Source organism: Carassius gibelio, chromosome A2, assembly GCF_023724105.1.
Source record: "Carassius gibelio isolate Cgi1373 ecotype wild population from Czech Republic chromosome A2, carGib1.2-hapl.c, whole genome shotgun sequence".
In the NCBI taxonomy this organism is placed as follows: Eukaryota; Metazoa; Chordata; class Actinopteri; order Cypriniformes; family Cyprinidae; genus Carassius; species Carassius gibelio.
In genome coordinates, this window is record NC_068372.1 from 18,603,337 (window position 1) to 18,747,515 (window position 144,179).

A 144,179-nucleotide genomic window follows, 5' to 3' on the forward strand; every position below is an offset into this window, starting at 1 on the left:
AGTTTTCTATCAATTTGATGCAGTACAACAATTCATGTGTTTTAAAGAAAGGGTTATACTATATAGATTTATGTAAATTATAAAATGATTAAAATTAAGTTAAATATTTTTTAACAGACAAGAATAACTGATTAAAAAAAGATGAATAATAATAATAAGATTATGATTATTATAATAAGATATGTGATGCATTAATAAATATTCTGATTTCAAAAGATCACATGATTAAATAAAAGATATGTGATGCATTAATAAATATTCTCAGTTTAAAAGATCAAATGATTAAATAATATCATGGTTAATTCTTATACAGATGGATGATGGACTTGTCATTTGTGACATATTATAATATTACGTCAGTAGAAATTATATATTAATTTTTTTAAAGCATTTTAAAGAGTGCTTTTGTGGCATGGGGCAGGGTTTTACCTTCAATGCGAGAAAGGAGAATGCTCATCAAGCTGCTATGTGAATGCTATGAATCAGCAATGAAAAGAAGGAAAATGAGCTCCTTTCATGCCAAGGATGTAAATTTGCATCCGCAGGATCAAATGCATGCTGAGTCTAACTACGAACAAGAATGGAAGCAGCAAAAAGAGTTTATGAAACCTATTATTTGGTGCTGGTAACTTCTATGGTTGGATGCAAGTGACTCTGTGAAAAGGCCAGATCATTTTCACCTTCTACAGACAAACTGTGCAGGATTCCCCCCTTTCACAAGCAGCATCATGACCCCTGATATACGCTCCGTTCAGCCATTACTCTTTAAGAGGGAACATGTGACCTAATTGGATGGCTCCTTATAATTAATGTTATTTTGATGCCAAGTCTTGCATGTTTTACAGAGATTTTCTTTAGCAAAATATGTTGGTGTATTTTTCTTTATTTACTATTATTGTTGTTATTGTTTCAATTTCAAAGGGCAAGTTTAATGCATTTTTATTTTCATTTACAATGTTTTTGAATTTTTTGTATCTTAAAGGTTATTAACTATCTGCACTGTAAACTAAATATTACAGGCACAAAATCTGAAAACGGGCAAAACTCTACTATAATGTTATGGTAATCACCATTATTTAATTTATTAATATATTTAATTTATATCTCTATTAAATCAAAGAGTATAATAATCCATATTATAGAATAGTAGTAGTAGTATTAGTAGTGCTAGTATTTTGCCTTGACTTTAATATATGCTAGGCTAACTGAATTATGGTGGTGATCAACCTCATGTCATCCTTTAGTTATATATGATTTCACATTTTGCCAAATAAAATGCTAAATCAGGATTTAAAACATCTGGTCTGCATGTAACGTAATTGATGACAATAACTCTATTCTGAAACACAAAAAAAAAGAAAGAAAAAAAGATGAATGCTAAAATTATCAACTTGATTCTTGTAATTAAAGTTGGGCGCTGTGACTACGTAATACAACCATGGTTTGTGAAGGAGCGTATCCGGTTGGCAAAATCTAAAGCCTGGCTTGGATTACCAATTGACTAGAGTACCAGAACAACGCCAGAGTATTATGATAATGGGTTTATGAACCAATATGTCAGGGGTTTAACAGCACTGTGCTCAGATTATAATCCAAATGTCATTGCCAGGCAAGTGTATTTAGAATTTAATTAGCACTCTACCTATAAGTAATGCAGACACTGATCAGAACGGGTATAATGAGGATATTGTCTCTTTTCAATCGAATGAGAAATGTACATATACTTGCTAAAATTATTAGGCATTAGCGTATGCAATAATAATTGTGCATACACTGATGGCAGGTTTTTAGAACTGATCAGTCTTTCAAATGTTACTTCAAACCTTACATTAAATTTCAAATCTTGAGAAAAAATGACACTATTCTTTTATGATTTAACTGATGGGCTTCAGAGGTATGTGATTTTTTATTATTATTATATTTTCCCCAGGCAGCCCAGAATCAGCCCACTGAAGTCCACTGGCCATACTCCAGGACGCGTTTTGCCGGTGCTCCGGTATCATCGACCAGCACACGTCCCTCCGCTGCAGAGGCTCCACGGCTCGCTGTCAGGTGCGGGTCAGACAGACTCCACTATCATATTCGGCGACCACCCGTCCATACACTGACTGTATTTCAGTGTATGCCAAAGGATTTTTACCACTCTGTCTTTATGAATTGCGACTGATAAATCCTCTAAGGTAAGGTTTTGTTATTCTGATATGCTGTTTGTGGTTTGTTCATAATAATAATCATAATATTAATAATAGTGTGTTTGCAAATTGCACTGACTGAAACACATCGCGTGTTTTCAGCTGGTATCCGTTTATTCACCACGCCACTGTGGTGCCGCTTCACAGACGCCGAAAATTCTGTCTCGTTTGTCGTAACGTTGGCGTTTCAAATAGCTGTGCACTTCATTTCTGCCGCCTCTGATGCTCTACACACTGTATCTATGAATGTACTGTGAACAAAGACCGGGGACACGTGTATCAAGAAGAATCAAATTCGACTACATTAGATGTTTTAGATGAATTGTCTGTTTCGAATAAGCTAATTTATTGGCAATCACCTGCATCTAACATCTGTTGCAGGAGGGAGTGTTGCTGCTGTGAGATCATGCACAGCTGCTGAAATGACAGCTGATATGAGTCTTACTGGTTTCTCTCCTTAACTCGCCAAGTTATTGACCTGGTTATTGAGTAAGAAATTGCACCAGTTCCTAATTTTGTCATTTTATTATATACATACATACATACATATTTACTTTACTGTTTTGAATTAATTAGCCCACATATTTGCCTGAATTTGGTACAGTTTTTATTATAACCATGATTTGAATGCACTTAATTCTGTTCGAAGATTATAAGTAAATAATATTACACATAACAAATAAATAACATTGATAACTGAAAGATCATCTAAAAATTCAAATTCAAATTTTGTTCCAAACCTATGACTCACTTGCTTCTGTGGAATGCAAAAAATATAGTATATTTAGAAAAATGTCTCAACGTGTTTGATTACCAACATTCTAATGCTTTTTTTGCAGAAGAAAGAGTCATACAGGATTGGAATCACATGCAGGGGATTAAACGCTGACAGAATTCCATTTTTGATTGTATTATCTATCTTCCTAATCTTGGTTTGGCTGTCTCATAATATATTTGAACCATCATGGAATTTTGCTATTGATCATGAGTTTTTATTGTTAAACTGAAGATCATGCAAAGAAGTTGGGTGTTCTAAATGAAAAGATAAAAATAACAACCAGTCCTTTAACCATAAAAATTTACTTTTAAATATACTTAAATGCACTCCCAAATCTGGCTGCATTAAAACTTCTTCAACTTGTAAACTTTGATCAATTGGTTGTTTATTGAACTACAAAGAAGTCTATGCCTGTTTCCGTCTTACTGTCTGACATAAATGTAATTTAGTTTTGATGCCATGCTTAGGGGAGGACAGAAAGCTATATCCTGAAAGACAGTGAGGGAGGGAGAGAGAGACAAACTGCGGAGGTGGGTGCATATGAGATTTATTAGATCTGAGTCAGTCCACTGTGTCAAGTGCCCTAGCTGGAACAGTGTGATTTTATTTTTCAACAGCTTTTCTGGAAAGCTTGAAGTAGAGTCTGCTTCACTTTCGTTTAAAATATACCTGGATATATACAGACCTATGTAAAGTAATACATTCAAAAAGCAATGAAACCATGAAGTTTGCAGTACTGTACATGGTTATCCATATTAGATTCCCATTTGGCTGTCTCTTCTCAGTTCTCCATCCCAGCAGGAAGAGTTGCAGTTGCTGAGCTGTATCACTGTCCAGACTAGCATCAGTGGTCATGCTTTAATGATGGCTTAGTTTGGTAATAGGAATTAAATAATCTAATTAGGAAGTGTTCCGCAAAGCTCAATTAAAGGCAGTGATCAGTGTAAAATAATACGCTCAAAGGTCACCTTGAATTTCAGACCACGATTTGCCTCATCGCTAAGGCCATGTTCATTTTATTAGCCATTAAACGGTTCCACCAAAATCCGTTCTGTGAAGTTTAGTCAGACACAACGGCACAGAATGATGTGCAAGTAGGCCAGTGTGTGAGAGGTGATCATTGTGACAGAATTTGTCTCTTGATTTGATCGTCTCATTTTACACAACCCAACTGAGCGGACACACTTTTGTGCAGTTATTTCACATGGTTTAGAAACCCCACTCGCAGAACTCGATATGCACTGCTGTTCTAAATGCCCTGTGGTCTCTGATTGTTATAAATTGTTAATGTTTTAATCTTGTAATGCAGTTCACTTAGACATGAAACATTGATTTTTTTATTTTTATTTGAGTGGCTCTCTAATATGCACATTTAAAAGAAACAATATTTTAAATTACCCCCTGCTAATACACTTTAATCAAGAGCTACTGTTTTTTTTTTTTTTTTGGATGGGGATAAAACTTATATCCTTCCAGCCGGAGGAGAGTTATGATCGGATTAATGTCAAATCATTGGAAACTATAAGCTTGTATTTCTTCAAAGAACTGTCCCTCATGATTTAGCAGAGGACAGTCTGAGTTCTCTTCTCTTGCATTTAGCAGTGCCTTAAATAATGCTAATAACACTGGACGTTGTGGAGGAAGGGTGTAAGTATATAGTGCAGAATTAGCTGCAAGACTGTGGGAGTTTGCATCTTAATGAGGATCGCTGTGTGATTTTCAGAGGTTTGCGGCCCTCTGCACTCTGAAACAGGTGGTATTTATGCTGTGGAGGTGGAAGGATGATTCACTGAAAAATGTTGTGCCTTGTATAGCACAGCTGTTACGTCACTCAAAGAAAGGATGTGAATCATTAAAACTCAATGATCCACGTGATTAGCATGCATGGATATTCTTATATATGTATGTCACATTCTATAATATGTGAATATGTAGAATAGGCATGCACTGTTATAAAAATGTTCTTTTTGATTAAAATAATACAAATCATGTTAAATGCACATTGAGATTTGCTTTTAACAGTATAAATAAATACAAATATATATATATATATATATATATATATATATATATATATATATATATATATATATATATACAAAAAACAAATATATATATATATATATATATATATATATATATATATATATATATATATATATATATACAAATACAAATACAATACAAATACTATAACTACAGTAAAAACAGAAAGATTGTGAAATTATATAACAATTTTAAATACAACTGTTTTCATTTTCAGTATATTTTAAGATGTCATTTATTCCTGTGATGAAATAGCTGAATCTTCAACAGCCATTTCTCCTGTTTCCAGGTTTTTTTTTTTTTTTTTGGGGGGGGGGGGGGGGGTGTGTAACAACTTTAGATTAATTTAATGCATCGTTGCTGAATAAAAGTATTAATTTATTAAAACAAAATTACTCAGCTGACCCAAATTTTGAACTTTTGTGTACGTATATTCAATATTGATAACGATAAAAGAAAAAAGAAAAGAAACCTGTAATATTAGCCAGTAATTGATATGGCACAGATATATTATGCACTTGTTACCTAACCACTAATTATTTACTTGTCAGACTGATAAATTTATATATATATATACACTTCATTTGCACATTAGCTCAAAACCAGTTCTTAAAAGCTGAAAGAAATCATGTGAAATCCGTTATTTTGACAGGAAAATACAACAGAGTATATAGTTTACATGTAACGCGTCAATTCTACATGTATGTGAGACTCTCTCACTTTCTGTGCTCTCAACAAAGTGACGGCGAGTGGTGTGCCTTTACAGTAGAGTTTATGGTACGTCAAACACAGGTATGCTGTGCATCCATTGAGATGAACTGAAAAATATCAGAGGTCGCTTGAAGTAGAGAGAAACTCTGAAGTGTTCAGTCACAGAGTGTTCGGCGAGTGAACACATCTGATATATATGTATTTATTAGCCATTGGCTAATATTAGACATCATTTAGTCGCCCAGAGTGAAGATTCAGTCGCATATGCGAGTGATTTACTCGCAGTGTAGAGGGTTGCTTTGCTGAAATTGATGCTGCTGATGAAATAAAGCACTTGGCTCAAATCCCCAACAGCGAGTTTCCCTATTCGAGTTTTACCAACACCTCTGCACGTTCTCACAGTCTAGCACATCAACCCTCTCTCCTTCTCTCATTGCTGTATTGTTGAAACACACACATATAGACATGCCACAGTCCTGCCCTACTGTGTACTCTTCTTGCAGGCCTCACAAGTCACTAATAGGTCACATGTTGGGCACTAGTCCCATTGCAGAAGAAGAAACAATATGCTGGTAACACTCAGTGTCCAGGACTATGTTTAAGTCTTTTGAAGCAGTAGGATGGGAAATGGATGGAGAGGTGCTAGCTTGTTTTACTTTGATAGCTTAGCAGTTGTCTTTCACACTCCCTCAGGCTGAATTGACTTGCCCAGAGAGATGCCTTTAAAGGGTCGATTAAAGAAGGCTATGTTCATAGAACACCGGTCTCTATAATTTACATCTCATTTTGAGATTTGCTATACATTTAACAATGTTATATTCAATTATTAGTATGTATATATATATATATATATATATATATATATATATATATATATATATATATATATATATATATATATATATATATATATATAGAAGAATAAGAAAGAAAAGAAGTCTGCGTTTGGATTTAAATAAGAAAATACTTAAGAGTTTAGGGTTAGATCATTATTGCAATTTATGAAATAGTGGTTCAGTGAGCATGAGGCATGAATGCCAATAATTAAATGTAAAAAATTTAAATTATGGTGATAACTGATGTGGTACTAATAATATGTAATCAAATAAGGATATATATCATGGTGAAGCACTAGTCATTTTGTTAAAACTTGTGTATTATTTGAGCTGTTTAACTTTGAGATGTTTTACAGTAGATTTATAATGTTGCGTTGCCATGCCATTGAAGCATTGTCCGCCCCCATTCTTTCTTCACAATATAATCATGTTGACACACATATTGTCACTAGTATTTTTGCTATAGCATTTAACGTTCCTTAACCGTTTTTTTGTTTTGTTTTGGGGGGGTGGGGGGGGGGATAAATGGAAATGTGTTGTTGATTGAACTTACTGTAATTAATATTAAAGTGGTCATATGATGCGATTTTTAAATTTTTCCTTTCTCTTCAGAGTGTTACAAGCTCTTGGTGCATAAAGAAGATCTGTAAAGTTGCAAAGACTAAAGTCTCAACTCCAAAGAGATATTCTTTATAAAAGTTAAGACTTGTCCTAACCTCCCTAAAACGGGCTTGTTCTTACATGCCCCATATCTCTACATCACTATGTGGGAAGATTTGCATAACGCTGCACAGATGTTCACGCAAAGAAAGAAGATGTACCTTTTATTCTCTCTTTTGCTGCCATGTCGTGGAGATGCTGTGTGTTTCGTTGTGAAAGCGAAATTACTTGTTTGGTCTTCCAAAAGAGGACATGACTAGAAATCAGTGGTTCAGTTGTATTTCAACACTGTTCCAGAACAGTCCAACCCAAATATTCATATGTGTGCTGCGCATTTTATGGAGGATGAGGATGGTTTCCTGAACCAGTAGCCTGCTATGCGTCTGTGGCACAATGGCTGTTTCTATAAAGTGGGGAACTTCAAACATTGCAAGGACAGTTTGGCGCTTCTGACTCACAGCCTGTAAGTACACTATGCAGACATGGTTTCTTGTTTACGCAGTGCGATACACAACGCAATGCATAAAAAGACAGTATGACTTTACAATTACAATCAGTGATTATGTCCCAAATGTATGCAACAAATGCCTACTTTGTAATGGGTTTTATTGGTTTTGTCTCGTCAAGTGATGTCCAAATAGCGAACAAATCTTTCTACTGGCCTTACACTCCCTCTGACGTGAAATAAACCAATATCCCGAGTTATTCTGTTACTCCTAACAGTACATTGACTGAACTGCTAAAAGAGAACCAATGATGGAATGTGCACAAGCAGAGCACCTGGCCTGGGAGACAGTATATGTTAAGGGGCGTAACATTTCCGTCACACGCTTGAGTCTTTCGACCAATCACAAATCACTGGATAGCTGGCCAGTCAGAGCACACCTCACTTTCAGACCGATGAGCCTTGTAAAAATTGACAGGTCAGCCACAATTGAGCAGTGTTTTCTGCAGCTGGTACCCTGTCTGTTCCAGGTAACTGTTGCTGCATACTAGACTGACATTTGGCCTGTAAGCATCGTGACAAGTAAAGACACAACCGCAAGGACAGATTGGCATCGAGCATATAGTCTAAGCCCTTTACTGTGGTGTTTTGGTAGACATTCCAGAGAATTGTCTACTCTGAGGACTGGAGTGAACTCCTCCTGTTTAATGGATTTGTTACTTTGCAGATCAAGCTGCACTGCTAGAAATTAGCATCACCCCCTGTGGAGATATTCCTGTCAGCGGTGCACATCAAATGACATGGTTCATGTGGAAACATTGTGTTTTACTTTTAATGTAGGAGAGAATAATTCTCTCAAACACCCTTGTTGTTTGCAAAATGGTGGTTCATATAAGACGCTAGGTATATATTATAGACCTCTATGGGCTTTGAATGAGACCATATGTAAATGTATTCAGATGAAACAGCCATATCCTTTTCTTAGTTTTATCCCATCTGTTCACAGCAATATAAACATACACACCTGCCAGCCTGTAAGAATGTAGTGTTATGCCCAATTTATACTTCTGCTTCGAAAAAAAAGTAGCTACGCCGTAGACTATGTGTAGTACGGCATAGTCTGATGTGAACCTCTCCTAAAATGTAACCACACATTAATTCAATGTGGACTGCAAGCGCTGTGATTGGTCTGCTAAAACCCCTTAGTTTTGTGTGCGTTTATGTGCACTTTAATATATTTTAATGTTACATCTTCTTATATAAAATAAAAAAAGCAAAGGACAAGTGTCTTATAATTTATTATACTACACAGCATTAAATATCACTAGTTGTCCGCGACCAAAAATGTTGATCTGCCTTGGTACAAGTCCTTGTGGAGATTGAAAGAATGCCATCTTCTCTTGTTCCATTGTTGTCTCCTTTTTGTAGTTTTAAATAATGATTTAATGAGTTGATATTTATTTGCCGCCGTCAATGCTATAATGCTTCTCCGACGAGCTGCTTCTTCTTCGGCTTTTGTCGTGGTACTGCGGGTTACACCAACAACATGCCCATGGGCACTGCAGACTAGCGGTCTGCATGTGTGCTGCACATTGACTTGGACAATGACGCAAAAGTATAAATCAAAACTGACGCATAGCCTACAGCGTCAAGGCTATGGCATAGGTCCGATGCAGAAGTATAAATCAACTTTTATTGTTTCCAATGTTCATAGCTCTTTGAAGCACATAGTAAGTGATATCCTGCAGGTTTGCCTCAGAGAAAGATTATGCAAAAGATGCATGCTTTTTGTACCCAACATGCAGTTGCTACATTGCTAATGGTAGCATGTAGCAATAGAGCAATCGTATAGCTATGGGACATTCGAACCTTTATTGCCTTTGAAATATGGTCAAATCATTAGATGTTGGCTTGCCTGGTTTCAGTGGAGACCTAGAGGTTGAATGAAACGATCAAAGATAAATGTGTTACAACCACAGAACTTACTGTTGAGCGGCACAGCAGTGTGTTGCCTGGAAACAGCCTATTATACAATGTTTCACTGACACGTTTCCTGAATAGGCTATATGTATTCATTGCTAATCAGTTCTTTGGCTTTTTAATTATTTCTTTATAGACACAGACTCATTATTTTGTTCTTAATTGCTAATGAAGGTGCTAGCATAGAACTAGACTAGCTGCTTTAATGAGCTCTCCCAAGGAGTACTGTGACACAAGATGGAAATACTCTGTGGTCTTAAAATCAATGAGCTATTTTAGGATAACATGGAAAGCCATGAATAATGTATGTAAGAAGTCATGAAGAAAGGTATGAAGTGCAGAATTGGGCCAAATGTCGTCAATTTTCGTGTTACCAAATGAATGGAATTGCTTGAGTAATGACTGTTTCAAACAGGTTTCCTTTTCCTCGGTTGGACAACAAAGAGTCCTGCCCTATTGTCACACTATTGGTTGACCCGATCATTTTTGTTATTTCTGGTAACCCATAAATTAAGTATTCAAATCAAAGGGGTCCTATTTTGTTTTAGAATTTTTAAAATTTTAGTAAATGTGTAGTGTGTATGTTTGGGCATAAAAACATCGGCTTAACATCATGATGTCTTTCAGCCATCGGCGATGGACTATGTCATCTTCTATCGGCCCAACTCTAGTTACCACTCTAATGACGGTTGTCTGAAGTTTAAAATCATTGGTTACCCGTAAGCCAATCACATAACGTTCGGTTAAGACTTGTGTTATTTGCCGGGTCAGCCGCCTCAAACTTCCACTGTAAACACAGGTATGCTGCGAGAAAAAAAACCATCAAGCGAGTTTCGCTGCCTTCTTAACCTGATCCTGCATGAGAGCAACCAAGGAGGATACAATCACAATTATCGCCCTGCCGGACTTTGGCCTCCCCAGTTTCTTGCTGACAATCGGTAACAGTTGATAAATTTTCCCAAAACCTGTCGCGATTAGGGCCACAACATCACCTCCAATCAAAATGTAAAAGAAAATCTGCGAATAGCATCAAGTTTCTCCAGACCCCTTTCAGTAAAATAAAACAGAAATTGCAGAAAAAAATAAATACAATTATAAATATTTCAACATTATTAGTTTGATTTTCTTTTTGAGATTTTCTTAAGATTATATTTAACTTTTTTTTTTTTTTGCAATGAACTGTTTTTTAAGTAAGTGAGTGTTCGATGACAACAAAGGTAATTTCTGTAAAATAAGGAAAGTGAGCATGTACAATTAAAAATCCAATATTGATTGACTGATATAATTATTGTCTTTTCAGATTAAAGTCGCAATGAATTGGAAGTCACAACAGATCTTTTCTTCCATGTTTTCATGTACATTCAAGTGTAAAGGATTATCAAAAAAGATTTTTTAAAAATGTAGGTGTAGGGGTGGGTTCTGTCCATCAACTGGTTGGATTTTGAGATCTAAGTATTGCACTATACATTGAATATAAGCTTGCAGTCGATTTTAAGTGTAGCAACTCAGCTCAAAGGGGAAATATGAATAATTAATTATAACTAGTTAATTATACATATTTAGATCTGCTGTAAGTATTCATTTGACATCTCAGTGTCAATTGTCTGTAAATTCTAAGAACATTAATTTCTTAATTCTTCCTGTACAATACATCTCCGAGCATGTAGCAAAAATCTGCATGATAAGGGACTCCAGTTATAAGCAAACAATGAACAACCTTAAGTGTGATACAAGACTTTATTAACTACATAAACACTTGAAATAGTCGAACATACATGCACACATACATACAGTTGGCATAGGAATAGGGGTTAAAGGGGTTAGCAAAATTTTATGTAAATTAACAAGTAGGAAATGGAAATTGGAGCTTATTGATGCCAAACACAGCATGTGTGTGATCTTGGTTAAATAAGTAATATTTAGAACATTCATTCAAGGTTTAATATACTGTATAGGCAAAACACTGTGAAAGAGAAACATTAAGTTCCTTTAAATTAAATCCTTTGATTTCTGCAGGATTGTATATTCGATGTAAGAAATTGTCTGAATTTTGGAACCTGGGAGTAATTTGAAAATCTATGTAACTCCCAACATAGTTTTAAAAGCTCTTTTATTTAACTTCCCAATTCCTGCTCTGTTCCTGTCCCTGTCATTGCTCAGCACAGTTTAGGGTAATGGTTGCTCAAGTTATTTTATTAAAGCCAATCATTCTTTTATGTGTTGATGATTAATCTAATTCGGATGCCTCATGCAGCCATTGCTTTTGGTCATACATTTCTCCTGTTGAAGCAATTTTTTTTTAGCATTCCATTGTCCTGGAATGAGAAGCTAAAAACAGAGTTTTAAAAAGTAGGCACTGAATGCAATAATGTTAACAAGTCATTCCTATTTTGCTTTAGCGGTGAGCTGTATAAATAAGAACTGTAGAAAATTCAGTAGGACACTGTTCTTCACTGTTCCAAGCTCTAAGAAAATCTATCTCTCATTTGTTCCTCAGTGATAACCTCTAAAGTCTTTTCAATTCCTTTCTTTATTTTTATTTTTCATTGGCTGTTTAATGAATATATGTTTTAAAAGAAGTGCTTTGGGCATATACTAAATATACCACAGGATGACCACATATAGTTTGTGTTTGTTTTCTTTTTCTTTTAGTCGTTACGATTGAGAGTCAAGATTAAATAGCAGGTCAGTACAGTTTAGAACAGAATTTGTGGATTGGTCGGATCCAAGGATTGCGAGTGGGATGCCACTGAGGATGTGATGAGGCCATGTATGCACAATGGCAGTGGAAGTCATGCCATTCACTATCAGATTTGAAACATCTGAAGCTGTGTGTAAATGTGTAGGATTACTATCAGCCTCAGTGGAACTGAAGGAATCCGTTATTTGCAACGCTAGTCTGCTGAGAGATGGAGCAGTCCGGTAGCCTGAGGGAAGGGAAAACCAGGGACTGGAGAAAATAAATTATAGAGCATAACAAAATATCCTGCTGAGTTTATTTCATTTTTCTTCCTCGCATCTTCCTTCCACTGTATCTGTTTTTGCTTTGCTTTACACCAACATGAAGAACTGTGGGAATTTCATTGGCTTATTCATTTCTAGGTATACGACAGCTGATTTGGCTCTCTTTCGGAAGTCATAACTGAGATGGTAGACTATTTCAGGTGTGTACTAAGGTTGAATTAACATTTTCTAGCACATCTACTGCCTCGTTTACGAGTGTTTTAAAAGGCAGCGGGGGAAAAAGTTGAGAGCACCACAGCGCTTTCTTCCATAATCACTGCAGAAAGGTTGACTGCTTTAATGAGTCACAAGTCCCCTTTACACTCAGCACATACACATGCTTGCTTTAATTAGCCATAGACGGGTCAATTGAGCTGTTATTTTCTCTAGAGCTCTGAAACTGTTTATCACCATCACACTTCTCAACTGCTAAAGCATAAGAGTATTTGATTAATCTTTTTTTTCTGACTCAGTTTTGTCAGATTATATCTAGCAGAGTCAGGATGATTGGATATCTGGTAGGTTCAATTTTATTTTGTATTCTATTAGATTTAGAGGATCTAAGGACTGTATTGGGAGGATGTAACATCAATTTACATTTTTACATTTAAAATGTGATTTTTGACACAAATTAATGACAGAAAACTCCTGTACACTTCTGTACACTGGAGAAATACATGGATTATTATATGAAAAATGTATTTTGAGAGAAGTATTACTTTTTTCTAGTTTTACCCAAAATAGGATGGATTGGCGATTGTTGAGTGCTATAAAAACATGTAATGTATGTTTCATTTATACTAGTGTTGTCAAAAGTACTGATTACAGTACCACTCGGTACTGAAAAAAAAAGAAGCAATTCACAACTGCGTATTGAACCATGAATGTCGTACCGAACAATTCAATATTATATTGAGAGTATATGTGGGGGGTGGAGGTTATTGCTATTGTGCTGTTGTTTCCTGCAGGTTTTGGAATAGCATTTGTAACATTTGTAAAATCTTATATGTCAGCGAAAGTGATAATGTAGTGGTTGCTGGAAAGGTTTCTGAACTAATATACCTGAGTGCAGTTAGCTATCAACTGTTGTGTATAGACGAGTAGTGAATTTTGACAGCTAAACCTGTTTCTTGAAGTGACATTTCCAGCAGAGGGGAGGTGGAGAGATGGGTCATCTCACCAGATGGCCACAGCAGGAAAATGGGCTCAATGGGGGGCTCTTACTTTGACAAGACAATTAGAGCGGCAGTGAGTCTGAATTGAGTCACCTTTTTGCCTTTGATGCTGTTTCTCAAGACCCTCAGAAGTGATACTTTATTGGTTATTGATTTTCAAAAGAACAAATTCAGTAATAATAATCAAATAAATGAAAAACTAAATTTGGCTATAAAGAAAACACTTTCAGCAGTTAAGTTTCACTCTTAAAGGGATAGTTCACCCAAAAAATGTAATTACTGACCTTCATGTTGTTCCAAACCCGTAAGACATCTGTTCATCTTCAGAACACAAATTAAGATATTTTTCATGGAATCTGAGAGTTCTCTGACCCTCCATAGACCATAGACAGCACGGGTCCTACAAGATCAACGTCCAGAAACATAGCGAGGAGATCAGTAAAATAACCCACGTGACACCAGGGGTTCAACCGTAATTTTACGACTCTAAGAGAATACTTTTTGTTGGCAAAAAAAAAAAGGAGGAGACACATTTTGAATAAAGTTGTTGTTGTTTTTTACTTTTGCACACAAAAAGTTTTCTCGTAGCATCGTAAAATGACGGTTTACCCTTGCTGTCCACTGGAGGGTCAGAGAACTCTTAGATTCCATGAAAAAATATCTTAATTTGTGTTTCAAAGGTGCATGGAGGTTTTACAGGTTTGGAATGACATGAAGATGAGTAATTAATGACATAATGTTCATTTTTGGGTGAACTATCCCTTTAAATTGTGGAATTATGACCAGATACCACCAGATGTGATGTTTATTATAAAATACTACGCACAGAAATACAGATTTCTTTGACAACTCCAAAATTAGTGTTGCTTGTCTTAACATTTAAATACAGAAATGTCTAACCAACATGTGTGATCCAGTCGGTTTTAATTTAAAATCTATTGTTTAGAGAGAAAGACCTAAGGTCTTGCTATGAGCCAAGGCTTTACTAGTTTATTTAAATTGTTAAACCTGACAGCCTTAAGAATGCATTAAAGATACATTTCCTTGAAATATTTAGTCTTGATTGTATATGTTGGGTGACTTAACAGATGTAATGGTGCAAGTTCTTTAATTTGAAAAAAATCTCTATATATATTTTTTTTATTTTAAAGTGCTGTATGCCTTTCCAAATTTTTGTTATATACATTCAAATTATATGGATTTCTGCTTCAGAGTTCTGGTTCAACTCTACATGTATATGGATTTCTGCTATAGAGTTAATGAGACTTGTGTGATAATGAATGGCTGCTGCTTTAATCTTTGCTACATTGCCCCCTTTGTGAGACCTCTTCATGCAATTTCTAAAGACAGCGCATCATTATGAATATGTATTTCTACATAAAAGAAAACTGGTCCTTGCCTTTATTCATTATCATCAAGCTTAATGGTTAATATCAGTGTTAAAGACCCTATAAAATGAGTTGTGTAAAGATGTCGTCTTATTATTTGAATTTACAAGTGTCTCTACACCGGAATAAACATGTCAGCTGATCTGTTTTCCCCATTATTTGAAATGAATTATTGCTTCTATCTGCATTATTTACATTGACAATTTAAATTTTTTGTGATTTTGAGTTTGGAAGACGTGCATTTATTTCACTGTAGTAGATAATTCATCCAAAAATGGAAATGTTCTGATTTATTCACCCTCAGGTGATCCAAGATGTACAGTAGATTCGTTTTTTTCTACGTCAGAACAGATTTGGATAAAAGTAAAAAAAAAAAAAAAAGCTCGTCTTCACCTTGAAAGGCCTGTGTTGGCCACATGGTGAAAATTTAGCCGTGAAACAGGTTTAACTGGTTTTCATTGTTAAATGGATCAATTCAGACACTAGAAGAGGATATTTAGAGCAGGGGTCCTCAACTCGGGCCCTCGAGGTCCTGCAGAGTTTAGCTCCAACCCTAATCAAGCACACATAAGCAAGAAAGTTACAAGAAGATGAGTTTGTTCAAGTTTGGATCTTGGAAAGTGGATCTCGAGGGCCAGAACTTCTGATTTAGAGGAAAGTGCAGCTCTGTCTCTACAGCACTCATACGATCATTCATTAAAAAAAAAAAAATGCAGATGTTGCCATGGTGGCTCTTACTATTGGCTTAATCTTGGGATGCCAGCGGTGCCTCCCTATCATTATAGATCTCATTCTAGCATTTGAGTTATTAGGGAGATGCAGGCTCTCTTATGAACCACAGCAAATTTCTCATGGAATTATTACACGGATTCTGTGTGTTCTGAGGAGTGCAGGAAAAGCCAGCTTTTGTTTTGCAAGGGCATCCAGAGGGCTGCACGCCCCTCAGCAGAGGTTTTCTGGCATCATGAAGGTGAAGAATAATGACAATGATAAAGACCCCTATCTTCATTTGAAATGTCAACAGAGTAATTGACTACACATTCTGACTGCCCAGTTCTCCTAGTCCTTGACTCACACCGTAAATGCTCGAGTGCTATTCTTGAAATTCAAGATATCCTTTATAAGTAATCAGTTGGGTTGCTCTTTCAGTAGACAGTAGACTTCAGAAAGCCCAAAAGCAGTACTATCATGTGAGACGCATTATTTTAAAATGCTTTTGCATTTTTCCCCTAATAGCAAACAAGAATCTGATCAAATATATGATGTGAGTCTTTTGAAATGGTCATATGGTTCCAAGACATTTTGTGAAACTTGGTTCTGTGAGTTAGTGACAGTGTTAATCGTGACCAGAATGACACTGCCTGTACCCTTACCTCTTTCTAGTGGGTAAAAATATGATTGGTTGAAGAAGGCAGCGGTGCAGTGGGTCGTGGCAGGCCACTTGGGCAGATCCAGGAGGCTTAAATGTGCAGACGCAGATCAAGAGTGGCTGGGGTGGCACAAAAGACAGTGGGAGATGCAGAGAAATGTGATGATGTAAGCGGAATAATCTAGCACTAACTGGGCCACTGCAGATAGAAGCATGGTGGGGTGGGGGAGTCCGCACATTGGGAAAGACAAGATGCTGTCACAGTATCTGAGAGGAAAAGAGTAGGGAAAAAGAAGGTAAAAGGAGAAAGGGATGAGAAGAAGTAGAGGATGCTCTGCTCCACATGTGTTAAAAAGCTACAAACATGCAGTTCTTTATTGCATTCAAGCAAGATGGACCCTGACTGGTCTGTTTTATTTCTTAAATTTTGTTTCCTCTGCAGGGTGAGATGTGAAAATGCTAAAATGCCATCAGACAGTTCTGTGGATTTAGGAGGCTGTAAAGCCCAGACATTGTGAGCTGGCTGATCTCTCTCTGGAAGATCGGTTCAGGTCGTCACATACCTAGAAACCTTGGTTTGATTGGGTTTCCACTTAAGGTATATACTGTAAAACGGTGTCCCCATTTTTAAATATAATGTAAAGTGGAGTTAAGACGTCTGTAACTTGTCTGTAACATTATTCAAAATGTTGGGGTCAGCTTTCTTTCTTTCTTTTATTTTTATTTTTTTTTTTTTGAAAGAAATTAATATAATAGTTCACCTAACAATTAAAGAAGCCATTTTGAAGAATGTTGGTAACCAAACAGTTGCTGGTACCATTTACTTCCATAGTATGGAAAAAATATGTATACTATTGAGTCAAAGGCTACCTGTTTTGTTCCCAACATTCTTTAAAATATCATCTTTTGTTTTCTGCAGAAGAAATCAACGTATAAAGGTTTGAAAGAACATAAGGGTTTGTAAATGATGACACAATTGTCATTTTTGGGTGATCTATTCCTTTAAAACTTTTATTTATCTAGGACACATTAGTGTGACAAAGACCTTTATAATGTTACAAAAGATTTCTGTTTCAAATAAATGCAAACAAATTATTTTATACTTTCAATTCATTAAAGAATCCTGAAAAACAAAAATCACATACTTTTTCACAAAATATGAAGCAAGACAACTGTTTTCAACATTGATAATAAGAAGAAATGTTTCTTGAGACAAAAAATAAATAAAAATTCTATACTATTTTGTATAAATAAATGGAGAAACAAAACAAAAAAAATGTCATTTAAAATTGGCTAATTGTTATTGCCCTGGTTTTTCATTGTTGCCAAAATTGTCCGATTGGCATAATTATACTGTACCAATATGATATGTACCCCCATTAAATTTTAGGTAGCACTTTATTTTACAGTCCTGTTCCTCATGTACATACTATGTACTTATTAAAGTAATTACAATAACTATGTAATAACTAGGTACTAACCCTGAACCTACCCCTAAACCTAACCCTACCCCATGTAGTTACCTTGTACTACCAGAACTTTCTTAGATAAATACACTGTAAGTACACTATAAGTAGATGTTAGTACACGTACTGTAAAATAAAGTGCAACCAAATTTTATTTTAAATACTACATATTCAGTTTCCAATGTACTTCTCTGCTGTATAGGATGAAAGAGTGTGTGTTTTTCTTGAAACATCTGCCAGCTTGATCAGCGTTAGTCCCAAACATAATTTATTCACAGCCAGAAGTGTTCCCATGAACCCTTCAGGGTTTTCCCGTACTAATCAGCGTCATCCCTGGTTCCCACTGTTATTGTGCAGCTCATGACGGCAGGAATCAAACTAGGAGACTACAGGAATGAGAGACATATCAAGCAGGAGATCCCTCAAGCCTCAAATCACAGTACACCCAGGCCTACTCAGGGACGCTGGGTAATTGTATTGCCAGTAAAGCCAGCCATTGTGCAATGTGTTACGTAAACTTTGATGTTTTTACATTACCTAGACTGTGGATGGAACAGTCATGCTGTTACTGTAAATGTTGAGTAAGGGACTGTTTAATGTTGTGGCTGGTTTAGACAAAGATTCGACAGACTTAATCCCTGTTAAAACACTAAAAGGTTAAAAAGCACAGCCATTGTTAGATTAATATCTGCTCTGCATTGCTGTTGTTGGAAGAGTCTTTTATTGGACAAAGATTTAGATGTATTAGATTGATCCAAGCACGCATGTCATATTCCCGCACTTATTATTTATAATCTGGGTCACATTGGGATTAAATACAGTCTATTCTGGGGTCATGTCTCCCAAGGAGCTTGAAGCAATCATTTTCAATCAATCACTGGAGATTTTTTTTTTTACTTATCTCTCTCTCAGAATCGCATGAGGCAGAACGCATCGCATTTTAATAATGATCAACTTTAAATCTCAAAGTATAATTCTAGCTTTTTATTGAACAAGTATACATATTAATTGTCCTTGTAATGCTGATAGACACATTTTGACTGACTTTTTTCTGTGAGGCGTATGCTAGCATTTAGATGTGGACCCCATGCAAGCATGTAAGGGTTTCAGCAGAAGTCACATGACTGTGCAGTGGAATATCAAAGGCTGGATGACATTTGTGGGCTGTGAGCTGAAAGGTCAGACTGAATGCAACTCTTTTCCCCAGTGCTGTGATTTAGTGTGCTTGGAGAGCAACTGAGTGGATTGGGCCCTGGTTAGTGATGTGTCATTCTTGAACGATTTGTTCATTTTGAACGAGTCTTTAAAGTGACTCGGGAAGAACGAGTCGTCTCAGGGGATGATTCGTTCAGTCGCGCATGCACAATATTCTATAGGTTCTGTACTGCTAGTATTAGTTCACCTGTGTCAGTAAATGCACTCTTGAGCCGGAAAGAGAATTGATTAGTTCATCTTTGAGTCATTCCTTAATCACGTGACAGCCCCATACGCTAAACCAATGGAGTCTGAGCCGGAAAGAGAATTGATTAATTCATCTTTCGGGTCTTCAGGTTGTTCGTTCTTTTGTCCCGTGACGTGACAACATTGGCTAGAGTAATTAGTTAATGTACAACCTTCCTTACAAATGGGTGCATAGTACTTATTATAAATTTTTATTATAATTATTATTTACTCTTACAGTTACGTGATGCATTTCTGGTTTCAAATTGTTGCATTTAATTTCTGTCATGATGGTACTTTTCCATAACACTGAATGTGGTAATAAAGAGTTGGTTGTGCTTTAAATTTTGTCCATATGATGGCGAAATCACTTTGATAAAGAAGAGATTTTCTTTCTGTTTGCTTGTTTGTTTGTTTTTTACAGTGGATTCTAATCTTCAAAAACTTTTTTTGTATGAACTTGTTGTATGATTTATGTGTTTTACGTTCACCCTTCAGATTAGACTGTAGATCTGTAGTGTTACTTGTTTAGGGTTCAAAATGTTATTTGCTTTTAATTTATGTCATTATGTCCTTTTTGAGCAATCTTCATATACATATATTAGACCAATATGTCAAGTCTGCCTAGGAAAAGCAATTATTATAGCAGCAACTCTGTATTGTAGGCTTGGATTATTATATTATTATATAGCCTAGTGTTTATTTACTGACAGTCAAAAAGACAAATTAATCAATATTTTATTTATAACAGGGTTTTGTTTATTTATAAAATAATAACACACCACAGATCCTCAAGAAACGGTAACAAAAACACAGTGACAGAAATAGTGTATGGGTCTGTCACGTGATTAAGGAACGACTCAAACTTGACCCGAAAGATGAACTAATAAATTTTTTAAATAACGGTGATATGATTATTAAACACATTTTCGATATTTCGATATAATAATATATATTATAATAATAATAAGCAGCCGTCAGAAGAGCAGAACACCATTGGCTACTTTCGTGATGAAGAGTCACGCACAGCAGTAGTAGGCTGATCTCCAACGCGGCAAATTTTAGCTACAAAATGAGCGCCTCTGACCGCAATACAAATGTGACTGAACAAGCTTCCACAAGTGAGGAGAAATCAGATGAAATGGTTGATAAGAGAGGAAAGACTAATTCAGTGGTAGGGATGGGTACCGAAACCAGGTATTAAACTGACCCCGGGGCTAAATTATGAAAGACCGTAGTATCAGTAAGATCTGATAATGTTGTAGTGCACATTTACTCTCGCCAAACATTTCTAATGTGCGTTCATATTAAGACGTTTGTCCGTGAGATCTGCGTGAACTCACATGCACGCCGCGGAAGCTGTCTGTCAGTCACACACACACACACACCACAACGAGCGCATGCACTTGCATTAACTGTACGTAAACTCCTGCTTAATAATAAAGAGTGACGATGGCGAAGAGATTTGCTTAATGTTATCGTGCACATTTTATCCCACCAAACATTTTTAATTTGCGATATTATTAAGACGTTTGTCTTTGAGATCTGCAAGAACTCGCATGCGTGCCGCCGAGGCTGTCTGTCAGTCACACACACACACTCACACAACAAGAACGAGCGCGGTACACGCATAACAGTACGAAAACTCCCCCTATTATTCCAAATAAGGAAAAATCAGTATGTAAATGTAAACATTTATTTGGCTAACTTAAATGCACAGCACCTCAAGTTAGTTTACAAAATAGCCAATTGCCACATTTTGCAACCTTTTTATTATTTATATATATATATATATATATATATATATTATTATTATTATTATTATTATTATTATTTTTTTTTTTTTTTTAAAGCTGCAGCTACTATGAACCAACCAACTCCTCCTAACACCTCTGGTCCAAGACAAGACCATTATTAATTTTACAAAAAAATAAATAAAGAAATGTTAATTCTTGTTCTTAAAAAAAAACACTGTTTTTATTTCTAAAATATGTAGTTTTATAGGAGGAGGTTTCATAGACTTGGCAAATTAATTTTGATTTATTATAAAATCAATTAACCTCAGAAGATTGTCGGTACAGACATCCGTTGTGGGCGTTATTGGCAGTTTTTCTGAGGCTTTTATATTGTTGATATCGAAATTATATCGTATCGACCGAAATTAAAAAATATATCGTGATATAAAATTTGGCCATATCGTCCAGCCCTACTGTCACATGATTAAGGAATGACTTAAACCCAAAGACTTGTCAGACAAGAGGTGAGGTGAGCTAATCACAGACTGAAGACCCAGGTAAATAATCAATTAATCTTTTCTGTTTATTATAGCATTTTAGTTTTGTATTGTTTGTAGTGTGATCAACGTTTGCGTAAGTACTAGATGTGTTGGGGAAGTAACACATAACATTTTAATTACATTTTGCTTAAATGAACGAAATGACTCGAAAAAAGACTCATTCATTTTTTGAACGAGACTCAAAAGTCTGAGTCGGTAAAATGATCCGAACTTCCCAGTGGCCAAAGATGGTATTACTTTTTTATGTTTTTTTTTTTTTTTTGGCCATTAGGCAAAAATTTTCTCCACTCTAATTGAATCCAATTTGTACGAAAATGTAAGATCTTGAGAAAAAAGTTAGCATGAAGGCCCATCCTTAACCCTGAATGAGATTGTACAAATGAATACAAATTAGCCACCAATTTGCCAAACTGTAGTTAAGAATGGGCATGAGACTGTGTTGGTAATGGTATCATTGTGGTTTTTGCTTAAAGAGATTAAATAGTAATCATGACATATATAAAAAAAAACTGCGTTCTTAACCCCTTTGCGTGCAAACATCGCTGACGGCCCCAGTTTATTATTGTTTCACTTTCACAGCACATTAAACATCACGGTCTTACTTCATCTGGACAAACTGTGCATCAATGGAAAGTTTAAAGACTCAAGCTTCGATATTTGACCAATATTTTGATAAAACATTGTTGCAGTGACAGATATTTAGTGATTTATGTCAGGAGTGCAAAATAATAAATCCGTATTATGCCACATTTTGAATAGAAATTCACAACTCACTCATATTCAGTCACGTCAAGAGCGGTTTATTTGTGTTCACATAGACTCACTGAACAGCGTCAATAAGGATTTACAGACCAAAGATGCATATCTGCGGAGATATATGGATATATTTACTGATGTTTACTTCATATTTCTTCAGACAGAATCGTCATTTCTATTCATTTTCCACGGATTTACGCGATCAGATGATAAACAGCCTCTCCCAGCGATCTGTGTGTGCGTGCAGTAGTCACAACTCGTGCGGTGTGTGACTCAGACTCTGATTGGGTCTTTCAAACGTCAATCTTAGAGTTTCATATCTGGACACCGCCCCATCGTGTCACATGCTTCCTGCACACTTCCTGGTAGTTATCTGGCCAAAACAACACTGAAACACCTCTGTACACACAAAATATCCGAATAATAAACCCGCGATTACGATAGTAAAGCTTGGTATGAGAATTTCTTGAGATCTGGGGCGTTTTTATAAAAAAAATCGAAAATGTACATCGGAAATGCTAACTTGTGCAGCGATGAAAAAGGCTACAAATAACATATTTTTACAACAGTAAACGACCAAATTACACCCCTGATCGCTAAAGGAAGTTATTATAAACACTCGATCGGGGTTTAAAGTGAGTTTTGAGTAAAAGTGTACTAATAATTTCATAAATTGTCAGATGTAGCTTGATGCTAACGTTAGCACCAATGCTACTAATAGCAGGTGCTTTTCTTCTTCATAATGCATTTTTGTCTCAATAATTCACGTAAGGTCGTAAGAAAATGTTTTGTTGTATTTTTATAGTAAGACTTTTGATAAATAAGGGCTAAATGCAAAGAGAGACTGAAGTGAGATCGCTGCTTTGTTGCTTTGTAAAGCCTGAAAAACCACAATCAAGGCTAATAAAGGTGGAATAAAAACAAAAGAATAATGATAAAAGAATAATGCGGATAATGTGTCATACCTGGCGGAGGTGTGAAAGACTCGTTTGGTGAGAACAATACAATCATGAAACGGGCAGTTTTCACAGCCAAACACACATATAAAACACACATCAGTGCCCTGCTGAAAAAAACAATAGAAACCATTACAGAAATTCTAATGGTTTCCATTACAAAACCATTACAAACCATCAGCAATTAACCATTAAAACCATTACCAAATGGTTTCCATTACGTAGTGTGTTTTGGGCATATTCCATTAGGATTTATTGGTTTGTATTGGTTTCCATTACAAGTTTGTATTGGTCACGATTTGCACATAATGGTTTCCATCACAGTTTTGTATTGGTTCTGATGGTTCCATTACAAGTTTGTATTGGTCTTTATTAAAACAAATGTAATGGTTTCTGTTGGTTTTGTAATGGTTCTGATGGTTCCATTAAAAGTTTGTATTGGTCTTTATTAAAACAAATTTAATGGTTTCTGTTGGTTTTGTAATGGTTCTGATGGTTCCATTACAAGTCTGTATTGGTCTTTATTAAAACAAATTTAATGGTTTCTGTTGGTTTTGTAATGGTTCTGATGGTTCCATTACAAGTTTGTATTGGTCTTTATTAAAACAAATTTAATGGTTTCTGTTGGTTTTGTAATGGTTTTGATGGTTCCATTACAAGTTTGTATTGGTCTTTATTAAAACAAATTTAATGGTTTCTGTTGGTTTTGTAATGGTTCTGATGGTTCCATTACAAGTTTGTATTGGTCTTTATTAAAACAAATTTAATGGTTTCTGTTGGTTTTGTAATGGTTCCATTACAAGTTTGTATTGGTCTTTATTAAAACAAATTTAATGGTTTCCGTTGGTTTTGTAATGGTTCTGATGGTTCCATTGCAATTTGTACTGGTCTTTATTTGCATATATTTAATAGTTTTCGTTGCAGTTTTATATTGGTTCTGATTTGAATGTTTAACTGATAGCTGGTAATTAGGCCATTAATTAATATAAGTAAATAATTTAAATTATTAATACAAACTGTACACAGGTTTTGTCAAGAATATAATGGTTTTATTTATTTAAACTTCATACCAACCTTTCAATAGCAAACAGTTCAGGTTGTTTTGCAAAGAATTAAGAATATGCACCTAAAATCAAAATTATTCACAGAATACTCAACATAGCTGGAATTAACACAAAACCTTGACATTACATTTTATTTTAATTATTGTTATTCATTAATGCATTATAGAAATGCAGGAACTATGAACTATTTTTGTGGCTTGTAGCTGTCTCAGACCTGCAAAAAAAAAAAAGAAAGAAAAAAGGGCAATTCATTAGGACAATGTACCACATTACCAGTATGTGAGATTATCCATACATATATTTATATGGCAGTCTCAAAAAAGTTATTGATTTTTCTTTCATGCCTAAAATCATTAGGATTTAAAAAAAAGAAAATGTTCCATGAATATATTTTGTAAATTCCCTACCATAAATGTATCAACTTAATTTTTTATTAATAAAATGCTTTGCTCTGGATTTGAAATATTTTTCACAATATTTAGATTTTTTAGCACCATCAGATTCCAGATTTTCAAATATTTGTATCTCAGACAAATATTGTCCTCCTAACAAACCATACATCAATGGAAAACTTATTTAGTATTATTATTGAAATAAAAATCTAAAAAATTAAATAAAAACAATTACCCTTGTAACTGGTTTTGTGGTCCAGTTTCACAAATAGGCTTGAATAATTACATTATCTACTTTTTATGGTACATAGTCTCTATTCACTTCGAGTCGTATTAGATAAGAGGTTGTAGCACACTTACCACTGACAGTTTTATCTGGTTTATGTCACTGATCTCCTCAGCCAGGTATTTCCATACACTTAGGAGGCGTTTATTTCCTATAAGGTGTGGCCTTTTTTCTTCAGCTTCTGAGACAGACACTCTTGTTTTGAACACACACACACATACACACACACACACACACACACACACACACACACACACACACACACACACACACACACACACACACACATATACACACATAAACAAAAATTGAAATTCAAGAACTGATGGACTAATCTCAGACTTTAAATCTGACCAATCTCAAGTGGAAATTAAGTAGCATATGTGACCTGTGCTGGCAAAGTTAGTCACAATGAGCAAAAATCAGTTGAGGTTTTTTTTCCTCATTAAAAAGTCCTTCAAAATGATGTATAACTGTATATATATATATAAAAAAAATGACTGAGCTACACCCGTTTGAAGTTGAAAGAGTTGGCAAAGTCAACTCTTTTCTATTTTCTAAAGGTTCCAAACCAAAATCACTGAGCAACATTGCATCTTTTCCTGCAGTTCTTTTCTTAATAATAATTCACTTTTTTATTTTACATCCGAACAAAAGCATTCAAGTAAGAAAAACTAATAATCAAATGTAAAATCCCTTTATTCATTACAAATAAATTTATTATTAAAACTATAAAAGCAGTTCAATTAGTCATTCTGTGTATACAGGTGCTTGTCATATAATTAGAATATCATAATTTCAATTCAAAAAGTGAAACTTGTATATTATATTCATTCATTACACACAGACTGATATATTTATTTATATCTGACAACTAAGTCCCAAAATCATTATCTTAGAAAATTAGAGTATAACTTAAGACCAATACAAAGAAAGGATTTTTAGAAATCTTGGCCTGCTGAAAAGTATGAACATGAAAAGTATGAGTATGTACAGCACTCAATACTTAGTTAAGGCTCCTTTCCCCTGAATGACTGCAGCAATGCAGCGTGGCATGGAGTCGATCAGTCTGTGGCACTGCTCAGGTGTTATGAGAGCCCAGGTGTCTCTGATAGTGGCCTTCAGCTCTTCTGCATTCTTGGGTCTGATTTATCACTACTCAGCAGGAGTCCAGTCCTTTTTGAAGCGAGACACTTCTGGTTCTGTCTGTTGTTCAAGAGTGGCTTGACACAAGGAAAGCGAAGCTGAAACCCATGTCTTGCATACGTCTGTGTGTAGTGGTTCTTGAAGCACTGACTCCAGCTGCAGTCCACTCTTTGTGAATCTCCCCCACATTTTTGAATGGGTTTTGTTTCACAATCCTCTCCAGGGTGCAGTTATCCCTATTGCTTCTACACTTATTTTCTACCACATCTTTTCCTTCCCTTCACCTCTCTATTAATGTGCTTGGACACAGAGCTCTGTGAACAGCCAGCCTCTTTTGCAATGACCTTTTGTGTCTTGCCCTCCTTGTGCAAAGTGTCAATGGTCGTCTTTTGGACAACGGTCAAGTCAGCAGTCTTCCCCATGATTGTGTAGCCTACAGAACGAGACTGAGAGACCATTTAAAGGCTTTGCAGATGTTTTGAGTTAATTAGCTGATTAGAGTGTGGCAACAGGTCTTCAATATTGAACCTTTTCACAATATTCAAATTTTCTGGGATACTGAATTTGGGATTTTCCTTAGTTGTCAGTTATAAACATCAAAATTAAAAGAAATAAAGATTTGGAATATATCAGTCTGTGTGTAATGAATGAATATAATATACAAGTTTCACTTTTTGAATGGAATTAGTGAAATCAACTTTTTGATGATATTTTAATTATATGACCAGCACCTGTATTTATCAGGATATATATATATATATATATATATATATATATATATATATATATATATATAACTGTAATTTGAATGTCGGATTGAAATGAACACTGCTATTAGAGTAGTTAATTGTTAGCATAAGTGCGGCTAATAATAATAATTTAAAAAAAATAATAATTAGCATGTTTTTGTGTTTTGCTTTGGTACTGAAATTGGTACTGTGACAACACTAATAGTTAGACCTCGATTAATGTGTTCAGGTGCACTGCAGGTTGGAGCAAAACTCTGCATGTAAGTGGACCTTGAGAGACAATGTTGAGATCTCCTGCAATATGTTCTGAGCATGCACTATAAAGAGACAGAATGACTTACAACACTGGTGTCCAGTCCTAGGCTGGAGGACCACCGTTCTGCAGAGTTTCTGCTGATCCTTGATCAGCTGCTCAGGTCTGCTTAACTGGGGTTGGAGCTAAACTCTGAAACAAGAGAAGACAACCAATATTATGAAGTAAAAAAAAAAAATGATTCAGAAATATGCACAACGTTTGAAAATGCACAAAGATGAGAAGAAAGCTATGTGTTTAATGAGAACTTTCCACTGAAAAATAAGAAGCAATATTAAGTCACAGATGCATTTTTATTAATTCTTATTAATATTGTTTAAATATGTTACAGTAACCTTGTGCTTTATCAATGATTTTCAGTCTCTGAAATAGAAAAGATCTATCAGTGCTGAATGGCATCATACATACATCATATGTAATGATATTTAACAAGAGTTCTAACACTGTGTCGTCACTGGACAGCACAACAAAATACAACAGAACCTTTTATAATCAGTGATGCTCTCTACACTGGATGCGGCACGAAACAACAAATCACAGACGGTGATCTGATGCCTTTTCCTATTTATGATGTACTGACACAAAGTTTAAATGATTTTTAACAGTCACTTTGGTGTGAGAGTGTGTAGCTTGGAGATAGAGATCTTTTTATGTTTCTGAAATAAGTCTCATGTACACTAAGAAAACTGCATTTATTTGATCATAAATAAAAATGGTAATGTTGTGAAATATTAGTACAATTTCAAATAACTGCTTTATATGTAAATATTTTGTACAATTTTATTCTTGTTTTCACAAAGCATGATTTCTGAAGGATTGTGTGACACTGGAGACTGATGCTGAAAATTCAGCTTTGATCACTTATTAAAACAAACTTAAATAGAAAATAGTTATTAAAAAAATGTTAATTTCACAATTTAACTGTATTTTAATCAAATAAATGCAGCAGTGGTGAGCATAAAATATGTCTTTGAAATACATGACAAATCTGACCCTTACATTTTTGAATGGTGTATGTTTGACGAATTGCTTACTATTCATGGTTCATAATGTCTAAAAATGTTCTTCGACAGGAGATATGACTCTAGAGCACAGCCATCAGCATGGAAGAACCTAGGAACATAAGCACTGTCACAGAGAAAACAATATTTATTATACAATGCCAGGTATAAGGCATATACTATAGCATAGGTGAAATGCAGAAAAGAAAAATAATAATTCACAGAATATATAATTTATATAATCATTTACAATAAATATATATATATTTTAGTTTTACTTATTTAGTAATGCTCCTACAGCGTGGACATCAAAATGTGTATGTTTTCATCCTCTCTGTCAGCAGCCCCCTTCAGAAATGTTAAAATCAGGAACTTCTCCTGCGTCATAGAGGTTTTTTTCTGGCACTTCTGAAATCACAGAACAAGTTTGTATTCATGTGTTTACCATGAAAGATCAAAACCTGAAGGTTTCAGTCCATTTTCACGCTCTATGTAAGTGATGTAACGTTATCCGGTTACGTTAGTGCACATTTTAGGATTAAACAGTGGATACTTTTAAGGTTAAATTAATTCGGTTAAGTTACTTCCATTCATCCATTGATATATATGGAGAGAGAGAGAGAGAGAGACAGAGAGAGAGAGAGAGAGAGAGAGAGAGAGAGCATCTACACACAAGATGACATTAAAAGCCCAAACTTAATAAATAAGAGCTCATGTCTATCGTTACCTCTTGTATGTAACTTAGCCTTACCTTTGAGATGCTAACGGACTTTTTCTGACGACGCTAAACCATTTATATAAAGTAAGTATTAAACGAAAGCGTATAATTTACATGAAATAAAGTGTCAGGAACACTTTAATGTACTATTTGTGTAATTTAATAGACTAAACTTACCTAAAAAAAAGTGAAACCACATTGAGTGTCAGCGATCAGCTGCTTGACGGTTGGGCTGCCGCCTCGTTTCCATGGTGACGTCCTCCGCTCCAGTTCTGCGCGCGCGCACATTACAGCACGTGGAAGTCACGCAGAATTTCACTGTTATTTCACATCTATTTTTGGGCTAAATTTGGACCAAATCCGACAGACAAAACAAAGTCCAACTTTTCAAGTCAATTTTGAAGGCCATGACGAGTCGAGGTGATTTAAAAAAAAAAAAAAAAAAACATTAAATGAATTAAAAATAACCTTTCCAAATGACGTATGGTGGCAATCCAAGACACTACATACCACCAATAGAAGAAAGCAATTTACCAATAGAGACCCACAGGGACCATTACTGTGACCATTACAACCAACATAATTCCCATTATAACCATTAAAACCATTACAAATTTTGTAATAGTTTCTATTGTTTGTGTGTTCATTTTTTTTCAGCAGTAGCCTACCCACTAAGACCATTACAGTTTTCCAAAGAAACCACTAAATTTATTGGAGTCATAATGGTTTCTACTGGTGTCCAGTAGATACCACTAGAAGTTTCTAAAGGTGTTCTATTGGTCCTTAATGGTATCCAATAGACAATACACGCCACCAATAGAAGAAAGCAAATTACCAATAGAGACCCACAGAGACCATTACAGTGTCCATTAAAACCATTAGAATTCCAATAAGAACCATTAAAACCATTACAAATTCTGTAATGGTTTCTATTGTTTTTTTCAGCAGGGTGTTTACATGTGAGATCTTACAGAGATGACAAGGGCCATAAATCAATCTGATTAGCCTTCTCTAAAAACACACATGACATGGCCTTAGAAAATATTTCATAAAATTCACAGTTTTACAGATTCGATTATGAAATTTTTTATGAAGTCTTGGAAGACTTGTGGCCTTAGCTACACTGTGTTTTCAAACTCATTTCCTACATCAACATTTTTTTAAATACATTTAAAACATATGTTTTTAATATTTTTATTTTTGTTTTTATGTTTGAGCTTATATATCTCTATTATCATAACAGTCCTGAGTGATTCTGATTCCTGAACAGTAAACTTTAAAGTGTCAGCTTTGTGAACAAAGGTTGATTATGTATCTAGTCAGAAAGAATCATGAGCAGAAACCTTTTTATTTTGGGTATGTAATTTCGGTCTCCATGCCAAAAAAGGGGGGTTACTAGTAAGGGGTTAACAAATATTTGGTAAATTTTCTCCTCCACCAAACATTTCATTAGAAGTAAAACGCATGTAAACAAAGATCTTAGGATAAAAGGGCTCTGGTAAACATTTTTTATATTTTTTAAAATGATAAATAGTTAGGATTTAAAATTGAAGTGTATTGTTATAATGTTGAGCACATCTCATTGAAGCTTTGACCATGTGATCAGGCTGCAGTAATAGATGTTGCTTTTTCAAACTGTAGCTCAAAGGACTTTCTCTCCGATGTTTCTAGCTGATAGTTTAAGATATTAGTTAAAGTGAAAGTGAAAGTTGTAATATTTGCCAAGTGTGATAGGCCATACTCGGAATTGGTGCTCTGCATTTAACCCATCCAAGAGCACACACACTTTCCTGTATGGCAACACATAGAAGAATGGCAAATTGAAGGTGTCCTCCTTGCTGCTGCATCATTTATTCCCCTGAGTTACTGAGTAGAAAACAACTGCCAATTCATTATTATTACTTGTTAGGTTTGGACCGATATCAAGAAAAATTTCAATTGTAAGCAAATTCTGTTTACACTAGATCTATCCCATTTGATTCTCACCGTACTCTGCACCTGCTCGTACAGATGGAATAGAACAAGTGCTTTGATCTCTTACCTACATGGAAAAAATGAACACTTTTATTATTTAGTTTTAGTTATTTAAAGGGATACTCCATCCCAAAATGAAAATTTTGTCATTAATCAATTAATCATTAATCATTTGTGAATTAATTAATCACTTACCCCCATGTCATTCCAAACCGGGAGGCTTGGGACTTTCCCATAGACTGCCAAGTTAGTTACACTGTCAAGGTCCAGAAAAGTATGAAAAGCATCATCAGAATAGTCCATCTGCCATCTGTAGTTCAACTGTAACGTTATGAAGCCACAAGAATACTGTTTGTAAGCGAAGAAAACAAAAATAACAACTTTGTCAGCAGTCTCCTCTGTGTCTCTCCACATCACTCAAACTGCCTACGCTCTTCTGTGTAAGCTGCACCACAAGGATGCGCTGTTTTCTTTCAAATCAAGGCATAAATACACATAGAAACAGCCCATCTTTGTTGCGTGGTTGACCTTTTTTCTTTAGTTTTTAATTGTCCTTCATTTTAATTATTCAGTTATTTATTTAAATTTAGTAAAAGTTTTTATTCTTTTACATTTTATGTTGCCAGTCAGTCAGTAATTTATTTTTATTATTTACTTGTAATCTTTTGGTTCAAATGTTTTTTTAGTTGGGGGGGCCTTGTTCCTGTATGTACTGTATGGGTGAGATGGCTCTTTTATGCCTCTATGTTTTGTAGATATGTTTTTCCATATTTGTGAAATATTAATATTTATAATGCTCCAAAAATAACAAGAGTAACATCTGAATGTGGATTTGCTGCCTTTTGTTGCGACCACAGAGATTACAACTCTGAAAGTGGCATCAAATTGCTTTGCAAAAACAGGAATCCATCAACAGGGCAACAAAACAACCCTGACAGCCCAGCTCAAACTGAAAACCTCTGTAGCATTTTCAATTAAAATCTTGAAGAGCAGCCAGCTTGCAATGATTCCATTAGCATCGGCTCTGGCGTGGAAGTGCAGTGAATGTGGTCTGGCACGGTTGCATCGGTGGTGTTGTCTTAAGAATAGTTACATCACAGCGAGGCTACGGGGTACGTGAATCATTAAACGAAAGTTAGCATGTCTAGCGTGTTTCTAAAGAAAACTCTACAGCTTCCTGCTGTTTTCGTATTCGTCGTTGTCATTATGATGGAGTGTAATTGCTTGAGATAGAACAGGAGATTTGCTTGCTCCGGGCCCACACTTGCACACTGACTTTATGTGACTCACTCATGCGTCCTGAGGTGTGGAGAAGGTCTTGTGGGGTCAGAGGAAAAGCTCAGCGGGCATGCCACTGAGGGATTTAAGCATGACCCTGGGTTTGGGTCATTGCTGCTCTAAATGAAAGTCTTCTTATGTGTGTGCTTGGAGGGAGTGTCTTTTTACTTAATTAAAAACAATGTTTATGTGTTTGTCTTTATGGTTTGGGATACTTATTTGAGCTGTCGATTTGGGCTTTTGAGATGAGACTAGAGGGTTGAACTAGGGTCACAGGGCTTGTATGGTCACATGCTTCCTAATTAGAAAGAATAAAAGCCAAGCTGTGACTGGTGAGAGACTCATACTGAAGACAAAGTGTCTGTCTGACTTGTGGATAAGGTGAGGGGACATCTCAAAATCGTGGGACAAAACTGTGAGAGTGTGTCCAGTATTTCAATAGCTGTTTAGCAGTTTAACTATTTCTGATGTCTTCAACAAAACAACAGGTGATTCAAGCGTCTTTTATATGTGTCTTTGATATATTTTTATATCTTTATTTTTGTCACACTTGGGGCTGCTCAGTTTAGCCAACAATTCATATGCGATTATTCTTTCAATTCCAATTGTGATTTGCATTGTGTAAGTCTTTCAAATCTCATATTGCTGCTGCGTTGATTGATTTATATCAAAATAACAAAATGAGCTGTAATCACCCTGAAATGTGATGTGCAAATTTTTTATTAATTAAATGACAATTTTATAATTAATTAATACATTTTTTGTTTGTTTGTTTTGTTTGTTTTTCTTGCCAGTGCCAGTATCTTAGTGAGCAGGGTTGCTAATATGAAGCCAATATATAAAATATTGCACTATTTAATTTAAAGATAGTAAAAACTCATGCATAACAATTGCTGAAATTAAAATAATATTCATTTTAAATATTATTTACTATTAAAAATTATTTGTAAATGTTTAAATAATGAATATATATATATATATATATATATATATATATATATATATATATATATATATATATATATATATATATATATATATATATATATATATATATATATTAAACATGACAAAAATGTGTAAAATAAAAAGATTTATTTAGTTAGCAACTGCTTCTGTCTGTAATTTAATATTACGTTTTTCACAAACATATTTTTTTTAAATATTAATAAAAAGGAAGTAAACACTCTAACCAAAGTGCATGAAGTAATCTAAGTCTGTCTTTGTCATGATAATGGACTTTCTGTTCCTTTTGTGTTTCCCTATTTTGGTCATGTTCCATTCTTTATTTTGTTAATTGATTAATCCTCACCTGTTTCCATTCCCCTGATTACTTTCCTTGTGTTTAAAAACCCTGTCTGTTTACTGTCTGTTAAGTGGATTTTGCCGCTTTTGTGGAGTGGGTGCTGGTGAATAATCGATCCCCGTTCACCGTTGGTTCCACTGAAGCGGATATCCCCAGCCCCACTCCCGAACCAGAGACAAGCCAGCCAACAACAGGCTGCACGGAGCACCTGCCTGAGCCCACCGCAGACGGAGAGCCTGAGCCCACCACGACGGAGCCGATCGTCATCATGGAGCCTGACCCTCTAGCAGTGTCTGTCCAGCCCTGAATCTCCTGTGTCTCCACTGGTTCCGTCCAGCCCTGAATCTCCTGTGTCTCTGCTGGTTCTGTCTAGCCCTGATCCTCCTGTGTCTCCGCTGGTTCCATCCAGCCCTAGATCTACTGTGTCTCCGCTGGTTCCGTCCAGCCCTGATCCTCCGGTGTTCCCTCCCAGCCTCCCTTTCCTGCCTCCTCTCAAACCAGCCAGTTCCTCAACCCCATCTCTGCTGGTGCCAGTCAGTCCCGCAGCTCACCCTCAGTCAGCGCCATCTGGACGTGATGTTTCGCCATGGGACTTCCAGTCTCCAGCTTCGCTTTGGCGTGAGGATTCCCTGTCTCCACCTCCAGCCTCCGAGCCATGAACTCCACCTCAGTCCTTCGACTCATCGGCTCCGCCTTGGCACCTAGCTCCCTCGTCTCCACCGTGGCCTGTCATCCCACCAGCTCCACTGGGCTCCTTCGTCCCTCCGGCTCCGCCTTGGTCAGTCGTCGACCATCCGCCACCTTTGAACTCCACTCCTATGGCTTTGCCTAGTCACTCCATCCCTCCGGCTCTTTCAGGTTCCTCACCTCCGTCCTCAGTCACTCCTATTTCGCAGCGGGCTTCCGGAGCATCGCCTCCACCTCAGTCGCCTGTGCCTTCAGTGCTGCCTTGGACCTCAGGACCCTCAGTGTCACCCTGGCTCTCTCTCTGCTCTGCTCCAAACTGGGCTCCTCATCCACAGGCACAGTCTCTGTCAGTCGGCCCCCTGGTGTTGTCGGCTCCTCCTCCTCCATGGCTCCTCCCTGGCTCCTCCCTCCATCCTCTCCACCCTGGTTCCATGCTCCCTCTCCATTGCCTTCCCCTTGCCTGCCCCACGCCCGCCTCCAGAACCCCCACCCTTCCTCCGCTGGAATATCTATTTCGGTGCGAGCACGCAGCATTCTGGGAGGGGGCAAACTGTCACGATCATGGACTTTCTTTTCCTTTTGTGTTTCCCTATTTTGGTCATGTTATGTTCCTCGTTTTGTTAATTGATTATTCTCCACCTGTTTCCATTCCCCTTATTACTTTCCTTGTGTTTAAAAACACTGTCTATTTAGTTCCTCCTTGTCCGCTATTAATGTGATAACCTATGTTTGCTGATCTGTGTTGGATTTGTCTTAATCTCTCGTAAGCATTAAAATAACTCTTTTGATATATCTTCATCGTGCGCGTTACTTTACACAACAAAACACGTCTGACAGTCTACTGGGAATATTTTTATTTTATTTGTATTTATTTTAATAAAAATATTCAGTACACAGTGAATATGGCGTGAGGTCTAATTGCAGCATAATTTGAAATCAAAGATTTAAAGTTTGAAGGACTTTTTAACATTGTGCATGTCCAGTAACAGAGCCTTGCCCATTGTGAGATCTCATTTGTCCAAAATCTAGCTTCACATAACTGTGTAATAAAATTATAATATGTTCTGATTGGCTGTTGTTGTGCCCAGTTATGCCATGTTTTAACTTACAATGTGAACAAATCACATGTCACTACAATCTTGCTACATTAAATTATTTGGACACAGAGTATTTGTTCGATTTTAGTGAACATCCCACAGGCTTGACCTCCTCCTAAAGTAATAAAAGTAGTAATTCTTATGCAGAGGCTGTACACGAAGGTGTGTGCATCCCTTTGTCTGTGTGCACCAGCAGTGATGATGTCAGTGAGGTGCCAGTCTGCACGCCCACTCGGTGGCCAGGCAGAGCACAGTGTCGTGGGTGGTGCGCTCTCTTACTCATCTCTAACTGCTGCAAAACCAATCTCATTCAGCCTCTACAGTTATTTATGTGGCCACAGTCTTACTTACCCAAGCATAGCATCCTGTAATGGAATTATCTGTGTATTAATGTGATAATACCATGGTAAAGTATAAGTACCATATTTATATATCATAATAATTAATGTCCTTCAAGGAGTCGAGTTTTTGCTGGTTGTCACGGTCTAATTCACCCCTAAATATCAAAATGAATGTATAATGACAATTTAACTTTTCAAAAAATACATGTATACTATCATTACTTCTATTCTTTTTTTTGTGCCTTTATTCAGCAAGAATGCAAACAATCAAAAATGACAGTAAAGACATTTGTAATGTTACAAAAGATTTCTTTCTCAAATAAATACATTTCTTTTTAACCTCTTTTCATCAAAGAATTATGAAAAAAATACAGGCTTGATGAGCATAAGAAACTTTCAAAAGCATCTTACAACACGTTTAGTAACACGTTTACAAAGAAATTTTGGAGCACTCCATGCTTCCTTCGGCTGTCCAGCTTTTTGAAGATGTTGATTGTTGATTTCATTTTCAAGCTGGATTTGGCACCTGACACACTGCTAAAAGCACCAAAAGTTGGTTAAATGACCATGGTGTTGGTTTGCTTGACTGGCCAGCAAACTCACCAGACATGAACCCCATAAAGAATCTATGGGGTATTGCCAACAGGAAAATGAGAAACAAGAGACCAAAAAATGCAGATGAGCTGAAAGCCACTGTCAAAGAAACCTGGGCTTCCATACCACCTCAGCAGTGGCACAAACTGATCACCTCCATGCCACGTTGAGCTGAGGCAATAATTAAAGCAAAAGGAGCCCCTACCTTACAGTAAATTTATATACTTTCTAGAAGGCCAGCGATTCACAAAAAAATAAAATGTTTTATTGGTCTTATGAAGTATTCTAATTTGTTGAGATAGAGGATTGGTTGGTTTTTGTTAAATGTGAGCCAAAATCATCACAATTAAAACAACCAAAGTCTCACCATAGAGACTGGGTGTCGAATTGTTTTGAAGTCTTGACACATTTGCTTCAGCTGTTTCAATGTTTCATGAAGCCTCACTCTGCCAAGCACTAATAATATGGGCTACATTTGGTCCAAAAAATAACAGGGCCAAAACACAGGCAAAGGGTAATCCAAATATAGGCGGGGAAACCAAACCAGGAATTACAGTACAGACACATTCAGGACTTAGCAATGAATGACAGAGTGAACCTTATTTAGGGTGAGCTAACAAGGCTAATGAGACACAGGTGAAAACAACGAGTGCTGATGAGACTGTTCTTGACCAGGGGTAGGCAAGTTAGGTCCTGGAGAGCCGCAATCCTGAAGAGTTCAGCTCCAACCCTGAAAAAAACCCTCACCTTCCTATAGCCTTGGTAATCCTGAAGACATCGATAAGCTTGCTCAGGTGTGTTTGATTAGTGTTGAAGCTGAACTCTGCACGACTGCAGGTCTCTGTGGACAAAACTTGCCTACCCCATTCTTGACAGAGTGGCAGGCTTGGGTGGAGTGCTCTCTGGTGACCATCAATGGCACTCCATTTGGTGATCGTGACAAAAACTCAACTGAGGAATTTACTTAAATATGAAGTCAGTGGCATTGTTTTTGAGCTTGAGACTAAAGGCTGTAAGTCCTTGTGTAAAGATGATTGTGAGTTTTGTCTGACGGCTGTTGCAGCCAGCGCAGTGCTCTCTTGAGCAGCTCCTGTGACTGCTCTTCATGAGAGGCCTCATGCAGTTTTAGCTGAGAGGCCCATTGATCCTGAAATCACAGAGCACTTCACTCTGGAGAGGTCGTGGGCTGTGTCTCTTTACACCTGTCATTGGCGCGTTCAGACCATTTCACCATTAAAGTGATTTAACTTTTAATATTTAAATAAGCAGTTTTTATTACCTATTATGCATAGAGCAAGCACTACTGGTGGATTTATTTTATCCTGTAAATAAGAGTATTTTTCTGTTTTCTATGTGTCTTCTCTGATGTCCTTTTCCTTTCTGCTCTCCTCTTCTAACACCATCTCCTCTTGCTCTTTATTCAGCTCCTCCAATGCCCAGCCTTGCTTCTTTACCCCTTCTTCCTATTTCCACTTTTCTTCTTCACCCTTGATAAACCCCACCTTTTCTCAGGCCTTGATGAATTTTTTTTATCTTTTTTTTTTTATCTTATCTTTTTCCAGGGTCTCTAGGTTTTTACCCATGGCCCAGTTAATGCACAGAATGTCGTTATGGTATTTGGTAAATTGCATTTCCTGACCTTACCTACATAGCTTTATCAATATTTGACAGCATTTCATGTGCTTTTGAGAATATAGTGTACCTCTTGTTTTATTTTAAGTTAGCCAGAACCTTGGATAAAAGACATAAGACATGAGTCACATGGTCCTTCAGAAATCATATAATATACAGTGTACTGTATGTGTGTGTGTCCAAATCCAGAATTGCAGCATTGCATTTAATGAAATAGCATTGAATATGTAATGAAATAGTGCTAATGAGCAACAAGAAGGCATAGGGATCATTTAAACCACCAAAGATCCAGCCATCTGACTCTCTGACCGACTGAACCAGCTCCTTTGCAAAGTATTCATTTAAAATGATTCTCTCTCCCACTCACACACACACACAGACATACTGTAGTTAGCTACAGCCTGCTGAAAGGTGAAGAACAAAGCACATGCAACACTATCAGCAGTCCTCGGTGATATGCTGATTGTGTTGTGGTTTCAAATTTGGGTTCACACCAGTGTCACTGTGTCATTTAAAGCATGCACCAGTGTCACTGTGTCATTTAAAGCATGCTGTCTGTGCTGTTTGTTTCAAATCCCATTGTCCTAGCTCATTGTACATTATGCATTAAATATGAAAATCCAGATTCAGTACTATGCAAGTATCAGCACGAATATACAAGCATCAATACTGCATTTAGTAAATACAGTATATGAGCAAGTAGAGGTATTGCTGCTTTTCGTCTGTCATTCATCTGTGTCACATGATCAGGCTGGGTGTCAGATGAACAGTGCAGTGCTGTGGGATCTGAGCAGCTTTACTGCAGATGCCTGGAATGAGGTTCAGAAAACATGGGTGAGGCCTTACTCAAATTTCTCAAGAAGCCCAAGATTATATCTGGTACCATTAACATTTGTAAGGACATGAGGTTCACTGTGGTGTGGAACTGCTTTGACTTACTATCAGTCTTGTTTTTCAGTAGCACTAGAATTAATTGGTTACCGGCATGACATAGCAACATTGGCTAAACCAGTGTAAGATTGTGAGTGGGTTTGTGTTTTCTTGACCAATGGTTGACGGGGAGTATTCAGGGAAGCCTGGTTAAATTTGTAATATATTTTAATATTCAGAGAAGCCTGTTTGAATATTTCATATTTTATTATTTAGAGGAAATTCACAACTTGTAGGAGTTGGGGATTCCTAATAAATAGGTGTTAGGGGCGTCAATAGCGCTCTCTCTCTCATTCAAATTGTTCCTCTTGGTTGTCTCTCTCTTTGCTTCCCTGGAGTGATTCAGTCTCTTTTTCTATAGTTTAATTTGTGTTTGTGTGCATTTGTTGATTCTGAGTAATATGGCATTTAGTGTACTTTGTTGTTGTTTTTTTCCTTTCTTTTTTTTCAAATAAGTAATGGGTAGTATACTTATTTACAGTATTTGCTCACGCTTTAGTTAATTAGTAAGCATTGTGAGGGAAGCAGAAAACCAGAAAACGTACCTGTTTCATTTTATTGGGAGTCAGGTAAGATCTGCTGGTGAGAACAGACTTAGGCAGGTGTTTTCTGTTTTTATAGCTGCCATACCTGTTAACTGTTATTGTAGATATTATATAGATATTTTGTTATTGCCTGTAAATATATATGTGTGTGTGTGTGTGTGTGTGTGTGTGTGTGTGTGTGTGTGTGTGTGTGTGTGTGTGTGTGTGTGTGTGTGTATTTATGTGTGTGTATTTATGTATGTATGTATATGGGAGGAAGGCACGTAAAAATAATTGAATGAATAAATCCTTGGTTTAGCAGTAATAGATTTTTATGGTTTTAATTTTAATTATAATGACCCGATACATAAATGTATGATTGATTGAATGAATGAATGAATGAATGAATGAATGACTACATAAACAAACAACAAGGTAATCTTATTAATTAATTTATTTATTTAATTTTAAATTTTTGCAGTGGTGTATTAGGAGACATTTCTATCGAGCTTTTTTTATATGTCTAATGTGTTTAATTCTCTGATTCCTAATTTCAACGTCAAACCCTCTTACTAGATACTGATAGCAGCTGTTTTTAGCAGTAAAATTTCAAACTAATTAGCCTGTGAGGGGAAAAAGACCTACTGATCTGTACAGATGATGCATGTTGCCAGAGTTCTGCTGCCTGTAAAGTGAGGCATGTTATAACTCCAATGAGCCCTGGCAGCTGTTTCTAATGCCGTTTCTCAGTTTCTCTTTCACTCTGCCTCTCTCTCTCTCTGACCTACTGTACAATCCTCTCCTTCCACTCAAGACAAATACAATTAAATGACAAACTGGGGCCATGTTCACACAGCAACAGAATACAACAGAGTCCTTAATATTGTTAAATTCACACAGTACTGTTATTTTCAGGCGTGACAGCTGCATTCTTTAATCAAACTCAAACCTGTAAATTTTCAGGACTCACTAGTGCATTCAAAATTGTCCTCATTTACTCACCCTTGTGTCTATCCAGAACTCAGTGACTTTATTCTGCAGAACACAAAAGACACAATGGAAGTCAATTGAAACCAGGGCAGTTTAGTCACCAACATTCCTCTTCTCTCGTGTTCCACTGGAGAAAGAAAGTAATTCAGGTTTCGAATTACATGATTGTGTGTAAATGATGACAGAATTTCATTTTTGGGTAAACTATCCCTTTAACGCTTCCAGTTTCGATCAGTGCAGGTTTTAAAACAACAGTAGATATCTTCACAATTCCCCCTCTGAATTTCTTAATTAGTTTGACTGCTGTGTGAAGAACAGCAATCTGAGCTGCTTTAAAAGTGAACATATTGCATTAGCATGGGTTAGTCAGTTGCCAGGTAGCCTGAGGCAGTGCCATATATCAGTGAGACTGGCTGCTCGGGCTCCTGGCCTCTCCAGCGCTCAGCGTTCCCACCACATCCCTGCTTTGATATTACTTCACACAGCAGCCCGCATCACGGTAATGGATGTAGACTCATTCATTATCTCCATCAATCACAGGCGCTTACACACAGGAGCTGGGTGTAAGAAGAGCTTCTAGTATGAGGACTGAGAATAGCAGACAATTGAATTCGGCTAAGCTCTATATGCGGCCTGTCAAGATAGTAATACTCCTGTATTAGTGAAGCAGGAGGTTGAAAGGTCAACTCTAGAAGATCTACTGCTAGTGAAGGTGTATTTTTTGGTGGTTTAGCATTAAAGTAATGAGATACTGGAAGAAGTTTAATGTGCTTTTCGGTCAAGGACATTATAAGAGCTTGTTTATGCATGATGTGAGTGCATTTCACTGTATACTGTACTGTATGCTAATAGATTCCTCCATAGTAAATTGTTTGTTTGTGCCTGAGGCGCTGGACTGCATAACTGTGATCTGTATGCAAAGTTACATCAGCACTTTATTATTATGTACGAAAAGACTATAATCTCCTGTAAAGTTCAAACACATTTTTTCACACCAGTTCAAACTATATTCAATTACTAAAACAAAGTTAATAAGATTTCTTTATACTGCAAACACTTCCTTGAAGGGCTGTAATGTAATGTAATATATTGTAATGTAATGTATTTTATTTAAAGTGTAATGTTGTTTATAAGTAAGTTTATAGTAAGTTTATAATTATTATAAAATAAAACAATTTAATTTTTTTAATTGTATTATTATTATTTATTTCATTTCATTTTACTATTTTAGTGATGTCCAAATTGAAATGATCTTGAAATATCTTGACACATGGAATTATTTGTGATTGAGACTTTTCTCAGTGGATAAATTATGTGAAGTACACATCCGCACCTGCCACCATTAATATTTGTAACTCTTTATTATATTATTGTAACTGTAATTGTATACTGTAAAAATAAATTTCAAAGTTGTAAATAAAACAAGATTTTTGGAGTACGTTTTACAAGAAAATACTATTTCATTCTGTAGTTCCTCTTTAAAAGAAATCTCATTTTATTGTGTGTTGCTTGCTGTTTCTATGTAAAATAAATGTGTGTGTTAATAAAAAGTCTTTTTTTAGTATCAACATGGAATATATTATAGTTTTGTTGGTCATTCACACCAGTGTTTTTATTTAGTTTTTCCAGTCTGCGGAAGTCAGTAGTATTGTAGTCTTGCATAGCCAGACCTTCAGACTTACGGCTGAAGGTCTGGAATCTATGGCTGCTTTCATTGGCCAAGGCCCGCCCATTAGACTGTTTGACCGACATGTCGGACAACCAATCACAGTTCGTTTAGTTCAGCGTCACATTTCGAGATGGGGAAATGTCACCACTATAACAGACCAGCGTTTTAAACTCTCTAACGAATTTTAAAGATTCTTTGCCGTGAACTTTATTACAAAATTATTTCACATACTTTTGAATATCCAGCGTTAAGATGATCCTGATAAGCGCTCATCTTCACAGTTGTAAACTCGATGGCTTTCTTCTTTCATGAGGGGGTTTGGCGCCACAGCATTGTTGTTTCCAGGCGGATTGTTAAAGAATGCAACACACACGTTTCCCAGAAATCCTGTATAATTCAACCAATCCAGTGACAACTTCGACACTACTGAAGTGTTTCCACTTTAATGTCCCATATGCATCAGGCGTTTAGTCAACAGTCTGTGGGCATGACGTCTGAAACTAGTAGTTTGTTTACCATCATTTTTCAAAATATCTTCTTTTATATTTAGCTGCTGAAAGAAATTAGTTGCTTGAGGTTCAGCCCTGAAATTATCCAGTACACAGTGATAGTCGTTCATCGGAGAGGTTAATTTAAGGACTTAATGCATGGATGTATCACTTTAAAAAGAAATGTTCTCTGTGTAATAACTTCATAGACTCTATGGGATCTAAAGAGAGGCTACTGAACAGAAAACCTCCATAAATTCAGTTCAGCTGGGAAATCAACACAGTGCTTCCCACTCATTACGTTTCACACTCGGCCGACAGTTTACCCGTTTGTGTTACGGAGTTTCATCAAAGATAACATCTAATGATCAAAGCCAATGATGCTCGTCTGTGTGAATAATGATGCAGTGGAAACAGCTTGTCCTGAGCTGCATCCGGAGGCTCAGGAAGAGCCCGCTTAATCATACAAATGCTCATTTGATGGTGTGTGTGTGTGTGTTATCTCATGATACAACCATGGCTCTCTCTAATGCTTTGACGTCTACAAGTGTGGAAGATCTCATAAAGATCATTCAATATGCACGTTGGAATGAAATCATAATATTGATCTGATATCTCCCAATGGAGCTTATAAAGGAGTCTTAGGAGTCTGTTAAATGACATGACATAGTTCTGTCCTTGAAGTGCCGTGAAGAATTTTATTTTGTAGGCTGGTTTGATATAAATCATGCCAGAGATGAGAAGCGAAAGCCTTTGGCTTCTCCACGACAACCAAAATCTGTGGTTTAATTGTTTAGAATTTAGTGAAAAAAACATCACGTTCCATTACAGCTTTCAAAGCAGAATTGTATTGATATTCCTTTTTGAACATTTGGGTTAGATGCATTACCTCAACCCCAAAGTGTTTATTTTCCAAATTAATAATTCAGATCTTGTTTTGTAGATAGATTAAGCTTTTGTGCAGATTTTGTTAGCTGAAAATGTTTTAAAAACCCAATTGTTGCTTGATGGACCGTAGTTCACTGGAACTTCACTGCTCTTAAAAAAATTCTGGGGTCTGAAACATGATTAATCAATAGTTCACGTGCGTATTTCCAAGGTCAGCATCTACCGTTCTGTAAATCCACTTCATATTTGTTTAGTCATGTGTGTTTACAATCTTTTGTCTGAACACCTTTAAAGAGTGTGTCAGGAAGAATGCTCATGTGTTTGCCTTCATTCCTCTCCTTTTGTCTTCATCTCAGATAATAAACACACATCTACTTCTAATAAGAACCATAAAGCCTCTCCCATGTTATTTTTTGCTTGCTCAAATTAGGTAGCAGTGCATTTTCTGGCTTTGTGAACGTCCCTGTTGGTGCTCTTGCTAAATTAAATAACCTCAGTTCTGTTTCTCTTTATCCCTGTCAGGTTGGTGTGGAGTTTTGTAACAAAAGAATTCCTGTGTGCACTGGAATATATCAGCCGAAAATGAGGATCTGTTGAGCGTGAGTATGATTTCATGTGTTCCCCAAATATTGTGTCATATTAGAGCTTTGTGGAAATCTGGCTGGTTTGCTAAGGCTGTTTGTTCGCTATCATTCAGATTAACCTCATTTTTGACCTGACTGTAATTTAGATGGGACATTGTTTAATATGCGACTCTCTGTTGGTTGGTGTGGTTTTGTGGACAACTTGAAAGGACTCAGAGTTGTCCGTAAGAAGCCACAGGCAGACGGGTTAGTACACACACCTACAGTACACTCACACACACTCTTCTCTTTTCAAGGAAACTACAGTCTGTTTAATAGATTAGGCTTTCACCTAGTTTTTGTTTGATGTTCTGCTGCCCTTAAACGTGTTAATTATTTTTTTAAATCAGTCATTTTATTTTGGTTTTCAGAAAATATTTCCAAACATCCTGAAAATTTACTTATGAAAAATTGCATGAAATTGAGAATAGATCTTAAGTGAGTATCCAAAGTCTTTTAGAAATCTTTCCAGTTGGTTTCATACGGTCTTGAAAATATGTAGACCATTTTCAAGAACAGTTATTGACTTTCAGGAGTTCCAGTTTAAATCATCAAATAAAAAAATAAAAAACATAAGAACATATTTTTCTTAGGGTGCTTTCACACTTGTTTCACTTGCCTGGTCCGAACCCGAGTTCGGTATTCCCGAATATAATTTGTCATTAAAAGCGGTTCACTTCTGCGATTTGGTACGATTGTGTTCACATAAGCAGCGTACAAGAGTTCACATGAACCGTACCCCAGACCACTGTTTTTAAGCAGGCTCGGGTACGGTTCGCGGGTGCGCATCCAAGTACGGAAGACAGCGTACACATCATCCAAACGAACCGAACTCTGACATCAATCGTACCCGGGTGCGCACCAAAAGTGCTAGTGTGAAAGCACCCTTAGAATGTTAGTTGCCCCATTTCAATCAGTATGTAGGAAAAAAAAAGTATAATTTTCAAGTTTTTACAAAAGAAAAAAAAATAAATAAACATTTTTAATATTACATTTAAAAGAAAATTTAATAAGCAGTGAAGCAGTTTTAAAATATTTTTATTTGAAAAATAAAAAAAAGATAATTTCGAGAATTTCATTATTTTATGAGCCTCCCAACCCATTCTCATATCAGGATTGTTTTAACTCCCTGACATTTTTACTTGATGCCTGACAAAAATATGAAAATAAATTTTAATGCAGAAATAAAAATCAAAAAACATGCACATCATCCAAGTCATTGTATTTACTATTTAATTAGTAGAAAAGGTGAGCCTTATGTCCTTGACACTTTACAGTTTTGCTACTCAAGTTAAAATTGCATTTAAGGATGTTTAGATATTTTTTTAGATATTTTCTATCATCTGATACTGTGGCTCCAGCACTCCACACACAGTCTGCAGGTTCACTGGATGAGAGTCATGGCTGTTAAGTTATCTAGGGGTGCTCTGTAGTGGACTAATCTGACACACACTGATAAGGGCTTTTGGAGTGCTGCAGCCTGGCTGCTTCCATTAGGACAGAATTGTTTGCTACACAGGAACACCAGTTAAATAGAGGCAGTGACAAGGCCTACGCAATTTAATCACACTCATGTGCTGCATGAATGTTCAATCTACAGCTTCCATAATGCAAGCGAAACAATAATTCCACTGCATGGTGGGTCTGCAGTGTTTGATCAGATTTGATTTTAAACACATTAGTTTTCATTTCGTCTTTTCTAAAGTGTTTCTGAATTCTGTGGGAATAGATGTTGAAATATGGAAGAGGTATGAATCATTCCTTCTGAATTTGAATTTTCAGTGCAGTTGTAACAGCATGTACCCTTTGCTAAAATAGAACATTGGAAATAAGAGGTTGTTAAACTTAACTCCATCAATTGTCTAGATTATCCATATATTATAATAAACATTCTAATCCCACGCAGCATGACACATAATGACAGGAGCACTTTGAAATTAATGTGGCATGTAAAAGAAAACATCATTCAGTCCACAACAATGTCTAAGTTGATCTGAAGAGCAGTACATGATGACTAATCTGGAATGACGTTCATTGACTGCGAGGTGACAGCCAAGAACCAAGAAAGATATGATGCCAATTTTAATTATTTTAATTGTTTTTAAAATGTATTAATTAAAGTAATTTTTTTAATTTTTTATTAAAAATTCTTCTAGCTGTGTTCTTGATCTGAAATCAATATCGTTCTTTTCTTTTAGGTCATGACAGTATGAGTTATACAACCTAGTTAAACAGCTAGAAGCAAGGGCATAGGAATGTTCTCAAAAGTGGGTGGGGCATAGTGTTAACATTTTCAGCGTGACTCATGAATATTAATAAGGAGATGTAATGTATTCCTAGTCCTCCTAACTGATTTCCAGTATAAAGTTTTCCTGGTAACTATAGTAGGATTTAACTGATAATCGGCTTCTACGTCTCCTAAAAAAAAAAATCATCTGGCTAGAATAATGGCATAACTCTGTAATTTAGTTTAGTAAAGTTTGGGTGAAATTCAAGTTGTGATGAACAGAAGAGCATTTATTCTGTATTGTATTGTATTGTGACTGTACTGTGTATTGTTGCTATGTTTTTATTTTATACTGAACCTGGTAAAATAAATGGCAAAAGTTTGGAAAAAAGAACATGGGCACGCACAAAGGCAAAATACTCATTGAGAAAGAAAAGCTGATGCTTCATCTTAAAAATAGTTCTTTAACACAGCTTTTGTTTCACATTTTCCAGAATGTTTTTTTTATGTCATTTCTTTAGACTGTGATGTTTGATATGGACTTTGAAATGATGATAAACTCATAAAGGATGAAGAGAAAGGACTCCATAAATAAAGCATCCCTAAGTTCGGTGACAGAGATGCCGGAAGTTGCTGGAATTTTAAAAAATAAAATAAAAATAGGCCATGTTTTGCCATTTATCTGTGCTGTTGCCTGTCTTCTGTGAGTGAGAGCGAAACAAGCCATTTTTGGCACCAGCGAGCATGTCACAGCAGAAGGTGAAACCCGTGGTGGGAGATGCACTTTCTCAGAATGGTGGCTCTGTGTTGCCTGTGGCAAGAGCTCTGCTCATTAAATTTTCATTTGAGTATCTCCATATTTTCCCTCTTTTCCCATGTTCTGCTCCCCATTAAAAACCGCTTTATCTGATGAGAGCATGAGCTAAGCAAATTGAAGAAAATAAGGGTTTTTTTTAAGTCCAGTTTTTGTCAGTTTTTGTTAGTGATACTACCTGAATTACAAATTAGGAATAATGAAAGTGAGACACATTTGTGACCCTTATTTTTTAAACGGAAGCTATGCACTGGTGGTTGTATGATGCTCACGCTGAGTACAGATGACACATTGTAGTACAAATCCCACTACTACATCAAAATGACAGATGATTCAATCATTAATGATTCTCCTGAAGAAGAAAATCACTATATCCCCAAATATAGAAATAACATGTGCTGTCATTGGCTTACATCTTTTTTGTGTGTTTCTTTTTAACTTTTAAGTTTTGATCTACATTTTTCCCTGGAGTTTCATATGCATGGATGTCTTGCATGCAGCAGTTGATTAGCCTTTCTTGTTGGATAAGAGGACTTTATGTTTAGCATGACATTATGAAGTGTACGTAGTGCATGTAACTCCAGGATATGCTGCTGAGACACTTAATGGTTATTATGGATATTTTCATGCTTACATTTCTCTTCAGGCAATAGTTATTCAACGCGCTCTCAGCACAGAATCACGGCAAAACCTAGTCAGCTGCCTCCAGTTAAGAAACTGAATTGTTATCCTTGCTTTGACCATGTTCAAAGGTAGCATTGCAAGTACCCTAAATGGTGATGACAATCTCAGAATGCACTGAACAAAGCAGTTTAAGATGGTGGATATGAGAGAGAAAACACTGAAATAGTGATTAAAGTGAAAAAAAAATGAAAAAAGTCTTATTTTGGGTATATGACACTGCCATTCCAAAGTTTGATGTGAGCAAGTTTTTTTTTATTATTATTATTTTATTTATTTATAAGAAATTAATACTTTTTTTAGGGATGCACCAATGCTATTTTTTTCAGATCCGATCTGATTCGATACCAAAAATTCTGAGCATCAGCCGGTGCAAATGCCGATACCTATCCGATACATTTACATATGCAAAATACCAGCAGTTTTTTTTTTTTAAATCAGTGTAAAATTTCTATACCTCCGTGTGTTGACCTGATCATCACTCTTTTGTGTGTTGATCACAATCTACTAAATGTAGAAAACGTTTAAAGAAAAATAACAAATGAAAAAAGATATAATCATAATTACTATTTTAAACTAGGTTAGTGGATAACTCGGGAACAAAAGTTACTTTAGAAAAATCATGAGTGCACAATAAAAAAAAAAATCAAAACATTTAGTGAAAAAAAACATTATTTTGTGGGGAACAAATCAGAGTGAATAAGTGTAGGACTAAATCTGGTAAAATGTTACACATTCATGAAAAACAATTAAACATATTAATATGTAAATATATACTATACATTAAAATTAAAAGACATTTCTTTTAAGTGTATAGTAGGGCTCTGCAAAAAATCCAATATTGATGTGTAGTGTATTATATCTGTATGATAGTTTATTGAGCCTTTTATTTTTAAAGTTTTAAATTTCAGGTACTGTGCCTGTGAAGTACAGTTTATTCATAGTGCTCTCTACTCCACTGTTGTCTATATAACAGACACCTGGTAGAAAGTAACATTATTTAGAAATAGTTTTAAACTCCACCAAGATAAAGTCTTTATCTACAAATGAAGTATAATTATAGGAGCATTTAATCATCTTGGAGAGAGTTTTATATTCAATTGTTGGTGCAAGTTACATTAAAGTGATTATTACATTTTGAATATGGATATTTTTCATACAAAAATGCATTGATTGGCTACAGGAGGCCTTTGTCCATCCCCTAGAGCCATGTGATACACATTTTTAATGGATGGGTGCTTTTTATTTCACTTCTTTTGGACTGATGCCCTGCAACACCCGCTTTTAAAATAACTCAGACTGATTTCTTCTGAAAGAAGAAAGTCATATACACCTAGGATACCTCAAGGTTGAGTAATTTATGGGCTAGTTTCATTTTTGGGTGAACTAACCCTTTAATATTCGTCTGTACCTCACATTAAACTATGGATTCAGACCATTTGAAATATAGGATACGAAAACTGTATGGTGCTTAATAATGTTTTTGTGCCTTTCATGGGGCTTAAAAATAACACAATAGTATATGTATAATATCGGATTTGGATCTGTCTTGTCTGACCGATACCCAATCCGGCAGAGAATGGCAGTATCGGAGCCGATACCAATACTGAGTATCAGATTAGTGCATCCCTACTTTTTTTTTAGGAAGCACACATTAAATTGATCAAAAGTGATAGTAAAGAGACTTATAATGTCTTAAAAAAATGTACTTTCTATTTATGAAAATTTAAATTTCAACATTGGTAATAATAATAAATGTTTTTTGAGGACCAAATAAGCATATTAGAATGAAGAATCATTAAGTAATGGCTGCTGAAAATTCAGCCTTATAGGATTAATAAATTAAAATGTGATAAATAAATTTTTTATATATATTAAAGTAAAAACCTTTACATCTTACATTTTATTAATATTTCCCAATATTACTGTTTTACTGTACTTTTGATAAATGCAGCCTTGGTGATCATAGTAGACTTCTTTTAAAAACTTTTTTTACTGACCACAAACTTTGAATTGTAGTGTATGTATATTTTTGTCTGTTGTTCCTCTGTCATCACCTGTATTTTAATCAAATGTGATTGAAATCTCTCATGCACTTTACATGAGGAGCACTACATGTATGACGCACATTTATGAGTTGCTGCCTATGTAGAATGTTCCAAATCAGTCACTTCGGAAGATCTATTTCAGTTTGGATTCTGTCATAGACGGCAGCTGTGTATGTAGGCGTGCGAGGCGGCTCACTAGGTTTTGTAACAGACCTAATATATTTCCTTCCTGCCATAAGCATCTAAATGGAAAATTTTGCCTTGTGATGATTCACACTCATTGTTATATTTTTAATTGCACATGTTGACTTCATATTGACATGGTACTGTCTTATTGAGCATATCCTGTGTCTTAGCATCTCATGTCAGATCCTTTGCTACATGGCACCAGAAATATCAAAATAATTCCTTTATCCACCATTACCTCTGACCTACAAACACACGTGTGAGTCAAGCTAGTAGTTACTAGCATCACTGATTCAGTGCTCACGTGGGAGACACGAGTGCTGTGAGCGCATCCTCTTTCTCAGAATCAGAAGCTTTATTTGACAAGTATAGGCTTAAGTTTTTTGTTTTACTTACATAACGTACAGAGAAAACCTCTAGACACAGTATTGAAATTTCACTTTAGATTATGGAACACATTCACTACTAACTAAGAGTTCTTACCTCAATAAATTCCTAATTACAGCTTATTAGTAGTAAGTTAGTTGTTTTACTTAAGGTTTTGGGTGAGGTTAAGGAATCTAGAATATGCTCATGCAGAATAAGGCATTATATATACTAAAAATTGGCCAATATTCTAGTAATACACATGCTAATAAGAAATGTATAGTGAATAATGTTCCCTAATCTAAAGTGTTACCAAATATTATACACTATTGCATATTACAATTAACTGTATTTTACTACTTTGAGAACCAAATCAGCATATTAGAATTTAAGAATGATTGGTAACACTTTAGTATAGGAACCAATTCTTACTATTATCTAGTTGCTTATTAGCATTCCTATTATTAACATATCGGATGCTTATTAAAGCACATACTCTGAATGACCATATTCTTCATCCCTATTATTACCCAATACCTAAACTTAACAACTACCTTACTAATTATGAATAAGCAGTAATTAGGAGTTTACCGAGGCAGGAGTTGCAGGTATAAATAAATTGTGACTGAATGATTTGTAAATATATTAGAATGGTTTGAGATCATTTTACACTGAACACTCAACTTTGCATCACATGAATAAATTAGATTTTATCGTACAAAAGAAGTCATTTTACATTTTTTATAAAATTTCACAGTATTGCTGAGGGGCACCAGTAATCATCTTGACGGTCTGTTGTAGCCTTTTCATGTCCATTTTTTAGAAATCGATTGGACGGATGTAATGACAGCTGAACAGAACAGTATTAACAGCTCTGGTTGTATACACCTTATTTTCAATATAAGTAGGGGCTTTCCAGTTATTTTTGCGGTTCAAAAACAAGTTTGTTAAACTGTTTGATGTTGCAAACTGGTCTTTGTTATCATATTGTTAAAATTTATTGTAATCATAAAAATACTGGTATGTACCAAAAATATGTATTTTATTTAGTTTTTCTTTTCTTTTATTCTATTCTAACCTATTCACGGGTTTGTAGCCCAGATAGTTTCAGCATTTAGTGCACTTTGTTATTCCTCTAGTTATTTACCTAAATTGGCTAATGAATGCAAAGTCTCACACATTTACAGAAAAAAATGCTCCTGCATTGAAAAATATTATAGCAGGGGTGTTTGTGTGTTTATAATGTTTGTAAGCCTCTGTAAAAATGTTGATAGTGTCAACTTTACAGCTCAAATAATAAAAGGGCTCGTGCTGAATTGTTCATGTAAGTGATTTAGCAAAATATCAGCCTCACATTTTTACTTTTAAACTGTTCATAACACAGTTCCAGTGTAAAATAAAAACACTTTGAAAACCTAATGAGGTTTTTCCTCTTTTCCATCATTCAGAAGAACCTACAGTTATGTCTCCACGCAAAACAAAGCTCTTCCAAATGGTGATTAGAATTATTCCCAGTTCAAAGGCTTCATTGGCATAAGATTTGAAAGCACTGCTGAATCACACATTCGAGAGACAAATAAGAAAATACAAAACATGTTAAAACAGCAGTTCCTCCCCAAAGACAAGAGAGCAGAGACTTTTTGTAAGTGTGAAAGTGCAAATTGATGGGAGTGTTTCACAACGCTGTTACTGTTGGATTCAACAGAGGGTGTCATTTTAGCCCCCTGTGAAGGAAATTGTGCTAAACATGGGCTGATGGGGTGCCGAGCTACAGTAGTCCAGAACAGGCAACCCCGTGTACTGTATATTAGGGGAGCTGTCCAGGGTGCTGAAGTTAGAGTCTGGTGTCTTTATGAATGTGGGAGCTGTCCATGGTAGCAAGGACTGTTAGAGATGCAATATGCAGTATGAATTTCTTTGGTGACTGTGTCTCATCATAAATTTACATTTGTGTAACATAGATGACATAGAAGTAGATTTAGCTAAACAAACTTCAAATATCATTCTCAGTAAAATTCACAACATTTTACTAAATTTTAAGACGCTCATCTACATCTCATTCCATCAGTTTTATGTTAGATTTTGCTAGATGACTTTACAGTTTTATAGTGTAGTTTGCATCTGTTAAGGCAAACTGCATTAACATTTATGTTCCCCCAAGTCATCCAACTCAAGGAACTAAACATTAACAGAAGACATTTGCATCAGAAAAATGTGAAGAGTGTATTTGTTTGATTTTTGTTTGCTTGTTTCTCTTTCACTTGTCTGTGTGTGTGTGTGTGTGTGATAGAGAGAGAGAGAGAGAGAGAGAGAGAGATGCACATTTTAATGAGAACGTCATTCAATTCAATTCAATTCAATTCAAGTTTATTTGTATAGCGCTTTTTACAATACAAATCGTTACAAAGCAACTTTACAGAAAATTATGTTTCTACAATATTTAGTAGTAGCTTATAAGTGGTGACTGTCAGTTTGTGGACGTTTGACAGGATTTTTAGAGAAATTAATACAAGACGTATTCAGCCAGGCGATGAACATTATTAATATTATTAATTAATAATTATTATATGATGCAGTCACATTTGTAGCAATATTTGTTAGTTCTGTTTGTTGATTCAGGGTTACCATCATCTGAGGTCCTCTGATGGTCAGCATCATCTCTTCTCAGGTGTTCTGGATCCAGACTGGAGCTTATGTAAATCCTAGTTTCTGGCAAAACATACACTGTAAAAAAATTTGCCGTTAAATAACAGTAATTTTCTGGCAGCAGGGGCGCCAGTAAAGTACTGTTAATTTACAGCTCTTAACCATTAATTTACCACTCTTATTTTTTAACAGTATTTTACCGTAAATTCTACCATGGAAATTAACTCCACTCCCACTGCTTCAAACAGTTCGAGTTTTTAAACTAGCATTCCTACGATGTTAGTACTATGTCCACTGAGAAGGAATATTTCTTACACTTAATGTGCAGTAATAAAGTAACTAAATACATGACTTTTACTCAAATCACTGCAGCTCATTGTCAGCTGTATTACACATGTATGTGCTGAAGTACTTAACACAGAGATCACCACTGTATCAGCGACTCCACATTTACTGCCTTTATATAAAGCAGCAGAAAATCTGAATTTGTGGCTCATCATTGACTGAAGCACCGGCTCTACTCTCCAGAACAATGGTGAACAACAAAACTACATTAAACTAAACGATCTCTCTTGTGCAAACACACATTAATACAGTCAAGTTCAGTATTTACTCTCATTATCAGTGTATGACTTTGCCTAATTTTTTTTCTATGGATGTTCACAAATATTTTAGTTAAATTAACTTTTTTTTCATTTGGTAAATCTGACGTTTACATTTTACAGTATATTACTGTTTTTCCTTGACGGCAAAAAACTGTAGAAAAACACTTTTTTTTGCTGGCAACCATTAATTTACGGCAAGAAACAGTAGAAAAACAGTTATTTACTGGCAGCAGGGGTGCCAGTAAATAACTGTTTTTCTACAGTTTGTTTCCTGTAAATTAATTACAGTTTATTACTGTTAAATTATGTTTCATTCTGTTTTTTATTCATCTTAAATCTTTAACCCTTTAAACCCCACAAGAAAATCCTCAGTTTTAAATGAACACTTATAATGTGTGCACACTACAGAGTGTTAGAGTAACACTGAATCAGTGAAGTTAATAAGATAATTATGTGATTAATTGATGATTGAGCATTAGTGATAAACACCTGCAGAATCACTGAAGGAAAGAGAAACACAAGAACTACAAATGACTTCAGCCACAGCCTTAGATGAAATCAACTGAATAAAAGAATACATCAAATCTCTCAAGATCTGATTAAACAACTACTAAAACAGCTTCACCAGATTCACATTACTAACCAGACTGACTTTATTTCTGTCAGATGTCTACAGAAGAACTTATGGAGAGTTAAATAGGTTTAGGTGTTTTTTTCACTACCATGATGGAGATCAGTGTTTACTTTAGTTGGGCTCTTGAACGTGACTTTTCAACAACTAAGGTTTTTTTTTTTTTTCATGCTGTAACAATGCGCCTTTGGAACCTGTTATAGCAAAACAAAAGTACACAGAAGAAAAAAAATCTGATATTGTTGTTTATAGATTGACAAGAACAAATACTATTATTTCTGATCTAATAATTGATACTACAGCATGAGAAGGAACACTGCTGAGCCATAAGTTATGAAAGACTGTTAAGAAAATGTCACTCATAATAAATAAAAAAAAAACCTTTGCTGAAATTTAGACAGAAATATCAAGAATCAGCGTATGAATCACAACAATGGTGACAATCCACAAAATAAATGAACAGATCAGTTCTGAACATCACAACACATGCTACTAAAACTTAAAACAAATGCAAAATTATAAGCACATAAGAATTCAAGAAAATAAGTGAACAATTCAGGGGCATAATTTATTCATGCCGCAATGCATGCTGGGAATCATGGATGAGTTTTATCCTGTGCTGGTACCCAGCATGCATTGCATCATGAACCTTTTCATTGTCACCATTGTTGAGATTCATATGCTGATTGTTGATTTCTCTCTTTGAGTGTTGTGGGGACTGCTGCCCGAAATACTTTTTAACTAAAACTAGTCGTTAAATCCATAAATCCTGGTTATCACACTACTTTTCAATCTTACCAAATTGAAGTGTCATTCACTCAAATATTTCAACACCAAATTAATATTTGATTATTATAGCAACACTTTAAGTCAGTCTAGTAGATCATGCCTGTTAGAAACAACCATAATCACTTGACTATCAAAATTAATACTGCTGTAACAAATGCATCATAAAGATACAAATACAGCAATAAAACAAAATGTAAAGTGCAAAAGTCAATGGTCAGGAGCCCAACTAAAGCAAACACTGATCTCCACAATGGTGATGTCAAACGAAACAGTAACATTATCATCTAAATCTCTTTAATTCTCAATAAGATCTTTTGATCTCTGTTCTCTGATCTGACAGAAATAAAGTCAGTCTGGTTAGTAATGTGTGAAGTTGGTAAAGCTGTTTGTTGATCGTTTAAATCTTCCGTTGATTTCATCTAAGGCTGTGGCTGAAGTCATTGTATTTCATGTGTTTGTCTTATGTTTTTTTTTTCTTCAGTGATTCTACTCATTAACAGCAGCTGTTGATCAGTGTCTGAATTCACTCATTAGTGTTCATTCTCTCTGTCAGGTGGACTATATTAGTAAACTCATGCAGGGAATAGTGAATGAGGGTGTAGGGTGTGATTTGAAACACAGCCGCTGAGTGTCGACTTTGAAAGTTGTTAATTTACGATATATAGCAGCAGGCTACTTCTCGAAAACGATGAATATTACCCAGAATGCACTGTTTTAATGAAAAACAGTATGTTACTGTTGAAATTTGGCCGTTTTTTTACAGCGATTTTTAACAGTGTAGAAACAAAATAGAGACATCATTAGCATAGCTGCTGATCCAACAAAGTAAAATTTGTTTAACCCATGCTAATGAATGAAGCTTGGTTTAAACTAAACAGTCATAGCCTGAAGAATGCATTTCATGTAAAATGCAAGTGGCTAATGCTAGCTACATGTGCAAGACATTTCCCCAGCTGACCTGTGGAAAAGAAAAAAACTGTGGTTTACACCAGTATGTACTGTCCTTGAACTGTGAGAGTCTGATTTTAATTATTTGCAATTATGGCAGGATTACAAACAAGGCATGTGTGGCAAATTCTCCAATTTTATTTTATTAATCTTGCTGTCAGGATAGAATAAAAAAAAAGGCATATGGTGTACATTTTTTTTTTTTTTTGGTTTGGTAAAAACAGTGAACACCAGACTATCTTAAAAGAAAAGAAGTTCCTAATAACATATAAATATATTAGGGGTGTATGATAATTTATAAACATCGGCCAATAATTAATGTACATCTCGTCAGTAAACCCAGTTCTCTAATCAGTGGTAAATTCCATCAGGTGTGTGATTTCACATTGAGCAGCTGTTACTACATTATTACTTTGTTATCAGCGTGGATTTGCGCAGCTGGTCAGTTAACAACGGCTCTGTGTAGCAACAACTGTGTGGTGTTATGTGGCATCATTGTGGGTTAGGTGACATTTGTACCCCAGGGGCCAATAATCCTTTGATCCAGACCTTTTTGCATTGATTGACAAAAAGATGTGAAGAGTAGTGATCTTACAGTGATCTATGGGGACACCTGACTAGGACTGATGTTAAACCAGTATTATATCAGAAAGAGACCTGTCTTCCTGTCATCTTGTGCTCTTGCAAATCTGTTAAACAACATGGATTTTAGTGTAATTTCAGTAGGCCCGCACTTGAATAACTGAATCAGTCTGGTTTCCTCAGTCATTGCACATATTTCTTGTTTTAAGATATTTGTTTTGATTTAAAGGAATATTCCAGGTTTAATAAAAGTTCTAAAGCTGTTCGAATCACCATTTAAAACTAGCAATATTGTGGAATATAATTTCAGTTTAAAATAAATATATCACTATAAAATGAATGTACTGTAAAATGCTATTTATATAATTTATTCACTTCCATTGTAAGTACCTCAGTTAAACCCAGATTTGGGAAAGAAAAGCATTGACAAGTGGAAATAAGACATGTCCTGACGAGCTGAAAGCCTCAGGAGCAAAAACAGCTCAAACCTACACAACTCGCCCTATACTCGGCCCAGCAGCCTTTATCGTCAAAACATCGCCTGAACACCAGCTGAAAGGAACATTGCAACATAGTGGTGAGGAGTGGATAAAGAAACACTCTCTCACTCTCATTGCATCGCCTATGCTTGCTTCTCACTCTTCTGCATGTCTCTCCTCTCTTCCTTTCTCTAAAAGAGAACTCTTTCTCTGTCATCTCGCTCTCAAGCCCACGCCTGGTGCAGGCTCGGTTGAATCATGGGATTGAGTGGGTGGGAATGTGCTTCTTTTCTCCCAAAGACACACAGACATAAATACACACTCGCTCACACAAACTTGCACACTCTGACGTATCACAGGCAGACTGGAGGATGCAGCCTGTGGCTCAGCTTTCTGACATTTCTCCTTCCTTAACTCTTCTTTTCCTTTACATTTCCTCGTTTTCATGTGCTGATACATAATGGATTTCTGCATACTGCCCGATGTGTGACATAATGAGCCAGTGCTTGCTAACCTTTTGATCCCATTAAAACTGCGTTACAGATGCCTTTCCTTCCCCCTCTCTGTGATTTATTGTGCACAGCAGCTGAAAAAATTGATGTGAGATTGAGATTGATGTGAGAGTATAAACAGCATTACTCAACATAGTTTCCTCAGGAAATCCACCATATGCAGTTATGCAGACTCTATGGAATGGTGATTTTGATCTGGCAATTGTCAGATATTTGTGTATAATGTCGCTAAACTGTAGACTTGCCTGTTGTCCCTGGCAACAGATTTCCTGCGCTGTATCACTCCATAGACTTTCTTCTAACACACTAATATATTTTCAAGTTAAATCATGCCCATTTTATTTAAATAAGTTGCAGTGTACATGAACGTGCAGTCAGCCAGCTTTTATTTTAAAATGAACCACTTAAGGATCATAAAAGACCCGTCTGCTTTGCATTTGGATCCTGATGATCTTGTCTGGTTTATTTTGCAATAATGACCATCACTATGTATTAGATGCAAATTAAAATTAAGCTTATCTTGTGGTGCATTCAAATTATCATTCAAATCCAGTTCATATTTACAAGTTGGGAAGTCATAATTATGACATCAGGTGCATTCAGATCATTTTGACAGAGTAAGATGGAGATGTAAATAAAATTACACAATATATTTTACTAGCATGTTTGCAAATGCAATGGAGTTGTATTGCAAATTGGAGAAGAAAAAATTAAATAATATATACAAAATAATAAATACTGTTAATACAGATCCATTTCCAGCTGTTATGGTTTCTCACTACAAGCTCTCAACAAAGAAACTGATCTTTCCAGCATAGTCTTGAATGATTTGAGATGAAAATTAAGTGTCTTATAATGAAAGACACTTCTCATTATGGGGTCAGAATTTGGCTAGTTAGCATGGTCAGGTTAGTCCCTGCTAGTAGATGTATTGTACACCATCTGGGCCCAAAAAGCATCCTTTTCAGTCAGTCAGTAGCCATGCGTTTTGTCTAAAGAGTCTGTCAGACTTAAGCATTAAAAGACCTTAGTATGAATGTCATTGCTGGTCCAGGCTTGTTTATACTAGTTTAATGCTAGTCTAACTCATGGACTGACATTCCTTCTGGTGAAGCTATTTGACTAAATGTCTTGCTGGATAAACTAGATTAGCTAAATAAGCTTGGGACACAATGCTGGTTTGTGTATATACATTAAAAGTAGCAGACTGGCATTTAGCCTAGAGTTGTTTCCTTTGTTTATGTGTGTTTGTGAATTGTATAGCTGCCAAAGCATGGGTGTATCCCACTGTTTGATCAGCCTGCACAAAAATAGCCCTTATATCAATACTTATCTGCTTGCTGACTGAACACCTGAGACTTCCTTTTTGAGTAGGGGAGTTATAACATGCAACAACATGCTATTGAGATCTGTCTGAATTTAGGGACGGTATTTAAACAATTAAATGTGACATTTCTTTTTCTATGAATATCTACTTGAATTACTTGAAATATTTATGTGTATTTGCGGCCACCTTTACACCTGTGTTTCTGTTGACATGTCTTTCTTTACTTGAGAAAACTCAAACTTGAGTTTTCTGTTGATTGGCTAGAGAGAGGTCTTTGTGGTCTGTAGTTCCCAGTCTGCAATCACAGCTTGATTGAAAAAAAAAAAAGGAGTAACGTATGCTGGGCCTAGAGAAAATGCTTAAGCCCTGTGAGGGCTTTTTTTTTCAGATAAAATAGCAGTTAATATGATAAAATAGATTGAAGACCTTTTTTTTTTTTTTTTGGCGGTATTAGTGAGACCTGTGCTAGTGTCTTTGAAACATTCATGCACTCTCTTCCTTTTCTTGATGGTTGCCTATGCTATTTGCTTGCTCAGCATGAAGGGAAGGATGAGAGGAAAGTGGCTAAAGACGTATTTCAGGATGAAATGGAAAAAAAATGGAGAAGATATGACAAGCCTGCACACATGAAACCAGGCAGCTTAAATGCCCGTGTTAAACCTCTGTGGTAATACATTTAAAATATTTGAATTTGGTCTCCTCTTCATTCAAAAATCTCGAAAAAGTCTAGCCTCCTGAGACCCAGAAAAAAAAGTTTTGAGAATGTAGTATTTTTTCATGTCATTACATTGTTTAGAGAATTAAAAATAATAATAATAATAATAATAATAATAATAATAATAATAATAAATATATTTTATTCATATGTTATGCTATGTTCTCTGTAAGGGACACCAGGACTCAAATTGAAAGAAAAAAATAATAAAAAGACATGAATGAACATGAACAGGCAAAAACAATGAATCATCAACACATTTTTAGGTTTCAGGAATTTTGTTTTATACCAAACTTTGTATAAAGATGATTCTCAACTGTGTAATGAAAGATATAACAGGATGATTTGATATACCATTTTGCTTTATGCAGAATGTGAGCAAAATGGCCATTTTCCCATTATATACAATGTAAATAATGTGACTAATTTGCATATTTATGTGTTCTTGGGGCAAAATGTTATGAAAAGAATAAGTGTAATAATGGGAGTAATAATTGGTAAGATTTTGATGATAATATATAATATTTCATTGGAATATTGAAAGATAATGTATTTCCCTATTTTATTTCTCGTGTCTCCCAAAATGCATAATAAACATGCTTTTAATCCTGTTGTCCTCTATAGTGTGCCTGAAATCGATGTCCTGTTTTGTAACAGAAAGTAATATTTTTCTGAGATGTAAATTTTTGACAAACAGTTTAAAAGATTTAAATAATGTTATCATATTTCCATAAGAGTGTTACATTTTATCACCAAATTAATGTCAGCCATTTTTAAAAACCTAGGAGAGGGAGTGATCATGGTGAAACTCTCAAACATTTGGTATCTCTGAAAATTCCTGAAAGTGCTCTCTATGGGACACCAAGACTTAAAACTGTGACATGTACTGTAAGTCATTCACTAAAATATAAAATATAATGTTGTCTACTGAAGAGAGACGGTCTCAGGAGGGTAGAATTAAGGCTTTTTTTGTCTCTTTTTTTGTGTCTTTATACATCATTGTATCATCACGAGCCACATGCATGTTTTAGCTGTGATTCCCATCCACTTACATTATAAGACTGATAGACTGCAATGGTTTGAGCTGAAAATCTTGGTTTGTGTTCTACTGAAGAAACAAAGTCACCTACATCTTGGATGCCCTGGGGTATGCAGATAACTATCAAATTCATTTTTGGGTGAACTGTCCCTTTAATAGAAGCATGTTCTATTCATTTAGTACATGCAGAACAGCATGTACAACGGTTATCCTGGATGGCTTCACAAGTGCTTGCATTTAAATGATGAAACCCACTCGACAAATACCTACCATACCACTGGGGGTTTTGTCCTGATTTAGCAACATAATCTCCTTTATCACTCCACATAGTTGCTTAGAAATCCAATCCAATAGCTTTTTAATTATCTTCATTCAAATGCTTGCTCTGTCATTAAAAGGTCATTTGGCAGTCTGAAAACCCAGTGGTGTGCCCTTTCCTTTAGTACATTCACACTGCTTAGGAGAGCTCATCGCTTACTACACTAAACAAAAGGTGACGTTATGGAGCCATATGAAACAATTAAAGCCAGATGACCCTAATGACCTGCAATTCAGAGAACGTACAATAGAAAACCTGTTGCAGATTACTCTGTATCTCACACTGCACTGTGAGTTAAAAGCCTCGTAGTTAGGGCTGTGAATCTTTGGGAAGCCAACGATTCGATTCGATTCGCGATTCATAGGTTTTCGATTCGATTCAAGAATGATTTTTGCAAATTTAGAACAATTCAATTTGATTCGATTCGGTTATAATGATTCGATTCTGCATTCTTTAAGTGCATACATTTTGTCACACCGGGGGCATAGCCATCATTTCAAAAGTTACAGAAATGTAAAATAAAGTAATTTTATGTATGTAGCCTATGTATTATCATAACTATTATAATTTATATTTTTATTTAAAATTTTTTACTAGGAATTCTCTTTTTATAACTTTTAATTATAGCTGTAATAAATCAAATACACTGCTCGACAATAATCAATCATTTGTAATCAATATTTTTTCCTAATGGCAATTTTATGATTGTTTTATATACTAAGCTACATTTAAATTAGCAATTTTCTGCACAGAATAAGGTAGAAAATATACTTTATAGTTTCTGTACTGTAATAAATGATATGTCAATTAGCACTGTGTCAATCATCAGTTTTATTAATTGTGTTTTTTTTCTTAACGTTTCTTCAGTTCGTTCTGATTCTTTTCAGTTAAGCTGCAGATATAGCCTGGCACATCTATGAGAGCGAGAGCACTTCTCTTTCTGTGTGAACTTCTTTATCTCATTTTCACAAAATAAAATGCTATAGTAGCTATTTAACTTTTCCTCTCCATCAGCGAATGATGATTCTGAGAGAAAACGCACCAGATGTCTGTTTGCTAAAGCTACAAATGCTACTTTCATGCTTCTGATTATCAGATAAACCTTGCGCTCTTATTTCAAGATCATTGGTAATGCTGTGGTTATATTAACAGTTTCCTTCGTACATTCAGTTCAACAGCATTGATAAAACACATTTATCATTCAGTGGAACTGTGCGTATGATTTAGAAACTTACATTTCTGCTCCGTCCATGCAGTAAATACAACTTTCGACTGCTCTGGTAACGCTCTCGGTAAGATGCAGAGACCCACTGACAAACTACAGAAAAGTAAAGCTACTTCACTTTTAGTAATACTGGCCATGAGTCCTATAGATCGCATGTCATCTGCGTCAGAGACGAATGGAGCGTGAGCGCAATCCTGTTACATTATCGGGTGTTACATTCTGTTACAACACTCTTCAAGGTTTCCATTTATTTGTGCGTGTAGTAATTTAATGTGTATGTATTTTGAAAGCATTGAATCGCTACAGAAATCGAAATTCATTCGATTCTTAGCGTTTTGAATTGATTACTGTCCGAGATCGGCGATTCATGATTCAAAAATCATGTTTCAACATTGATGCATATGAATCGTCAGGGTTTGTAATCGATGCATTGAGAAAACGAGTGAATCGTTACACTCCTACTTGTAATACATATTATACATATCATATTACAAACTATGCTGTTCTTTGTCAGTTTATATCATCATAAGTTAGGTCAATTAATAAATAGCTAAGTAAACATTTAAGTTACCCCTGTCAGAATTGGACTGGATTGAATGAGCACATAATTATCAAATAATAAAGTATTAAACACAATCTGTGAATTAAAGGGGTAGGCTGTGAATTACAGCACTGTGAACTTGGTACAGTAATTGAAGGGTTATTCTATGAGATATGTGTCTTTTCCAGTTTGATAAATTACATTTTTATACTGTAAATTAGAAATAAAGTGTTTCTTATGTAAAAAACAATTATATATCAAGCAAAATTTGGAATAGAATTATCACTTCATAAAAGTCACAGGGATGACAGCTTTATTGTTGTGCTGTGAAACTATGATTTTCTTATTTCTATAAGCACGTACTGTATGTATTGCACCCAAAGTCTTTATCTGTCTGTTGCTCATGGCAGCTGCACTATAAATATATGGACTGTACATTATGTTAGAGCTCTAATTACCCAACCCAGTCATGTAAAAAAAATTGTGCTTGGCAGCATCTACATTGCAAATTATTATTATTATTTTGTTGTGCATATCAATTGTTTGCTATAGCTCAAAGTACATTGTTAATATTAAATTGTTAACAATATAGATAATTAAATTGTTCAATAGAAATTAAAAAAGCTACCAAATTAATAAGAAATATAGTTCTATAAGGAATCGTGGACATACTCGGACATGACTTAAAACAACATGTCAAAACCTTTTTTTTTTGCATTTACATTTAAAACATTCTAGAAGTGCTTTTCTTCGTCACTGTGTAGTAAATGCAAAAAAAAAAAGAATACAAAAAAAATATATATAAAAATCCATCCATCCGTCTTTAAAATGCCCCATTATGCCTTTTGAATATTAAATTTCATGCAGTGTATCATGTAGCTGTATGTGAACAAAAACTGTCTGCAAAGTTGTGAAGCTATTGAAGTTGAAGTTATTGTCTATCAGAAAAAAGAGTTGGCTCACAATCGCCAAAACGAGTCATCAGAAATATTTTGGCTCTACGTCACAAAGTAACACATTACATGATGTCCGCCCATGTTCTACGTCACCAACTTGCCCGTCCACAAACAGTAACATTTCTGTGTGGTTAACATCATGTCGAGAAGACACTGTATCCTACGCTGTCATAGTAAATTTGTTTTATCACATCTTATAATTACCATAAACGTGTTAACACTTGTCGCTTACCGCTGAGAAACTTCCTGCTTCAGTAGTGCCTGAGAATTACAGTAGTCTCTTGCCGATCATTCAGTTGAACCATTTCATCATCAGACTCCAGCTCGAATTGCAAAGGTAAAATCAGTACCATCTTTTCTATGTATTGAAAAGTCTCCAGGACTTGCACTGCACGTGGTAGACCAGTCCAGAGCCAATCTCTCTATGGCTCTGGACCAATCACAAAGAACTGCGCCATCTGACCAATAACAGCAGTGAGCACTCACGGAAAGGAGGGGTTTAGAGAGACAGAGTCTTTGAACTGCTTTGCGCAAGTCGTTTACGAATCATTTAGAAATTAGGTAAAACTAAATCTAACTTGAAATCTAGAAACTAACATGTTTATTGACCTTGCATGCATGTAACCCTGTTTTAGGAGACTCCTAAAATATTAGCAACCTTAAAAATGGTATAATGGGGTGCTTTAACTAGATTGACAGTTCATTGATTCCAAACTATTTACGGAAGAATATATTTTTTATTATGCTCATCTGGTAATTCTAACCCCCTCAAAATATTAAAGAAGTACACTACAAAATAAAGATGAAAACTGATCTGAAGCCATCAACCTGATCCCAGCATTGCTTTCTATATACCCTCTAAATACAAGCCCTTATTTCCCACAGCTGCTACTGTCCTTGTAATGGAATCCTTGCAATGTAATTTTCCGGATAACTTGTTTTAATCAGCTAATGCCAATGTTTTGCAGACATGACATTGAAACCATTCAGCTATAAATGAAAGGACTCTTATTTATAACTAACATTTTTACATAATTACCTCTGTATACTTTCTTTTTCACTGCAGTTTCATTCAATACTTGGGAAAGATTTCCTTTAGAACTGCTGATCATTTTGACATACATAATCATTTGCATGTTCTGTATAATAATTTGTTGTTTTTTGTGTGCCTTTATTTCTGCTACAGTTGTCTCAGATTTATCAGTCCTTTAGAGGTCAAGTTAGGTTAAACTCAATTTAATTTTAATATTAAATGTTATTTTGCTAGTTCATTGGAGTTTTCCCAGAGGCCAGTGCCTGGTACATTTCATGGAGCCATGCCCAAGTTTTTTTTTAAAGAAGCTAAATGTTTTGTAGAAGGACTGCAGCAATTTATATTAAAACCAGCTGTTACCATGGTGACATTCACCCCTCATCTTTTGAGATATTTCTGGAACAGAATGTATTTGTGCACATACACACTGAATTCAGAACTAAAGACAACCACATGTTGTATTACTGAACTGTATGGAATCTTTTGATATTTTTCTGTGCCTATTTAAGTTTAGAAATCTGACCTGTGAACATAAAAGGGTCAAGTCCTGCACTTATCTGGGTTTATTTGAGGCCACATGGAGCAGTGAGAGTCAGTATGAAAGGCTCAAAATGCCCACATGATGCAGTAAACCCTAACCAGATTATAAACAAGGTCTAAAATGTAATGTACACTTTAAAAATAATTTGTAAGATAACCTTAAAATTTGTTTCATGTGGTAACTGTCAGGATTGGACTGTTTGTCATGTGTTTCAGTTCCAGTTTTGCCTTATTTTGTCTGTTTTCTGTCCTTGTTTGATTATTAATTGATTCCCCAGACCTGTCTGTTCCTGACCATACCTGGTGAGAAACAGGTCGCCTCTTACCATCTGCCCCGTGGAGGATCTCGTCAGATCCACTCTCAACCCAGAGCCCAGCTCACCATCTCCCCACCTCCCCACGGTACAAAGCATTAGCCCGAGCCCACCGATGACGGAGAGCCAGAGCCCAACCTGTCACAACAGGTGCGAGAACCGTTGACAGTGGACGTGTGAGCGTGGAGTGGAGCTTTGTCCCCTGCACCACGGCTGAGGTAAGCAGACTATGGAACACCAAAAGGGCCAAAATGCGGAGGAGGATCCTATTGATTGGGGATTGGAATTGGAAGGTTGAACTGCCCCCTCCCCTCTCTTTGTCTTCTCCGCTGCTCCCTTCCAGCCCTCCTTTGTCCTTGGTTTCCTCATCCAGTCCTGAGGCGGCTTCCGATCCTCCAGTGCCCATTCCTAGAATGTTTCCTCCAGTGCCTGCTCCTTGAATGTGTCCTCCAGTGCCAGCTCCCAGAATGTTCCCTCCAGTGGTCGCTCCTCCAAAATGCCTGTCCTCCCACCCTCTCCTGCTTATTCCACCGCTGTCATCTGGCAGCCCCTCTGCTTGCCCTCAGCCTACCATCTATGCAGTGCGAGCCCCGCAGGACTGCCATCCTCCAGCGTCGCTGTGGTCGGAGTCTCCCTCACCTCCATCTCCAAGCGACTCCACCTCAGCTCTTTGCTCCCTTGCCTCCACCATCAACCATTTATCCATCAGCTCCACCACACTTCCATGTCCCTTTGGCTCTGCCTTGGTCAGCCACTGACCTGCCATTGCATCTGGACTCCTCTCTACTGGCTGTGCCTAGTTGCTCCGTCCCACCAGCTCTGTTGGACTCTTTCCTGCCACCATCTATCCCTTGGATGCTCAGTCGCTCTGGCTCCGCCATGTATCTCTGGATCTCCACTCCACCCTGGCCCCCCGGATCCTCAGCATCCCTCAGGCTTGTTGGCTCTCTGCCTCCACCTGCTCTGCCACCTCCCACCGTCGACTCCACCTTGGGCCATCATTATGGCTGTGGCCTGGGTCCAGCTAAACTTCTCCTGCTCTAAGCTTCTACTGTCTCCTCCCTGGCTCCTTCCTCCATCATCTCCTCCCTGGCTCCTTCCTCCGTTGGCTCCTCCCTCCATCATCTCTGTCTGCCAGCCCTCTCTCGGGGGTCTGTCCTCCACCGGAGCCTCCTCCTCCCCTCCTCCCTTCTATGCCTCCTCCTGTTGTTGCCTATAGTGAAAGAACGCACCTTGTCAGGATTGTCAGGATTGTCAGGATTGGACCGGTTGTCATGTGTGTCCCTTCCTGTTTTGCCTTATTTGGTCTGTTTCCTGTGCTTTATTAGTTTGATTATTAATTGATTCCCCACACCTGTCTGTTCCTCATTATCCTGCCCGTGTCCCATGTCCCTTCCGGCAGCGTAGTTTGACAGTAACATCTCAATTAATTGTTTTTAAGTCAAAAATATTGTTTGATATTTAGTGAATCAAATAAGGTAGAAATAGCTCCTTAAAGCAAGGGAATTTCAGCCATGATATACAACTATCATGTTGTTTCAACCCTGTGTTATTTCTCCTGAGGAACACAGAAAACATTTTCTACAGTATACTGGTCACTCTATTTTCATGAAATCTCAATGAATGAAGACTGGAGCTTTTAAACTTTAAAAAGGATGCAGAAGCACCATAAAAGTATCAAAAGTCAACAATATGACTTGTGCACCGAATTCCAATTATAGCTATACAGTAGCTTTGGCAGCTTGACATGTAAAGGGATAGATCACAAAATCATTTACTGACCCTCATGTTGTTCCATATCTGTATGACTTTCTCTTTCTTCTGTGGAAAATTACGTTTTATTTTGAGAAGTGTCTTAATAATGGAAGTCAGTTGTCACCAAAACTTTTTGACTACCAACATTCTTCAAAATATCATATTTTATGTTCTGCATACAGGTTTAGAACGACACGAGAATTTACATTTTTGGGTTAACTATACCTCAGATACTTTTGGATTATTTTTACTGATAATCATCTTCTTCAGTGGATAATTTGAGTCAGTGATTATTAGTAGTTTAATTATTATTTAGATTCATTAAAAATATAATCATTGAGGGGGGAAACAAAAAGAACCCTGCAGCTTCTCTTATGACTTCTAAGTGATTTTTAGTCGGTTCGAAATTATTGCATGGCTTCAGAGCGCTTGAAATATAATAATTTTGAAGCTTGACTGTTAAATTCCTCATTGACTTTCATTACATAGAAAGGAGTGACCAAAATAGATGTGTGTGTGTCCTGGTGTGTATACAGGTATGTACAGGTATGTTGCTTGCAAAAAATAAGTTACTCCATCAGAATACATGACTACTTTTGAATAAGTGTATTCACTATAAGGTATAGTTATGCTATCTGACAGCGGGGGCTAAGAACGCATTGCTAACCTGACCTCTCAATGCATCTGAGTTCTTCGAGGATCCATTAAACATGATTCTAAAAATAACTTGTACAATATAAATGACCCACAAGTGAATCCATAGTCTACAGAGTCATATCCAGTAATGACACATGACCTATACCATCATAAGAAATGCAGGCCCATGAAAATAAGATCCTCTTGACAGCTAATGAACATTACACCCCTTCTCTTCTCTCTCCTCAATCTCATTCCCTCTGCTACTCTGATTCCTGCGTGGGAAGAGAGGAAATCTATTCAAGTTGGGTTTATTTTTGGCTTGCAGGAAGTCTGCAAACAGAGGCTCTTAAATCACCAAAATGCACAATAGGCCGTTGCATCGATTCAGTAGCCCCGCCATCCTCACTCCAGCTAAAGCTGTGCCAACTAATTACACAAGTCTTGATACAACTACAGCCACTTCTAAAACCCTTTTCTCTCGACACAATAACTCAGACAAAACCTCAGGATAGCCCAGACATATAATGCAATTTCTCAGAAGGTTCATAGATTATGAACCTTTTTTTTCTTGCATTATCATTGATCATAACTAACGCGTTTGTTCTCATAGGCTCATCCATTTTCTTTAAACAATGTATAAATGTCTGATGGATATTGTGTTATGAACTAATCAAATTCAGTGTATTATTGTGGTCCTTGGTAGGCTATCAATCACGTGGTATACCGCCGGACTGGGATCAATATCGCTCTGACTTCTCAAGATCGCTCTTTATCGGCTCATCATTCTCTGCATGGGCATGTGAGTGTGTGTGACTGTAGTCAGTTTGTGTGAGCATGTACTGTACATTCAAGTTGGTCATCTTTATTTTGGTATGTGCACCTCCATCTATCTGTAAGTGATAAATGAACAATTGATGACAGTCAAGGCTCTAATTCCCTGCTGAAAGCACTGTAAGATTGGGGCTTTTGAAGACCATAGTCGTCCAAGTCTTTCAGCTGAACAGAGTAGGATAGGAAGCAATAGCTTGGTAGAGAGATGGATGGATGGAGACAAAAGTAGCTGGTAAGGAGCAGATGGGGGTCATGGATATTTCTGTGGTTTGACTCAAGAAGTCAGGAGAGAAGTGGTGATGGATCACATTTCCTGAAGCGGAACAGAGAGAAAGATATTAACACTGTGCTTTCAGTCATAATTTTCAACAGAGATTTGACCTATTGTACAGTACATCTATGTACAGCACTTACTTGTGTCAAGAAGGATTAAATGTTATGAATGCTGGTCTGAATGTTTTATGCAATTATTCCCTCACTGGTAAGTGGTTTGGAAACTGGAGAAAAAACGTGTTGGCTGTCCATATGCTTATAGATGTCCACAACCACAGCATTAAATCGGGGGAAAACCCTCCCAATTCATCATAGTAATCCCATTCTGTCACAGCTGCTGTCTGTATGAGAGCTCAGAGTCAGCTGTGATTTCAAGCATCACTAAGATACAAGAAACTGTTTGGAGTAACAGTTCAGAACTGTAGTTTTGTCTTATTCTATGATCAGGATATGTGTAAATGTATCAAAATGCAATTTTTTTAATTAATGGGTACATCACAAAGTCTGCAGATCCCAGATGATATAATATTAGTAATAGTACATTGTGCGTACTATATATATATATATATATATATATATATATATATATATATATATATATATATATATATATATATATATAGACAAAAGTAGCTGGTAAGGAGCAGATGGGGGTCATGGATCTTTCTGTGGTTTGACTCAAGAAGTACTATATATATATATATATATATATATATATATATATATATATATATATATATATATATCTCAAATGTATGACCTTTGAATGTGGTCATAACTGTATGGGTAATAACAGTTTATCTTTCTTAAATTTTCCAGTATGTATATATATATTGTTTTTTGTTTTTCCATCTGTTCAGCCACTGTGTGGTGACCCTTTTCCCTCAGAGATTAATTACTCATGTTGTGCAACATCTCTTATTAATACTTACAAAACAGACAGATGAAATTACCCATGCAAGACTGCAGTAATGAAATATAGTTTGTCACCCATAAAAATATGGCCCACCACACATTCCAGCGCAAGTTCTGTGCTTATGCTTGACCAGCATATAGAAGAAAGTAGAATAAGGTTTCCATGATAGAGTAGTATTGTGATTCCGTTAATTCAATAAACTCCTAATTTGCTGCTTATTGATAGTTAGTAAGGTAGTTGTTATGTATGGGGTATGATTAAGGCATCTGATATATGTTCATGAAGAATAAGGCATGAGTGTGTTTCATAATTAATGATAAATAGCCAATATGCTTTTAATATGCATGGTAATAAGCAAGTAGTTAATCATTAGAATTGGTCTCTAAGCTAAAGTGTTACCATGATGTTATCACCATCATGAAATTGTATTGAACATGATTATTATATGAAGCACATTATTTTTTAAAAGCTGAAAGCCAGCCAATTTTGATCTGGTAAAGTACACTCATGCCAAATATTATCTAGTCACATATGTGCAATACTTGTCATATGTTTATTGAATAAATTATTGCATCATTTAATGTGTTAGTAAGATAATTATTAATATGTAATCTTCAAAACTCTGTAATGTTCATCTATAAAGCCAGTGATGCAGACAAATAAAAAAAAAGAACACTTGATACTGTAGAGATAAATATAATGACATAGTACTGGGACACAATCTATTCTCAAGTAATCTTTTCAAAATTTTTGAACAATTTCGTATTTTAATTATTATTATTATTATTTTTTTTTTACATTGCAAGACAATTCACATTTTACATTTCACAATGACCTATTTCCCTTGCAGATGGAATACAATTCCAGGAAGTGAGCCGCAGGAGCTGTTAAGTTTGTCTAATTTGGCATCTCTCCAGAGACGACTGATGGGAATGGCTTTATCAAGATGCATATGACATTAATATGTCAGTTTTATATGCACTGTAAAATATGGGCACATTTAATGGGATGTTCAACAAAGTGCTTTCCTATAATCTATGAATGTTTACGGCAGAAGTAATACATTAGTTTGCTATTGTTTGGGTTAATATTAAATCGTACTGATTAATAACTGCCAGTTGGAGAACTGTTTCTCATCGGGACTAACATGTGCACACTTGCACTGATCTAGTATCACCCTAAAATAGTTTTTTTACTGAGCACCATATGCACTAGTTCCATTATCGATATCAAGCTCAGAACTGAATGCTGAATGCAGTGTTTCTGAGTTAAGCTGGCCTTTAGCAAATCAAACTCAAAGACATTTGGGACAAGCAGAATACAGTATTAAATCACCTTTTTTGCTGATCTCTTCTGTTTTTGGCTGTTCTCTTTTCTTGCTTGTTGAGTAAAATTCTGGTGTTCACACACTTAGAAATTTCAGTGCTAGTAAAACATATTGCAAAGTACTACTGTAAAAATGTGAGCCAGACATGAATGTTATAAACACTTTTAGTCATCAGTGGTGCATTAACCTGATCAAAAGTAATGTCAAGTCATTTATAATGCTACAAATTATAAATGGCAGTTATTTCAATATTTGTTTTACTTTTTTTTTTTACTTATTTTATTTCTTACAAAAATATTAAGCATTGATAATATGTCTCTCGAGCACTGAATCAGCATATTAGAATGATTTCTGAAAGATCATCCTGACATTGGAGACTGTAGTAATGATGCTGAAATAAATCTTAAAAAACAAAAACGTTATTTTAAATTGTATTGCCATTTTACAATATTACTACTTTAAACTGTATTTTTGGTCAAATAAATGTTGTTTATTTATTTATTTTTATAATTTTTTTTATCATGAGCTATGGATGATGTGTATCTGGTTAATTCCTGTTGTTATGAATTAGTGGATGACGATGACACAACAGGACATTCACGCCGCCAGTGTAAAACCCCAGTCATGTGTGAATCAGTGGCTTTGCAATTGGCTGTCTAAAGATTTGCTGTACATGAGCTCCCCTCTTCCTGTTTGTGTGTGTGTGATATGGGTGTGTGGCATGTACGTGTTTGAGATCTGTGGCTTTGCACTCCAAGCTGCAACAGTCCCCTCCCATTAGACTGTCACAAGGCCCAATAATAACCTCTCTAATAACAGGGTTGGCTCTCTCTCACTCTCTGCTGCTCTCTCTCTTTCTCTCTTTCTTGGAACAAATGTTCTTCTTCATATCCAACATCAGGCAATTAGTGTGGCTGAATGAGGATATGCTCACCATCTGCAGTTAGCCACATTTGGCTGGATGCCTTGCAAAAAGCCCAAAATTGGGATGACGAAGATGTGAGTGATTCAGTCACATCACATACCTGATGAAGGGGTTTATCACAGCTCATTTTTGCTTACAGTAGATAGCCTGACTGATAAATAGGACAATCAGTCTTGATTTTTGTGAACATAGTTCAGGCAATTACTGGGTGTGAGCTTTCCAAGAAGAGTCTAGATGAAAGCATGGGCTCTGACAACATCTGAAAAGACATCTGTATGAAAAGGAAATTGAAATTTTCTCAAATCAGAGGCTGTAGGAGTAGTGCCCCAGTAGACGTGGCGCTGCCTTGTGTCCCATCAGGCTCAACTTGCACTGATCTTAATGACTCTGACAGAGAGCAGCTGAAAGTAGTTGTGATTGGAATTGTATAGACAACTTGACTAGTTTGATTTCGTCATTAGTGAACATGTTGGGTCTTTGTCGAAAAAGTATTTTAAAAGCACTTGAATTGCTTTGGTTACATTTTTTTATGTATCTGTGTGTGCATGTGTGTGTATCAATTTAAATTAAAATTCAAAACGTTGAAATCTTTGGCAACATTGTGAAATAATAATAATATCAATAATAATGAAAACTTTAAATAAGTAATATGTAAACTCTGAGCACTCCAAAGGACCTAGGTACTCTTGAATACTTCATTGTGAATTTCAATCATAGCTTTCTTCCCCTCCCTCTGAAAAGAACAGAAAAGTATGTCAAGGTTTCTCAGCCTTAAATAATCCTTTCAAGTACTGTCAGACAAAAAAGCATTTTGAAAGCCTGACTGTTGCTGGGTAATGTCAGACACGTATGTTCATTGAACTAACAGGGTATTTGATCAGATCAGCTCTGCTTGGTTAGGTTTGAGTACATATTGTTTTGTGCAAAGTGGTTGTGGTTCCACTTTGCAAAGAACAAGGCCTTTTATTGAACTTTTTGTTGCTGGTGAAGGGGTTAATGAATAATAAGAATATCCAAGATAAAGTGTCTAAAAACATGTAAACAATATGTTAATGTTGATTTCGTATGATTTTAACTTTTTACTTCATTTAATATTATTATGTTTCGGGGGAATATATATATATATATATATATATATATATATATATATATATATATATATAAAACCACAGTGTGCTCATGGTCATTTATGTTTTTCTATGTGTTCCCTGCAGAACATACTGTGCGTGGATGCCTTCGACCCTTGCTGGATGATTCCGTCTCTGTGATGAAAGGCTTATCCAGCAGCCGCAGCCACCACCACATGGTGACCTGTGACCCCTCTTTAGACTCCATGGGTCACCACTTGGACCACAAGCCCTACCTCATCAACCAGATCGACAGCCCCCATCCGGTCGACCACTCTTACTACTCCCAGAGAAGCCCTTACCAGCCTGACTGTGTGGTGCCTTACGGGACCTTCCCTCGCCGACACTATAGCTCTCAGCATGAGCTGAAGGACGAGACCGCTGTGGTTCCCTACACCGGGGGAGGGGTTCCAGCCAGCAAGAGCCAACAGCGTCTCCCCATTGCTCTGTTGGATCAGTTCGACCGACAACTCCCTGTGCCTCGGGATGGCTATCACACGTTACAGTACAAGCGTGCCGCTGCAGCCTTGGAGCAACGGAGTGACAGCCCTGGCCGAATCCGGCACCTGGTGCACTCTGTTCAGAAGTTATTCACCAAGTCCCATTCACTAGAGGGCCCACACCATGGTCACGGCCACGGCAAAGGCAGCATCAACGGAGGCAAGGCCAGCCCCGACGGAGAACCCCCTGCTATTCGGCACCGCAAGCGCAGCAAGAGCCGGGAGCGCTGCAAATCAGCTGAACCTAAGAACAGGACGCCACCTTCTGGCTACTGGAGCTCAGATGAATTGGAACGCGAGGCCTGCCTATTTCATCATGGACCACCGGGCGTCATGACCATGGGCCGTCACCCAGACAAGTCGCAGTCACAATACTTCTTGGAAGCCTACAACACCATCAATGACCAGGCACTTAAAAACTCCCGCAGCAGCAATGATTTGGGCAAGTGCTCGACGTGCACAAGCATCCCGCTGAGTATGGATGCTTCACAGCTCATGAAGAAGAGCTCGTGGTCGTCCTCTCTCACGGTGAGCAGAGCACGTCAAGTCTACCAGAAGGCCTCGGTAAATGTAGATAAGGCTCTAATGAAAGCAGAGGCTTGTCAGCAGGAGCGATCATGCCAATTCTTGCAGGTATGCAAAAAGCCTTTTGATTCTCCCCTACACCCACATGCTCACCTAACCCACCTCCACCTTTACACCACCCCTCCTCTTCCTCCTCCACCACTGGAGAGAGCCTCCAGTTTTGATTTGAGTTCTGCTGAGAAGTAAGTGCAACCCACTAGCTGCCTTACTTTCTGTTTAGCTGACAAGCATCTGTTTGGATCCATTTGATCTCTGGCTGGTATTATTTCCCTCTCTAAACCTGAAATACTCTTCTGTTTTTTGCCAATGTTTTTACCAAGTTCTTATTTTGTTGGACTCTGTGTGTGTTTGCATGTGTATGTCTGTATGTAGGGGGATTGGATGGAGCAAACTGGATGAGTGTTGTTCTTGTGGCTGTGTATGAAGAGGATAAAACTCAGTTGCTGAGTTTTTATAACTCACAAGTTTATGTTTCAAACAGAGATGGCGATAGAGAGGCAAAAATGATGTTCAAATGTAGAAATATATAATGACCCTTAAAGGTACAATTTGTAAGATATTTGCAGTAAAATATCCAAAAACCACAAGGCTAGTGTTATATATTTTGTCCAGCTGATTACTAACAATATCTCTAATGTTTTCACCTACTTGTAAATCATGAGAAAATTCCCATTCTAAACAGTGACACAGGGCAGTGTAGTCGCCTGTCAATGACGTTAGTTGCCCTTTGTTACCGCCTTTACTGACGTAGAAACCACATGAAAACACTGTCGTGGACAAATGCTGAAGTAGCTTCGCAACAAACTTGAACTAGAAAGAGATGCCGATCTTGCTTGTGTTTTACTCAACAGGTGAGTTGTTTTGATTTGTATCTTTACAGAAAATGTATGCTATTATAACAATCAACAATATTAGTATTACGGGGCATACATGCCAAACGCGGGGCATCGCGTCTCTAAACCCGCGCAAAGACATGTCTGATCCATAGTCTGATCGTGTCTTTGAATTGACTTTGTATGTAATCTACTCGCGCAAATCGTTGAACTTGTGTTAAATCCATGATTTATCTTTCTGTCTGATTGATGGCCGTCAGCAGTTCGGTAGAAGACAACAAATCCCATCATTCCATGCTCCTTCTTAGCGTCATCAAACCACGCGATTGTTATTGTTTTTGTGGTGCGCCCTCTAGTGGCAGCTCCTACAACCTGTACTTTTAAATGGGCGAACTAAAGAACCACCACAACTTTAGACCACCTGCAGTGGACTGTGAATCAGAGTTTGCACGTGGGCAGCCACACACTAATTCAGAGTCTAAATTGAGCTGGCAGGATGTCTCACATGTTCTCTATCATGCTCTGTCAATACAAAGCATAATTGGCATCTTTCTTCAGGGCTAAATCTGGACGCCAGTTGCCATAGTAACCGTGAGTGACAGGGCATTGCACTGTGCTGTTCTTATTCTAAAGGTTTGTGGAAAAATTCTTTAGACTTTCAGCAAGTTGTGATTTGCTGTTGATATCAAGTTATGTTGATGTAGACATTATACATGGTTTTACACTTGTTCATTTGAGAGTTTGAACATCTGTGTGTGTGCACTGAGGGGGTTCACAAAAGTGATTGATCAGTATAGGGTTTTCAGTGATTCTTACCATTTTAGAATAGGTCACATCCTTAGATTAAAAATCTAAGCTACTTTTGTAGAATGGCACCTGTTTCGTGACAGCTCTTCACAGTCAGATTCTTGGGCTTGCCAGTCAGAACACTTTGAGGCCCTTTTTGCCTGTCAGTCATTTTATGCATTCACAGGGAAGGCCATATATGGTCAACGGGAATCTGAGTGCATGGTAGATAAAGCTTCTTTCTTTCTTTCTTTCTTTTTAAATGCAACTTCGGGTTTGCTTGCTCCTAGAGCTGCGCAATGTGACAAAAAATGTTGTAGTTTATATTTCAATATACCATTAAATAATTATATTATTATTAGTAGTATATAAAATATTAAATAAAATACTAATAATAAAATAATAAAATATACTAATAACTAATATATGTTTTAGATTTTTTTTAATAATATTGTATAAAATTAAAAGTGTATTAAAAGTTTTCTACACATACGGAGAAGGTGTTTGTGAAGAGACATTTACGGGGCTAGAATAAGCACCTAAAGATATAAACTGAAAACTGAAATGGGGCTAGAATAAGCACCTAAAGATATAAACTGAAAACTGAAATGTGGAAGAAAATGGAAGCTCTCATGTGGGACACTGTCTTTCATCCCTTGAAATGATCAAGTGAGGCCCAATCTGCTGTCAGGACTCTGAACCTTGTACCCAGGTCTGCTCAACAAGATCTATTCCCATTTTCTGCTCAACACTTGACTAAAGGCTTGTGTGGGTGTTTGTGGTATGTTTGAAGGAAGTTTTTGTGTTTGTCGGATCTGTGAGCGTGGATGTGTGGGCAAAGAACCAATGTTACTGGAGTCATTCTTCCTCTGACTGCCTTTTAAACACTTCCTGACGTCAAGGCCAGCCGTTTCCCCAGTAACACAAGCTCTGCGGTGATTCATATAATCACAGTGAAATTCTTTAAAGGGGGATTTTCTCTCGATGCCAGCCGAGAATCTCTTTTCAAACCTTATACTGAACCTCCATGCAGAGTGATGCATACAGCATACCGGCCTGACACACAGCTGTGCTCTCTGTTAGCATGAGTTTTGCTTGGCCTTTGGTAATTTGCATACTGTAATGTATCACATTCAGACATTTATTGAATAAATATTAGATTTTTGCTATGAAGCAGGATTTGAACTGAGGGGAGATGTGTGTTCCCAGACCCACATAATAGTTAAAAAAATAAGTTTGTGAGGGATTTAAACAATGAAACTAATACTGTGGATCGTTGTTTTTATATGGTAACAATACCACCAAGTATTACAGATATTTGTGAATGTACAGTACATTATCCTAAAACCAGGTGGTTAAAAATATGAGCTTTTCCCTTTTGTTATTCCGAGTCGTTCCTCTCTCTTAAAACCACTGTCCAACTTCTACATTCAGAGAGTCCTATTGATGAGAGTTTGCCCTGGGAGAGCTGCACTGAGACAGATGCTTAACTATCCAGGGAGGCGTCGTTAGTGTAATCATGCAAGCTCACACCGGCAGCCTCATTAATTATCTCTGCCAGCTCAAAAATAGAGGAAATGGAGATCAGAATGTGTGTGTGTGTATGTATGTACGGGTGATTTGTGGAGCGCATGGGAGGCAGTTTGGACGGTGACATGCACCTTTCAGATGAGGTTCATGACACAGTGTCACCTCTGACGCCGCAGGTCCCTCAAGACGAGTGGGGAGGCTTTCCACTGGGGAAAGATGAGGATATCCCATGTAGACGCATGCGCAGCGGGAGTTACGTCAAAGCCATGGCAGAGGATGACAGCGGAGACTCAGACGGCAGCCCTAAACCCTCACCCAAAATGCAGGCACGACGGGCCAGCTACCTCAAAGCCACCCAGCCATCACTGACAGAGATGACCACTCTGAAGTAAGCTCTAAGATTTAGATTGTGTAAATTGTGTACACTTGTTTTTATTTTGAAAGTTAACTTAATTAACTAAAACTGCAACCATTTAAAGAAAAAAAATTCTAATAAAATCTAAAAAACTTTCTATTTAATTTTAAACTTAAATTTTAAATGTAAAAAAAAAAAAATTACAAAGAGCTAAGTACTAAAAAACAAAAAATTAAAAAGAAGTATATAGATAAAAAAGGATACACAATGACAGAAATCGCAAAAACAAACAGCAAAATTACTAAACCTTTAACTAAAATTTAAATAAAAAGTTTAAAAAAATCTTAATTCAAAATATTGATATTAACTATAATAGTATATCAGTAATGCTAAAATAAATTCTCATAATGATTGTTTACTGTAGGAAAGATTATACATGGTCTTGGATAGTATGGAATAGCCATTTTTTATCAGTACAAAAATGAAAATTGCTGTAAAAACGAGCAAAAATGAAAAGAGTCATGTAAGTAATAGCCAATACTTTAAACTGGTAGATAATCTATGTAATTGCCCAACTGTTTTCTTTAAAAAGGCAGCTCAGTCCTGACACCCGGCTTAGACCTTCTGTTCTCAACTGCACTTCTTTGCGAAGCTGTGACAAATTGGATATTTCCTGATAATGAACTACTAAATTGATCAGTGACCATTTGCTGCAATTTCATCTAGTGATGTCTGATTCAAGAGTGGCTTTCTACTGATTAATTTTATCCAGTTCGGAAGTCAAGCTAAATTTCTCTCTTGGGTTATTGATTGAACTCAAATCTTTAGAATGAGTTGAGTTGATTAGCTGAGTGAATGATTTGAGTCAGTAGACACCATGCTGGGTGATGTTCCACCTGGAAGCATATACTGTAACATGTACAGAATTTTTATGATGGAAATAGGAAAAAAATGTTAATAGTAAATATAATTCAACAATAACCAATAAGCAAAAGATGTATGATATCATATTGTGTTGATTTCTGGATTTATTTATTTTTTCTTTTTTTTTTTGATGGCAGCTTTTTACATTATTTGAACTGATTCAGTAATGGATAATTGATTTGAAGTTTAAATTACAGATTTATTTTATTAGTTCCATTGAGTTCCACAATTAAGGGCCCTTATAATATGTCTTGTGTGTTACTTAAATTACATATAACATTAAGTAAAAGTAAGAATGAAAGTGTTTGAAGTTGGGGACAGCTATAAGCATGTTATTCTGCAATGGTATCCAAAACTTGGCATCTCTTGAAGAATGACTGTGCTTTAGCCACGTAATAGTCATCCAGCTGACCATCTAACAGCACAAAGAAATCCCATTTTAAAGTGCACCAGTGCTATAGTCAACACTTCTAACATCTGCCAAGCATGCAGATCTGTAGAGAGTGACGAGTTTATTAACTTTCTGCAGTGCTGCACTCATCTCCCTACAGAGAGGTGCAGGGAAAGTCTGTTTTTCTAGTCAAGGTATTAATTTGTCTGGGATTTGGATCTCTGTTGTTTTGTTTTCTCATTTATTTCAGCAGTTTTAATGATAAGATGTATATTTTATTCAGGTTTTTGTCATTTTCCTGTGCTCCTCTTGAAAAATAATCACACACACTCATATACAGTGGGTATAGAAAAGATTCACCCCTCTTAAAAAAAATCACATTTTATTGCTTTGCAGCCAAAAATCATAGGATATCGAGTAAAGATCATGTTCCATGAATATTTATTGTAAATTTCCTGCCATAAATATATCACAACTTATTATTAAGCATTACTAAGAATTACATTTGGACAACTTTAAAGGTGATTTCCTCAGTATTGTTTTGCACCCTCAGATTACAGATTTTCAAAGAGTTGTATCCTGGCCAAATATTGTCCTATTCTAACAAACAATACATCAATGCTTATCAAAGCTTATTTATCCATCTTTCAGACTATTTATAAATCTCAGTTTTGAAAAATTGACCCTTAAGACTGGTTTTGTGGTCCAGTGTCACACACACATACATATATATATTTAAGTAGAGGTTCCATAAAGATGGTGTTTTTTTTTCTTCTTCTCACTGTTCTCACTCTTTGAGCGAACAACATATGCTTGATGCAAATTAATAGAGTCCAATCATTTTTTATAGTTTTTTTTTATGTATTAATATTTTTGCAGTAAACTGCATTGTTAGGAAAGCATTTTCTAAGAACATTAATGTGATATACAAAAGCTTTTACCTTCTAGGTTGGTTCTCAATTCAAATTAATCATGTCTTTGCGATTCAAATTGAAAATCCATTAGTAGTCTATCCAGAGGGGCATCAGAGACTCGCTGTTGTATAAATGAAATAATATCAAATGACAGCCGTTGGATTTGAGAGATTTTACACTAAATTTTCCAAGTTTAAGCAAAACATTATCTTCAAACTGGGTGTTTGTGCCCTTTGACTTTCATTCTGTACTGTTTTCTTTTGTGTTCTTCCTTTGGTTTAGTCAAGCTCTGAGCTCAGATTGATTGAGTTCGACTGTTGTCCCTCCATGCCCTGCTTCCCCATGGGCACCTGACTCCTGTTAATGTAGGTCACCAGGCTTTTCTGTTTCTGCTGAGTAATGAATGACTAATCAGCCAGAGTTCAGCGCTGTGCTAATTACCAACCGGCCGTATGACCTGGGGCTCCTAGCACAGCTTGACGGGCAGAACCGCAGCTGATATTCCCATAAAGGATCCACACGGAAACATAGAGGGGTGCAAGATTAGATGGTCAGACAGACATGCTTCCCTCTCTGAGATATCAGCAAGAATCTCCACAGTAACACAACACCATTATTCCTGCCGGTCAGGGGCCGAGTGTGGATTTAATTAAGGAAGCACAATATGCCATGCCACTGCAGTGGCAAAGGTACAAGTAATTAATCTAATTAGCCCAGAGACTTCCTTAAAAGCTCTTGCATTGTAAAACACCCTCCCATGTTAGTTGCTTGAGATATTGTAAGCAGCAGGAGCGCGTCACTTATTTTGAGCATTAATTGACTTTACAGGTTCTCCACAGGTGCATTTAGTAGGCTTAATGCAATATGACTGCATCACTGTGGTTTTAAATAGGGGTGGGACTAAATATATATATGGCTATATATCATCCTTCTCTGTGCAATATGAGAATCTATACGCTGGTGCCAAATAAAAATATTTGAATGAATGAAAAAGGTGCTCTGAATAGGTTTCACTGCTCGCAGCGTCACTACTTCATGGCCCCTCGAGGTGGCGCTCAACACATGAAAAAAGGAAACATGCTAGCCTAAGAAAAAGAGGTTTTTAATGGGATGGTGGACAGTAGTGTGAGTAAAATAATAGATGCCCCAGCCACGTTAAAGTCCAAAGTCTGGACACACCTCGGCTTATATACCAGGGGTCGGCAAGTAAGTTTGCCATCAGGCCAAAAAAAAGAATTGCCATTAGATGGCAGCCCAGAACATTGTCAAAGGATAATTTAAGAAATGTACTGCAGAAAGATGCAACTGGAATTGCCTGTGACAGACTGTTACAGTGTCTTTTGTGACTGATGGTGAGCTGTTACTCTGTGTAAAATCCTGCTGGAGGACATTCATTAACAAACAGCAACATTTGTGCAGAGTATGTTTGCGGAGTGGAGCGTCCAAACATTTCATAATCACTCCGCTCCAGCTCCAGGTCTCCAGGTTTATCCATTTCCTGCTCCCACTCCTCGCTCACTGATATCAGAAACACCACTCCGCCTTCACTCCACTCCGGTTAAGCATTTCATTTGCATGCTTTTCTTCTGACACTGAAAAGCCTGTCAAACAGCACCTGATAACTGGACTAAAGTATCTTTCACATTTGATTGTGCTAATACTGTTGAAAACACACAAGGTTTACATCTGAACCAAGTTGGTTATGTCTAAAGTGAAAGTAAACAGTTGAGAGAAAAAACAATTGTATGCCTGTATAATATACACCTAAAAAATAAGATTCATTTATTCTTTTATTCCAAACCTGTATTAATTTATTTAATGTGCTGAACACAATTGCTGGTCCCCATTAACTTACTAAAAAAAAAAAATACTATGAAAGTCCCTTAGGACCACTAACTATTTGGTTACCCACATTCTTCATAATAACTTTTATGTTCAACAGAAAAAAAAAAAACTCATTCAGAGTTAAAACAACTTGAGAGTGAGTAAATGACGACAAAATTTAACTTGAATGAAGAGAGGGAACCTGCTATTAACCTTTTCACGGGCATTTTGTTTTCATAGTTTGACAGATATTGAGATGTATCATAGGATTGTATAGCAATAAATCAATTATCTCAGAATTGCTTTATTGTGTATTGTGAGGTAGCCTGTGAAGTCCAGCACATTATGGCACACTTGAGTACAGCGTGTGTGTTTGCGAGCGGGGGTTGGTCTACGTTGTGGGGTTTCCATAGTAACAGATTTGTGCTGTAATCGAGCGCCAACCTCCCGCTCTCTCTCGTGAAGCTCATACAGAAGTGTCTAAAACTGCAATTTATCGACTGGCCGCTTGAGGCTGGCTGCAAAAGGGAGTCAGTCCCATAGACTCCCCATGTTAAAATGCCCAACTTTACAGCAGAAAAATTTTTTTACAGCCTGGTGCAAAAAATGAGTTTGGTCTGTGTCATTCATTTAAATTATATTAAGCCTTAAAGTTCTGCATAATTAAGGTCGTGATCACTTGAGTGACAGGTGGATTTCTGTTGCTGTCACCGCTATATATATATATATATATATATATATATATATATATATATAGCGGTGACCGCAACGGAAATCCACCGATTTATTTATTTATATACAGTATATATATATATATATATGTGTATGCGTGTGTGTGTGTGTGTGTGTGTGTGTGTGTATAATTTGTCAACTATGTTTTTCTTCAAAATCTAATACTATGGTTGCACTTTATTTTACAGTACGTGTACTTACATGTATGTATAGTGTACTTACAGTGTATTAATCTAAGTCTATACTGTTCTATAGTTTTATCAATTTCATCAGTGGTGAAACCAACAATTCTTTGTTAATATTTCCTTCAATAATTCCATTGGTGAGATTAACAGCGTCTGAAATGTAGGATTGACAAGACAGCAGTGTACAGTAATTTATTTGCTTCAGTGTCAGCTTCATATCTGCTCAAGCTCACGAAAGTGCTCTGAGATTCCACCCTAAGCGCACTGGAAAGCCCAGACAAGGATTGTAGGATTTGCAGATTTGTAATACTGTTCTGGCATTATGAATGCTCATAAATATTTCATCTTGTGGAATTTCCTCAATCCCGCATTTTGATGGTTTTATCTGTTTATTGACGAAGAAAAGCTTCAAATGCCAGTGTTACATCTGCATGTGCAAGGGAGGTTTGTTTGATTTAGAGTAGAGTCACAATCCTCCCAACCAACTAAAGCTCCTATTATATGCCAGGGGACAGTGGTTTGACCTTTAACATTGTCTGTTTAATGTTTAATCATCCTAAGTGAGTGTTTGATGTCTATATTTATCAAGCTTGTTCTTTACATTAAGTAGGAGTAGGGCTGCTTATTTTATAGCTCAGAAGACCGAATAACTCACATGTACATTAGTCAGATACAACTCGGTATCTTTGTGAAGCATGAAAATAGACAGTCTTAGATGCCTCGGGGAGCTGCCACTGCAGCAGAAAGTACGTGAGGCACAGCGCTGCATTGTGAATGGCTGACGTAATTAACAACCGCACAGCGACCAATCCGTTGAGACGACCGAGACAGTGAGGCGGAAACTTATCAACTTATTCCGCAAAGATGACATCATGCATGACCAGTTCACTCAAATCCAGGTCCACCATGGGGGATTCAGCCCCCCTGAGTGCTTCTTGTGAAGTTTAGCCATTCCGTTCTCCAGCAGTGTAGAGAAATGCCCTGGGGCATTTTGGACTGTACCATACCGCTCCTTGAGGACTTACTGTGTTCACTTATTATGTATGTGTGAAGCAATGCAAATGGAGGGTGGGAGATCTACACCAATGCTGGAGCTTCCACTAATTCCCATACTGCTGATGCGGATGCAAGGTGTCTGCTTGTCAGCAAAGTGTCAGCGTGATTGTCGGGCATGTGTGCTGGGCTGCGTGGGCAGCTTTAAGTGAGTTTAGCTGTTTCTCTCCTTGCCCGTGTGCTGCACTCGCCCGAGCTGCTTTATGCCTGAGTGACCTGATGGAGCCACCCCTTTATCTATTTAAACAGTCACTTCCATAATGCAGGCTGCTGTGCACTGGACACATGCAGAGGTCTTGCATGAGCATTTGATTTGCTCATAGCCCCCCAACGTGCCTTGATGAAGGAACCTTGACGAGGAGCGTGCCATCCAAATGCTTTTAATGCTCATGACGTCAAAGAACATGCTACCCATTTGATTGCAGGAAATAATATGTGGCTCTCAGTTTGCATCATGCTATCTAGAAAAGAATGACCAGAGCGTCTTCATTTAAAAGTGTGTTTTTGACATCTAAAATATGCTGCACAAAATATAAAATATATTATTATTTCTATTACTATTGATTTTGATATAACAGATATGACAAATATAAATTAATAGAATGTGCCTACACAGACTTTTTAGGGGTACCATAAATGTATAACATGAATAATATATTAATTCAATCCATTTGTAAAAAATATTAATCAATTTATTATTATTATTATTATTATTATTATTATTATTATTATTATTATTATTATTATTATTATTGTTATTATTATTATTATTCTTTTTATGTCAGTATTACAAAGTATTTAAAATATAATGACTGGACTCATTGTTAATGTTTTTATGTAATATTTTAAAGTTATATTAATATTACATATTACTAAAGTAAAAAATACTAAAGTAAAAATTATTTGAAAATTGTAATCATAATTGTATATAGTAACGTAATATAAGAACTAATAAAAATATTTGTATATATTATATAATTATATTTATTTATCTATTTTAATTAGATGTGTGTGTGAAGGAGTGTGTGTGTGTGTGTGTATATATACAGGGAAGTACTAAAATGCTCCCTCTCAGCAAATCCCCAAAAATCCCTTGTTTTCTCCTCCATTCACAGTATCTCCACAGAACACTCTCCAAAGCTGCAGATCCGGAGTCACAGTTACTTGCGGGCAGTGAGTGAAGTTTCCATCAATAGGAGCATGGACACCCTGGACCCCAAATCTCTGCTAGCCTCTCCACAATACCGCTCACGCAACGAGAGCTACATGAGGGCTATGAGCACCATCAGCCAGGTTTGTGCTCACCCCCAAACACGCGGTCATAGTTGGGGGTGCAAGGGGAGGAAGGTCAAAATCAGGCCAGAAGAGTCCAACAAATCCAGTGAAAAACCATGAAACTGACCTGCGATTCATCCACCGGTGAAATGATTTCGGGCCATAACCTTAAACATTGTTCAGTCACAGATGTATACTGTATGTCTAACCAACTAATATGCTCCATGTTTCATAGAACTGGGATAACATTCATCAGACCATTACTCATCTGTCTTAGGCACGCTTAGTCCCTAAGCACTGATTTGTCATGCTAATTACAAAATGGCAAGCATTACATCATTGTCATTTGGCACCAACATTGACTTTGAAATGGCACGTGCTATCTGCTGGAAGACCAAAAAAACTTAATATACTAGGAATGTATTGAAATATTAACATTTCAAATGCTTTAGACCTTCCTATATAGATTTTGTAGATGATTTGAGATTCTTAACTTCACAGTGAGGAAATAAGAATATGCCCATCTAGCTCTCATGGGTGACTGGTACAGAGCTGCAAGCTGTAGACACATCTTTCCACACTTCTACTTTATCACATCTTCATTAACCCCCAGCTTTTGTCCACCCTCGGCTTCTGTTTTGAACAACTCTAATAAACATGTTGATCCTGGCACTGTCTCAATGTCTTCCACCGTGTCAATAAACTCCACTTGAGGAGTTCCTCCCTGCTGGTGTGGCGTGCACCTTCATTTACCCTGTAAAGCTGTCCTTCAAGCCTCACTGCGTTTCTTTTTTGGACTCTTCCTCCTCTTGCCACTGCCTTCTGTGTTTCTTACCTGCTCCTAATGACATCTCTGCAGTCTCTGGCTCTGTTTTTCCCCCTTTCTTTTGGTTCAGCACCCCTCTACATAGAGTACCCCATGCTAAGTAGGTCTCGGAGCTCATTGGACGGAGGGTACCCCCCTCTTTTCCCTAAGCTCTGGCCTGTCTGTTGCTCCTGGCTGTTCTTTTCAAATTTTCATTTCTTGTCATTTCTTTCTCTCTGTGTGTCTCCCCTCTGTCTGCAGATGAGTGAGGTTGAGGTTAACGGGCAGATCGAGGCAATGTGTGAGAGTCTGTTCAGTGAAATGGAGTCACAGGGAGTGGACACCCTGGACCTTCCCATGCCCGGGTGCTTCCGCATGAGGAGTCACAGTTACGTGCGTGCCATGGACCAGGGCTGCTCACAGGACGACGACGACGGGCCTTTGCTCCCAGCTTCCCCCCCGAGAACCACCACTACAGTCAGAACCATCCAGAGCAGCACAAGTCAGCCTTCAAATACATTATATATCCGTCTGTTCATCTGTCTATCTATCTATCTATTTATCTATTTATCTATCTATCTATCTATCTATCTATCTATCTATCTATCTATCTATCTATCTATCTATCTATCTATCTATCTATCTATCATCTTGCAGCTCACTCTAACAGTACATACATCTCTCTATCATGTATCAAGGAGATTGCCAGAGGAAGAATCAATATTAATTTGTCGTTTTTTTCTGTGGATCACAACATGTTTATCCTCAGAAGCCCTGACAGGATGTGTCTGATTTGCCTTTTTATTAGCACCGTGAGGCAGTAACAGCGGTAATGGGAATCTGAATGATTGAGTGGATGTGATTGATGTAATCTGATGTACACAGGACGAGTAAACAATGCATGTGCTATGAAAGTAGCCTACATAAGAAATGGAATATTGAGTATCTTAAAACAAAAATGGATACATTTTTTGAGTGTCTTAAAAAATGTATCCAAGCTGAGATTTGAAAATATATCGCAAACAAGTGTTTTATTGTGATATTGCGAGTGACCAACAGTGTCAGGTGTCAGGCAGACATTTTTTTTTAATCTGAACCCCCAGTGATCAGTAATCCACTCCTAGCATCATACCCTAGTTTTATTTCATCATAGTTGATATTTCTATAAAATATGCCCACTGTGTCTCGAAACTGCAAGGCTTTTGTTTACTGTTAAACCTGTTGGTGAAGACTGTCTGTTCTTAAAAATATTTTGCCCTAGTTTAAATATGATTGTAAAGACCCGTTTGCACTGAGAGTCATGCTGTGGGTCGCTAGTATGTGTTTCTGTTGTTTCTGGATGTTATTGGTGGACTGCATAGCTGCTGTTGAAGCTCTGGTAACAAATGTATTGCTGTTAAAACAAGATGTCAGTCTGTTTCGACAAGGAATCAGATTTATTTCTGCAGGGGGAAGCATTTGAATATTGCAGTGCTGCATAATACATCATATCATGAATAAGATGAACGATTATCAATGCATGAATCTAACTCCGAATGCAGGCAATTTCAGGCATGGTTTTCCACAATTTATATTTTATTATATCGATGTACAGTGTGTAGGTAGAAATAATCAAATGTGAAGTGCTTTACCATTCTGAGTTGCATGTCACAGAGCTGTTTATGGAAAGATGCTGATAAAATGATTTGTGAATGTTTTATGTTTGAAACAAAGTCTCAGCTTTCAAATGATATTATATTATATTATATTATATTATCTAGTATAACTAACCAAAATGCATCATCTGTCATATAATCACACATTCAGTGTTTTGACTGTAGGAAAACCCCTATGTTATATACACTATATGGACTAAAGGATTGGGACAACTGACCATTAGACCAACAGTGAATGACATTCTGAATGTGGAGACATTTAATATGGAGTTGGTTACCCCTTTACAGCTTCCACTCCTCTGGGAATGCTTTACACAAGATTTTGGAGCATTTCTGTAGAAATTTTTCTGTGTTGCAGAAAGTATCAAATCATCATACTTCAGTTAAGGTACAGATACCTTGGAAATTGACTCAAGTCAATTAAAAGTTAAAGTTCTTATAAAAGGTAAATTGTATAAACAATGGCACAGCTGACTGTATCAATGGCAACCCAACCTAGAGTCTGGAAATACATTATATATTTTTAGATGATATATGTATAGGAGATATATAAATAAAAGTATATTTCAATATAAAGTATAATTGAATAAAGTATTCATAAATATAAAGTATAAAGTACTCTTCAAAAATACTGTTTTTTGCAGGACAGTAGAAAAAAAGTGAGGCATTACAGACAGAACTATATGTAGCCATTAAAAATTAGAGGCAACCACAGCATTTTAATCAAGATCCAAACAAAACTGTAGATTGAGCAATTTCTGGTTTAAATTAAGTTGTATAATTTCAAAATATGAATTTTGTTTTGACTTTGTGGAATTAGCCTACATAAAACATCTATACATCTCTGCACGAAACAAAAACAGCAGATGGACAAAATGAGAATGCAACAATTTACACCTCTTCGTGAACCAGTTTGACAAATTCAGAGGAAGTGAATTGAATCAAAAGACATTCACAAACTGGATATCATTGTTGGCACTTTGCAGTCACAATTGTAATGAAAGGGTCAGGAGAAATGTATCATAGTAAAATAATGTAACGATCGATCACAGGAAACGAGAGATCCAGAAGCAGTGTGTTTAATGGGTAATCCAAAATACAGTATCCAAACAGGCAAGAGGTCATAACCAAGAAATCAGTCCGGAAACAAAACAAACAAGAAACTAGAAAACACAAGGAACGCGAGAAAACCGGGTGACGGAAAATAAGGACTCCATGAAAACAGAAAGAGAAAGAGTGGTATATATAGACAGGATAACAAAGGAAGTGGAGACAGCTGAGTGCAATAACAGGTGTGCAATTAACTGTGATGAAGGGACAAAGCTATGTGGGAAATGTAGTGCCTGCGGTGAAGAGCCTATTGGGAAGTGAGACCACTAGTGGACACCCAGGGAAACACAGACCAGACACAGTGACAAATAATCTGTTTTTCCTTTTAATATGTTGTAAAGTAGAAGAAAAGTCAAGAAAAAAATATTTACACTGGAGTAAAGCACAGATATCCAAAACTGTACTTAAGTACCTTAACTAAGTATTTGTATTTCATATATACATCACTTGAAATTTTTCCAGTTCATCCAAAAGAGTATTCGTTAGGTCAGGCACTGATGTTGGATGAGAAGGCCTGGCTCGCAGTCTCCATTCCAGTTCATCCTAAAGGTGTTCAGTGGGGTTGGGATCAGGGCTTTTTGAAGGCTAGTCAAGTTCTTCCACACCAAACTCATCCAATCGTGTCTTTATGGGCTTTGCTTTCTGCACTAAGGCACAGCCATGCTGGAATATAACAGGGCCTTCTCCAAACTGTCCCCACACAGTTGGAAGCATAGCATTTTTCAAAATGTCTTGGTAGGCTCAGGCTTGGGAAGGTTAATTAAAAATGTGTATTCCATTACAGTTACAAATTACTTATCCAAGTAATGTAATCTGATTACTTTTGGATTCCTACAAGGTCTATATATATAAGTCAATATAATGCACAACATAAATTATTTAAGAAAGGCCATTTAGTTGTAACTATGCTGAAACACAAATATAGACAATAAAAATTTGCATTTTTTTCTCCAGCAAATATATATGAACAGATGCACTGAAGAGAACTTACTCCAAGCTGTCATCTGACATTCTACTTCGACATAGTGTTAGTACATCCATCTCACTTTATGATTTCCATTCATTTCATAGGTCCTTATACACTGACCATGACCAAGCAAATAAATATATTAAACAATAGGATTAAAAATATATATTTCCATGTTTTAGCCAATACTTTTGTCTATATGGTGTATACAGGACACAAAATATTTTTAGTTCATTCTTATCAATTTTTATCACATAATTTTGCGGCATTAAACAAAAATGTTTTTAAAATTTCCACCCAATAAATAACAAAGCAAAAACTATTTAATTTTAACATTAGGTTGCAACATAACAAAATTATATAAAACTATGAAATTATTTCAAAAGGCAGGTTGTGTGTCTTTGTATGTATATAACATAAACATACACATACTACACACAAAGTGCCTTTTGAAAGTATTTCATTGTTTCATTCACTGTTCTATACCTGACCTGCATTATACAAAATGCAGGTCAGGTATAGAACAGTGAATTGTTGACAGTAGGATCTGTGTTCCTGACACTCGACTACACAAGAAACCAATCCTCAAAGCTCCACTGAGAGTCACTGGACAGTAGTCGCTGAAATCACCAGTTTCTGACTGAAAATGAATGACGTCTGGTTGCTGTGTGTGCAGGTTGCTGTCCCTGTGAACAGGGTTTAAGTTGGACAGTGTTTGCAGTTTGATTGGAAAAACCCAAGTATGTAATACTTGACAGTAAAAACATAGAATGAGAGATTATCCACAACACTGCAGACTTTGACGTTGAATTTTAATAAATCAGTACGCTCAGAGAACTGTTTGATGTCGTAATCCTTCAATGGAGGTTGCGTTCACTCTATATGGTGCTGTTGAGACAGTGCTGCAATCTCTCTCTGCACTAGTAATGCAGATTTCAGTGCTGTGTTCTCCACTCATCTTCCTACTGTTCTCCAAATGCCTGGGGCTAGTCAGAGAGCCAACATATGGCCACCAGCCTCAGTGCATTTATGGAGAGAAGACAGCTGGCTGAGGGGGAGGAAAGAGAAGAAATGTGAAAAGTTTCTTGAAATCTTATAGGATAACCTTTAGGTGTCTCACATTAGTGCTCACTTCACCTGTGGGCCGTTCAATCAAGTGAAAGTGCAGGCCTCTGTACCGCATCTTTGAGTCACAGCTTCGGTTCTGCTCATTATCATGCTGCTCCTATTGGATTGGATCAAAACACCAGGGAATACAGCCTGTCAGAACTGACAAACTGGTATTTGAGAGCTTTCATTTTCATGCCACCCCTCTTGATAAGCAACCAGACCTTGTTTATGGGGAATTCTTTTGTATTTATTTGATTTAGCATGGTCTAAAGGGTTTGGCCCTTAGATCAGTATGGGGGCAGTGATGTCAAAAAGCAACAGCAAAAAAAATCAAGTAATCATTTCATGAAGTTTTTCGGCTTGTATAATATTTACTCTTATGTAAATTGACATTAGTATTAATGATTTTTTTTTTTTTGCATCTGTTTACATTCATTGTGGACATGCATTATGTTTGCATTAATACCTAATGCATTAATGTAATTTATTTGGTACTGAAGTATCACTACATTTGACATCCATAATTTAAAGCAGACTGAGCAAACAATGAAAAATAAGTGATTTGAATATATAGTGGTGAGGTAATAAAACCATATATATTTTTTTTTCCAGCTGCTGAAAGATGATGTGGATAATTAGAGATTGTGTGTTGCTCTAAATGGGCTGCACCTGTCGGCCAGTGGCAGATGTAGTTTGGCAGGGTTATGGAATCAATAGTTGCCATTTGTTTAAACTTCACATGCTGACAAAAATCAGAAGGGAGCAGGAGCCTGATGTGACGCCTTGGCTGGGTTGACTCTGGCAAGAGATGTGACAGACATGACCTGACCTTCTGTCTGTGCCTGACATTGATTTGAGTATGAGAATTGCAATGTGTTTGAGTGGTGTTTGTCTGGGTCAAAGTCAGTATGTACCAAACACCAACTGTGTTTGTGTGGTCTTGAATTGCCTTTTGCCTTTAGCGTTCACAGGACATAACTGTCCATAACTGTCGCGTTAAAGTGCCCCAATTATGGAGTTTACATTTCATGTAGTCTGTAATGTAGCTGTATGTGAATGTAAACAGTCTGTAAAGTTGTAAAGCTGAAAGTGCACCATAAATAAAGTTATTGGGCCCAATTATACACCCGGCACAGTGCGACCCAAGGCACAGCGCAAGTGTCTTTGCTAGTTTCAGTCTGGCGCCGTTCGCATTTTCCCATCCAGCGCCACGTCATTTAATTAGCAAATGCATTTGCACCTATTTGTGCGCCCATGGACATGCTGGTCTAAAAAAGAGGTGTGTTCAGGCGAATCACTGGTGCATTGCAATTTTAAAGAGGTGGAAATAGACTGCGCCATAGACCAACTCAAACCTGGTCTAAAGTCTGCCGCAATGTTTTTTCTTTGTTATTTAAAGAACGTACATGCTGCTTATTAAACACAGGGACGCACAGCAGCATACAGACATGCCAAATATATATATATGTATATGTATGTATATATAAATGCCTACATGTCATAATGGATAGTCATCGCATGTATCAGAATGAGGCTATCTATTTGCTAGGACACGAGCAGCTCTGTTTCATCTTGGAGACGCGTTCTGTCTTCGCGTTTGCCAAATTCCGCCTTGTAAATAGCAAATCCGTCATGGCATGAGCGCCACTGGCTCTTAAAGGGAATGAAAGATGAGAAGAAAAAAAAAACACAGACACTTTTACAAAAGTACAAGTTCCACAATGTAAAGGAAGTCATACAGGATTGAAACAACATGAGGGTGAGTGAATGATCATGTATCACTGAGCTGTAGATACCGTGTCCAGTCACCCCCATTCAATGTGGACCCTTCCAGATGTCCGCACCACAGAGACCCCACCAGACAAATTATGAGATGGCTAATTGAGGGAGCTGTCAGGGTTGACATTGAGAGGGCACCTACCTTCCCTTCATCCCCTTCAGAACGCCAGTGTGCATTCAGACAAACGGAGCGGCACCATCTGCCTGGTACGCAGCAGGCCCTTATCACATTCCGCAACACTGCCTTTGGGGTAGTGCGCAAAGTCTTTGAAGTGGAGTGTAGCGAAGTTTAGGATTTTACACTTTGTTTATGTTCAAGATGTTCCACTGAAGCTGTTTTTCATGTTTATTTTATCATAACAACATGCAGCTTTTGATAAAATGTTAATGGCTTGGCTTTGCTCCATATTCGTCTTTTAGTACAACTAATTAGCAAACCATTAGCATGTAATATCTCATCCTCACCACAGGGGGCAGACAATGAGTCAGAAAACATAATGAGTCTTGTTCTCAGGAACACCCTTACACATTAAATGAGTCATGAATGAATGTGATGGGCAATTTCTTCCATTAATGTCACCCGTTCCCCAGTATTACTTTAATAAAAATTACACTCTCGTGACTGAATGAGCAGCCTTTAATTCCTCTGTCTGGAATAGGGTGGCCATTCTATAATGTCAAAAATAGGACATTTTGGAGGATTCGTGAAGCCAGGACAAAGGAAAATGAACCCAAATCAGTGACAAAAACATTTCCAATAAGGAATTTAACTTCCTCTTAAATAGATTTCAAGTGACAATATTTTATAAGGGCACATTTTATGTAAAGCATTATCTTTCATGTAAATTCATGTTTGTTACATTAATCCATTGAGAAACAAAATACCACTGGGTTGATCGGACATTAAATGGTTAGCTAAATAGAGAACATTTTTATTATTTACATCACTTAATATTGAATGAAACATAACATTCGTATATCGTTGAATTAAGTATAAAATAGTGATCTTGCAAAGAGAACAGTTGAGCATCTGTCTCAATTGTGCGTCGGCAGATTAACACCGTGTTTCAAAACTGGACTGTCCAACCTACAACCGGACGGATGGCCACCATAGTGCGAACACGGATTCAGCTTAACTTGTTGCTTTATATCAGTAAGGTTAAAACATTCAAACCTGGAGCATGTATGTGTATTTACACAGTGGTGTGTGGTTATTAAATATTAAAGTGAGCCTGAGCTGTACAACACCATCAGAGGTTTCTGACCCCCAACAGGCAGAGATTAAATGAGAGAGGTGGTGAAGTTAAAGGCAGGAAGCTTATAGAAGCAGCCAGGGGTTAGATGTTAACAGGTGGACAGTTGCAGTGTGTAGTATTTGTTTGCACAATGTTGTACCGTTTTGTAATGCTGACTGCACAGAGCGCGCCGATGACACTTTAGCTGTGACGTCCCTCAGGCTGCAACTGCGAAATCCTCCCACTGTCTCTAAAACTGTGTTCCTGGCCCAGCAGCAGCTATCATTTAGACTCATAGTCAAAGGATGGGAGCTATTTTAGAGCTGTCTTCAGCTTTCCTGTGTGTGGTAGGAAAATGCCACAGCTGCCATCTCTGGGACTGATGATCAATCTTCACTTTAAGCTTTACAAGTGTGTCGCCTTTCAGCTCTCATGCAAAGAGAGGGAAAAAATATTAGACAAAAAATGTGTGAAAAACAGCCAGCTATATTCTAAATAAAAGCTAAATATATGGCCACTGTTCATCTGTAGTTCATCCGCATGTCATCATTGATTTTCAATATGGAAGTGAAGCTGTAGGAAAACTTTGTACTGAAAATTTCACAAGGACTGAATACTGAAACAAGCTCATAGCAGTGTTTTTTATAATGTTGACATTATTTGTACTATTTGTGACTGTATACAGTATTCAGTTTACAGTTTAAATTTATGTCTCAAAATGTGACTTTAAATCTTACAATTGTGACAGTGTTCCACTGTGGGATCATTTCTTATTTCATTTATTTTCAACTCAATGCGCTGAACATATTTATATAACGCATTTTTTTATTTAGTTCGCGGACCTGCGGACCACTTATGTGCACCCCTGCTTTATATATATGTATATATATATATATATATATATATATATATATATATATATATATATGTATATATATAAACACACACACACACACACACACACACACACACACACATATATATATATATATATATATATATATATATATATATATATATATATATATATATATATATATAAACACACACACACACACACACATATATATATATATATATATATATATATATATATATATATATATATATATAAACACACACACACACACACACACACACATATATATATATATATATATATATATATATATATATATATATATATATACATATATATATACATATATATACATATACGTATTTACTTGATGATGACTTTGGCCCGTTTCTATTCTGATTCATTTTTGGTGATCCAGTCACAAGCGGTCAATGTTCCACTGCTTCAGAGTGAGCAGGAAAGGAAGTGAATGCAAAGGATATGGACAGTATCCATTTTGATTATAATCTGTGTGATCCGTGTGTTTTGTTACAAAATAGTGAATTTTGAATCAATTGTTTTTTGTGCGTTTTCTTAAAACGGTTACCACAGTGATCATGTGATCTCATTGTGCTGCAAGTATTCATCTTTTGTGGCTGTTTGAACATATTTGACCATCCGTTTGCATGCATTTTTGACTTCCTATGGAAGTAGTCTAATGTGGGCAAGCTCAAAAAATCTTAGATCCTGTCTACAACTGTATTTTGTGAAATACCAGATTTAAACTGGCCCTTAGTTTTTTTTTTTTTTTTTTTAGTGATGTTGACATAATACTTTTTTTGTTATCTTTTAGTTACTAGTTATCAAATTATCTTAAATAATAAAATGCCTCTGTTCTCAGCAATACAGTATAACTGTCATTCTGGTACAGTTAACCTGTTTATATTTTCTAACCTATATTAACTTCATTTTTCTAAATACCCGCTAAAAGAGCGTCTGCCAAAATGTGATAAATGGTTCTTCCTAAACAAATTACATAGCTGAGACAATAGATAAGTGAACTGTTCTGTATTAGTTATATATATATATATATATATATATATATATATATATATATATAATAGAATTTATTTGTGGAAAAAAATGGCACAGTGAACACTTCACAATTCAGGTTCAGGTGCCAGTGGGTTTCTGCACAATTTTTCTTACCATGAACAGAAATTGGAAGAAGCACTGCTGATTATATGCTTGCCTGTTATTCCAAAACTTCTTTTTCTCTGGTTGAGTTGAGCATGGAATCTGGCAAAGTGTGTGTGGGGATGTGTGTGAGGGGTGAAGTGTGATTGTACATGACGTGCATGAAATACTGGTGCGGGCTGAGCTCGAGGCTGAGATATGGATGGGATAATACTGCTCCTAGAGAAGAAGGCCCGTCACAGTCACTCTTAGTGGATGACTGACTCACACACAAACACACACACACACACACACTCTCACTAAACACTTTCACAAGTACAGCAGTGGGAAGCAAGCATTTTTCAGTGGAAGCTGTGGCGACGCTCTGCCACATTATTCCACATTTTCAGTCTAGAGAGTCGCTGCTTGGATGGCTTTGTCAGCTTCTTGTTATCTGCCTTGGTTGAGGAAATTATTCTCCATTCTTTTCCTTCGGTCTTTTGTCATTACTTATGAGATATTTTATTTTATTGCTGACAAAGTGATTGAGTGAGGATTTGGAGAACAAATACCTTTGCATATAATGTAATATAATTTAATATAATTCTTTAACTTTAGTGCAATGATAATCTAATACAGTGCCATTTTGGTAACATATTTATTATTTATGTTATCTTTATTATTAATATAATATAATGTGTTTTATATTAATATTGTATATTATTACAATATACATTTATATTATGTACCAATATACACTGAAGAAATTTATAAACGCACCACTTTTGTTTTTGACCCCATTTTTCATGAGCTGAACTCAAAGATCTAAGACTTTTTCTATGTACACAAAAGGCCTGTTTCTCTCAGATGTTGTTCACAAATCTGTCTAAATCTGTGTTGGTGAGCACTTCTCCTTTGCTGAGATAATCCATGCACCTCACAGGTGTGGCATATCAAGATGTTAGATTAGACAGCATGATTATTACCCAGGTGTGCCGTAGGCTGGCCACAATACAAGGCCACTCTAAAATGTGCAGTTTTATCACACATCACAATGCCACAGATGTTGCAAGTTTTGAGGGAGCATGCAATTGGCATGCTGACTGCAGGAATGTCCACCAGAACTGCTGCCCATGAATTGAATGTTCATTTCTCTACCATAAGCCATCTCCACAGGCATTTCAGAGAATTTAGCTGTACATCCAACTGGCCTCACAACCGCAGACCACGTGTAACCACACCACATCCAGCATCTTCACCTTCAAGATCGTCTGAGATCAGCCAACTGGACAGCTGCTGCAACATTCGATTTGCATAACCAAAGAATTACTGCACAAACTGTCAGATACCGTCTGCTCATCTGCATGCTTATCATCCTCATCGGGATCTCAACCTGACTGCAGTTTGTCGTCGTAACCGATTTGAGTGGGCAAATGCTTACATTTGATGACACCTGGCACTTTGGAGAGGTGTTCTCCTCACGGATGAATCCTGGTTTTCACTGTACAGGGCAGATGGCAGACAGCGTGTGTGGCGTCGTGTGGATGAGCAATTTGCTGATGTCAATGTTGTTGATTGAGTGGACCATGGTGGCAGTGGGGTTATGGTATGGGCCGGCATATGTTATGGACAACAAACACAAGTACATTGATGATACTGTGATGATATCCTGAGGCCCATTATTGTGCCATTCATCCACGGCCATCACCTCATGTTGCAGCATGATAATGCACGGCCCCATGTTGCAAGGATCTGTACACAATTCCTGGAAGCTGAAAACATTCCAGTTCTTGCTTGGCCAGCATACTCACTGGACATGTCACCCATTGAGCATGTTTGGGATGCTCTGCATCGGCGTATATGACAGCGTGTTCCAGTTCCTGCCAATATCCAGCAACTTCACACAGCCATTGAAGAGGAGCGAACCAACACTCCACAAGCCACTATTAACAACCTGATCAACTCTATGCGGAGGAGATGTGTTCCACTGTGTGAGACAAATGGTGGTCACACCAGATAATGACTGGTTTTTGGACCCCCCCCCCTCCCTTTTATTATAATACATACATATATATACTTATATATATAAGCTTTAATTTAGTGCACACAGTGTTTATTATAGGATTATCAGCAGTGTGTTATGGGTTTGTGCAGTAGAAGTCAACACACTGAAAAGATTTATGCATTGTTTTTAACCTTTTACCCCTAGACTGTGATAATCTGCAGGTCACCCTCATGACCCTAATATCTTCTTTGTGGTGTCCAGCTGGACACAGTTGCTACAGTCATTACATAAAAAGGATCACTGTTACTCTTTGTATGTCATTTTGCTATGCTAAAAAAAGCCACCAGAAAATTATTTGAGTGGTTGTCAGACAAAGTTTCGCCCTGGGACCCACAGTGTGGATGGCACTTGACCCTTCTTCTCGTATGGCCGTCTGTATACTTCTTTAGCCAGACGGCTTGTGTTAATTGCCTCTCGTGGGGCAAAATGACAGTCAGCGCTCACTTTTCCCTCTTGAGCTCACTCTTTCCTCTCAGGTTTCATCTGGGAAGAATTATACTGCATTAAACACTTTGGCAGCTTGAGATATCGGAATAAAATTCCTGTCCAGACTGGAAGGCTTCTTTGTGGTCTTGAAAATCACTCAGGATTATGCTGATTAGCCGAGCATATATGACTCCATCCTTGAAAAGGATCCAACATTAGGGGATGTTAAGGGCACTCAATATGCATGCAGACACTTGTGATTATTGATGTAGAGAATAATTCATTATGATGTTTCTGTATGCCTGAGTAAATGGAGGTTGGTTATTTCTGTCGGTTTGTCCTCTGAAACAACCCTGTCAGGGTGTTTAAGAACATGAGCATGCAAAGAGCGTCCTGTCATTGTAGGACAGATGAATCAGAGAGTTGGGATTGATTTGTCTGTGACCGTACTGTTCACATTGTCCTCCGTGCTCAGGGTCGGAGCGATATAAAAAATATCATCAACATTTTTTTCGAAAGACAGTAAGTTCCCCTCAGACATGCATTCATATAAACTCCTACCCCTAAATGAATCGCGATTTGTTTAGCATATCAACTGATTTGAATCATCACATATTTGAATCGATTTTCAACCGGCTCGTGGTTAATCATTGTATAACTGCTATTAAAATAATAAGCTGCTGCTAGGGTTTCATTACGGTTAAGTATAAGATAAATGCATCATCCTACACCATCACATAAAGATTTGTTTTTTTTTTTTTTTTTTTTTGTCAGAATAACCTGTTCCTCTTCTTTTTAAACAGTTTATCTTGATTTGTTCAATTCTCACAGTTTGAAGTTTTTTCAGACACGCTCTATATTATGTCTGTAATATGCAACCTTATAAGGAAAGTATGTGTGGGTGTGTTTACTCTGCGCATCAGCAGAAGTGCTAACTCAGCCCATCTCTTCCCTTTACATTTACACTTTAGCCATTTAGTTAACACTTTGCATTAGTATAGATGAGAGATGGAGGAATTAGTACGGGATGTTGGTGGAGGATATTCCTGTGTTTTCTTCAAGGGGGGCTTGAAAATGTTCTTAAGCCCCATGTTCAGTACATGTTTCTACCAATTAAAATGGTTGAAGATATCAAAGAACAGTCCAATAAGGTGTGGGAGTCACTATCAAGCACTGTTTGAAGACGGGACTTTCTTTTCTGACACATGGTCACATTAACATGTTCAGAAATTCAGTTTTTCTTTTTGTTGCCTTGGCAATTTTGTGCGATAAGGGGTAAGGAAGCAGGGGTCCACAGCTCCCATCCCTTACCAGGATGTTCACTTGAACAAAACCTCACACTGGCAAATAATGTGTGACAAAAAAAGGAAGATGCAGGGTTCCTGGATGCACAGGAACACCGAAAGGGAAGTGCAAAAGTGTAACATACAATCTGTTTCACAGCAGAGAAGTGCTTTTTGATTTTCACACAGAGTGAAATCTCATTACATGAAGTACGATATGACACAACACACTACATGATACAAACCTATGCCTGTATTAAATACGAAGGATACATCAGTGTGCTCCAGATGTTATAAGGGAACAATTTGAAACTAAATCCAGGCTGCTAATGTAAGCTCCACACAGTTTCAGAACCCCTGTTTCATGCTAATCGCTATTCTGTCCACTAATTACCTCATATGATGAACCCTAATTATAATGACCATTCATAGTCGGAAAAACAGTCTCGTCTTTCCGTTTCACGCTTATTGTAGCGTCAACTATTAGGATGCTTTGGAAAGTAATTGTCAAACACCCCTGTGAACATCTGTTTTGGTATAACAACAACAAACGCCGAAGATAAAGACACAATCAGCAGCAGTCTCACTGGTAATTATCCAAAAACAATCACGGTTTACAACAATGCAGCTTCAGTGATCCCCTGTATCACTACAAACCCAGGTGGACCATGAAAATAGCGAGTTAGAGAGAGGGAGGGGGTGAAATTAGAGGAGAGGACGCCCGTATGACTGAAATCTCTAGAGCTGGAGCAGCATCTGATCTACAGGCTGTTATCTCAGCAGCACACACTGCAGCTCGAGAACACAAGTTTGTCCTGAACTTACCAGCTAGTCATCTTGGGATGAAACAAAGCGTTTGTTTTGGCTGCAGTCGTGTGAGAACCTCTGCGTGGATGCGGAGCATATGTATGTATGTGAATAAATGAGGGCCTGAGAGACGGAGATTAATTTAGAAGAAGCAATTGTGTGTACGTGCACTCTGATACACTGTAGCTCAGGGGAGATGAATTCAGCTATTCAAACACATACCGTGGCTTTCTTTCTTCGTGTAACTGGTTGTCAAAGAAGCAAAGAGAAGGGGCACCTTGCCAAAGAAAATGTGAACAAAACAGTTTTATCCTACAGAGATTTAAGTAGAGTAATTCAAGAGTGGAACTTATGGAAGCCTATTCCTGCCAAATAGCATGCTTTGGTAAATCGTAATTTTGACATAGTTATATTTTTTGGAGATAAAATGTAATTATTAATTATGAGAAATAATAATTTATTAGAAAAATTTGAAAGTCATAATTATGAGATAAAAAGTCATTTATTACAGAAAGTGGAAATTAAGATACAAAGTCATAATTTTGAAATTCAAAGCTGAAACTGACACAAAAAGTCAGAATTAAGATAAATCGTAATTCTAAGTCTTGAAATACTAAGAGCCAGATTTACCAACAGCTTGCGCCAGCGCAAACCATCTTTTGATGTTAAAATAGTACTGTCAGGATTTACTAAAGACACATGCAGTGAAAATGATCTGGCTGCATCCTTTTTCATTAATTTTCATTATTCACACGCAGAAATGTCCACTCCTATTAGCGCTTTTTTGAAATTGCAAAATAAAATCGCCAGAGCAAGCACTGAAAGCATGTTTTTGTGCAAGTGTTTGTTTCCGTGTGCGCGAGTGTGTGTCAGTAGCCTACTGAATCTGTGTGTGTTTGAATGGAAGAGTGGAATGGAAGATTTTGTGAGGCAAATATGGAAATAATTTGTTATATAATTTATTTATCTTGTTGTTTACTATATTTATTAGCTAGGTCAGTGTATTTGTAAGTTTGGGTTCTTTTGCTGTTGTAGGCTGTAAGGAGTTTGAAATAACTGAAATCATTTGGCGAAGTGATATGGATGTTTAATGCCTGAAACTACTTCCCAGAAAAAAATGCAAACCTTAAAACATTCATCAGCCAATCAATCAATTCAACAGCCCTGTAGTTTAAAATAAATTATTTTTTACACACATTTTGGGACATAAAAACCGTACAAAAGAAGTCATTTGAAGTCAAAGAAGTCAGTGCATATGTAGTGAGAGAAACCCCAAAGAGTATGAGAATGAGGAAGTGTAATCAGAGAGGACATTAACAGCTGGTCCCTGTCTCGCTCTAGATTGCCCCCTTGTGGATGTTTCATAGAATAAATAATAAGGAAAATCCATGCCTTGCTCATATGGACTCTCTCACTGTTTATCTCACAACACACACCTCTATCTGCAGCTTCATGTGGCCATTGATTAGTGATATCATGCTTAGTTTTGGATGTGAGGGGATGTTTCGCTCTTTGAAGTGAAGTGCTGGAGGAAATGAGTCGAGCAGTAGCACTTCAAGATAACACTTTCAATGTCAACAGATGGCCCACTGATATAATGGGATTCCTCCATAAGTATGTTAATTACTAAATATTTAATCATGCTTTCTGTCAGAAGCTTTTTAAGGACTTAAAATTAAAATGAATGCAATGAATATTATAGCATGGTGGCCCCTGCTTGTCAAATAATATTGTGAAAGGATCATAAATGTGGACATTTTTCACAAGTGAATATGTATAAATAATTGTTTAATTACTTTCAAATTATAAATTTAAAGTAATTATGCAAATTATAATTCAAATCATATTAAGTAACTATTAATTGTTATTATAACCACTCGTGTTACTCTCACTGTTAATTGTTTTACGTCTTTCTATGTGATGTTTTATTTGCTTATGTTAATTTGAAATGACATATAAGAAGTTAAAAAATTAAACAATCAGACTAAAGTTGGGAATTTATTATAATTTGGAATTTTGGGAGGATATATAGTATTGTCATTATTTTGTGCCATTACTGCTTGGTTTGAAGTCTTAATTGTATTTGTATTTATTTCAATATCTACGAGGCTGTAAATTATTGAATATTGCAGGTTTAGCACATGGCAGTGGTCTGGTAAAGTTATGGTAAAGTAGTTATCACATTGGAAACAAGAATTTACAGTTCCATCTTGGGTCCCATCTGTTGCTGGATCAAAAGCCGTATCTGTGTGGCATTTGGGCTTGACCTGAAAAAAAGTTTGTGAGACAAATCTCGTGCAAATCCATGGTTTATGAAAGGGCTTTTTACTGCCAGATTCAAGGTGGTAGCAAAGGCAAAAGATTAGAACACAGTCATGTTGGAGCATGGTCTGTTTTGAGTCTTATCTCGTATTACCCATAACTCCAGCAAAACATTCCTGGCCTCTTTATTTATGTGCTTAGCTGTGTGTGATGAAGAAAACTTAAAATCCGTCCAGCATAATAGTGGGCGGCATTGACTTTTTGCTAAAGTAATGGCAAGTTACTGCAAGATATGCATTCACAACATGTATGATATTCACACAGGTCCACACATGAATTTTAAATTATTGATGATAAGAAATGTTTCCAGAGTTTCAAATAAGCTTATTAGAATGATTTTTGAAAGATCATCTGACATTGAAGACTGACATAATGACTGCCATTTGTCATTAAGAGTTTTTTTTATTTTTTATCAAATAAATGCAGCATTGGTGAGCATAAGAGACTTCTTTCAAACGCATTAAAAAATAAATAATAATAATAATAATAATAATATATATATATTATATATAATTTTTTTTTTTTTTTTTTTTTTTTTTGTGGAGACAGCCATGGTGAATTAGTATTATTTATTCTGACACTTCTTCTAAAAGTAGTTTTTCCTTATGTTTCCTTTATTAACTCGACTGTTTTCGTTCTTTTTCATCCATCCATATTTTTTTAGTTAGCGTGGATAAAAGCATCAGACAAATAAAGTGCACTTTTCTGTCTTCAGTATCATCATGTATCACCACCTACAAGAAGACTCCTCCGCCGGTACCTCCTCGCACCTCCACCAAGCCATTCATCTCCATCACGGCCCAGAGCAGCACTGAGTCTGCGCAGGACGCTTACATGGACGGTCCCGGGACGAGGTGTGAGCCCGTCCTCCACTCTGGCCTGAGCAATTCCACTGAGAGCATTGACAGCATGAAAGCGCTGACGGCAGCCATCGAGGCAGCCAATGCTCAGATCCACGGCCCTGTCAGTCAGCATGTCAGCAACAGCACCATCACCATCAGCACTACACCCCCCTCTCCGCTGCCCATGCCTGTGCCCGTCCCCATACCCATACCAGCCCTGGAAGACGTGCGCAGGGATATGCTCAGGAAGAGCAGGTGCCTTTCCATTGGCATCCAGGTAAGTGAGATTGAGCAATGTTTTCAGTGTTTATTCTTGTCCTCAACGTTGCTGAGATGTTCCTGCCGGCTATTAGAACACAATTTAGTTGTAATATCAACTTTAATGTATTTATCCAATGTTTGTACACAAGATTCTTAAAATATATAGTCAGTGTTAGTCAGTTCAGTCTTATACAAGCGGGATTTTTTGTTTCTGTATACAAAGCCACACAGGGTGAGCTGGAGATTAGTTTCCTTCTCCCCGAGGAAGATGATTCTTCATGTGAGTGTGGAGGTGGCTGGTTTACTGTGTAATGTGTTTAAACAGGTGGATGGGCCTGAGAACCAGGAACTGGAGGACCAGTCCAAGTTTCAGTCAGTGGGGATTCAGGTTGAGGAAGAGCATGGGTGAGTAGTAGTATTAAAAAATTTGTTCACTCCATTCTTTTATATTTGGCTTCACCATTGCAGTTATGGGTCATTATGTTGACTCGGGCTGCATCAGCAGTTTTCAAAAAATGCAAAATGACCAAAAAGAAAGTCCTGTTATCATCTCGCCTTGTGTCCTTTATCGCTCTACTTCCTCTCAATTAATTAACCTGGTCTAAAACCTGTCTAATCTGTGTGTTTTATTCAATTGATTCGATCTACAAATTAAGGCAGTGGTTCAAAGATCATATTGTCATTTTCTGAAAAATATTGTTCATCCTTTTCAGCTGATATATTGCACACTGCATATGGCGAGAGAGTGCATTAAAATCAAGGATTAAGAAACTCTGTGTTATGGAGACACTTTTACTTTATTAAACGTATTGAGCAGGAACAGGATTATCCCAGAGACCTAAAGCTGGAACACCACGGCTCTTCTCAAAACTGCCTAGCTAGACAGTATTTTACAGCATGCTCCTCATGTCACAAATTGTAGACAACACATTATGCTGCACACTAAAAGGCCTAATTTTGTCTAAATTTAAATTACCACTACATTGCATTACAAACTTTTATTTATTTATTTATTTATTTTATTTTTTCTCGATAAGGCAATCCCACAATTCATTGTGACAAGCTCAACAAAACAGTTTCATCAAAAGTGATGGCACAAAACTAAAGGAGAGTTTAAATGTTTAGTATTTCATTACTGAAAAGTGTTGACAGGAAACCAGCTTTAAAAGATTATTATTTTTATTTTTTTTCGTCTTGAAAGGTTTTCTTGTGATTTTGTTTATGCATGTTTTTCATATACTTAAAAACATCCATGCCCTCATTATTATTTCCATAATTGTATTGAATCGTTATATTTAAATAATGGTTCTGTATAATAATAATGGTTTATGTCCACCAGAAAAATCTAAATGAATATTAATACAGAAATTAAAGCATTTTCTTTACAGAAGAGCATGAGAACACTGGATGTATGAGTAAATTTAGATTTTTTTTTTGTCTTGGGCTCAGTCACCGGCGGTTCAAGCGCTCTAACAGCGTGACGACAGCGGTCCAGGCTGATCTGGACACTCCGGACTACACACCAGCTGACTCTTCTGTAACAGATTTCCCCTCCTCGGGCTGCTTGTCGCGGCAGTACTCGCGTGATGCCGCCACCTCCACCGTCAGCATCCAGGGCTCAGGGAATCACTACCACGCCTGCAACTCAGATGAGTATGAGGACGTTGGCTTTGATCCCTCCATCCTGCCTCCACCTGACCCATGGATTGATAGTGTAACAGAAGATCCACTGGAAGTCGTAGGCCGCTCTGTGTGTCAGCGTGATGGCCACTGGTTCCTAAAGCTGCTGCAGGCAGAGACTGAACGTATGGAGGGCTGGTGCAGGCAGATGGAGCACGACGAGAAGGAGAACAAGCTACCTGATGAGAGTTAGTGTTTGATTTACCCATAATACCATAATGGAGTCTCATATGAAATCTTATAGTAGGTCAACCATCTTTAAAGAAAGTAAAATATAGGCATTGTTTTTATTTAAGAATTGCAGATATCAAACCTATCACTGGGCTCTCCTTATTTTAATGATCATAATAGAGCATAAAAAAATTGAATTCTCAGAAGGAAGCAAAATGCATGCATGTTTCTGACGCTCACCTGTTTGTTTTTGTGTGTGCTGTTCAGTCCTGGGGAAGATCCGCAGTGCAGTGGGAAGTGCACAGCTGCTTATGTCCCAGAAGTTTCAGCAGTTCAGGGAACTGTGTGAGGAAAATCTGGTGAGTACTAGTAGGTATAATATAAAAAACATTTATATGACATAGTCAACTTCTACAATGAGTTGAATCAATGCTGAACTGACCTGAGCTGAATAATGACGCTGTTGTCTTTTTAGAGCTTCTTTACAGCAGAATTTGAATTTTTCAGTTTCATATTTGAAGAGGTTTGGGGTCAGTAAGATTTTTTTTTAAGAAATTCATACTTTAATTCAGTAAACCAATCAAAAGTGACAGTGAAGACATTTATAATGACACAAAATATTTCTGTTCTAAATAAATGCTGTTCTTTTGAACTTTCTCAGTATTATATTAACCAAAAAATACAGCTAAAAAATTACATTTGTAATCAGAAATAAATTAAAGGGGGAAAAAAGAAAACACTTATTTTTAATTGTAATAATATTACAATATTACTGTGTTTATTACTGTATTTTTGATTGAAATAAATGCAACCTCTGTGACTTCTTAAAAAAAAATCTCTCTATATATAAATTTTTTAATCTTAACCGACCCCAACCATTTGAAAAATAGTGTATCTTTAAGGCTATGAATCTTTGGAAAATAATGGAACTGTGGCTACCTTTGCAAGTACAATAACAGGAAGGACACCCCATCTGCAGAGAAAACAGTTCCAATAAGGATGTTTTATCAGCACATCTGATTCTTATAGTTCCACTTTTGTTACTTCTCTTGGCTCAGCAGAACCCAAATGCTCACCCCCGGCCAGTGGCTCAAGATCTCGCAGGATTCTGGGACATGCTTCAACTTTCCATTGAGAATATCAGCTTAAAGTTCGATGAGCTTCACCAACTCAAAGCCAACAACTGGAGACCCCTCGACCCCCCTGAAAGAAAGGTAAAACAAACTTGCAGAATCAGTACGGAGCCACTGACCAATGAAGAATAAGAATGCAGACACGCTAGCTGCCTGATTGAAGGGCAACATTGCGTTGTTGTTGTTTTTTTTCATTCTTGTGCATGGTCTGTTGCTTCTGTAGTGTGATATTATGCATCAAGGGTGGGCACTGGCAATAACAAACCAACAAACTCCACATTTTTATTATGAATTATTATAAATTTGCCTCTGGAAGTGTTGCTGCTGCCTCCCTGTGGCTTATGTCAGTCTGTTGGTCTAATGTGACTGAATGTCTCACTCACTCTTAATTTCCTGACATCCTCTTCATGTTTGTTTTGTTTGTTTGTTTGACAGTGAGCTGTTTTCAGAAGTCATTCCATCCGGCACACACCATGGGGGCAGTGGCCCCTAACCTCTCACTCCCGTCGGGCCGCTCTCTTACCGCACGCAGTCGGCCGCGGAAGCGTTAGCACCGCTCTGTAACGTTAGCCGCGGCTGGCATTAGCGCTGTCTGTGTGCAGGTGTGCCATATTGCTGTCTCCGCTCGTCTCTCTCCGCCCGCCGCGGCGGCTAACTGACTGTTTGTCATCCCTGTTCAGGAGAGAAGGCTGCCTCCCCCAGTGCCAAAGAAACCCCCGAAAGGCCACCCTCCTCTGGCCAGAGATCGCTCGCTGGAAAGCACCGAGAAACAGCGTCAAGATGCGCGCAAACGTTTGATGGCGGCCAAGCGAGCTGCTTCAGTACGGCAGAACTCGGCCACAGAGAGCGCAGACAGCATCGAGATCTATATACCCGAGGCCCAGACCAGACTATGAAACTGCCAAACATGAAAACGCACTCACACACAAATGCCCAGGTGCAGGATTCCACCGTGAGCACAACACCTCACACAGATCTATATCTGCCTAATGCTAAGATCACTGTAAATTAGGAGCGCCACACACCAGCACCATGATAGCACAGAAGTAGTAATTTGACCTTCCATTATTTAATAAATGACAACCAACATAGATGTACATCATATTTCTATGACCCCCAAGATGTTAGGGAAAAATGACTTGTTTAATTTTACACAAATGAAAACGAGGCTGTAGGTTGTACTGTGTTGTGGTCAATCTAATTTTCACAGCATGTTGTTTTTTTTTTCTCATGAAGCTTTTTGGAAAGACTTCAAAAAAGAAATCCCATTAAATGTCCTGAACTTCCAGTAGTTGAAATGGTCAAGGGACGTTAGTTTTGTTCTTTTTTTTTTTTTTTTTTTTTTTTTTTATTAATGCTCTTTAAAACAATAAAATTCTCTAAACAATAAAACAAAAAGAATTATTTTAGAACAGCACTGCATAAAATGTTAAGACTTGTTTTCTTAGTTTATATCTTGAATAAACACTACTGCTCATAGGTTTGTGGATGTTAAGAATTTTATTTGATGGAAAATACAGTAAAAACATTAACAAATATTGTGATAAATGATTACAATTTAAAATAACAATTTGCTATTTTTATTTATTTTAAAACGTATTCCTGTAATGGCAAAGCAGCCGTTATTCCAGTCTTCAGTGATTCTTCAGAAATCATTCTAATATGCTGATTTGGTGCTCAATAAAAAAAAAAATCATATAATGATGTTGAAAACACTTGCTGATTATTTTTTTTGTGGAAACTGATACTTTTTTTTTTTTTTACTTTGACGAATAAAGTAAAAAAAAAAAAAATGATCTTTTGTAACAATATAGATGACTTTACTCTCACTTTTGATCAATTTAATGCATCTTTGTGGAATAAAAGTAAAATTTATTTAAAAAAAAAAAAAAAAAAATCTTAACACTAAAGTTGTAAGAATGCCAGTGTGGTTCCACAAAATACAGTAGTATAAAAGATACATTCTCTGCCAACAAGTCTTTCATGTCTTATACAGTGTTGCTTCTTAATTTATCTTGTTTCAATGGTTTCTGGATATTTTAACTGGACAATTAGACCAAAATCCTCATTAAGAGTATGATTTTTGCAGTGCTTAATTATATACCACTGAATATAACTACTGACCTTTGCTTGTGCACAACAGCATTTTTTACACCTCAAAACAGAACCTGACCAGCGCAGAACTGTCCCTTATAGCCTCGCTTTTATTTGTGTCAAATGAACTATGTGTACCTTGAATAAGATCTATGACTGGATTATTCACATGCACACTATTTGGAGCGCAGCCAATTTATATATATATATATATATATATATATATATATATATATATATATATACACACACTTTTTTTATGCATGTGTGGTTACATTCAGTTTGTTTGTAAGCACATATAATCACGATTACACGTGCACACGTTGTAACAACCTCTCAGAGCCATTGGCTGACCTTCGTTCACCATGTATATAAACATGGGCATATACACGTATATACAGTTCTACACAAACTTACGACAAATAATTAAACATAAGCGCATTCACTCTGAGTCTAACAGGCTGGGTGTTTGTAATATAATCTGTCTGTACCTTTTTACTTAATGGTGGAAGGAATGTTATAGCAGGTTCAATGTTTTACTTCTCCTGTCTTTCCCATCTGTCTCTCTCTTACACACAGTTTTAATCTGATGATCTGGAAAGATGTGATCACAGTGACTGATGTTCCTAGCCATGTGAAGTAGATAAACCTTCTCTCTCAGACCCTCTTACCATCTAGGAAATACTGTATCCTGTTATCTTTAAGCATTTCTGTTTTTTCCTCAGAAGAGCAGAATTGCTTGCAGTTCCATCCTTGCCCACACTCTCTCCTTTTTTACCTTTTTTTTTTGTGCAATTGGAAAATGATGACCACATAACAGGGTACTTTAAGCTAAAAGCAATACTCATGAGAAATTCCAATGTTGGTACATTTTTTTTTGATGTAGAGATTCTGTCAAACTGATTCATTGCTGACGAAGAGATGCCTTCACTATTCTGTAGCCATTTCTGTTCTTGTCGTTCTGATGCTTGCTATTGTGAACGCTTCTCAATGGCCACTTTTGAACAGTTCTTCTTATTTTAAATCCTATTTAGTCATATGTGGGACATTTAGGTACATTATTATATTCTTTAGTGTATAAATACAAATAAACTTACTAATCATTTTTCTAACATAGATTTGGGGCCTTCTGTGGATTTTTATGTAGACAAGTAGAGGCACTTCAATGAGACAACTGCAAAATAAATAAATAAAAATAACACTAGAAGGGGATGTTTAATAAAATGCAAGTTTTTCATCATTGTTCACAAGATTATGTCTTTCCGGTAGCAATTTGAGTGACTTAATTTAATGTGTTTTAATACTGTGTTGGGGCACGGGGGGAATTCTTTTGGTAAGCTTTGTGCTCAAAAGGGTTGTGACTCTGAGAGGACCGTGTGACTCTGCCTGATCGGTCGTGTCAGGTGAGCTAAACTAGCGTTAAACTCTCAGGAAAAGACAGGTGAAGTGAGTGCAGCAAATTCAGGGTCTCCCAGAGGTGATGTTTTCCGCGTGTGTTTGTGAGCGTGTTCAGTGCACACAGGTGTGAGTCTGTGTTTTAAAGAATGTATGTGTCTTTATGGTAAATAGGTGTGTATGTGAGCTTGTGTGCATCGCGTGTGTGTGTGCGAGTCTATAAAAGTGCTTCCTGATTTTATTGGTTAACTCAATCTTTGAATTTTGTTTCTGTTAGTTGAAGTCAAGTAGCCTCATGAACTCGTGTACAGTATCAAAGCCCCTTGGTCTTATTTTAGTCTATATTGTTTGTAGAAGAAATTAATGATGAGGATGTTCCTGAAAGCATGCAGACACAATATGAGTCCTATAGATATATATCTGATTTATACTATTATTTATTTATGTACTTATTTATTTGTCTTATCTATTTAGGATTTATTTTATAAGGTTTTGATTCTGTTTAGTGATCTGTCATGCCACCCTCATATTGTGAATATGTTGTACTGTATGTATAAACATTATATGTGCATACATACAATGAAAAAAGAATAAATTCTTAAAACTTTATTCGTCTTGACATGTATTACAGAATATACACAAGCAATATACATATAAAATGTATATATTGTTATTATGGGTAGATATTTATTAGATATCATCGTTAATTTAAAACCTTACTGATGTTAGAAACACTGGGTTTATAGTGAAAAGGCTCATTGTCATAAATTAGCTGCCTTACAAAATATTACTGTTCAGTTTTAGCCAAAAGTTGTTGGCTGGACTTTGTGGAGGAAGAAGGGGAGCAGGAAGATTTTGTAAACAATTGTTAGTGTTGCTTGTAAAGCTGATATTCCTCAAGTAGTCTGTGCATAACTCATTCTGCAACAAGTAATAATGATAGCTCTAATGCGGTTGAGGAAAGGTGTATTATAAATTCTGTACCTGTGTGGTAAGGCTATATACAATTTGCAATGTCGTCAAATTGTGATGCAATTTCGCTTATTTCTTAACGTAATACGACAATCCTCTCTTCCAACACTAGGCGTCACTGAAGACCCAGTAACAAAACACTTGTTGCTCTAATGCACCTTGCACTTAGCATCTGCAATACTAACTATTCTAATGTATTCTGAAATGTGATTTTATTTAATAATTAAGTCAGGACCCATTTTGTCTAAAGTGAAAACTTAAGACAAAGCATCTTAGAATTGTTGACTGTTTGTTTCCTCAAGGCATCATTAGGTAAGTGTCAACCTGAATAAATACTGTGCTCTGGAGTAGACAGCTGATCGTCTTACGCAGACGGACTCATCATACGTCACCTGCGAGACAACCACAAAAATCCTGAACTTTATAGCCTACGACAATTTATCCTTCGGACAGTGTGACTTTAATATCAGAATGCTTTATCATTTGAAAAATTAAAAAAGATCTTATACATTTCTGGCAACACCATGAGCTTCATCATCAATAAAAAATTTTTTTTTAAAAAAATAACAAGAAAGAAAGAACTGACTGCGACTTGAAAACAGTGTGCGCCATCATGTTAACTGTGCTCTATGAAAACCAAGTCTGATTGGCTCATCTCATCTCATCTGCAGATCAATCGTTTTCAGAATTCTGGGTCCTTTTTGCAAATAATAAATGTAGCTCTCTTAAATGAGTTAAATTGCATACTGATATTTGTCTTTCCCTCTCTTGGTTCATTGTGTTCAAAAACATTATTGGCTTGATCATAACGTGTAACCTGTTGTTAAATGGGTTTGTAAAAAAGCATGTAAAGAGCTGTAGAATAAGGTATTCATGCATTTTTATTGTTATAGAGAAATATACGTTATATTTGAGGATTTAAAAAATACAGATGAATGTTAAAATCGTATTTCAGGCAGTGATTCTCAATTGAAGCATCACGAACAAAACAAAAATGTAATTGAAACTAACTAACTAAAAAAAAAAAAAAAACTAAAATAAATAAATAAAACGTGCATAGTTTAGACATCGAAAACAGAGGGGGAAATCCTTGCCATATTGTTGATGTTAAAGGCCGGTTCAGTGAAACTGCTGGATTTTTTGGCCTAGTCTATATATCGCCTGTCTCATAATAGTAAATAGTATACAACATTTGGCCCTTCTGGTGTTTGTTTATTGCATAGGCTTTAAAATCACACTTTAGCTTTTGTTTATGCATTAACAAAATTTGTATTTTAATTAATGTTAATAAAAATATAAAATTTTGATGCCATTTTATTTACGCTTCTACGATTAAACGGAGTATGCTTAACCCATCAAAATCAATTTTTTGTCAATTATTTTGTTGTTGTTGTTGTTATGTTATACATTTGTACCTATTAATAATCGGGATGCACTTTATTTTACAGTACGCGCACTTACATGTACTTAAAGTGCACTTACCTATAAGAAAGTACTGGTAAGTACTGAAAGTACTGGTACATGGTTATTAGCTACCTTACCTAGTTACTGTAATAAAATTAATAAGTAGGCCTACATATTACGTACATGAGGAACAGGACTGTAAAATAAAGTGCTACCAATAATTGTTAGCTAATAGGTAGCCCCCCACCATATTTTGACAAGATTTTAAAACTGTTTTGTGTGTGGTGGTCGAAATAGAAATGTTGCGAGATTTGGACCTTCAGCGCCTTTGTACCTGACCTTCTCTATTTTGCAGGATGAATAATGAATTAATAGGAATAAGACCAATGCAGTGATACAGGGCGACCGTCCACCCCCGCGCTTCTCTTTTAGGTTTATCTGCTGGACGCTAAAGGACAAACACCTCACTAATCTGAAACAGCCTGCGGGCAGCCATATTTTCAGATTAACACAGATAGACAAATCAATTAGTCTAGGATGTAGTGAATCAATAATCGTCTTAATCTCCGCGAGGATAAACGTAATAATAACTAACACTTTTATAGGTGCTAATGAGAGGATTATGATTTTCTTACGCTTCCAACTACATTTCCAGTTCCAGATCCGTGAAATTGATGCTTTTAATCTATGGTACACTATAAATTTTCCTTTAATGGGTGTAATCAAAGTTTTAATTCGATTAAATATCTTACAGTAGATCATGCTGATTCTGGGTTTTCAGCTGATACTTGAAGAATAAACCAACATATATTTCTTAACACGTTAAGTGACAATGTGATGTGACACTTAAGAAAGCGCGCTTTATTTGTTGGTGGCTGTGAATGCAGGAATCCCTCACACCCCACGACTGCCGTTCTAATTTGTCTGGCACTGGCAGGCTGGAGAACGAGCGCTCGGTGCGCTGTTGCTGCTCCTGTTGCTCTGGCGCATGTGGCTGGATTCCCAGGGATCCCCAGTGTTCTGCAGCTTGCGCTCCTAACATGACCCTTCAGCGAGGCCGTGAAAACGCAAAGCTCGTGTAGTCAATAGTTGTCTACCAGTCAACCTTTTGAATACCAGGTCAATAAATGTAAAGTGTGGAAACAATGAAAGCCACTTGACAGGCGCGTCGACAAAGTGTGTCGCCTTTTATCGGTTTGCATTAGGCCTACCCACCACGCGAGGACCAATGCCAGTCACATCGTGCGGCTTTTGTTTCACCAATTGTTGGCTATTTGTTTGTTGAAAAAAATAATAGCCTAATGATAAAATAATAATGGCCCAAGATGTCCATTGATTTCCATTGCACATTGTCTTACAGGGAAGCCATGTCAAAAATAATTTCTTCTAAAACACTGGCGGTTCAGGAGGCTTGGCGCACCACCTATCAAGCCCATATTACCTTGTTAAGTAACCCAATTATTATCATTGATTGATTCATTTAATCTGCCTTTATATATAATCCTTTCTCTAATCCTGTTTGACTCAAAAGAGATTAAACGGATTAGCAGAGATTTCCTCTGTATTTGGAATTAAATAAACTTTCCTCTCGTTAATCCAGTGTCATCATCATCATACAAAAATAATAACAATATATTATTATTTTATTAATCGTATTTTATTATTATTATTATTATTATTATTATTATTATTATTATTATTATTATTATTATTATTATTATTCAACATGTTGTTGTTTCTTTTTTTTTCTTTTCTTTTACTTTTGACGTGTCTCTCTTTTCCGGCTGCTTGCTTATTCGCCTCATGAACGGTAATGCACCGTGACCTGAAATAAGACGGCTCATTTATAATGCTCAGCGTTGAAATATCTGTTCAAAAATCCATGTGTTGCTATTCCCATGCCAGCCCAAGGTCTGCTGCCGCGGCCGCTGAGATATGTGACATTGCTTAATTGATAGCGCAAAGGTGACGGTCACGGTCCTGTTTGTGTCTAATGGCTGAATGAGTCGCTTTGCTGAACAACCGGTGGGCGTTCAGGTGCCACTTGTGTCGCTCCACAGTAAACTACAGGTGCACCATTCCAATTCATGGGCATTTGATATGCGCGTTATGCACTTGATCGTGAACTTTGTGCTCTTGAGTAAATGGTCTTCAAGTAACATTTCTTATTTGCGTTGTATAGTTCAATCTGATTAGAAATAAAGTCAGTACTAACTGAATATTCACGAAATATTGATTTTTTTTTTTTTTTTTAAATGCACCTCGTAAATTTTTAAACTTTTTAAGCAATAAATTAATTAAATTAACAGTAGGCTACTCTTACAAAAGAGAGAGATAGAGGGACATTTGTCAACACCTTTTTTTAATATTCTAAATGCGCGTTTTAGCATACAAGCTGCACGGCTGCTGTTCATTCAGAGCCGGCAGTGGGTCTCTTTGAGTGTAGAGCGCGCAAGTGGTGTGATTCCCACGGATTGTCTCTCGCGTTGCAGCTTGCAGCGGGGTGCAACAACCATACACTCACCAGACCTTTTTTCTCTTTTACTAACAAAGTGACCCCCTCCATCTCTATTTGAATAGCAGAGAATAAGGGTTGTTTATGGGCTCCAACCATTTAGCATCTCAGGTACCAACATAATTTGTTGTGAGGTGTCTTACAAACCTTCTCATTGGCGACCACTGTGAGGCACACTGCTAATGCTAGTACCAGCCCCCTACATAATGAAACCGTACCCGCTGATTGTCGTTCCTCCGCTGGTATATTTATTCTTGTTTGTTATTCAAACACTTGCATAATCTTGCCTAGCGTCAAAAGAAAACATTAAAGCACCCACTTTAAAAGACAAAACTCCATCTTTTCTAAAATCCATGGGAATTTGTTGGCCAAAAGCGTGGCGCTCACTGCAACTCTATTTATTTCAAATACAGTTGAGTTGATATTTATTTCGCCAAGTCAGTCAATTTATTTTAAACGTCTATATATATATATATATATATATATATATATATATATATATATATATATATATATATATATATATATATATATATATATATATATTACAGGAAAATTAACATTGAGGTTTGAACGCAGGATATACGTTTATATGGGATATATAACGTTTTTTTTTTTTTCGTGAATGGATTTCTAACTGATAGCTAAACCATTGTTCTCTCATTGTTTTATTATTTATGAATAATAAAGCTGTTTGGAACATGATAGACATTTTATCTTTTCCAGAAGGTAACATTAATGGACACAATATAAAAAAAAAAATCACAATGTACTAATATGTTCGCTACTAATATGCCCTTAATACATAATTATGTAGGCTACCTTTAAGCTTTAATTAGGTACTTTTGTAGAATATCAATTTTTACCTTTTTTCAAAGCGTGCACTAAATGAAAAGCCGCTTTTGGGTTTGTAAAACCATATAACATCTTTCACAACAGATTTGAATGTCTGAATGTTAAAATTCAGACTAACTATTCTTCACAAAATTGAGAGACTGATTTAAATAGTCATTTTTGCAGATGTCTTTAAAATAAAATTAAATAAAATAAAATAGCGCTTTTCTAAATGTAGAGTCATGTTTATGTTTGTTTTGCCATTCAGTATTTGTTTTTCCGCCTGTTAATGAACAATCATGTCGCAGATAAGTTCTTCAGGGTGATTATAGGTTGTTCTTATTGAAAGCTGCAAACGCCCACGCTTTAGCTCTAAAGCTTCGTCTTATTCTTGTGATTGTTTTTGGAGCAGACGAGTGTCTACTGCTTCGATACAAACGCGGCCACAGGCATCCTACAACCCGTGATTGATGAGAGATCTATTCTTTACCCTTTCTGTCTCTTAAATGACAGCTCCTTTCAGTGACATCACTCATACACAGATGTTTATGTTGTATTGTATATATGGACCTGGACAGCCAAAGGGGCTTTAACATAGCAGCACGTCTTGCTTGATAATAAAGAGGCCGATGGAAGGGGCTTCGCGCACGCGAATGGTGGAGAGATGAGCTCTTGAATGGTAACCTGCTTTAAGAGGAGCCAGACAGGGTCTCAAGATAATAATAGGCCTGTACCTACCTCTCTGCCCCCTTAATTACACGTGATAACTGGATGCACTTTATCCAGTCACTGTTAATGGTGGAAAGACAAACGAAAAACAAAACTAACTTTTGATTAATTAAATTAAAAGAGCGGACCATTTAACTGTTCTTGTGTGTCTGTTCGATGAACAGCATTGGAACTAAGAAAAAAAAAATTCACGCAATAACTGTAAATTTGGTTGAAAATTATTAGACTTGCAGGGGGGGGGGGGGGGGGGGTACAAAAGCTGCTACTGGGGGGGAACCTTTTCAAAAGGTGCATCGTACCATATTACCATTAACGAAAGTCTTATTTATTATTATTATTATTTTTTTTTTTTTTTTTTTTTTTTATGGCATCTTTAAGACGAACCTTTAACAACCATGGAACATTTCCATTGCACAAAATGTGCAAAAAGAAGAAGAGTTCACTAAAATTTTCTTTGGGGAACCCAGAATTGTTATTTTGGCATTGAGGAACATTTATTTTAGTATTTTACATAAATGGTACATTTTAATAACTTTTGAAAGCTAATTAAGAAATTGTACCAGACTAATGACAGCTTTAGCCCCCTTTTTCCCTGAGTACATGATTACATGCAAATTAAATATATTTTAATAAAATTCATTTTAATTAGCCTATTCGTGCATTGCAGTTATATAATTAGGCTACACGTGTGGTTTTCCTTAATTATTTTTGTATTATTAAATGTAGTGTGCCGTAAAATCACATATTTCTGACATTTAGGTCGAGTATAAACAATATAAAACATTATCTTTACATACATCATTAAAACATGAAATCAAAGGAAAATGTATTTATTCTGGTCTAATGGTTCGACTGGGAAACTGATGGAGGGATAATTTCTGATACAGTTGTCAATAAAGGCAGTCGCTTTGTCAACAGTTCAGGAGCATGTCCTGTCTCGGTGTTTTGGGCTCAGGGGGCGTGTACTGGGGGGGTGTGGGTTGGTCTGTAAACATGCTTTATCCTAAGGTGAGCTGTCTCAACTGCGGGCGCTGGAGATGCTTGGCGCTGATTGGTTGGCGCTTACGGTCAATGGCACGCGACTGTGGATGTAGTTATAAGAGTGCCTCGCGTGCCGCCTTTCAAACTGAACCAACTCTTGAGCATCAAGAGGAAAATCGAAGAGTCTGCGATTGTTGTTACTGGGCAACACCAACACAGCACCAAACATGGACAGTGTGTTGGATCCATTCACAGGCTTAGACTCCTTCTCCTCCCCTTATTTCGACGACGATGACTTCTTCACGGACCACTCGTCGAGGGACCACTTGGACACAGACGACTTTTTGGACGAGGATGTCGATTTCCTCACCAATCAAATCCAAGAATATTATAAGGACAGTCGGATATTGCAGGACGGAGATTACCGCGACGCTGGCAATTTCTCTTTTTCTTCGTCGTCTTCGACTTTCTCGTACGGATGCGCTGACAGCACCTCGGAACTGTCCCCTCACAGAGACGGTCCCTTGCTGAAGAGGCGGAGGCGCATGAGATCCGAAGTGGAGATGCAACAGCTGCGTCAAGCTGCCAACGTCCGGGAGCGACGGAGGATGCAGTCCATTAACGATGCTTTCGAAGGACTGCGATCACACATCCCCACTCTACCTTACGAGAAGAGACTTTCAAAAGTTGACACTTTACGTCTTGCAATCGGCTACATAAACTTCCTTGCAGAACTTGTGCAGTCCGACACGCCAATCCGGAACCCACACAGTGATACTTTAAACCCACCTAAAAAAGTCATCATTTGCCACAGAGGAACAAGTATGTATATTATTATTATAATTGTAATTATAATAATAATATTTTTTAATAATAATAATAATAATTGTTATAATTATTAAAAAACTCTGTCGTTTTTTTCAGGGTCCCCATCTCCAAATGACCCAGACTACGGCTTGCCTCCTCTCGCCGGACACTCTCTGTCATGGACTGATGAGAAGCAGTTAAAAGATCAGAACATCATTAGGACAGCGAAAGTCTGGACACCAGAAGACCCAAGAAAGTTGCACTTGAAATCATCCATCAACAACATTGAGAACGAACCCCCCTTTAACTTCATTTCCTAAGGCAGTGTCATTATTATTCTGTATGCACATTGTGTACAAGTCAACTGTATGGATATGTCCACGTTTTGTTTGTTTGTCATGTATTATTGTTACTATGTGTATTTCAGCTTTTTAGTCTGAATTGAAGATATGGCCACTGGCAATCATTTTGTGTCGTATTTAATAGTTTATTTGTGTTGTAATATATTTTCTAATTTAATACGGATTTTATGTCAAACAAAACCTATTTTTATACAAACGAAGCACGAAAATTGTCTATATTTATACTGATGTGATGACTCAATAAATGTGTCTAATATCTCACCCGCATGTGTCCTAATGTTTCAGTGTACCATAGACCTATAAAACCATTTCTAAAACCAAATGGACATTGCTATTATTTCCTCAAAGCCCTACATCAGATTAAAATATAAAAATGATTCAAAGTGAAATTTAGGCATCCTAGGTATATATGATATATCATTTGAATTTGTAGAATTATAGAACATTATAGCGTCAATAAAGTAGACATATGGTAATATATATTGTGCACAGGCCATCTTTTATTCTGAGCCGATGAATAGAGTCAAATCGTGCGATTAACTGTAACTAAACCGTGATTTTTGAATAGATACTTTAATGTGAGGTGTGAAGCCCTGGATATAGTTTAGAACCACAGCTGAAAGATGTCACTATTCATCATTATGAAAATCTGACGGACCCTTGCTGTGACTCTGACAGTTTGGGTGAAAAATAAATAAAAAACTAAACAGGAGAGGAACGAGTATGTTTTAAAGTGTGGCTCCAAATTGGTAAAAGAGGCATGACGTTTCCTTTGCCTTGGGCAGTTGGCCTGGGCACGCTGCAGGTGCTCCAAGGCAAAATTTTCCCGTGGTATCCACTTGTGTTCCATGTACCCAGTTGTCTCTACGTCAGCTCTCGCAGTTATTAAGAGGTAGCCCAAACACTTGCCCATGTCCACATGTCCAGTGTAAACTCATGAAGAGCGTCTGGAGGCTAATATCATGGATAGACATGGGACTTGAATCACAGGTATTTATTTTATAATCATTTAGCATCTCAATTGTTTATAATGTAGTGTTTGTTATTGCTTGTCCGTTATAGCACACCATAATGCAATGTGTGCAATCATATAATTAGTGGAAAATGTTTTTTTTGTGTTATATGATTACATTTTATATGTTATTAACTAATGTTTGCTGGTTACCAATGTGTTTATTTCCCCTATTTTGTTATTTGTTGTCATGCAAGTTTATCATGCGGTGATGACTATTTAATTAGTGACAACAATATTTCACAAACTCCATTGTGCACTTCCCCAATGAATTAAATTAAATCTTAACTCATCGACATAATCCAACCTTTCCATGTATTAGCGCCTCATTAAACGCGTTGTTTTCTGCTATCCAGGGCTCAGGACTAAAACCATGTAATCCCATTATGCTCATTAGAAAGTCATGTTACCAATTCAGACTTAACTAAGATAAAGGACCCCAGCAGACGTCTTATGGCGAGTCAGCAATTTGCCCCTGGTCAAATTTCATCTCGTTTAGGAGGAGACAAAAAAAAAAAAAAACGCTAGCATTGCATTTTGGCACCTCATGCTAGCGAAAGAGTGTTGAGTGTTTGAAAACAGGCACAGTATAAAATCCTTAAAGCATACTTTGGAAGAGCGCCGATTGAGCGGAAGAAGGCTGATTGATGCATTGCATATTTTCAGGATTTTGTCACTTTGGTGTTTTGGCTTGGCAAAGCTTAAAACCGACCTTTTATTGCTTGTCAGGTTTTGTCCCGTTATAAACAAAACAAATTTTTAAATAAACGAAACAAATTTCATTAAAATCAAGCTACAAACAAACAGAATTCAATAACTGAATGAAATGTATTTTTACGTTTGTCGAAGTTTTTAGTTTTATCTGCTTGCGTTAAAGACAGATTTTGCGCAGTGAAGTTTTAACTAAATATATCAGCTGTCGCAGTCATAATGTTTTGAGCCCCGTATGAAGTCCACACCTAATTATTATAGAAAGTGAAACGATTACGCACGGTTTATGACTATCAGTGTCAACAATTTAACGATGCGCACTAAGCTGGGAACGACGCCTATCAAGATTCTCATAAGCTGTAAATCTGCTCATATTCGGTTTATTGCCAGCAAAAACACGGAGGACAGGACTGAAACTCTTTGAGTCTAGAGCATTTTCATTAGTGCAGGGCAACAGTGGCATCAGGGTGCCAGCTGCCAGCTTGAACAAACACCAGTTGATTCCCCGATATACCCAAACTCTTTAAAGCCTACTAAATCCACCATGTCCCACCGCGTCTGGGGGTACAGCGTGATCCTCAATGCAACAAATATATCACTAATTATTTGTCCAAAAATATTACCTCGGGAGGGCACAGGCTAACAGGTGCTGCCGGAGAAAGCCAGTCTCATCATGCACCCCGGGTAGGGGGACTTTGTTGCCAAAGTACAGGCTGTCCAGGCGCCCCTAGTTTTACACGGTGCTGAGTTTGCAGATAATTGCCATGATATCTTTATTACCAGGACTTTAAAATATCCGTCCCTGTCGAGTTTCTCCTCGATGCACCTGGTATTTCAAACTTGTTCTTTTTGTGCGCCTGTGTCCTGGAGAGCAGCTGCTTAAAGCAAGCAAAGAGAGAGGCCCGTCTCCGTCTCCTTCTCCAAGACGTGTTGGCATGGTTGTCTTGTCTTTAATGTACCATTAGCCTTTGTCTTGACACAATATGGGAACAGTAAAGCATGACGTGCGTTATAATAAAACACATTTTCAATGATCCACCCGGACTTAGGGCGCCAACGCGAGCCAGCCGACAGTATTGTTTTGTCCTCCACGTCCACGGGCAATAGATGCATTGCTGTGTCTTGATCAAGCCATTAAATTTATGCCCACCAATTTTTCACATGCAGAAAAAAGGCCCGAGCACAGCTTTCTAAGCACATTGATTTCCTGGCCATCACCTGGCGCTCGGTTTAGAGGGAAGGGCAATGCGAGGCGCTTCGTAAAGTGACTCCGTTAACATAAGGCCCTCACCATCCCGCTCCATTGTTTTGTCTTGTTAATAACTCATTACCCGGATTTAACAAATCCTCCATTGCATATGTTTGGTGTCTCCATATTTTAATCCGTACGATTAAGCAGATGTTACGATTGAAAACTGAAAAGTCCAAGGCTACTCATGTCTGAAAGGAGAAGAGCGGTCTACGCGCAGGACTAACAAAGAGCCTTGGAGATCTCCAGAGAGACATTTACGACCAATAAACAGACTTCAACCTGCTCTATTTCAGCCATTGTGTCGTTTTTGAATAATTAAGGTTAATAAGAATAGGTTTGTATACTTTGAATGCCAGGACCACAGGTGCGGGGTGACATGATGAATGTGGTGCCTGATTTTTGCCAAGCTTGAGAGCCCTTCTCTTAGACCTTCAAGCTGATAGAAAATATTGTCATTTCTTTAATTCACGGCATTACTTTCATTTAGGACAAAGCCGGGTGATGAAAAGCTTATGTTGTAATGAAACACACTACGTGGTGGCTGCGCTGCCTCAGAAAAGAAAGAGCGAGTCAATGCCCGGGCGCGCTTTGGTTTGTGCGCACGTAGCCTGCTCCATCTAAATCAAATAAAGGGAACCTTTCCAACTTTTAAAAGACCACGTTTTACCTTTATTATGGCCTTTAAGGCTTTATCCATTAAGCATATGGTGCGAAAGCAGCAGCCTTTGTACTGACAAAACCCTCGACAGAGCAACCGGTGTCTATTGCGAATCATTTAACTTCTGAGCAGCCAAACAGGATCCAGGGAAACAAGTGCACAAAAGCGCGCACGCGTGCAAGATTTTTAAGAAAAAAAGAAAATATTGTTCAATTGAGCATAAAAGGAGACAATGGCCACCTTAGACAGCACCTCATACTCTTTTGTAACAAAAGACACCAGGTACCTCAAGAAAAAATAATGTTATGCCAGGACATTGGACCTTGGAAAATAAAATATCCCCAAGGTTTTTGCGCACGGGATGCCCGGCTAACAAGAGCGAAATGGGTAGCTGGCAGAGTTTGCTTCCTCTCTTCACCCCAAAACTTGAATCCACTTGCAGCATTTGCCAACAAATATTTATTTTCTTTGCTCACATATGCACTTAACAAATGTTTAGATAGGTTGTTGTGTAAATGCATTATGTTACAATATCTCATTTAACTATATGCTTAATAAGAAACGAAATTGATAACCTAAATTAGCTAAATTATTATTTTTTACCTCGTAATCAGCGACACAGACCAATCTAAGTCTTGAATGTTAAAAACACATTATAACCTCAAGCATTATTATCATCATCATCTGAATATCGTTATTATGATTACAGTCATTTTCTAATAATAGTTTTGTACATTATGACATCATGATGGTTAATCGATGAACAGCAGTTCAACGAATGGTACTAGTATTTTTTCAAGTCACGGTCAAAGCAAACATAAAGAGGATTTGCGCGAAAAATGCCAGTTGTTACTTTAGAAGCCATAGCTGACCTTCCATTTGGCTGGTGCAGAAAAGAAGAAGAAAATCGTTGAACTTTACACTCATAACAGAAGGTTCAAGACTGCCCACAATAGTATCTCTGGTGCTTTATAATAACAATCCAGATTGGTCGCCATACACCAGGGACAGCTGGTTTTGCTTGGCCATGGAACCCCATACCACCCTTGGTGGACCATACACAACGACACTGACCTTACCGCGGGGGAAGCCGAAATGTGCCTTTGATTGAATTAGCCTCAAAGACCTCTTGCTATGATCTTTGTTCGCAACCGAATAGACTGAATATTGTTCTTAATATGGGAGGCATTGTATACAGCTTTTGCTTGCCCCATATGAAATATTACTGCTCCTTTATTCAAACTCTCGTATTTTAAGGCAGGCATGTTGCGGTAGACCCTGCCTGCCACTGCATTTCATTGCCTGGATCCCATAATTTTATTAATGTCTTCTTCTTCTTCTTCTTTTTCTTCTTTTTCTTCTTCTTCTTCTTCTTCTTTTCTTTGTTCGAACCCATCGCCAGGGAGATGCACATACCGTGATAGTTCTCCATGAAATGAGGGTTTAGAAAACCCACAACAACTAAAAAATTAATAAATAAAAAAGGTTAACATATGAACACATAAACGCCATTCCAGATTTCCGTGCAAATTATGCAATTACTTTTTGTCAGTAATTTTCCAAGTATATTTTTTTAAAGCAGTGTTTTGTTTTTAATACAAAACGTAAAGAAAATATATCCACATCTTAAACACTCTTGAAGCTTGGTGTTTCTGTGGATTTGGGGGGGGGGGGGGGGTTTTGGTTTGTTTTTTTTTCCTCTAACAACTAGGCTAATTTTCAAATTTTCCAAGGCAGCCTTCTTCCTATGAGAAGGGAACAGCTACGCATTGATAACTGATCCACTTTTATATTCAGACTTCCACCTTCCGTAAAGAGACAGAAAAGTCGGGCTAAAATGTGATAAATTACAATATGCAAATTTCATTCAGTGGCGTTTGTAAGTGTGTCTATCTGAAAGTGAATAAGGCCTTGCAGTCAGTCAGCGCGCACGCGGGGAGCTCGGACCCCAGGGCGCGCATCAAAGCGCCCCATTCTTTTTCATCCCCGGTATTCTCCCACAAACGATTGCGATACAATATGTTTCTATGATGCATGCCATGTGCCTGGGACGCAGAACTCGTTGCATCTTTGCTCAATGCGTCGACCGCCTTTTGTTCGACAGGATGGACTTGAGAGGGTTTTCCCCTAGTTTCCAGGTTTCTAAAGTATAAAACCATGCATCATTTTTCACCAGGACTCGTTTTAATATTCACAAAAGGAAATCAAACAGACCTTTATGTTGTTCGCTGGCATGAACCTCACTGCTGTCCAACTGATTTCTCCTATTATAAGCATTTCTCAGCGGGTTGGTATTTGCAACACAAATGCAGCTGTAACAGACACACACACACACACACACACACACAAAATGGTATATTTGGAGTAAAGACCTCCAGCTTCATGTCATCAATAAACTCAACAACTCAGCAACTGATAAATAAACAATAAATAAACAAAGAAAAAATATAATTTAGAATCTCTTGCCCTTTCAATCTGAGAATAGAAAAGTGTGGACTATATAATTATGAAAGTGTGATAAAAAAAAAAAGCAATTGTATGACTTATTTTTTATTTTAAGTATCCAAATACCCTTGGAAACGCCAGCACTCTGAAAAACTTTTAGCTGTGGCAAAAGTGTAAAACAGCAGCTCAGTGCAAGGTAACTATAAGTTTAGAGTGACTGGCTAAATGGCCTTGGGCCAGAGCTGGGAAAGCTTCCAGGCCAGACTCCCATTAACCCTCTATGGAGAAACTCTGCTGGAATCCAACACACCAGCCATCGCCATTTATCCACCAACTAATGAAACTAATTAATTTCTGGAGTTCAGCTAAAATTCCACTTTGTTGTTTTACAACCTGAGCCTGAAACCCTGTGAAAGCAGCAAACATCTTTAGTACGATACCCCCTCCTGAGATTGTTTTAGCTAATGATATATATCTGACATCTCATAGAAGTTTCTATGGTAACTAAGCTGCAATCAGTTCAGACCATGCTGGTCTGTTCAATAGCACAGCAGTATGGGAAAGTTGTTTTGTGACTTTGGCAATGGACCAGTTAGTGGAAGATTACACGAAATTAGGCCATAATCACATAATCCCTGAGAAAAGGATCACAGCACAGTGATCAGGCTGATCAAGTCTCAACCCAGTAACCATCCGTTGTACATGACAGAAAGTTCAATGAGAAATTGGTAATTGATTCTGAGCTTGTCCCTGAGGGTCAGTGGGGTCTGGTGAGACCAGAATTTGGAGAACAGCTCCACAGGGGTTTGCCACAGAACGACACTGTTTAAACAGAACACTGTCGCTACCAGCTGAACCACATTTAGAAGGTCAATGGTACTGTTTATCACTTTATGCTAAAGTTTATAGTAAAATTAACTCTTTAGAAATGTTAGATTATTTTAAAGCAAGAAAAAGAAAAAGTAGAAACCATTTCATATGATCATTTATTTTGTACAGTGTAAAAAAAGGTAAATAAAGACCCAGCGAAAGCGATGGGGGCAGAGCAAGACTAAAGACTCAAATGTGTTCGAGAGCCAAGATCTTATTGTTAAGCTTCACAGCCATTGAGCTCAGCTCCAAAGCTGTGCATTCCGCTGGTTTTGTGCCGTATGCGGCATGCGGAAAGTGAAAGACCATTCTTGAAGCACTCTACTGTGGCAGAAGAATGCATACAGTTACTCATGTCTGCACCTTTCCAACAGCATTCAGACTTAAGAGCTGCAGTAGGCTGAGTCCATTCACAGCAGTCAATTAGAGTCAGTTAAAGTCATGATAGTCTTTGTTTTCTTTTAATGGGAGCCCTGTGTTGCTTCACTATGGAAGAAATCTAATGAATTTACTTAAAGAGATTCAACGTTTTTTCTTTACTTTGTACAGTGGCGTGATATCTTCACTGATCAAATTAACTGACTTTTGTTCAAATGTATGAAATAGGAATTGCTGTGAAATTGCTTTATTATAGTGAGAGAAACTGATACAGATCAATATCAGTATTCTTAAATATAATAACAGACTTGTGTTCAATCTAACTAGGAATACACAATTGAAGCAAATGTATTATACACATACATATTTTTTAAATTTTAAAGCTCATTGTCAGATTACACCATCTAAAAAAAATCTAGTGTGGTTGACTGTTGAGTAGGGAGAAAGAACTCCAGTGTATATACTTCTACATCTTATTCATCTGCCACGGTCAACTGGGAATCTGCAATTAGGTAAAACATAAAATTAGCACAAAAAATATATATGACCCATATATATATATATATATTAGTGGTGTCAAATTATTAATCTTCATTAATTGCATCCAAAATAAAAGTTGTTGTTTACATAATATACCTATGTGTGTGTGTTGTGTATATATTATGTAATCTATAGATACACACATACAGTATATATTTTGAAAATATGTTTGCATGTATTGAGATGTATATCTTTATATCCATATAATTAGTATTATATATAAATATATTTAATATGCAAATATAACATATTTTTCTTTAATATCCATGCATATGTGGGTATTTATATACATAATAAATATACACCATGTACACGCATATATTATTTAACAAAACCTTTATTCTGGATGAAATTAATCATAATTAATCGTTTGACAGCACTAATATATATATATATTTTTTTTTTTATTTATTATTATAATTTATTATTAATTAATATATTTTTTAAATCAGGGTAATGCATTGTATTGTCAGCCATATAATTGAATATCACTAGTAAATCATACATTTCATTCATATTAGAGCACTTATAAATTGCGATGCACAAACTGTGGTTTTCACCATCCCAAGTCATTTTTTGTACCAATCAAATGAATGTGAGTACTGCCCATGGGAGGGGCAACATGACATTTCCCTGGCCAATTCAAAACAGGTCATGGACCCTCCATAGACACCAAGGCGGTGGGAGGGAGAACTTAACCACACCGTGTAACCGAATCAAACCACTGGTTACCCCTTTTCAGCCCACTGGAATAGCCATAACAATACCATTCACTTTGCAGCAGCGAAGACATGCTCCTTTGAGACTGACTGAGAGGCTTTTTATCATCGACGGGCCTTTGTAGCCTTTTAGAGAAAAAAGAGACAGAAAGAGAAACAGAAAACTGATTTTTTAAAGTTTATTTTTCCTAACACATTTTATCTTATTGGGTGTGGGTCTAAATATAAGGTCTTAATAATGGTGAGTGACAGAAAATGAATTTTTTTGTGCGGAAAAAGAGTCAAGCTCAGGACTGCACTAGTGCTGACCTATGCCTTTCAGTTTGCTTGAACACATCAGAATTGCCATTGTTGAGGTTGATTAATTGAGTCTGATAAGTTACCATGAATGAAGATTGTTATAGTGTTTAATGTGGTGGGCCTGGGTTTGTAAATGCCTCTTTCAAGGAGTTCTGCAGAAAAGCATATGGGCCAGACGTATTCATGGACAAAAAGGGGAAAAAAAGGCTAAATTTATTATGGTTGTGTCCAAGAAGTCTTGTCCCCCTTCTTTTGATAACTTCCCAATGACTTTGAAGCTATGCACTTGCCATATTAAAAAGGGAATATTTAAATATTTTAGAAAAACAAGTGTGATGTGTTCACAATGTGATTAAAAGAAGTTCAGAACTACAATGTTAAACATTTAAAAATTGTGACATTTTGCTAATCTTAAATATACAATATTCATATTTATAAATTAAGCTTAGCTAACAAGAATCCTCAGACAGACAGACAGGCAGTACATGTCCAAACAAGAGCTTGTAAAAGTGCGTTTGTCATAAAAGCTTGAAATTATTCACATCAACTTAGACTGGTGACACACTGAATAAACATAATATGCTTTGTGTCAACAATGTGTTTGCCAACTCTTTCCAAGTGTCAAGACCCTCAGTAGCCAGTGCCTTATCTCCGGTGTCTCAATTATTGAGTGTCAGTGGTGATGTATGGAGCCGATTCCCGTTAGTTTAGACAGGGGCCAGCTAGCAGTTGTAGAGGTCACTGGCCAGGCCCTCTGGACATAGGACCAGTGACCCTCTTCATGCTAACCCACTATAAACTAATGCAATTGCCTGTAGACATCTCCATCCATCCAGAGCCAAGGCCGCAAGGACTGGTCTTTTCTCAAGCACTTAAGCAAATTTTTGTCAATGCCAAAAACAATAATATTGAGAAATATTACTGCAGTTAAAAAAATATATATATATTTTCTATTTAATACCTTTTAATATTAAATGTATTCCTAGGATGGAAAAGCTGAATCAACTCTAGTCTTCAGTGTCACATCTTTCAGAAATCATTCTAATATGCTGATTTGGAGCTCTTATCGTTGTTGAAAATAGCTGTACTGTTTAATATTTTTGTAGAAACCATCATACATTTTTCAAGATTATTTGATAACGTTGATATAGGAAGTTTTATTGGCTTCAAACTTGTGACTTGTAGTGTGTGCGTGTGTGTGTGTGTGTCTGTGTGTATATATATATATATATATATATATATATATATATATATGATTAAAATAACTAACTATAAGTGTATATATATTAGATTTCTAAGTGTAGAAATCTATGTGATCAATCACAACTGCAGAAAGAAGAACCAGTGCAGAACCAATGATACATATCCATTGTCTATAATTACTGGCCTTTTGAGATCCACCGACTGGACAGCGGTGAAATATAGGTAGGTTGATTGGTAAGCTTCTGTGCATCGGATATTTGTGTCTGAGTGCTTCCATATTGACAGAGGGTATTAAGTCTTTCAGTTATCTGGCCAAGTTATGCCTGCTAAGCTCATTAACCTAGATCCCAATCATCAGGAAGTCAATAATAGGCAAAAGAGAGATTAAAAAGTAGCCATGGCAGCATGGCTAGCTCTCTACATTTCTCATTCTCATGTGCACAAAGCAGCCTTTCAGATAGATTTAAATTGATATCTTTGAACATCTTTTTTGATGTGGTCAATATGAGGACAGGTGTTTAATGCTATACTACAACTGTAATAGATCTTTTAGTTACTGGTCTGTGTTGTTATCTCTTTCAGGTGGTCCTGCACTAACCTAATCCAGAGCATCTGCCCCTCTCTCGCTCTGTAGGCTGACGTTCAAAACACTGCTCATCTTCTGCTGGCCTCCAGCAACTATACATGACTTACACAGAGGGACTTTTAAGATGCCAGTCCATAACACCAAAACTGCAACAGTTCTCAGTTGGAAGGTCCCTTACCAAAGGAGCCATACTGCTATGGCACAACCTTTTAAAAGTACCATCTGCTGGATTCTTCTGCCATGATGAGCAAGGAGCATCCATCTACAGAAAAAGACATCCGAAATATTTCACATTTTCACGTATACACATGCTGGTATCACTATATTTGAGAGGACATCTTACAGATGCAATTGTTTGTATACAGAGGTCATGGCATTTGCTAAACTCCAACCCAAATGCTAAGCCTAAACCCTCACAAATCGGTTGACATCAATATTATATAAACCTTGTAAATTATGAGGACCACTTTAAATGTCTCATACCGTAAGTCAGTTTTCGAATTTTATAATATTGCTTTTGGTCCATAGTTACAGACATATAGATATGTCTAATGGCAAACATTGATTAAATGTTCCTAGTAAGATTTTCTGTTTTCATGTGCATTATTTGTGCAAGGAATGACATCCGACACAGGCTGGCCTCAACGAGGTGATCTGAGTTGCGTTTGTCCTCCTGGTAAATGGGGTGTGGGGTGCAGCGCAAAACAAAAACAAAACTTATGCATATTCATCAGCCTTCACCAATTGAGGCCAGAGATGAGGGGCCTAATGGGCGTGCACCTGTTAAAGTCTCTTCTGGGTTAACCTCTACTGTAGATGTGCTCTGTGTGTGTGCGAGGCAGGCCACAGGTGCAGATTTTATTAAGGGTTACATGATTAAAGCTCCTGCCCTCTTTCAGTGTGGTAAGTTCGGCTTTGATGAAGAAAAAGACATGTTTTGGTGTAAATATCATGGAAGAGCATATTCAATTAAAGTGGACAAAACTGTAGCACTCTCAGATGCAAAGCTGACTGAAGCATTGTGCAGAATGCAGCGTCTGTGCTAAGAACATCTCATCCTTGATGGTATGGAAACTTAAAGGGGTCATAAGATGCTTTTTTTTAAAAACTTTATTTAGTGTATTTGGTGCAACAGAATATGTTGACATGCTTTAATGTTTAAAAAACACATTATTGTAGGTCCTCAATGCCCCACCTCTCTCAAATGCATAGTTTTCTACAAAGTCCCTCCTTCCGACTAGTGCAGTCTGCTCTGATTGGCCAACTGACCAAGTGCGCTGTGATTGGCCGAACACCGCAAGCACTCATCGGAAATGTAACGGCCCTTTCCATAATTGCAAGCTTCATCTTTCAAAATAAATGTACAGACAGTTAATAATGTCCTTAGTTTTACCATCAGTGCAAGCCCGAAAGGGGAAAAGAGTCACGTGACAGATAAAGTGATGAAGCTCCTATGTGTTTGCAGTACACAAGGAATTGATGGTTAAGACAGCTGACTCCACTGTGTGATCGTCTCTCTCTCTCTCACACACATACACACACATGCACGCACACATACACAATGCGCAAAACTCTCATTTGAACAGTCAGTTACAAATACTTAAACTAATAACAGAACATACTTACAGTGGTTGATTCATAAGCGCCAGATTGTCATAGCAAGGTCAGAATTACCTCCTCTCCCAGGTTCATGAAACAAGCGTCCATAAAATGCGTTGCTGTTCTTTTGTAAGTGATCTAAAAGAGTCCTAAATGCATCTACTTTCGGAAGGCCAAATAAAGTGCTTTTGCTTTCGTCAAGATATGTCATGTTCACTGACATGGCTGCTTCAATACTAACTGCGGTTACTGAAACCTCACCTTCTGTCTTTGCGTGAACATCTGGGCGGCATTCTGCAAATATTTCCACATAGTGAGGTAGACATGTGGGGGTGTGTTTAAATGGGCCATTTTAGGGGGGCGTGGTAGAGTCTTAACTTTGATAAAGAATATCTCTTTGGATTTGAGACTTTAGTCTTTGCAACTTCACAGATCTTCTTTAATTCACCAACAATTTGTAACACTCCAAAGAGAAAGAAAAAACTGAAATCGCATCATATGACCCCTTTAAGGGAGAATGTGGAAAAGTTCACAGAGTCAAATGGAACAACATTTAGAGAAACAAAACAGTGTACCTCTGTCTTAAAATCTCAAACTTATTTTTCTCACACCTGACTGGACATGCACAACTGCTTACTGAGCCTGATAACATTAAAAAACAATAAGAACATCAGAGGGCTGTGGGAAGAACAAGTACTGATCATCTTTTTTGGCGTTGCTCCAGTCTTTCTAAGTTCTTCCAACTCTGTATCCCCAACAAGCTGGACATTTACACTTTCGACAAAATAATTAATAAGAGAACATTCAACCGAATAACAAACCTACTGAGTGTTTTGATACATTCCATGTACACTACCACTCAAAAAATTGAAGTATGAAGTATCTTAATGAAGAAGAGTATTATTGTGAAAGATTTATTCAATATAAGATAGCTGATTTAAAAGTTAATCTATTTTAAAATGCAATGTATTCCCGTGATGGCAACGCTGAATTTTCACCAATCATTACTCCAGTCTTCAGTGTCACATGAACTGTCAGAAATGATTCTATTGTGCTGATTTGGTGCTCAAGAAACATATCTTATTATTATCAATGTTGAAAACAGCTGCTTAATGTTTTTGTGGAAACTGTGATACATTTTTATCAGGATTCTTTGATGAATAGAAAGTAAAAAAAAAAAACAGGATTTTTTTATTTTTCTTTATTATGGAAATAAGTCTTGTGTAACATAAAAAAATGGTTTCAATGTTACTTTTGATCAATTTAATACATTCTTAATGAATATAAGTGTTAATTTCTTTAAAAAAAATTATTGACCCTAAATTTTTAAACATTATGTGTATTTGGGTAAGAATCTTTTTTTTTTTTTTTTTTAAATGACATGATTTTGGAAGATATTGCTTCTATCAAGCACAGACCACATGTTTATAGCTCTATTGTTTGCTAAGGTAAAGAAATCAAACTGTTTGCGGACTGTATGTAATTTTGAGTCACTGTCTACAGAGGGTCAGGCACATGCCATTTAACATTGAGGCTTGGGCGTTATAAAAAAAGATAAGAGTTCCACACATTTCCATAATAACTAGCCACTACAGTGGCCAAGCTTATTGTAAGGTTGCCCTTTATGAAGTGGACTTTAAACCGGGCTCATTGTCCACTTCTATTCAGCTGTCACTGTGTTGTGTCAGCTGCATGCCACATTCCACCCTCTGCTAGGCACCGACGCTTGGGATTCACACTGGCCGCCTTCTCGCCACTTCTGTCCGGTCACCATGTTGACAGAGTCATCGTCCTAACCGCCCCCCACCCACTTAAACCTCACCCTTCCCATCTCACAGAGCCTTAACAAGCCATGAACAAGCAACAAAAAATAAACAAATAAATACAAAAATGGAAACATGCTTTTCATTTCAATGAAAAAGAAAGGGATCTGCACTTGAAGAAGAGAGAGGGGAGCTGCCATCCATCACTCAGGGCTGTTAATGAATGCGTTTCACTGTTAGTACAGGTTGAATTTTAACAGCAGCTCATGGCTAAAATTGGTAATACTTAGACACTGCATGTGCACCTTATCCTCTGTTTTTGCTTTTGGACACTGATGTCTGGGATAATGGAGAGACCGACCGTCCGAAGGGTTCAAGACCTCCAAACATCCTGAGACAGATTGGACTCACATCAAGTCCGTGCCATATCTGAGCATGCATTCATCTGGGTCTCATACTCTACTCCTTCATTCGTGAGGCTTCAATGCATGCAATATCTTTCTCCATTTCCTTTTTTAACTGTTTTGTTAAAAACAGCCATTCAAAAGATTCTTGGATATTTAGGAGAATTTACAACTAGGTTATGACTTCAGAAGTGGTCAGCCAATAGTGTTGTTGACAGTTGGGTGGTTCATTTGGGTGTCCTTCCACAGAGGCGAAGCTTACATCCAGCTGAGCTTCACACTCAACTCTGCCCTGGGATTCAGCCTCTCATTATAGGTCTTTCCTGCAGCCTTCTGGTAATAGAAACACATTTTCTGCTCCATTGATCAAAGTCACCAAAATAACATCCGTTTTTCAAAATGTCATTTTTAATTTTACATTTTTATGCATAGCCACCATGCTAGACCTAAAGACTGAGTTAGTCAGTCACAGCACAAAGGAGCGGCTCAACAAAGGGTGCAAGACTGAAAAGAGGCCAGTCTAAACTGCTACACTAAATATGGATAATCCTTTTCTCCCGGTGGCTCAAACAGCATTAAGGAGGTCTTCATTAGTGGTTTTAACCAGGGCTTCTACATGGAGTGTGTTTGGCCACCACCTGCTCCATTAGTCTCTTTCCTGGCCCTACCAGGTTTTGTGTCCACTCAGTTGTATGTGAAGAGCCGGAAGAACATTATTGACCTGAAACTGATATGCCTCTATTATAAAACACTTAAAAAAAAGATATATGATATATATATTTACAGTCTGTACAGCAAAACTTGAGTTTGTTTTACACATTTAAAAAAATAATTTTCAGTTGCAAGGTTTCTAGCAGTTTACCATGTCTTTTTTATTTATGAATAAATAAATAAATAATAATAATAATAATAAAATTATATATTAAATTATATAAAATTATAAATGTAAACTATATATTAAATTATGAATGTGAGCATAATAGGAATATATTCAATACAAATTGAAAATATTCTTTGAAAAAAAATCTTTACAATTTGTAAAAATCATTGCAAAGTATTGTTTTATTAATTTCAACAATTAATTTTCAGTGGTGAGCTTTCTAGTAATCAAATCACTGTGTCATTAGCATATATTACATCTGTGTTTGCGTGTGATACATATGAGCATTTTATATTTCTTATATATATATATATATATATATATATATATATATATATATATATATATTACCTTTTTTATGTGAATTTGCTTTAGTTGTACTGCAGAAATATAAACCTAAGTAAACTAACTAACTACCTAAAAAGCAAGAAGTGACAATACTAAACATCTGTATGCATGGTTTTTTTTACTCTGCTGGAGAGCTGTGCTAATATGAGTGTTTGATTGCAGGGTAAATCATGCCAGCTTTAGCAGGACCCTTGCTGCTTGTCTCCCAGCAACCCTGCAAGGCCAGAGAGAGACTTTTAACCTTCTAGATTCTGTGTGGCCGGATTCAATGGCTGAGTACCATAGAGTCTTTCACACTCTTTTTACGTTGTTCTCTGTGTTCATATTTTAATTACAGCCATTGTGTGGCAAACCTGGTGCATATTGTTCCTTGCAATCAACTGCAGATGCTATGTAAAATAATCCTTGATAACCTGTGCTAGAATAAATTTTTTCTGTAATTTTTTTTTCTTTATATGTTTTATTAAAATATTTACATTAATTAATATCGTATTTAAAGGTTGTGATGGTAAAATACAGCAACTGGCTGAAATGACTTGAGATGACTTATGAATACAAGGCAGCAGTCCAACTTAGAGCGCATTCAAAATGTGCAACAAAGCACTCTGACCACATGGTTTCTTACAGTAGTGCAATAATATAAACTCTGGCATGGCCCCAATCTTAACACCACACAGTGCTACTTCACACACACTTCATCTTTTTTGCACAGAAGATAAAACACTAAATAAACAATACTATATCAATGCATGTCAAAAACGCTGCACCACGTCCATTCGCCAAATGTTTTACCAATATCAACATGCTACAATGCCAGCTCAGTGCTTCATATCGTCAGCTGTGCTAGATCACATATCATAAAATAATTCAGTTCTCCCTCGTGCACCAGTTGTTGCAGAGTATTTAATTCATGATAATGTGCTCCGCTGGCATGCTTCTCTCTTCTCACAGAACCTGAAAAATTATGAGGGCCAACATTGTCTAGGCTGTAAACCTCACATACTGTATGCTGCCCTGTTTATCTTAGATGTCACAGTGTAACCATTTCTAGTAAGGATAATATTTTTTTGGGAGGAACTGGAAAACCATTATATGCAATGGAAGTGAAGGAGGTTCAAAAATTATTTGAAGATTTAATAGCATAAATGTAAAACTTATAATCCATAAAAGCACTTGTTCTGCTAAAACTCATTAAACATACATGGCAACTAAGTCGCAAAATATAAATAAATAATAACAGCTGATTATTATAAAAATAATTAATAATAATAATAATAATAATAAACTGAAATTAAGACCCACTGAAGTCCATTATATGGAGAAAAATCCTGGAATGTTTTCTTCAAAAAGATAAATAGAAAGAGAGAAAGACAGATGACTGTAAGCAAATTATCAGGATTTTTTTTTTATTCTGGAAGAGAAGTAAATGTTGTGTGATTCTGACTATCTTTGGACTTTTTGTACACCACATTAGTTAACAATTGTTGTGTTTAATGGTGCTATATAAATTAGTTTTAGTTGAAACAAAACTTTAACAAATGTAAAAACCTCATCTTTTCTCTGGCACTTTCTCTTTCAAGGTTTAACTGCATTTTTAGTTGCTCATGTTCAGCTGCAATAAATGGAAATGAAAAAGTGTTTTAAATAACACAAATGCAATTAGTATATAAGGATGTTTCTGACCTTTTTTGTACTATATAATACCTCTTTTTGCTGTTGTCAGCTGCTCCTAAACTGTTTTAACTGTTCCAAATCCATAGGTATAAGAGAACATTTGAGAACACACACAGACACAAAGAACCAGTGTATTATTCACTCCCACAACTTTTCACAATATCTAGAAGAGAAACAAAGGCTAATGCAGGGAGCACAACGACAGGACATCCAATTGTCTTTGTTCTTCTGTTGCACCTTGGGTCAGTGGACTGAAGCCCAGTCCTGCGTGACCTGTTCAGGCTAAGGTCCTGACAAGCTTCTGACCTGATGCATTGCTGTTGTTGACACTTCCACTCACATGCACTGACCAAACACAAACCTCTAAGTTCAAGGGCCAAGTGTGTTATTGCCCAAGTGCTTTTATTTCCATAGAGACTTAAGACCTGGACAGCTCTTATTTTTAGTCACAGCCAATGCAAAACGGTTTAGCAGATGGTTCTTCACATTCTGAATGGAGACACATAAAAGGAGTTTATGTTCCAGTGAAATTGATGACACGTTGTTTTGGAGCACTTTAAATATCGATGTGTTCATGTGTAATCGCAAAACGCAGTGGCATAAAATATTCAGACGGTTACCAAAGTTACATAAGCAATGAATGAATATCAAACATTATGAGAGATAAAGGCCTGACCCTTGAGAATACACCTGTCTTGTGTTTGCTTTCTCCTCACAGACTCCCACAGAGTGTGAGATGATAGCTATGGTCTGACAAGTGTCCTCAAACATTGCGCTCTGAATCCGAACTACCTCACACACCAGGAAAGATAAGAGAATCAGTCTATGTTTCCAAAACAAGCATTCAAAGCAAATGTTTGTTTTTGTTCCAAAAAACATAGGAAAAGATGTAAGCACACTTTTTGTGTGTGTGGTTTATCAAAAAAAAAAAAACAGTTTAAAACGTGGCATGTTACTCAGTCTCTGATCTTTGGATTCCAGGACTCTGGGAATTTCTTCCAGCTCGACGTGCAGCGAGTCAATGTTATCTTTTAGCTTTTCATTCTGAAACTTCAGTCTGCTTTTCTCGTGGTCCTCTGCTCCCTCGGAGCTGATCTGAAAAATGACACAAGTCCTTTTTAACTTTCCCTTTACAGCGCAAAACAAAAGCCATGCCGCTCAAGCTGCGTGGCAAATATGAGTGCCATTCAGGCACAAAGCAATCGTACAACTTTCCGCCTCCTACCATTTCCCCCTGAATAATAAAAAGTGCGAAACAAAAAAAGCAAACACATTTAGAAGAGGGCGATCTCTTTTTTTTCCCCTCTTCTCTTTTTTTTGCCTTTTCTTCTTGCCCGGAAGAAAGACAGCAGTACATTACATACAAAGCCCATAATTCATGGGGACATTTTTATTGACAGGAATAATACATATCATACTGTTTGTGTGCCCCTGTCATTCAGGTCAATTTATTCTGGAAGTCAAGGAAGGCAGATGGGGCCTATCCACCCACAGTCTGGGCTCTGCTTTCTAACAAGCTCGGCAGAGCCAGGCCGTGAGGGGTCTGACTGGAGGATGGCTGAGCAGCCCCAGGGGGTCCGCAGAGAGCACAGTTTCCCGGGGGGGACTTGTTGCCTTTGTGCTGTCCCTCAGCAGCAGTGCTGCCAGTGTCACCAGGATCACATCACATGTCAGCGCGCTGAAGTTTGCAGACTGGGAGCCGCATGGAGCCCATCAGGTTCCTGTGATATCCACGCAGTTGGCCCTCTACTTTGTACCGCAGCAACCATTCATGCCCCGAACATTAACTGGGCTTTTGCATGCCTGTCACACTTAAGATTGTGTAAGCGTTCAAAGGCTTTCAAAGGATTTTCTTTTTTCCACTTTATTCACTCTGTCTCTCTCTCACTCATTCATAAAGAAAGTAAATTACAATCATAAAGAGGTTTTGATTGCTATAAGTTTATTTGATGTTTGCCGGTTTTTCGTTTTTTGTCCAATTTGGTATGATCTCGAATAAACCATAACATCATATACACATAAAAAAGGTAAAAAAGTTGTCACTGGGGTAATTTGTACATTTAAGGTACTAATATACACCTTTTAGGGGTTAAAAAAAAGGTAAGCCACAGCGTCATTTTAGTCACACATAATAAATGAAATGCTCTGATTTATGACATCTTGCATATGTTTCAATATTGTTTACTGTAGATTCAATCCCAGAATACAGAACAATATGTTATGAATGTGACTCCCCAAGTGTGACGGTCAGATGATTACGATGTACATGTCATGGAGCAGGATTACTCTATCACTAATAGGAATGGGCATCGGTGCATCCAGCATGACAGAAATATGAATCCATGCAGGGTGGTCACTTCAGCCCAAACATCACCCACCCTTCAGCCTTCCCTCCCTGTTTCACTGTCATCTTCTAGGGAGAGACAGTATCAATTTATTATCTGTTCATAGATACTGAACCTAATTGTTCCTCCTCAAAAAGAAAGGCAGGCCACATTACACCTCTCTTCATCAGTTTGCACGGACTGGCAACAGCTGCTCGCATCAAATTCAAAGTACTGATGTTTGGTAGCACTTGCACTTTCCCAAGAAACCTAAACTCGCTTGTTCAGATTAATGGGCCCTCCAAAAGCTTGTATTCTGTCATTCCAAAGAGGCACAAAAAAATCCTCACTGACCTTTTCCTGGATCAAAATTCGAGTCTTTAGCCATTTTCAAAAAACAACACATTTTTTTTTTTTTCCCACTTGTAAACTGTTGCTGTCTTGTTATTGTGATTTCTTCTATTGTTCTCCTCATTTGGTCAATGATTAAATGTAAATATAAATTAGATATTCTAAAGAACATCTTCCTGCCCTGTTTGAACACCCCAACCTTCAACTCTGGCTCCACCATCTGCTGCAGTAACAGAACTACAGGTGATTAGCCATGCATCTCTCCTGTGGGCATGAGAGTTCTCATTAGCACAATGAACAAAGCTTGAACTCCACCGGGCTGCACTCATTTGTTACACTTTGAGTGGCAGGTTTTGTATGGGTGTTCTCCCGGCCATCTGCCTACACAAGCAGCCGTTTTGGTTGGACAGAGCTCAGACACTAAGGGTGAGAGATAACTGTGAGAGTGAGAGGGGCAGCCTATTAAAAAGGCCAATAATAGACACCTCACTTATTGGCGCCTGATAGCTCATTCATGTCACATGTAAACCCCTTTTGCAAGGGCATAAAGGTGAGCAATTGATTTCACTTTGTGGAAAGCAAGTACCTGCTTATTAGTGTACAGCCATGGGATCCAGGCCACTAGCAAGTGCACTTCAGGCCATAATAGACCAGACCACTAAACAATAATTACCATCCTGCTGGTCAATAACAACACAAGCTGGATGATATTTAAGCAATCGAGAATCATATTGACATCATTAAAGACAAATGCACTACTGGCCAAACAATTCTTCAGCGTATGGACTGCCATCAAGAAGAAAAAAAAAAAGAGCACAAAGAATACTGTACATAATAATATATATGCGCACAAAATAAATGCAATTGCATTCAGCAAACGCACATTAGATGTATAATCTTATAAAAGATTTATATCAATAAACATTCATCAAAGAATCATGAGAAAAAAAATGATTCACATTTTCCAGTTGTTTTTATTGATAGTAAAAAGTAATGTTTTCTTAAATCAGCATATTAGACCATGTGACAGGAGTATTCAGCTTTGGAATAAATTACATTTTAAAATACATTAAAATAGAAAACTTTTATTTTTATTGTAATAACATTTATAACATACATGTAAATAATAAAATCAGCACTGTATACAAACCTCTTCGTGGCAGTTCTCCAAATTCTTGATTTTGTCATTCATACTGGCATAAAGGGCATCAGATTCATCCTGCAGTTGGGTCTCATACTGCAAACGTATTGTTTCCAGTTTCTTCTTTTAACATGTTCATTTTCTGAGATTAAATATTTTAAAACACATAAAATGATATTTACAGTAACACAGAATAGCAGATTATACTGGCACAAGCAACACAGAGGTTATGGTTTATACAGTTTATATCCAACTTATCAAAGCCTGTAAGTTGCTTTGGATCTGCCAAATAAATAACATAAAAACTTACTACTATCCGTTTTTTTCTATTTGTCTTTCTTGCTTTTTCAATGGGAAGGTTATATTTCCTTACCACCTACAATTTTTTTTTTTTTTTTTTGTGAGTTATGGAACTAGAACATGCATTTAGTAGAGCATTTATTTCCGCTGCAAGCCTGATAATCAATATGTTTAACTCTGCAGGCTGGAGGATTCCTTGTGAAGGAACTGTTCTTCCGCACAAAGCCATCATATGCCCTCTCAGCAGGAGACCTAGACAGCCCAAAGTGAGGTCACTCAGAGCTAAAGCCTGAAGAATCTTGAACTAATAAGATGAAAAGCCAGCAGCATGAATTAATTCACTGAGCATATCTAGAGGAATGCACAGACAGATCACTTCCTATTCTTGTAGTTTAAAAAAAAAAGAATGTATGAACGGACTAAGCTGACCATGATAAGGGACAATTTATCTAGTGGTAGCAGATAAATACCTTCATAAGCTCTGCTGTTTTGTCAGTGAGTATCTTTATATTTGGCAGCTCTGACTCTTCAGTTTGGACACAGGCATCCTGTCATCAGACACAGCATATCTGAAGAGTTAGAAAGATCCTGTGTTGAAATGAAGTTCAAATCCTGCTTTACCAAAGAGAATATCTAAATTCAATGGCAACTATGGCTGTGGTCTTCAGCAACTTTGCAGCTCATTTGCAAGAGAGCAAAACAACTTACCAACATATTTCCTCAGCTCCTCCTCTGCTTCATCCGCAATGCTGTCTATTCTCTTTTCCGTAACATCCACGAATCTAAACAACAGGATACTAAATGTTATCGCTCAGTGTTTACCTATCTATCTATCTATCTATCTATCTATCTATCTATCTATCTATCTATCTATCTATCTATCTATCTATCTATCTATCTATCTATCTATCTATCTATCTATCTATCTATCTATCACATGCTAATCGTGTTAGAAACATACTAACAACATGCTAGTAGCTTGCTAATAATGCTAGAAACATGCTAGTTATGTGTTAATCAGGCTGGAAACATGCTAATAACTTGATAATTATGTAGAAACATGCTATTAACTTGCTAATAATACTAGCAATGTGCTAATAACTTGCTAATCATGTTAGAAACATGCTAGTGACCTGCTTGTAACTTGTCAATCGTGCTTGCAACATGCTCGTTAGTTGCTAATAATGGTAACAACATGCTAATAACATGCTAATCATGCTATAAAATGCTAACAACATGCTAGTAACTTGTTAATCATGTTAGAAACATGCTAGTAACTTGCTAATCATGCTAGAAACATGCGAGTAGCATGATAATCATTCTAGCAATGTGCTAATAACATGTTAATCATGTTAGAAACATGATAGTGACATGATAGTAACTTGCCAATCACGCTAGCAACATGCTAGTAACATGCTTATAATGCTAGAAACATACTAGTTACTTGCTTATCATGATAACAACATGCTACTAACATGTTAATCATGCTGGCAACATGCTTGCAAGATGTTAATCATGCTAAATATGTTAGTTATTTGTTAATCATGCTAGCAAAATGCTAGTTATTTGCTAATCATACTAGCAACATGTTAAACATGTCAGCAAAATGCTATTAACAGGCCAAGCATGTAAAAAACATGCTAATCATGCTAGAAACATGTTCACATCTATCTACATGTACAACATCTATCTAATCTAATAAAAAAAATTACATTTCAGGCTTTTTCAACTGCTTTAAACTTTCAGGTTAAAGTTTGTCTTGATAAACTTTTTTGTCTAGTTAAATAATAGTTATACAATCTAGAAAATAAAATACATTAGTTTTTATATTAAACTTTTGTAAATAATTAGTAAAAACAAGTCTGTGTATTCTTGTGGGTAATTATTCACAATATGCCAGGGATGTCAGATCTGTTTGATTCGAATAAAAGCCAAACCATACCAACCCCCTTTTACTTATTTATTTTTTTATTTTTTTATTTATTTATTAACCTGCCAATCCTTCTTTGATAAACTTTGGTAAGCTCAAGCATGTGCATGCATGCAAAGCACATGGAAGCACATGCGCAAAACATGCTCCTCTACATGGTTCTCAAATAACCACTAGGGAACTCAATAAACTTCCAAGTGCCTGCAAGATGACTTGCTGTAAATTTATTAAAATGTATATATTATTATTGATAACAAAAATAATATTAATATTATTAGTAATGCATTAAAACAATCTACTTTTATTCAAATGCTAAACACACACACACACAAAAACAATCAAAATGAAAAACTGAAAACAATTTTCCTTTTTTCTCTCTCAAAACCTATTGTTTTAACTGAAGAACATCTACAGTAATTGAAGCTTATGGAATCATGAAATCATGAAAAAAATAATTGACCTGTATCAACACTATGACCAACACTATATAGGCTATACATGTTGCTGTTTACTGAACAGTTAATAATAAAACTAGTTTATAAAAAAAAAAAAAAAAACGTAAACTTGAGATAAAATTAAATTACTTTGAGTCCTCTGTGACTATGATTTAAATAGTACTGAACCTAATCCACCTGATATCAGAAAACATATTGACATGAAATTACAAGTGAAATTCAGAATCCTTTTACCCTTGATTAGCTCTAAAAAGCTCTCCTAATTCACCATGACATCAGACAACTAGGTCTCTGTGTTTATTAAGTAATTCTAACCAATTATTGCAGAATGAAGACAGACAATAGACTTCAAATTAACTCAGTTTACCTCTTTAATTTATTTTGGGGGCTGTTGTGCACTTTTATGTGTCTAATCACAAAGCCCACTCTTCATTTTCAGACAAGGAAAAGTCCATTAAAATAGATTAGTCTGCAATAGTCTGTCTAGTTGGCATAAGCTCTTTTAGTCCTCTTAAACAGCATAATCCCCGACACCAAAATATACTCCCCTGCATAGTGTAAGCCGTACTCTGAGTGAAGCAGGCAAGACAGCAGACTCTATGTATGTCCCCTCCCCCTCGTACACAGCATTGCTTGTACTGTAAGAGTCTGCCCTGGGGCAAGCCAATATGGCCCTTTAATTAATCCAAGTATTCCTCCTGAGTAGAGTACAGGGCTAATAATGTTGATTTTTGGGCTTTGTTTTCACTGCATGAAGATTTCTGATCATTTTGTATGTGGTCCAAAACACTTTGTTATTTAATGCTGTTCAAATTATGATCAATAATGTATGCATCATTGAGTATCAGTCAGGCGTAAAGTGAGAGCAACCGTCTTGGATATAAATGTTTAACTCACACCGCCTATTGAAAAGACTAGAGCCGGAATAAATGTTCTCAGTTTATTGTTTTGGCTGATTGTAATTTTCACCTCATACTTTAATGTTGCATCAAAACGTTTAAAATTTATATTCAACATGATTTGCAATATAAAATCAATTAAATATCTGAAGGCAAATACAATATCATAAATTATATATTTTTTAAATATTTACAAAAGGAGTATTTGAAGTATGTCTTCATGTCAAGTTAAAATTTTATGTTGTTTTGCCAACTTGAGCACAATTTATTGAAAGCAAACAATTAGGGG

General features: G+C 36.8%; 2 protein-coding genes and 1 long non-coding RNA gene across 7 annotated transcripts; 2 read left to right on the plus strand and 1 right to left on the minus strand.

The window, feature by feature from the left end:
• The first annotated feature begins 2,014 nt into the window (after positions 1 to 2,014).
• On the plus strand, positions 2,015 to 110,344 carry LOC128029435 (disks large-associated protein 1). Of its 4 annotated transcripts, none has more exons than XM_052617221.1 (12): positions 2,015 to 2,180; positions 44,087 to 44,163; positions 73,591 to 74,636; positions 77,914 to 78,125; positions 85,231 to 85,408; positions 86,457 to 86,697; positions 103,684 to 104,087; positions 104,397 to 104,476; positions 105,521 to 105,939; positions 106,190 to 106,281; positions 106,981 to 107,136; positions 107,736 to 110,344. In XM_052617221.1, exons 3-12 carry the CDS (start codon positions 73,644 to 73,646, stop codon positions 107,949 to 107,951), a joined length of 2,991 nt encoding a protein of 996 aa, XP_052473181.1. In that variant the 5' UTR covers positions 2,015 to 2,180; positions 44,087 to 44,163; positions 73,591 to 73,643; the 3' UTR covers positions 107,952 to 110,344. The 4 variants fall into 4 exon arrangements, with proteins under 4 accessions (XP_052473181.1, XP_052473190.1, XP_052473196.1 ...); XM_052617230.1 differs by having other exon boundaries at positions 106,984 to 107,136; XM_052617236.1 differs by having other exon boundaries at positions 73,591 to 74,531.
• On the minus strand, positions 23,602 to 29,733 carry LOC128029450 (uncharacterized). Of its 2 annotated transcripts, XR_008187393.1 has the most exons (6): positions 29,200 to 29,733; positions 28,727 to 28,856; positions 28,482 to 28,575; positions 27,476 to 27,579; positions 25,314 to 25,434; positions 23,602 to 24,775 (listed from the first exon to the last, which is right to left on the minus strand). It is a non-coding gene; the product is annotated as an uncharacterized LOC128029450 (long non-coding RNA). The 2 variants fall into 2 exon arrangements; XR_008187390.1 differs by lacking the exon at positions 29,200 to 29,733 and having other exon boundaries at positions 28,727 to 29,130.
• A 7,767-nt stretch (positions 110,345 to 118,111) lies between the features above and the next one.
• On the plus strand, positions 118,112 to 119,409 carry LOC128023462 (pancreas transcription factor 1 subunit alpha-like). The gene is made up of 2 exons (XM_052610662.1): positions 118,112 to 118,801; positions 118,904 to 119,409. The coding sequence occupies exons 1-2, from the start codon at positions 118,207 to 118,209 to the stop codon at positions 119,104 to 119,106; spliced, it is 798 nt and encodes a 265-aa protein (XP_052466622.1). The 5' UTR covers positions 118,112 to 118,206; the 3' UTR covers positions 119,107 to 119,409.
• The last annotated feature ends 24,770 nt before the right edge of the window (positions 119,410 to 144,179 follow it).

What these genes read in the sequence shown, in the direction of transcription:
- LOC128023462 (XM_052610662.1), top strand. Translation starts at nt 118,207, where the DNA reads ATGGACAGTGTGTTGGATCCATTCACAGGCTTAGACTCCTTCTCCTCC. An exon ending in CATTTGCCACAGAGGAACAA is followed by an intron (nt 118,802 to 118,903) that starts GTATGTATATTA and finishes CGTTTTTTTCAG; the next exon opens with GGTCCCCATCTCCAAATGAC.
- LOC128029435 (XM_052617221.1), top strand. Translation starts at nt 73,644, where the DNA reads ATGAAAGGCTTATCCAGCAGCCGCAGCCACCACCACATGGTGACCTGT. An exon ending in CAGGTTGAGGAAGAGCATGG is followed by an intron (nt 104,477 to 105,520) that starts GTGAGTAGTAGT and finishes TCTTGGGCTCAG; the next exon opens with TCACCGGCGGTTCAAGCGCT. An exon ending in AACTGTGTGAGGAAAATCTG is followed by an intron (nt 106,282 to 106,980) that starts GTGAGTACTAGT and finishes CTCTTGGCTCAG; the next exon opens with CAGAACCCAAATGCTCACCC.